The sequence below is a fragment of the Argentina anserina genome, chromosome 3, assembly GCF_933775445.1.
Source record: "Argentina anserina chromosome 3, drPotAnse1.1, whole genome shotgun sequence".
Taxonomy (NCBI): Eukaryota; Viridiplantae; Streptophyta; class Magnoliopsida; order Rosales; family Rosaceae; genus Argentina; species Argentina anserina.
The window spans coordinates 31,201,946-31,322,181 of NC_065874.1; the positions used below are offsets into that span (position 1 = coordinate 31,201,946).

The window sequence follows — 120,236 nt, forward strand, 5'->3', positions numbered from 1 at the left end:
GAAAACGGTTCTACTTTTGTGACAGTTGTTCTGGAGCTTTTCATTCGTGTATGTTTTGTGGAGGGGAGGGCGAGGTTGGTTCTCATAATATCATTGTCGAGGCTTTCATTGTTTTCCTGCTTTAGTTTATCGAGCTCTCTACTCTGTTTCTTATGTGGGTTTTTGGTTTGTTGATTGATGAATTTGTTTGATTGATTTGGCTTATATTGTTTTGGTTGTGTTTTTTGTTGTTTTCATTGGTATTTCTTGCTGTTTGGTTTTTTGTTTGTTATTTTATTTATCTTATTTTGTGTTCATTGGTAGCGTTGATTGTGTTTCGTTGTGCTATTTTTTCTGGGTTGAGATTGTTGTGAAATGGTGTTTAACTGGGTTCGTATTGGTTGAAACGAGTGACTGGTGGTATAATTTGGTTTGATTTGGGACAAAGTTGTTATTACCTTGGTAATTAATATGGGTTTTAATCAGTTTGTTTCTAGGCTGCGATTATTTATTAGTGATGTTAAATTGAGGTACTGATGTTATAAAATTTAGAACTGTTTTGATTTATTGTTTGATTTGGGACTGATTTGTTATGATAACTGGGCTAATCAATATGATTATGAATTTGGAATAATTTAGTTTGATTTGGGAGTGATTTGTTCTTATTACTTTGTTAATCAGTATTGGTTTTAATCACTTTGTTACTTGGTACGATTGTTTTTTTTTTGTGGTGTTTAACTGGGGTCGTATTGGTTAAATTGAGTTACTGGTGGTATAAAATTTGGAACTGTTTGGACTTATTGTTTGATTTGGGACGAATTAGTTGTGAGTATTGGGCTAATCAATATGATTTTTAATTTGGAACTAATGATTACGGTTTTGTGTTTGGCTATCATTTTTAGAGGTGGTGTATAATAGTTGGAGGGCATGATTTTCAATTTGGAACTAATGATTACGGTTTTGTGTTTGGCTATCATTTTTAGAGGTGGTGTATAATAGTTGGAGGGCATGTGTGTTGTTGAGGTCGGAAGAGGTTAGAGATTTTGAATTTTGTTGCACTCTTATTGATATCATTTTGTGTGATGATTCTTCTTATTGATATCATTTTTGTATTATATTTTGATTCAATTGTTATTATTATTTGTCTTTTCAAGATTTGGTTTTGATTTTGTTACGTTTATATTTTTTAGGCATTTTTAGGCACATGTATCAGGGTCCAGTTGGAAATGAGTTTTTGTTTGTGCCTGAAATGCTTTAAAAAATATGCGATGTAGTAGAGAGACACATATTGTTTTTGTGAGAGCAGCAGTCCTAGATTGGATTACTACATTGGATTGAGTTTCAGGTTCGTTTTTAAGCCTTTAATAAAAAAAAGTTATTGTGGTTAATTGTAGTGGATTTTCATGTACTGGTGTGTTTGTGATGGGTGTATGTTTTTTTTTTTTTTTGCATTGTGGTGGTGTGGTTGGTGCGTTGCATTGGAATCATAGTTGCAGTTTTACTACTTAGTTTAATGTGTTTTTTTTTTACTTTGTTTTCGTTGATAATTGGGTTTATGCATTGGGTATATCCATGTTTTGAAAACCGTCTATGTAAAGGAGTTCAAATTTGTTAATGGTGTGTTTGGCATTTTCAACAACAAATTCGAGCTCCTTTACATAGAAGGCATCAATTGTGGAATTACTTGCTTGAGCAGGGTAAAAACTTGGGGGTAATTTTGATTAGTCTGATTAGTTGTTTTATAAATGGTTGGTCTTTTTTCTTTTCGGTAGTGTAGTTAGTTTTTATGATCTTTTTTTTTTTTCACTTTCTGCTTATTCAGTCAACAGTCATCCTCCAAATCAATGACATTAATTTCTGCTGAATGAGTTGGTTGAACTGCTAATTCAGGATCCAATGGACTTTGCTCTTTTCCTCTTTAAAGTGTTTCTTTGATGGTGGTGGTTTTTTTGCAGCTGGGTTTCCTTTGGAGATTGAGTTTGGGCATAGTTGTCAGTTGTAAGGTTTCTAGGGTCTGCATGTTAGAATTGTTAAGATTTTATATTATGGTTTTAGCCATTTAAATTTAGATTACTTTTTGTTGTGGACAGGTTATCTGCAGTCTCTATTCTTTTTCGCTTCCCCAATCTCCAAGAGATCAGGTAAAAGCAAGTATTTTGCTGATTTCAAATATCTGGTCCTTATTTTTATTTCACGCATTTGGACAATTCTACTTATTCTTAATTGCAGGTTGAGAAGTAATAGTGAACTTCTTCTAACCCTAAGCACCTTCATCAATTTTAGTTCAGTTTTGGCTTGATGGGGTATCAAGTCACAAACAATTTCTGCTTACCTAGGTTCCTGGATTTGATGTTATAATTCTTTGACTACTTAGATTGGTTTCATGTGGTGTTACTTTGTTTGGTTTGTTTAATTATGTTTTGGTTAATTTTTCTTCAGGTTAGTTAGTGGAACATAGTTCAATCAATTATGCAGTTGGATGTTGGCATGAGGTGTTGTTTCTTTCATTTCAGTGTTGTTTTTTTAAAACCTTTTAAATTAATTTTAACCAAAACATTGGTCTTCTATTGTATTAATTTGTTTTATTTTGATTTTTCTTATTTGTGATGTTTAGTGAATCACAATTGAGACGAGAATGCTTGGTTGGATATTATGCATAGTTGGGTGTTGGCATGAGGTGGTGATTCTTTCATTACACTGTTGTTTATTTTTTTAATTTTTTTTTACTTAATTTTAAGGAAAACATTGGTTTTCTATTGTATTAATTTGGTTTGTTTTGTCTTGATTTTTCTTATTTGTGATGGTGAGTGAATCACCGTTCAAACGAAATGTTTGGTTGGATAGTTACTTAAGGTAGTGTTTATTTCATTATATATTTCTTTTTAGTTTTGTTAAGTTCTAAATTTTATTTTTTTATTTTTTATTTTTCTATTTGTTACAGGAATGCTTCAATTATGATATTAGAACTTTTAGTCTATGCAATTTGTTATGTTGTGAATCTGGTGTATGAGTATACTGTTGTTGAGACTTAGACGGGCAGTTTTTTTGTTAATTTATTCAAAATTTTGGAGTTATGTTCATGTAACAAATATTTGTAATGTATTGGTTATGGTGTTTCAGTTGTGGTTTGATTTTTTTAACGGGTGCAACTATTTGTTAATTGGTCACAGTGTTTATAATTTTTTATGGAATGCTCATTGAGTTTTCAGTGTTTATTGTTACTTGAGTGGAGAACTGATTAAAGTATGTTTCAATTTGTTTGAGTTTTTTCATTGGAGCTTATTTTTTAATTGTTTCAATCATTTTTTCTATTCCCAGATCAGTGTCTTTTTTGATTAATATGAATAGAAAGAGCAAATGTGATCATGTACTAAGTTTCAAAATGTGTAAAGCAAATAGGCTAACACGGAAGAAGATGTTATTACATTGAATACATTTGTACTGTAAAATAAATAAACACCAGATTTATTAAATATGGTTCATTGTAGAAACAAAATTGTGTAATGGAGGAAAATTGTAAATTTTGTTTTAAAATTTAATATCGTGTACAAGATTTTGGTATTACTTTTTTATGCGTGTATATATATATATATATATATATATATATATATATGTTTGTTTGTTTGTTTTGTATTTTCCAGGTTTTTACATTTTCTCTTTTCTACTTCAATTCTTCATGTATATATAACTATTTTTGATTTATATATATATATATGTGTTCCTTATCTTTATATATATTCTTTGTTTGCATTATTTATGGTTGGGAAAAAGAGGATACCAGATGCTGATTTAAAACTCAATTTAAACTAACCACATATGAGTTCACTTGACATCGACTGTGTATGTGTAATTTATACTATGGTAGATGTCGTTAGAGCTATTACTCACGTTGGTCTGATCTAGGAAATCACTGTTAGAAGAAACATTGGAACAAAGCGATCTGTGATTATATATGATTCAAGGTGAAAATTGGATATATAATAAAATTTTGACATAAATGTTGTTTAAAGACTAAAAAAATGATTTGCATGCAGGAACAAACCACTGATAATTACATTGCTAAATTCAACAATTGATGAGCTTGATGTGGCTATTGTGAGGATACCTCCTCCAGTTATAGTTGCATTCACTAGCATGACAGTTAGAATCAGTGGCAGTGAGTCATTGTGTTCAAATTGTTTCTTTATATAAATTATTTATTTTATTTTATGAAAGTAGTAATGTAATTCATTTTGATTACAGATAATATTGTGTTGCGGTTAACTCTAAGCACTTGTGTGTTCATAAACCCACTGATACACGATGCTTATGAAATAAAGGAGAAGTATGTGTACGTTCTCAAATTAGGCAATTTAAAAATATTTATGTTAGCTACTCTAGATTACCAGTATCACAAACTTTTGTTAGTGCATATTTATGGAGCAATACAGTACACATGTGCTTAGACCTACTCCGGCTGCTATGTCAACGGTGGAGGTAAAACTAGACTGTGTATCGTAGTTTTTTATGTTAGTATAAGATTAACTTCACTGCTAACATTTATTTGTCTTAATAGGATTCGATTTTTGTTGTAAGTGCTGTGATTACCGAGATTCAGTTTGATCATGGATGGTACTACCTTACATGTAGTGATTGCAAGAGAGAGCTTGAGCTAGAAGAAACCTATCTCCTAAAATGTCCTACACATGGACCTCAGATTGGGATCCCACTGTAAGTGTTAATTAGGATATTAGTATTCAATTATTTTTTATAGGTGAAACAAGTTATGTGATTGTATAAATTATGATGCTTTCATTAACAGCTTTAGATATGAAATAAGTCTTCATGATGGAAGTGAAAGTGTACAAGCTCAACTTAAAGGACTTCCTGCATAATCTCTGTTTGGAATTACATGTTAGCAGTTGGTGGATGATAATGGTTTTGTTGATCAAAAAATCATTCCACAAGTAATGTCAAGACAAGATGTTGTTGCAGTGTTTGTGGCGGATTGGATATGATGGAATAAAATTTGAAGTCATATCTGTGTATCCTCAATCTGGTAGGAATTATATAACAAATGAAACACTGGAGGTAAATGTGTTTCAATAGACGAAATGGTTCGAAAATTGAACTTGGACAATATAACATAAGGGCTAGTGATATTTATCAACATCTAAATAATATTGAAAATTCTTTTCTTATTGTAGTGTTTTTGCTATGTTTATCATCATTGTTTTGTTTTTTAAATTTATTTAGGGCACCAGTAAGTGGAACTTCTACATATATGAATGAAAACATTGCTCAACGTTATCCTTGGTACTAAGGGTAGATGTGAGAAGCTGATATTTATTTTATATGTATTTATTTCATATTAGTAGCAAACTATGGTTGATGTAATCAGAATACTTTGTTTGTTTTTTTTATCTTGGTGTAATGTTGTTAGACTTCTGTTGTGTTTTTGATATCTTTGTGATGTATTCATTTTGAATGCTTTCCTTTATAATGATAAGTGTCGCTATTTGGTTTTGTTTGGTTATTCATACATGATATTCCTAATTGCATGAGGAAATCTTAGTATTATATATGAAATCAGTCCTGATAAAATTTGGATGCATATTATATTGAATCCACCCTGAAACTAATGAAGACAATTTATCATTGTTCAAGTTATTATACAGACCTATGATATGTATGTTTGCAACTCAACATGTGTGAATATTATTATCAATGCCTCCCCTGTAAACTATTTACATTCATATCAGTCTCTTTTTTGTAGTGCCTGCAATTCAATCTTATTATAGTTTTGAAGGAGTCTAATTGATTAGCTTGAATTGGTGATGTGGACGACAAAAAAACATACAAACGACCACAATATTTTACATTGCAAATGCACAAAAAACCATAAACGATATCAATTTTGCATAAGTTGTATATAGTTGCCTGCAAGTCTGCCTCCCTTGCAGCCCTGCATTGCTGCGTAACTTCACTCAAAATGAAGACATTTTCGCTTCGGTCCATATGTATTGAGTGCCTACTACATGCCTATTGGATTCATTGGTTATTAATTGTATATCAATTTGCAAGCATATTGGCCAAACTAATGTATAACACCTTTATTGTATATCACTATTTTATTTTTACTATTCATAATCATTTTTTTGGTCATTAGAAATAACCCTAATTGCTTTCTATACATCTCATCTAAAATAAATGAATTTAAGTTTTGTGAAATAGTTTCTAACTCTGATTTGTTAAAATTTACCATGTAACATTAATCTGAAAGGTCCGTATAATCATATTATATATTGTTAACGGTACATTCATTAGATGATCTATACATCTGGTGTTTACATTGTTTATTACACACACTATTTAATTTTATCAATTTTGGAAAACTTATACCTATAGTGGAAACATACAGCAATAATGTAACAGAACTCTGCTTTTCAGATCCATCCATTGGTTTATTTAAAAATCTGAACAAATTGATGCATTCTTTGTCTACAACAATTTTCTGGTAACATGTTTATTTCTGCTGCATCTCACTTATTTACATCTTTCAATGGTGACATATTTGATTTTCATTGGTTACAGTTTTGGTTCATCAATTCTATCACAGGTCATAGACATGCATTGGGTGTAAAAACTGTACACTTTGCTTATATAATGGTTTAAACTGTACACTTTGCTTATATAATGGTTTACATCTCTTTGTAACTCAGTGCCCAGCTATCATTCTCATACTGATTGTTTTTTTTTCCAGGTTTTTATCTTTTCACTTTTCATGATTTACAACATGTTTATTTTAAGAATAGAATTAGAATCATAAGGAAGAGTAAGTCGCTTTCCTATATCATCATCCACCCTTGACATCAGTCTTCTAGATCATTGACTCTAGCCATCACAAATCCTTTCTCTGCATTCCTTCTCTTCCCCGCTATCAAAATCCACAAGCATCATCACTATCTTTCATTTTGATATGAAGTATAACATGTTTATTTTATTATTGTGAGTACAGTAATGTACATCTTCATGCCTATTTATTTTAGTTAATAGTGTGGAACAATTTACAGCAACAATATTATTTCGTTTCAAGTTAAATTGCATGTGTAGCAATTAGTTTGGTAATTAATTGTTTTGCGGTTATTTAGATAAAAATGGATATGACAAGAATTACTTATATTCATTTGAGAACAAGAAATGCAACGATACAAGTCAGGGCGTGTAGAATTTGGAGCTTGAGAGATAAAAAATTCAGCCAATTTGAGGATGTGTTGCAGTGTGTCCTGGTAGACAGTGAGGTAAATTTTCTGTACCAGGTGAAAAAAAGTATACATATTTGTTGTTTCATGATTTTAATATCAACTCATGTTATAATATATCAGAACCATGTCATCCATGCATTGATACAAGATTTCAATCATAGAAGTGAGGTTTTACAATTGGTTTAAGGAAACGTTTATCAGATCAGTGATTTTCTTTGTGTATCCAACATTGATAGATTCATAGTTGTTCCTCATGAAGTGCAACTGATGTTTACAAGCCAAATAGTGTGTAGAATCATGGCTCATATTGATTCTTTAATTCCGCTTCATTGGTTTCAATTTATTGATTATCAAAATTTGATAAAACGTCTGGACAATGATATCTATCTCACGGGTAAATAATAACTAATTACATAGAATGTATGCAGTTCCTAAAAAATTAAGGTACTTTTATCTGTTACATTTGTAACTTTGTAAGGTTTTGTAGATGTAATTGGACTATTATCTAAAATACATCGAGTAAAACGTATGCATATATCTGGATCATTGACAGTTAGATAAAAGATTAAAATCACCAATAAGTGGTAAGAAGAAGACATATTGATATTTTTTTTTACCTTTCTGCGGATAAAGAAAGAAATGGTTAGTGTTAAAACTGTTTATTTGTTAGGGGTGAAGTGTTGAAGGTCAATCTTTGGAACTCAGTTGTTAGCAGATTTAATCTATCTACAATCTCTACTACACATGCATCAGTTGTTGTTGCAATAACCAGCACAAAAGTTAGAGAAAAAATGGTAATATTGCGTTCACCTGTTTCATATGTTATAGATTGATAGTAATATGAATCACAGTTATTTTGGTATGTAGGTTTCATAGAAGTGCACTCATGTTTGAGTACTTCTATAACTGTAAATCCAGATATCCGTGAGACATATGATTTGAGAGTTAGGTATATATCTTTAAAACATGTTCAGTGTATTGAAATATATGTCTACTGCATTCTAACCTGGGAAAAACTTGCGTACAAACTAGTATGTACGCGTGCGTCCGAACTTTCATTTATTTGCACACTTTGAGAATATAAATACATGATTTCAACCGTTCAAAAGTTTAGTTTATTACTAAAGATCATTTCTATAAAATATCAACATAAACAAAAATCGTTTGCTTTGTCGATTGCATCAAACAAATGAACGGTTATGGTGAAAGTTAGTAGTCTCATGATCAACCGTCAATTTGTTTGATGCAATCGACTATGAAGACGATTTTTGTTTACATCAATTTTTTGCAAACATGATCTTTAGTAATAAACTAAACTTTTGAACGGTTGAAATCATGTATTTATATTCCCAAAGTGTGCAAATAAATGAAAGTTCGGACGCACGCGTACATACTAGTTTGTACGCAAGTTTTTCCCTTCTAACCTTATATATTAATGTATTTCATAATTTTTATTCATTTATTATTATTTTTAAAACAATGAATCAATTAGAGACAGTGGAACATCTGTGAAAGCATTGGATTCGAGTGATAACATTTGCAGTTCAAAACAGATGGTGTGTGATGTAAATCCAAATAACTGTACATATATTTCATTTTTTATATAATTAATCACTGATTCACTGTTTATAAACAGAGTCATGAGTTTTTGATAAAGGCTGACATCATAAAAATTGATTTTCACAAAGGCTGGTATTACACAACCTGTGAAGAGTGCAGTCAGGAACTGAAACAAATAGAGCCTCATTGTTTCAGATGTCTGGTGGATAGGTCTCAATCTAGCATGCCAATGTTAGTCAAATAATGTTGTTTTTGATACAAATGTTTCGTATATGTTGTCACAAATATGCTTAATTATTACTAACTTTAATTTTTATAAAAGTTACATGATGGAGATCACTCTTCAGGATGAGAGTGGAGACTTCCAAACCATGCTTACAGGAGATCCAGCAAATGTATTATTTGGAATGTCATGTGAACAATTGGTCAATTATCAGAGAATAATAGGTCAAGAAAGACCCCCCCCCATCTGATAGAGGAGAAAATGTTTGAGCAATTTACATGGATCATCGAATATAATGATTCGGGGTTTAATGTGGGAGCAGTGTATTCACAGTCAAGGAAGAAAAAAGAAAAAAAGCATGGATCAAGGTTTAACATCCAGACAGTAATTGACATGCTGAAAATAATTAATAATATTGATACTGGGAGGTTACAAGTCTACTGTATTTCTTTCATTACTATATTAATATGCATATATCAGTTTAATATCTCATTGTATGTTTTGTCTCAGTACATCTACCAGTAGTTATGTGCCAAATACAACAAGAGGATCGACAGTTCAGCAGTATTACTGAAGATGAAACTTTCATATCATTTTGTAATAAAATGTAAGAACATATGTGTTGTCAGTATATTAGAGTTCGTTGTTTTCAAATCTGTATTACATTGGTCATGTTCATTCTTAAAATTGTTAATAAATGAAGCAGTATATTGAAAATAATTCATGCTCATTCTAAAACTACATATGTTGGGATACTTATGCAAATCAGATCATGTGTTAAACGTTTATATCATTTTCTTCAATCTATCCTTCAATACATTTTTTTAATACAATTCTTACAACACCCGCGCGCTTACGCGCGCGGGTTAATACCTAGTAAGAACTATAACTAGTGCTAAATCAGCTAGGAAAATAACTCCTAATACCATGAAATAACCTAATAAGCAAAGGAAACAGCAAATTCTAGAACAACAGACATAAGAAGCATTCCTAAAGAAACTAGAAATAAGTCATAACAGCTAATTGCCATCATTCTCCCCCAGCGAAAAAGACTCGACACCGTCGAGGAAAACAACAACTTGAGGATGACGACGACGTGTGTAGGTATGAATAATAGGAGGGTGGCTGGCTGGCAAGGAAAGAGAACTGGAACTGGACTCAGCGCGAAGATGATCTTGAAACTGCTGCAAAAGAGAAGGATCCAGGCGACGAAACTCATCGTCTGTGATCCAAGTAGCATCAGTAGCAGGGCGGGTGGCCCAACAGACAAGGAAACGCTGAAACCCGCCGGAGGAGGAAGTGACATACTCATGATCAAGGACGTCAGCAATCTGATCCGAGTGAAGAGAACCAGAAGAGGGAAGGCTAGGAGCCTTAGCAGGGGTGTTAGAAAAAGTACCTGGAGATGCAAGGGGAGGTGTAAAGGTACCACGATAAGGAACAAGATCAGCCACATTGAAAATGGGACTAATGCTCAAGGTGGAAGGTAGGTCCAGAAGATAGGCATTGGAGCCGAGCCGCTTCAGCACCTGATAAGGTCCCATAGAATGAGCATGTAATTTTTTAAATGACCCTTTAGGAAAGCGTTCCTTGCATATGCGAGCCATTACATAATCACCTACTTGAAACTCCTGAATACGGCGATGAACATCAGCAGCAGCTTTATAGGTGTCGACACTTAAAGAGATTTGGCGACGGACCTCAGCATGCACATCACGAATATGCTCAGCAAATGCAGCTGCTGAATCAGAAGTACGGGAATCAGCGGGAAGAGGAATAAGATCAACAGGTTGACGAGGAGAAATTCCATGGACCACCTCAAAAGGACTCTTCCGAGTAGATCGGTTAACATAATTGTTGTAAGCAAACTCAGCAATAGGAAGCACAAGGTCCCATGTTCCTTGTTTGTCACCAACCAAGCAACGAAGCAGATTACCCAGGCTACGGTTAACAACCTCAGTTTGTCCATCAGTTTGGGGGTGGAAAGCAGAGGAGAATTTCAAGGCGGTCCCAAAGAGCTTCCACAAAGTCTTCCAGAAGTAACTGACAAATTTGACATCACGATCGGAAACAATGGAAAGAGGTAAGCCATGTAGACGAACAACTTCCTTGAAAAACAACTTAGCAACATGGGAAGCATCAGATGTCTTGGAGCAAGGAATAAAATGGGCCATTTTCGAGAAACGATCAACCACAACAAAAACTGAGTCATGTCCCCGAGCAGTTTTAGGCAATCCCAAAACAAAATCCATACTCAGATCATGCCACAGAGTGTGAGGAATAGGCAACGCAGTGTATAAACCTGTGTTGTTCTTACGTGCCTTAGCTAATTGACAAGTACGACATTGGGAAACTATACGAACAACATCCTTTCGTAGCGATGGCCAATAGAAACGGTCCTCCAAGAGGGAAGTAGTCTTGTCCCTGCCAAAATGACCAACTAGGCCACCAACATGCATCTCCCACACAATATAGTCTCGAATAGAGGTACGAGGAAGACATAAACGTGTTCCACGAAAAAGGTAGCCATCGCGGAGATCGAAGTCAATGTGATTGTGACGGTGACCAGTAGAAACATCCATGTATATAGACCCAAAATCAGGACATGACGCATACTCGGATTTCATGCGATCAAAACCCACTACCTGGACATGTAAGGTTTGTAAGACACCAACAACACGACTAAGTGCATCTGCCGCCTTATTATCAATCCCAGGTCTATGACGAAGGACAAAAGAAAATATTTGCAAGTATTCTGTCCAAGCAACATGTTTTCCAATCAGTTTGCGTTGTGAATTGAGGTACTTAAGGGCTTGGTGGTCAGAATAAAGGACAAACTCGTTAGGTAGTAGATAGTACTGCCAATGGCGAAGAGCACGGACAATAGCATAGAACTCCTTGTCATAAGTAGAATATCGTTGTCTGACTTCATTAAGTTTTTCGCTAAAGTAGGCGATAGGATGACCTTCTTGACTTAAGACACCTCCAATACCAACGCCAGAAGCATCACAAGCAACCTCAAAGACTTTGGAAAGATCTGGATGTCGTAAAACAGGGGCTTCGGCCATTTTCTGTTTAATTACTTCAAATGCTCGAGTAGCAGCAGGGGTCCATTGAAATTCACCGTGCTTCATGCAATCAGTAATGGGAGCCATAAGAGTGCTAAACCCACGAATAAATCGCCGGTAAAATGAAGCGAGACCATGAAAACTACGAGCTTCAGTAAGAGTGCGAGGTGAGGGCCAACGCTGAATAGCAGCAACCTTCTCTGGATCAGCGCTAACGTCAGCGGCAGAGATAACGAATCCCAAAAAAAGGACCGACGGTTGTAGGAATGAACACTTCTTAAGGTTAGCATACAATTTAGCTTGACGAATAGTAGAAAAGACCGTCCGTAGGTGCTCAAGATGCTCTTCACGAGATTTACTGTAAATAAGGATATCATCGAAGTAGACTACCAAAAACTTGCCAATATGCTCACGTAACACGTGATACATGACGCGCATGAATGTACTTGGGGCATTAGACATGCCAAAAGGCATAACTAACCACTCATAAAGGCCATCAGGTGTCTTGAACGCAGTTTTCCACTCACCCCCTAAACGAATTCGAATCTGATGGTAACCACTACGAAGATCAATTTTAGAAAACCATTGAGACCCAGCAACATCATCAAGCATATCATCAAGGTGCGGAATAGGGAAGCGATATTTGACAGTGATCTTGTTTATTGCACGACTGTCAACACACATTCGCCATGAACCATCTTTTTTTTGTGTAAGAAGAACAGGGACAGCGCAAGGACTGAGGCTATGCCGAATAAAGCCTTTGTCAAGAAGACCTTGAATTTGTTTATTTAATTCAGCACGCTCTGTGGGATTCATGCGATAATGAGGGAGGTTGGGAAGTTGGGCACCAGGAACAAGATCTATAGCATGTTGGATGTCTCGCATAGGCGGAAATGCATTTAGCAAGTCGTCGGGAATGACATCAGGGAACTCATCCAAAAGGTGTTGAACAGTAGACTCGGGTGAGGAGGTGTTGTCAGACCTTTCCTTTAATACTACTGCATAGAAAAGACCGGATTCTTCACTTGCCCGTGCAAATTCTCCTGCGGTTAAAATATTAAATTTATGAGGTTCAATTAAGGGTTTTGGTGGAGGAGGACGAACTGTTGGTTTGGCAGGTTTCAAGGTAATGGTGGTGCCCCCATGATTGAACATATATGTATTCTCTCTTCCAAAGTGACGAATATCACGATCATAAATCCATGGGCGTCCCAACAAGAGATGAGCAACCTCCATGGGAAGAACATCACAATAAAGGTCCTCAGAGTAAGATCCTAACTTCAGAGGAACACGGCACCGCTCGGACACAGGTAATTGTGTCTTATCAACCCAAGCAACGCGAAAAGGGTGGGGATGAGGTTCTGGAGTTAAATTTAACTTGCTGATAGTGGCCTTAGAGATGACATTCATGGTACTACCTCCGTCAATGATGAGTTTGCAGGGCTGTCCGTTGCAAGGGACAAATGTATGGAAGATACTAGTACGTTTCCAAGCATCGGATTCAACAGGAACAGAGTAGATGCAACGCATGACTTGTATTTGTTGATTTGGAACACTGTCGCTGTAGCAATCTTCAAGGTCAAGATCTCCAACATCATCCAGGGGTTCAATGACTTCCTCAGTAATATGCACACTGCAATACTCAGGTTCAGCATGAGCAAGGGCTAGAGTACGTTGGGGACAACGAGAAGCAATATGTCCCTTGGCATGACAATAATGGCACTCAATTTCGGAAGGAAAAGTTGAAGTAGTTGAGGCTCTATTCGGAGAGGCAAAGGGACGTGTAGGGCGAGAAGAGGAAAAAACTTGTGGATTGACAGGTGTTGGAGATGATGATGAAGTAAAGCTACTGGTAGGGGCAGGGGCTGGTGCAGTACCAACAAAACGACGAGCAGGGAGTGGCCGAAGGTACTTTTCCACTTCCAAAGCTTTATGGAAGGCTTCGTCAATAGTGCTTGGAGAGTGAAGAGACACTTCACGCTTGATGTCAGCTCGTAAGCCATTGAGAAACCGAGTCACAGTGACATAGGGTTCTTCAATGATTTCGCAACGGAGCATGAGCTCGTCAAAATGAACCATGTAGGCACTCACGGTTAGGGAGCCTTGTCGGAAGTTTAGAAGCTGATCAAGAAGTTGACTGCAATAATAGTAAGGAAGGTATTTCTCTTTTAACCGAAGTTTCATCTCCGTCCAATGGACGATTGGGGGTTCACCCATATTGTGCAACTGAAGTAATACCTTTCGCCAATGTTTCTTTGCAGAACCTACCAGTTTCAGCTTTGCAAATCGCACACGCTGTTCGTCATCCATACGATACCAGTCGAAGTAGTCATCCATAGCTGTAAGCCAGTCAAGAAAGAAACTGGGATCCATGCGACCATCGAATTCTGGAGCATCAACTTTGGTTCTTCTAGTAATATCGTCATCATAGCGATATGACTGGTGGTCATTGTGACTTGTCGAACCTTTTTCAAACTGTCGGAAACGACGACCAAGTCGCGGTGAGAAGGGTTGGTCAAACAAAGAGAACTCATCATGTTGGTGATCCTCTGGTTTTGAGGAAGAATCTTGCAAGCCTTTAGGAGTAGGGAGGAGGCCAGAACCAGCTGGCTTGTCCTGAGGTGGTTCTATCTTCTTTATTGCATCCGCCAAAGTTGAGTGAATGTCTTTCTGAATCTTCTCACAGAAAGCATGGAGGTAATCAATGTTCAGCTCCTGAGCTTTGGTCACAACCTTGGTAAGGATAGCCATGTTCTTAGTAAGTTCACTAAATTGGAGTTTGAGCGCAGCATGGGATTCTTCTAGGTCTTTCACTGTCATGGTGTCTCTTGTGAAAAAAAAAAACAGCTGGGAATGGAGGGAAGCGAGACCGGTTAGGCTACTGATACCAAATTGATGTAGGAGCAGAGGGTGACTAAGGGGCAGAGGTTAGAAGAGGGTTCAGAATAGAAGAGAATAGAGAATAGGAGGTTTAGAAGGCAGTAATCTTTAATAATCCAGTCTGCCCTTTAACTCAACACATAGCTCCTACTTATAAGAACTATAACTAGTGCATAACTAGTGCTAAATCAGCTAGGAAAATAACTCCTAATACCATGAAATAACCTAATAAGCAAAGGAAACAGCAAATTCTAGAACAACAGACATAATAAGCATTCCTAAAGAAACTAGAAATAAGTCATAACAGCTAATTGCCATCAGGATTTGTTTTCTTTGGCATTTTAAGAATTCTTGTTTTCTACTGTGTTTTTATGTATTCCAAAGCCAGCGGATCCAAGTTCAACATTTGCCAACAGGACTGCAACTACAGAAGACTCCATAAATCACCATCCCACTTACGCAGAAGCCTCTAAGTGCTGCCATTCAAAAAATCAAAATTTATTGATCTTTAGAAGTTACACTTTTGTGTATAAAACAGGAAAAAGGCTCACTTTCCCAATGCAATCGTTATTTACAATTCAACTCTTCTAACTTAGATTAGAACACCACACAATCAGAGCTATCCTACATGCACCCCACTGCTATAATGAATAACAGAAATCGGGTTAAAGAATAAAATACACAAATTATAAAGAAATGAACAAGAAAAATAAATAGATCATGATCAGTTTCCTTCAGAAAGGATTTCAAGTTCTGCCCACCAAAGAGGGGATAACTTTGGTGTCGCTCTATCCGGCCCAATAGCTGTGATGTCTTTTAACCTGGCTGTGATCTCTGCCATCTTTGGTCTTTGTTTCGGGTCAGGATGGACACAATCTGTTATAACCTGAAACAGTTTTCCCAGCTCTTCTTCTTGGTAAGTTTCTAAGGTAGGATCCACCATTTCTCCCAAGTATTTGTCCCCTCTTAGATAATGTGATGCCCAGTCTGCAAGAGAACCCTCTTCCACAGAGTATGGAATTCTACCAGTAAACATTTCAAACAATATAACACCGAAGCTGTACACATTGCTTTCTGAAGTTGCAGTTGGGATTTCCGTAAGTCCTTTGTCAGTTGATCTTCTCTGTGTTGTAGTGCCTTCGTTCCAGAAGCTGAAATCTGATACTTTGGCTGCATAGTCTTCAGTCAGGTATATAGAAGCTGATTGCAAGTTCTTTTGGTATATTGGCGGACTCATTTGGTGCATGTACTCTAGACAGTATGCCATGCCCATGGCTACTCTTACTCTCATTCCCCAGTCCAAGTGTTCGGCTTCTTTTACTGCAAGACACAGCCAAAATTATAAAACTGTGTAGATAAATTATTGTGTAGATACTACAAATTTCATAGGGTACTCACTATGTAGATGCTCAAAAAGTGTTCCATTTGGAGCGTATTCAAAAACCATCATTCTTGTGAATGGCTTCTCTTCTTCACAGTACCCGATCAGATTTACAAAGTTCTTGTGGTTCACCTTGGATAATGTTTCTATCTGCAAAAGAAATATATATTAATGGGAGTGAGCAATGAGGGACAGTTAGGTACTCTTGCAGTAAAAGATGCATCAAAAATCATGTCAATCTTTACACTATACCTTCTTTCTGAACTGAGCCTCCAGATGTTTAGACCAGTCTCCAGCAGATGTTGATGTAATGCATGTTACAGCTATTTCAACCCCACTTGAAAGAGTCCCCTTATAAATGTTACCATCTGAAAAGCATCCAATTATATTGCTGAAATCTTCACAAGCAGCCACAAGTTCTGATCGGTTGAGCTTTGGTACACCTGGATCACATTTCATCAAGTTGAGTACAGAATCATGTATAAAATCGAAGTACAAATTGGACTGAACAGTTTTTACCATGTCTTCATCAGAATTTATCAAGAGATTAACAGATAAACACTCATTTAGAATAGATTGTATCTGTTTGTGCAGAGGGCTGTGCACTCTCACGATTACTGACCTGTTACAAATGCTTTCTGCAACTGCCCACTTAACCCTGTTGTCCAGGGTCTAACTGTAACCACTTTACTGCTTCGGACAAGCATGATGCCAATGACTGAAAGTAAAATGAATAAAGAGCCTCCAACAACAGTTGCACAAATCAGAACTACGCGGCGCTTTGACTTTGAACTATTTTTAACCCCTTGCACTGGAACTGAAGCAGGGGATGGAGTTTGTGACGGACTAGACTCTGTTGGTGTTAAAAAAGTAGTTGGTGGAATTGCTGGGACTGGAGAGGCTGGAGTTGGTGCTATCAAAGGCGAGGGTGAAGGGCTCATAAAGCTACTTGAGGGAGATGGTGAAGGAGAATTTGATGAGGGTGATGGTAAAATTGGTGAAGCAGATGGTGGTATTGAAGCTGAAAATGGTGATGGAGATGGTGAAGCCGATATGGATGATGTAACCCTGCCATTTGATTTTCCAATTCTGGATGGCTCTGGCTCATCTACCACCTGCTGCAACCTCCGGTGAGCTGTATCTCCAGGTAGGGCAGTGTTCCTAGAAAGTAAGAAAAGGTTATCCTAGAATATGTAGGAGATAAGAGGTTACTACCAATAGAAAAAATGTGCAAGGCCATAAAAGTATAAAATTTGTAGGAACTTATTAGATACCATGTCAAAAAAAAAGGTGAAGATTAAACTTGTCTTGTGAACTAGGCCTGAGCTGAACCCGGCCTTTTAAATCAAGCCAAGACATAAATATTAGATTATTTTCACTTGCTTACCAGTTGACAGATCTGCTCATGGATGATGTTCCAAAAGCAGGATCTGTTAGTTGGCTCTCATCTGTTTGGCATTCAGAAATCATCTTGAGCTCATGGACGTCAGGAGATAAAAAACCAAGAAACTGGTTATTGTCAAGTAAGCTGCAATAACAATGAGAATATCAGCTCAGTAAAAGTCACTAAAACAAACTCTTGAGTTCAAAGAGTTCCAAAAGAAGAACATACAGGGTAGTGAGGGACAGATTGTTGCTGAAATCAGATGGAAACGATCCACTAAAGTTATTATATCCCAAGTCCAAAACCTCCAGCTCCATCAAATCTCCAATCTCTTCAGGAATTTTGCCAGAAAAAGAATTATTCCGCAAAATACTGTAGTAAAGAAGCACCAATTCAGATCGAGAGTAATGAATTACAGCAAAAGCTTTCCAAAAAAGATTGAAAGGAAGCAATGGAATGCACTGTAGAACTTAGAACAATTATAGTCTTACATAGATTTTATGTGAGCCAGCTTTCCAATATCAGGAGCCAATGTTCCTCCAAGACAAAGATCTTTCAAATTCCTGCAAGTTGATCAAATTTGACTTCAGCCTCATAATTTAAGAACACTGAAACTCCACAGAGCTCTAAATCGATATGATCAAGAATCCCAGCATAAAGCCCTCTAAGGACAACCCCATGAATGCAGGTAGGACATTATAAATTGCCATTCTTTCACAAATCATTACAAGTTCCTGATTCCAGATTACTTTTAAGCTTCAAGCTGAAAAGGGTGAGTAGTTAATTTTATTCATATCAAACCCCACCACAAATCAATCTAGAAATACTTAATATACAAACCCATCACTTCAACAAAACCCATTTTCTTAATTTCCATAGAAAACATAAACAGATTGAACAGTTATTTGCTTCAATCTCAGAAAACAAGAAGCAGAAACACACACACAAAAAAGGAAAAGCAAAGACTCACAAGCTGATGACTCTCCCATCTGATGAGCACTCAACCCCAAACCAAGAACAAGGACCACCATCATCTTCTCCAGCATTCCAATTCCTCAAAACTCCATAAGGGTCTCTGATCACTCTCTCCCTAAACCTCAACAAAGCCAAACCTGCACCAAAAACCCATTTCAGCCAAACCCCAAACATGATCAGCTAAACAATGCAGAACAACTGTTACAAACCTTCACTGTTGAGACACCAACAGAAGCTCAGATTATAATGAAACAGTAGCAACACAGACACAACAGCCACCACAACCCGATGAAATCCCCACCGTCGATTCATTATGCCTGAAACGCCCCAAAGAAATCAAAAAGCTCCAAACTTTGAAGTGTTGATGTGTACAGATATAAATATACAACTGAGAAAATGAGAGTTGTGGGAGTCTACTCTTTTCTCTTCTTCACATTATTGAGAATTGGCCAAACGTAGAAGAAAGCGCGTGACTTTGTTTTAAAAAAATAAAGAAATGAACTTGGTAGTTTAAAAAAACTTAGTTTGCTTTTTCAAATGTAAGACCTAGGAGTCCCCGGAACAAGGTACCGGATTATACGACAGCTCGGTCAAACACTTCGGAACTCAGCGTCGGTTTTGGGTTTCGCGGCAATTCAGTAATGTTGGATTTTTGTGTTCTGTTTTGTTTTGTAGCAGAGCAGAACAGCCAGGCGACTCGGTTTCATTCATTTGATTATATTTATAGGGCCGTCCCTTCTATTGGCCCCCACGTGCCGCTCATGTGCCTTTTCGGTGAATTTTCCTTTTCTTGCTAATTTTCATTTCCCTATTTTTGTGTGTGGGGACAGTGGGGTATTTTAGAAGACTTCATCTGGAATAATTCTGGACTTCCTTTTGATCTGATCAAATTGTGAGTGATTCTTCTCTTTGGTTTCACAGATGAGAATATATTTTGAATTTTTTCTGTGCGGATTTGTTCGTGTCTGAAAAACTTGGTGGGAGGTTGAGGATGCTGACTTTGATTTGTTTGACAATTTTTTGGTGAACAGACAAAAAAATGGGTCACTTTGATAATCATCAAAACATGTGTAATTTAAGAAACATGTGTCTATTTGTAAGATGTTTGATTTTCTTGAGCTATAGGAATGTATTCAGTGCGTATTACGTACAAGTACATGTATGGACATGATCAGATACGTATACGTGTGACATGATTTTTGCGTTATAATTTTCTAATTTTGTGTCATGTTACTAATTTGTGTACATGTAGCATCACAATTACAACAGAAGAATTGAATAATCGAATACGCATGTCTCTTGTTCAAAGTTAAAACTATAGAAAAACAAAAAATAAAAGCATCCTAGTGGTTGATTGTTGGAAGAAAGCTCAGTTTATTCACAAATTGCATGATTTGTACAGTTTTGTGATCTACTTCATTCCAAACCATCGTATTATAAAGTGGATAGTAAGAGTAGAATATAAATTGATGAATGATACATTGAGCCACCTCTAGCTTAAGAGTATTTCAAGAACGCTAAGCCACTTTCATTGACTGTATACACAAAACTAATACACTATTTAAATTCAATCCATGATCTCAGTGAAATATAATACAAATGGATCATGGCATTATGCCATTGGTCATGATCGAGGAGCTGAAGACTTGTGCTTCTCTTCTTCATCTTCGGGTTCGCATGTGGAGGTGAATCTGGAAATGAGGAACTAGTCCACATACAATCCAACACAGACACACCTAGCTTGAACCAGTACTCTATAGTTTCCGGCCTGCACAAGGCAACGACGATTATATATTATAATGTTAGCATCATCAAATTAACAATTAGTAGATCATTATGACTCTATTATTTTTGTCAGCACGCTACAATGATTCAGACCAGTTTGTCAAGCTTTGGGAATGTGGGATCTCAATGATCATCCTCATCATAACAAAACAATATCCTCCAATTACTTGGATTATGCTTCATGTGGACTAAAATATAAATAACTGGATTTTCAGGGTTTAAGAAACCGGGCTCGCATTATCAAATTCCCTTATGAAATAGTATAATGGGGTGTTTAATCAGTTTCGAGCAGGATTAGTGCTCTTGTAGTGGTTTTCAAGTCTCTGCATTTTCAGGTAAAGTGAATTTAGAGTCTTCCTTATCCAGCAACATCTTCTGCAAGTTACAATGACCTTACTGGGCTCCTCCATTAGGTTTATCTCTACGAGAATGAAGTTTATGGTCTGAGGTCTGCAGGCTATGGTACATGCATTACATTCAAAATGAGCAATGTATTGAAGTTATATTTGGCATTTAAGGGATAACTTACATGAGAAAATGTCAATTTAACTTGTTATTGGGTCTGTAGTGCTATTTGGAGTGTGTTTAACTGTTCACATTGAAACTGCAGAATGCAAAAGTGAGAAACTTTTGTTTGTAGTCTTTGGATTCTTGGATAGTATTGTGGTACTGGGTATTGGGAGCTTAATATAATAATATGTTAAGGTTAGGAAGAACGTCATTTTCAATCAATTTTATATGTCCAGTTCAATTTATCAGCATGTACACATTAAATTCGATTTAATATTGAATGGTAATCTAGTATGACAAAAATCTATGTTTGCAAGAGACTTTTTACACGGAATATCAAAACTAGTGCCAAATTATACGCCGTAACTTTAAACTTCATTTTAATTTTAGTACAAGCTTAAAATTTTGGACTCATCATCAATATTCGCTATCTTTTAACATCTTAAACTTGAAGAACTGTCTTAGTTCTTCAACAAAATTAACTCAAGCATTTGTAAGGAAAGTGATAACAATTAGCATTACAACTTTATGTAATGATACACTACACTTCAAGCTTTAAAGTTTAAACGTTGCACAACTAATACGAAACAAGAATGGGCCACATTAACTTGCTCCTCCATTACTACTTAGACCTAGTACCTGAATTGGGACTCTTATGGTCTCCTTGCTTCACAAATAGACAATGAAACCTCCTCATCTTAATAGAAAATGACGTGAGACCTTAATTTCCAATTACATTAGAGCGGTAGGATTGATACTATTATGGTCTCCAAGTACTGGAAGAGCTTTTCAGAAGCCACCAATAATTGGTTTGTTAAGTCGAATCACTTAAACTATTTGTTTTCGATTTTGAAAAGAGCAAGTTAACTGAGATACATAGAACCATTAGGTACTAAGAAACAGGTCTTACCTTTCTTAAGAACTTAATAAGGATTATTTTATTTTTTTTGGTTCGAATCGGTGTAAGAAATTATTGAGAAATAGCAACCCATCCTTGTCAAAAACTAATCCCCATGGCCATGATTGAATTCTTGTAGTGCAGTTAATCCATCATATAGATTAACACGCATGTGGAATGGACCTGAATTCATGCCAGTTCCAAAAAGCTTTAACTTTGGTATGTGAAATGGCAACCATACCACATGCTAAGTTTGTGCTCATTTCAAGCAAAGGGCGTGCGATTGTAAACCAACATTGGCTCGACCAAATTCAAAATATTTTAAAGCTTGATGTTACATGAACTCCCTGTCAACCTGTAACAGTGTGCATTGCATAATGGTTTTTGCCAAAAACTTGTACATCAAAAATATGTGTATGGGCGCCCCATCAAACTTCAGGCCCTTTGGAACCCTTTAAAGAACCAAGAGAGTGACAATACATATGACGATCGAGAAAGGCAAAGCATATAGGAAAATAGAAAATTAGTGAACTGTAAAGGAAATTCAGTGACTCATTTCAATATCGTCTCAAACTACAAGACCAAATGAAGATTGTAATGATATTTCCATAGTAATCGACAAATTTGAAGTTCAAAATCAACTAATTACGTGACCAATTACTTCCAAACTTTCATGAAATTCGAAGTTCACAAATCATGCAGACGAGAAGCGCTCAGCACATCGGATTAGAGTTCCAAAGCCATTGTAGATCACCCAGCAAATAGAGGATATTACTGCTCTATAGATCTGCAACCAAACACAACTATTTTACACGATGCAGAGCATTTGAGTCAGTATGTTATGGCACTCAAGTCCATAGATGAAAACAAAACAAAGCAAATGTACTTTCGGGAGAAAGTGTAGATAGAATGTGTGATTAAACAATTCCTCACCACCTGAAAATTATGCTATCAGTAGTTCACTAAAAAATCTTCACTAGGGTATATCCAACAGTTCCACAGTCCACGGTTTAAAGTCATACCAAGTAGTTATTACAAGCACTAATAGGCACCAGTTTAACAACGTCTATTACTACACTCAGTTTTACACTTTTTTTCTGAACAGCTACTAATTCGCGAGTACTATTGTTCTGTTTTTATTTGAAGTAAGCTTTCACCGCTGAGTTAGATCTAGTGAAAAACTTGCGTTATGAAGAAAACACACTGAGCAAAACAAGAAACCAAAAAAGAAAAGGGAAAATCATCAGCAGTTGGAATGAACACCCAAAACGTAGGCACAGAAGCCTAAAATGTAAGCTCTGAACTAACCCAACAACAAAGGCAATATAGAGATCAAACTTTGCAAAGCACACATCCTAAACAAATATCAGATAACCATGAGCAGAGAATCATCATATAGATCAAAGTTTGTAAAGCATACATCCTGAACAAATATCACATAGCTATGAGTTGTAAATCATCATATAGATCAAACTTTATTGAAGTTGCAAACTGATGATCCCATGTAAATTAAGATGAAAGAAAAACGATTAAGACAAGGCTTACCTATTCTTTGCCTCAGTAGGAAACTGCATTGTCCATGTCCAGTAAGACAAGGCTCTCTTCATAAGAATTGACAGTGTAGTAACTATATCCACAAATCCCAAGGCTTTTACATTGTTGGCTCTTGAGGTCTAACGAGAATAGTTCATACCCAGGACAAGGAGAATGTCTGGAACAGGAGGATATATGACTACGTTTGTACACTATTACTTCATTGCAATTCCTGAAACATAATGGTACGGGGAGCAAACTACTCAAGCTGAGACCCTCCTGTTCTGGCCCATGTGGAAGGAGTCGGATCAATTTGGTCTAGGACTCATGGATGCAATAGTCACTCATTACCCAGATATCACAAAAAGGATCGGCACAAAAATGACTAGAATAAAGGCTGAACAGCGCAATGGACTTCCCATCTCCAGAAGCAGACAATTCCAATGTTAATCGCCTATCACATCTCAAACTTTCTGGCATCATGGTCTCACGAAATAAACCCCTGCCCACATCCAATATCAAGATGAAATGGTGAGGATCATCTCCTTTCCACCGATTTGTGTGCCAATGAAGAGCCCCATTAACAAAAGCCTGGGGAGTGCTTGCATCCATTTCAAACCGAGTAGCAACATCAGGAAGCGTGCTCCAAGAGCCTGTGGCTAGTGAGAAAACCTCAACTACAGTTCGACAAGTGGCATCCAGTGAGTGTTCATCTTCATCCAAAAGAGTGACAAGCCTCACAACCTTAGTCTTTGGTAATAGCATCAAAAGCGAACCCAACAGAAGAGTTATACCCACCATGGGTGCAGTATGTAACATTAGGCCAAGGAAGTTTCACAAACTTTCTTATAGATGGATTCGACAATATGTAGGTGAGGCCAGATGTACTCATATCATCAGCAAGGCACACCAGCCCATTACAAGTGCCAACAACACGGAAACATTGATTTGCCAAATGAACAGATGGAACTTCAACCTCACAATGTTCACCAAAATCACGGTTATTATAATGCAAAGAGTAAAGCTCCAGTATATTTCCCTCACTATCACTGCCATCATCACTATCTCTAGCTCTCAAATAATACATTAAGGGATCTTTCTTAGCAAAACCATGGAACAACAATAGATGAGTGTCGTTCTGGTCATTAGATTCGAGTGTCCGGCGGAGATGGGTACTTATAAAACTTGGGTTTCTTATGACTGATCTCCATGCCTTACGCACAGCGGTGCATCTGATCAAAGACTTAATGGGTAATCTATGAAAGATATCCAGACGAATTTCCAGAGGAAAAGCCTCAAACTTTGCAGCAGACTCCAATTTCTTTCTGCAATTTCAACACGCATATATACAGAATGAAACAGATAATCTTTGTATTCTTGTTTAAGTTTTAATTGCATTCAGAATCATATAAACTAGTAAATTCCTTCTTCTTGGGTATATGCAATTTATTTCAAACGAAAATCTGAAATAAGTGATGGCGAAATAGGACTGAGCGAATGAGCAAAAGACTCACCTCGACATTTCTGCCGTGACCCAGTAGTCGTCGTCGTCTTCTTCTTCTCCTTCAGTGATGGGTAAAGGTGACGCAAACCCTAAACGGAGCTGTGGAGACTATTATGTGACGGAGTGGTGAACAGAGAAATGGGAGAGAGGGTTTTAGGGGTTAGGATTTAAACAGACAAACGGACCTGACCCATTGGGCTTCAAAGTAGTCCACTGTACAGTACTATAATGTGAAGGTGAACTTGCTTTCTGTCAATGTACTTTGTGGTTTGTAATGTGAAGGTACTTTTAAATTACTACAAGTTCCTTCTAGTAATCTAATTTGTAATGTGCCATTAGGGGCATAGAGTTTTTGTGGGTGGAAAAAAAAAAGAAGATTTTTTGTGCCCCTGACCACCCGGAGTTTACAGCATCAAACATAAGAGCGAATGAGCGATAGAAACTACATCCGAGAGGCCATGCCTCTATAGAGCCAGTCGTATCACTGAAAAGGTTGTGATCTACTCTAGCAGTAGCATCGGCAACACTTTTTTGAAAGATAAAACATATAGCAGCCTAGCCCACATTTAGAAGGATTTTTGTGAAAACTTAAAGCATATCCAATATCCAACAATCATCAAACATCAACGATTCGGCTCGAAATGAGATGAGATTGTTATCGTAGTGATTACCAGATGGGTGGCTAATCACACGGTTAGCTATTAGTGAGTGTTAGTTTGACACAAGAAGTATAGCGGTTCACCTCCCTCTCTTGGGGTAGGCTACGTCCACTTGAATTCACTAGTATAAGCAAATAGCTTTGAGTTATACAAGTAGTTATCCCCTCTTCTAAGTAGGATGAGGGGTCCCTTTTATAGGTGAGGGAACCCCTCTCATTTACATATTCTTCAATGTGGGACAAGTGCCCCTCTAGGCTTACTATGGAGTCATCTTGATGAGGTCGGAAAGGTGACTTTCCGGTGGTGTCTTGGTGAGTTCCGACTATCATTGGAAAGCTTGTATGACGAGGTACACTATAAATATCATGGTTGAGCCACATAGTGACTTGTAGATCCGCCTAGAGAGTGATGCTTATGCTCGGTGGCATGCCATACTAGCTCTGTGCTAGTATAGGTGCCAACATGTCCCCCCGCAGTCCCTAAGTAAGAGGAACTTCTTGCTTGGGGAGTTTATCAATCAACATGTCACCGAGCATAAGTGTCCGGGTGGTGGCATACCCCTACCAGTCCCCGAACTCCTTAAGCAAGAAGGGATTCTCAAACCTGCAAAACAAAGATAAAAGCATATATGTGCACGAAGTATGTCTGTTGTCATGGATAGCATAACAATGTACGGGCGCGATGTGTGTTTGACACATGATGATGCGTGTGTATGTATGGTCCCGAATATGACATAGTACGCGAGTGTGTGTAAGTCCCCGAAACCCCTAGTCATCGAGGCGGTTTCGAGTGATATGGTCTATGTGTGCGGTGTGCTTAGGCGAAGTAGTCTTGCGTGATGGCGCGACTTGAGCCCTTTTGGGCGTAATACATCCATCGTAGCGTAGGTAAGCGTTACGCGTAGGACGTCTTGAGCCCTCTTGGGCGTAATGCGCGTATTTACGCGGCTTTAGCCCTTTTGGGTGTAGTGCATCCATCATAGCGTAGATAAGCGTTACGCGTAGGACGTCTTGAGCCCTATTGGGCGTAATGCGTGTATTTACGTGGCTTGAGCCCTTTTGGGCGTAGTGCATCCATCATAGTGTAGATAAGCGTTACGCGTAGGACGTCTTGAGCCCTCTTGGGCGTAGTGCGCGTATTTACGCGGCTTGAGCCCTTTTGGGCATAGTGCATCTATCGTACCGTAGGTAAGCGTTACGCGTAGGACGTCTTGAGCCCTCTTGGGCGTAGTGCGCGTATTTACGCGGCTTGAGGCCTCTTGGGCGTAGTGCATCCATCATAGCGTAGATAAGCGTTACGCGTAGGACGTCTTGAGCCCTCTTGGGCGTAGTGCGCGTATTTACGCGGCTTGAGCCCTCTTGGGCGTAGTGCATCCATCATAGCGTAGATAAGCGTTACGCGTAGGACGTCTTGAGCCCTCTTGGGCGTAGTGCATCCATCATAGTGTAGATAAGCGTTACGCGTAGGACGTCTTGAGCCCTCTTGGGCGTAGTGCGCGTATTTACGCGGCTTGAGCCCTTTTGGGCATAGTGCATCTATCGTACCGTAGGTAAGCGTTACGCGTAGGACGTCTTGAGCCCTCTTGGGCGTAGTGCGCGTATTTACGCGGCTTGAGGCCTCTTGGGCGTAGTGCATCCATCATAGCGTAGATAAGCGTTACGCGTAGGACGTCTTGAGCCCTCTTGGGCGTAGTGCGCGTATTTACGCGGCTTGAGCCCTCTTGGGCGTAGTGCATCCATCATAGCGTAGATAAGCGTTACGCGTAGGACGTTTTGAGCCCTCTTGGGCGTAGTGCGCGTATTTACGCGGCTTGAGCCCTCTTGGGCGTAGTGCATCCATAAATACGCGCACTACGCCCTCTTGGGCGTAGTGCATCCATCATAGCGTAGATAAGCGTTACGCGTAGGACGTCTTGAGCCCTCTTGGGCGTAGTCTCTCACTTTTTGGTGAGGAAAGAATTTCTGATTTTGTGATGTCTGAGTGTTGTGTGATGAAACAGTCTGCATGAGGAATTTAATTGTTCTCCTAAACAATGGTTAGAAAAATTCCTAGTTTCATTAGCACAATCAAGTTGGACATTCAAGTGTGTGCGTCACACATTCTCTAAGCATATAAGATATGGCTAAGTGTCATTGCTAGCTAACTCTACAAAGTGTTGTAGGCAATGCGTGAAAACCATGCGGCCATGCATATCAAGTGCGGTATGTTGTAGGCATGTTTTATAGCGTAATAAAATCATGCTAAGACATGGTAATAATCAACTCTAAAGTAGGAGTAGGGAGGCATAGCATTTTACTTATCTTATGTCGATGTGGAGTGGAGTTGCGCTTTATGCAAGTATCATTGGAAAGCTTGTATGACGAGATACACTATGAATATCATGGTTGAGCCACATAGTGACTTGTAAATCCGCCTAGAGAGATGCTTATGCTCGGTGACATGCCATACTAGCTCTGTGCTGGTAGGGGTGCCAACAGAGATTGTGCTAATATTGCGGCCGATCCCACCATGAAACGAGACAATACATGAGACTTGAGCTATCAAACTCGTCTCATTTACCGTAATCAAACATGTTGGGACTGGGTTGGGCATAATGTTTTAAGATTTCACTTTCGTCTCGACCTTGTAAATTTCGGGTCGGGATTGAAATGGTTATGAAATTATAAATTTTTATGCCCAGCCCTCGTTATTCATCGACTCTTGAAGTTTGCACGATAAAAAGCTAGTTCCTACGAATCAAAACTTTAAGCCTCACGTTTAGAAGGATAAGATTAGCTCCCTATTCTATTCTCCTCGTGAAGCCATGCTTAATTGCTTATGTTTCACTCTTTGCAGAGCCATGTTACATTGTCTCCCTTATCAACACCTGATCCTTGACAACTGTTTTCTTTGCCTAATCTAAATCACCCACCACATTTCTTTGTTAATCCATCAAATCCTTCAACAGATCATTTAACACTTCAATCTGGGCTGTCTTTAAAAGATTTAAAAGAATATAATCCAACAACTTCAGAAAAAAAAAATCCAAACTTGCTCCTAATATATAGACCTTTCTGTCTATTAATGTTGGACTAGCTGTTGAATTATGATTAGTTAACACTCATGCACCAATAATCAACAGAGAGTTGACATTAAATATCCACATAATGTATTGCATCAAATGTTCTAAATATCCCGATATATCCTCGATATATCCCCGATATATCCCCGATATATCTCTGATATTAAGAAAACGATACGATAAGTTGCTTATCGGTCTATTATATCGGTCAACCCGAAAAATCAAGTCAAATGGCGATATATCGGGTCAAACCGGGTTTGACCCGATATATCGGTGCCATTTTTTAAAATATTTTTTTAAAACCACGTCATTTTGAAAAAATAATTTAAAGAAAATGAAAATTTCGTTGATAATATTCAATTACGAGAGAGTTTATGGTGAATGATCACCTTTATTTTTATTAATTAATATTATTTATGTATTTTAATTGTCAAAATAAGCAAATATTTTTTTATGAAGTTTATTTAGTAGATTTACTTCTATAAGTTTTAATTTCTCAAGTTTATTTGATATATTTTGATGTATATGTTTATAAATATATTAAATTTAATTAAAAATTAGTAAAAACGATAAATCCGATATAATCCGATATATCTCGATATATCCCCGTTATATCATTATTTTACAAAACCGATACGATGCCAATAACCGTTATTTAGACCATTGATTGCATCAATCAAACTCATCCATCCTCTAAAACAATGATAAGGCAACAGATTATAATTTTCACCGGATCCTCTCTTCCCTCTATACCCAGCTGGCCAGCTGACCTTCCTGACCTCTGCTAAATTGCGACACGTGTCAAAACATCTAATGACCTAAATTTTTCCCTCTTTTTTTTCTCTCTTCCTTCACTTTCCTTCACCTCTCTGAGACTCTGACTCCAAATCTCTTCTGTCAATTAAAGACTGTAGCCGCCGAACCTTATCATATAGATGGGATGAGTATTCAGAATCCAAATATCATTTACAACAAGTCAGAGAAGAATATGAGATGAAATGTGTTAGGATTCAATTTATGGGTTCCATTTTTATGGGAAATTTCCACTGAATAACTGATGGGTTCCTTCTTATTCTATTGAAGAACGAGATCTGGGTATGTGGTAAACCATCAAAGTGACATACAGTAATTGTTAACATAAATGAATTTGTTCTTATATTTGCAAAATCCAATCAGAAAGTTGTGATATTCATATATTCTGCAAAACCAACAGAGAGAGGAGAGAGAGAGAGAGAGAGAGAGAGAGTAACAAGATAATGCAAAATTATAGCAACCAAAAATTTTGATTTACCCAGCCTAATGGAATTAGACCATTAGGGAGGTGAAGGAATGTGAAGGAAGAGAAGAGATTTCGAATTTGCAGAGGAGAGAAGAAATTGAAGGGAGAAATTTAGGCCATTATATGAGCTTTGATACCTGTCGCAATTTAGTATAGCTTTTCACAAACCCTTAAACACAAAATGGTCTCCAGAGTTGGATTTTGGTGCTAAAAGTTTATAATCATGCACATTAAACAAAGAAAATGTACCTAAATCAAGTTGATAATCAGCTCAAGGTTAGCTTGTAAAAACCAAACGGGTGACAAAACGTCACACCCCATTTCTGGTTGGGAACACTACACTTTCTTACATTACATACATTACCCAACAACATCTTCCATAACAAAAAAAACTACAGATTAATCTACTCCAACCCAGAAATTAAAAGAGAAAAAAAAACCAACAAAATAAAAAAGAAAGATTTGCTTCTTCTTCTTCTTCATTTTTGTTCCTAATTAGCTAAGATTGGTGCGCAAGAACAAGAAGGGCACCTGATGAGACCATTCTCATTGCAAGAGGCACAACTCCTGAAGCCACCTTTCTCGGAATACAACTTATGACTCCCGTTACACTCGTCGCACAGTAAAAACCTGTACCCACCACACGCGCCGCACGCGCCCGGTTCCTGTACGGGCAGGCCTTCCACAAACTTCTTGAGCTCGCCAGCCTCGTGCAGCTGTTTCACCTCCTCGGCCCCACCAATGTACCTCCCGCCAATGAAAACCCTCGGCAGGGTCAACTTCCTTTGACCCAGGATCTGCTGCAGCTCGGTAATGAAGCGCTGGTCCATCGCCAGATCCCGCTCGTCCAGCGTCACGCGGAAACCCCGGAGTATTGATCGGACGGCGTTGCAGTCCTCGAACGTCCGCCGCACGACACGTAGGCTGGTGAAGTACACGACAATGCGCTTCTCGGCGCCCGGGAGGGAAATGGACTTGGACGACGGGTCGTTTTGCGGCGTGGGGTCATCTTTGGGGCGAGTTGAGTTCCAGGCGCGGAGGAGCGAGTTGGCGACCCGGACGCGGTGGAAGATCACCGAGGCTTTCTTGGCGGAGGCGGCGGGCTGCGACGGCTCGTCGTCGGCGCAGAGGTTCTGGATGTCTTTGAAGGAGGAGAAAGAGAACGGCGAGGTCGGCGACGACGTGTGGTGAATCTGAACCGTTGATTTACTCCACGGCCGCCACATTTGAGGGTTGGGATTTCCCGAAAGACCCAGGTAGCAAAAACGAATTGGGTTTGGTTTCTGGGTGGTTGGAATTTTCAAAGGGAGGAGTGTAAAGATTGAAACTTTATGATATGGGATTTGGGTTTTGTTGCTTTATTTGCGATAAGGGATTTTGGGTTGCTTAAAGCGAAGGCGTTGGGATTGAGAATTTGAGAGAGGACACTCCAAAGGTTTGAGCTTTTGTTTTTGTTTTTTTAAGTTGCAGGGAGAAAATGAGAGAGAGAGGGGTAAAAATGATGGGGGTGGTAGGGTTAAGTTAGTTGAGAGAGACTTGAGAGAGGTGGTGTGTTTTGTTGGTTTGTTTTTGCTTTCTTGGATGATAGGGTTTAAGGGTGGGAGGGGAGAGATGGGAGGGTCTGATTAGCAGGTGGGCTAATTGGGATTTGAGGCCTAATTATAGATGAGAGCCTTAAGAGCTCCAGTTTAAGTAGATTCAAATATGTTGACCTGGTCAAAATCCATCTGTTTTCATTCTTTCTTTATCTTACTCTGCAATCTCTGATCTGGAAAATATTTTTTCATCTGAATGTGGCATTTGATAATGTTTAGATATAGAGGAAATCAGGTGTTGATAAACTTCAGGATTTTTCTTTGTTTAAATGTGACAGAATATAGCTTTAAGCTGCATAGTGCAGAACCTAAAAAATTGAGAAGAACATGTTGAACAGACTTGATTCAATAAGTTAAAAGATGCAAGAATGAGGCAAATGCAATCATACATCTCTGGATAATATAGTAAACTGACATGAAAAGTACTTCATTTTAACCTCAACAAATGGAATCTATATCTACTTCAATGACATCTATCAATGACATCTATGTCATTCTATCTGTGTGAAATTGTTAGGCCATTAGTTTTACTCCAATGCATAAATACGAATTACTTCAACATTTCTAATCGATTCTGATGATGATTTTCCCCTTTGATCTATCATTTTCAGTCTTGGTATTCATTTAAGCTTTTATATCAATCATGTGCAACTTCAATGTCTAAAAGCTCTTGCAATGTAACAGCTTTGGATTCTTGATTATTTTTTAAGTGTGGATATGTTGGAGGATCAAATCACCATAAATATTCAATCACTCAATGCAGGACCATGGGGTGTTTATGATACAATGACAGCCCATCATTAGCAAGCACGTTGACATTAGTGTGCCAAATTCTTCAGATTTTTCCACCTCTTCAGGCTTGCACCACAAAAAACCAATTAGGATTATACCAATGCCAACATTAATAGAACTTTAAGTTTGGTAACAAAATTGAAGGGTTAACTACATTTTACCACATTCAATACTCCATGTATGCTATGACTTAATGATAGGTTCTGCATTGGATTCCTTAAACCAAAAGCAATCTGACTGATCGTGTTCGTACTAACCCAAAAACTTATCTAGAAGAAAGTAGAAAGATAAGCGTAATTTTGTTATCAAACTAAATGATCGTGAGTGAGCTCGCAGCTACTCAATTCTACTACAATCAAGACCTCCAAGTATATGATGATGGATTGATGGATTTTGCGTTGGATGACTAGGATCTTTATGCCGAAGGTGATCTCAAGAACAAAAACAAACTTATGCTACTAGACTAAATGATGGATGGAATTGAACCATATGATATGTAATTACCTGAAATTAAAACTTGATTATAATGAGAGGGTGGTGATGATGATATGAACATGTGAGTTGGGGACCATGGACAATAATAACTGGACTACTGAAGATGAAGAGTGGTAGTGGAGACAATGCATGTTTGGTAGCTCTGAAAAAACAGAAGCAGTGGTTTCCAAAAGCTAAAGTTAAAGGTAGAAAAACCAAGCCAACCTGCTAGTGCTGGTGGGTGGCTTCTGAAAAAGATCACATGCTTGGTGGAAGAAGAGTAAGTTATCACGGTAAGATATCAAAGTGAGGGAAATGGCATGGTGGTAGACCCATCACATCACATGCTTTCATTCATTGAGGCATTGAGCAACTCTGGAGCATATATAGAATAACAACATGCACAATCATAGAGCCTAGAGATCCTGAGATGCTCAATCTCCTCTCCCCTGTTTCATGTGAAACCAAATTTGTGATTCTTTTGGGTTTATGACAAACCAGTTAAGGTATTTATTCTTTCATTTCATTCTGGTGAAGCTCAGAGCTGCCAAAAACCCGTGTCTTTTTTGGCCTTTGTTTTGTTACAGGATCTCTGTGGAGGACTAGATCTAGTTGACCCAGCACTGCCAGATACTTTCAATATTATTGTTAAAATTGCAAGTGTGTGCTATGATAGCTGAGGTTTTTTTTTTCTTGATACACATTTTAGTAGAATTTTTGTGATTCTAATTTTATCATTTTTTAGAGTCTACCAAGCACGGAAATGAGACGGGAAAAAGTACTGTTTGATTGAGGATATATGTCGGCCTCACTATCATCATCTTCATTGTCATGAACTCATGATTAATTCATAAACATCAGATATAGGATCATGTATGTATAAGTATTAGAAAAGATCGAGGAGTTCCTATGATGCACAAGCGCGGGTTCTTGCATCACAAGTAAACGTTAACAAAATGCTGAATTGTGGGAGGAATTGTGTTTTATGAAGTATTGAGTAAATATGGGAATGGGATCATATGCACACCCCAAGTTACTATCCATCTTACGGTCACCATAATCTACTGTTCCTCATAGGCTCATGTTGCCTTATATGATATAATCTGCGCGCAGCTAATTTTCTCTGTATTTGAAAGATAAATTTTTAGCTGTATATATAAGACTCATTTGATTTCATTAGGCCATATGAAGTCCTCTAGAGAGGATCCAAGTCAAAGTAATGTGATCCAATACAAATGTATAATTAGGACTACTATGGTCCCTGGTACAAGGACGGGAGCCGCTCTCTTTTACATTTCAGTGTTAGACAATTTAAAGAACTCATATGGGTCCTAATTTGATTAGTGTTCATCTAATCTCAACAATTTATCTTAGTCAGGATTGTTACTGCTCATTGTAATATAAAGTATAAAGTATTTTTATCAATTCATATATCTGATTACAAAATCTTGTTAAGCAATAGGATTGAGAATTACCTAATTAATCGTACTTATGTTCTAACATTCTAGTTAAATACCAGCTAATAAATTGTTGGCTAGATTCCAACTTAAAGGGTGTTATTTTCCTTAATTAATCATAGTATGTTCTATATGTAATTCTGTAAAGAGCTTAAGAGTAGCTTAGAGCATATTTAGTAATGCTATCTATATATTAATTAAATCTCAACTAAAATAGCTCGAAAGTTATTTTAGCTAGCAAATTTAGAACTACATCTACATCAATTCACTTTATTTTAGCTTTATTTGAATTCAAAGTATTTATTACATACCTAAAATATTTTAAATTTATCAATAAATTATATATAATTCTTATAAGAAATGTTTTAAATTCAAATATTTTAATTTTGATCTATCTCGCTAGACAAATTTATCGAGTATAGTCACTAATTTTTTATATAAAAAAAAACTAAACATGTTCTTTAAAATAGCTTAAAAATTATAATAGAAAATCTGTTGAAAATGTTTAAAGGCCGACTTCGGACTCTTGGCTATTTAATTAAGTAGTACTGATCATATATATTATAAAGGAAATATTATAAATTCATACCAATTATTCATATAGCTTCAAAGATTGACAAAGCCAACGCGGTTTTGTTTACTTGCACTTGCGTGCTTATTGGTTCTGTCACTTCTGTGTTCTTGAATTGTCTTCTTGACTGGCTCCTTCCAATTTCCAAATTAACAAATGCACATCGTTTAATTTGTTTCTTACACGGTAACACGGACCTAGCTATAAGCCTATATATATTACCGTGAATGCATATATATTGTAAGTTGTAGAGGTTAATTAAGTGCCAATTAGCATCCACATATCCAGTAACATATATAAGATCAATCGAGATGGGCTTCTCTGGCTCTGCGATCCGTTTTCTGGTAATCATGCTTATGATATTCAGTGCTTCGTTCTTGTCCCCGCTATCAGTACACGCAGGTAATTAAACGTTTTTTTCTCTCGTCTAATTAACTTGAACGAAGTTGCATGTATTTTTGCAGGGTATATATATGCTGGTGTACGTAGTGGTGTTTATAATTAGTCGATCAGTAGCCATTTTTGATTCACTGCTAACTTTAATTTCTAACTTATATAATATATATACCTAGCTGGCCGGATGCTACACGCCACCATTAATTTTGAATGATGATTGATCAACCAGTGAGTCTCTTGATCGAAGATGAAGCATAGCATGCATATGCTTGCAACTTTCCAAGTTAATTCATTCGAGAATCAAACGATATATATGCATGTGTAGATCAGAGAGCAGGCATAGCACTCATGCTACCTTATAAATTATGATATATTATACTAGCTAGTCTGGGCGAGATAATTAACAGATGCAGAATGTACAGAATATATTTGATTAAGCAGTAAGTATATAACTCGCGGTCCTCACGGTCAAGTCTGTTAATTGCAGAACCAAAACAAAGAAAGCTAAAAGCGACTCCAAACCCTCCACCTCCACCGGTTGCAGGCTCACGCGGCGGACATGGCTAATTAACCAGAGGCATGCATGGATCACATACAGTATATATAGTCCTGCCAATCTATTGATTGATTGCAAGGTATAAATAAACGATATCTACTTTTCCAATTTTTGATGTTGTGATCGATTAAGCCGATGAAGCCACGATATATTGGCATATGTATTGCTTACATTGATTATTGTTGATAATATATAAATTTCACATGTGAAAATCAAACATGTGTAGGTAGTAGCGGATTGAGGATAAATGTGTATTATTAGATTGCAAGGAGGGCTTCATTTTTTTTATTAATGCAAGTGTATTATTATGCAAACGGTAGATGTCGATGAGTTTCCGAAAATAAATGTGTGTGTCAATGAAAATAAAAGAATATTTCAAAAATCAAAGAAAAATAAATTACCCAACAAATTTTTTCTCAAATTGATTAAATTGAAACTCAAAACTCATACTTGCAATTTCACATTCAATATATAAAAGGAAAAGAATATTAGAATAGTTATGTTTACGCACTTTTGATGATTTAAGAAGAAGCAACTATCTTAGAGGATAAATGTATACCAAATACCTATGCATATATATATATATCTCTCTTTTACATTAGCCCTAATGTAGAAAAATTTATTGGCGAAAAAAACTTGCATGGGCTCTTGCCCAGGACTGGATCCGGCAGTGTGTGTAGGGTAATGTAGCTAGGTTTTGGGTTTCTAAGTGTTCAAGCAACTCCGTATATACGGACATATATATGTGGTGGGTTCTATGAGCTGCAGCCCATACGAAATTTGAAAATATATAATTAATCAACTGAAGTTTTACACTTAAATGAGTCATTCTTTAGTTGTCAAACCCTCCAACTCACTTTTAATTCATCTGAGGGCAGAGGTTCGAACTCTCTTGGTCTCCAAACATAGTTTTTCATCATTCTCTATTTCTTTGGCTAAATTACATCTAGTTTTCTTTTTACTCCTATTTTCTCCGCTCATTTTCTTTTAATTAATTATTTTTTCTTAAATAATGAATTTTCCACTTATTTGGTACACTTCTAGCATGAGTAGATTCATATTTCTATACTTCCGTAGTATCTTTTAACAAAATATTCTTATACTGAGGTTGTATTTTGGTTCTAAATCTCTACATAGAAAAATGAAAAAAATATATTTCAAATTAGCCTAGATAAGTTTCTAATGTTAGATCCGCCACTGTCCATATATTGTCAATTGAAACCTCAAATCACTTTATTAGTTTTGTTTTGGTAATGAAATCACTTTATTAGTTATGATGTACTTTTACGGTTGTTAGACATAAATCACCTCTCTCGGGTCGAGTACAATGTGCATTAGAAATATTGAAAACAAATTAGTGGTTTATCTCAAAGTGAAAAGTGAAAAGTGAAAATCACGAAATGAGAGTGGGTTTGAGAGGTCGCATTAGGATAGGGTATTTTAGTAAGCCAAGGGTGGTCAGATTCATATAATATCTGATTGCAACAACTCAAAACTAAAACAACTAGAAACCGCCCACACCTTATGAGTGTGCAAAAAGTTGATAGTTATTTACGTAAAAATATAGGTGGTTAAAATCTGAGAAGAAATAATATATTAATTTAATTTTTAACCATAATATCTCTATTTGTTTTCTTGTCCGTGTGAGACATAAAAATGGTATTTTTGGAAGTTCGTATTTTGGTGGTACTTAAGTGCTTGTTTTGAAAAAAAGTGGATAGTTATTTGAAAAAATTGTGGTTAAAAATGAGAAGAAATAATATTTTAATTTAAATTTTGACCATAATACCCCTATTTGTTTTCTTGTTAGTGTGAGATATGAAAATTGTATTTTCGGAAGTTCATATTTTGGTGGTATTTAGGTGCTTGCTTTGCAAAAAAAGGGTAGTTATTTACATGAAAAAATAGGTGGTTAAAATTTGAGAAGAAATAATATTTTTTATTTAATTTTTGACCGTAATACTCCTATTTGTGTCTGTCAGTGTGAAATATGAAAATGATATTTTCGGAAGTTCGTATTTTGGTAGTACTTAAGTGCTTATTTTGTAAAAAGTGGGTAGTTATTTATGTAACAAAATAGGTGGTTAAAATCTGAGAATAAATAATATTTTTATTTAATTTTTGACCGTAATACTCATATTTAACTATTTGTTTGTTTGTTAATGTGAGATATAAAAATAGTATTTTCGAAAGTTCGTATTTTAGTGGTACTTAAGTGCTTACTTTATAGCGGTAAGGATGGCCAGTTTTGGACCCCCGATTCGGTTTAAGCCTAGGCCTACAAATTACAGAACTCCCAAATCGATATTTTCCGGGCCATGAGGAAACCAGTATTACAATATCGACATTGCAGGCCTAACTTGATCCACAGCCAGGTCCATAAATTTCCTAGGCTCACTACTTGAGAGCCCAATTTGTTAGCGTGGAGTAAGGGAAATGTGATATAAAATAGTAACTCACACAGAGAGAGAAGCCTAGAACAAATTTCACACAGAGAGAGAGACCCAACTGTAACAAAGCAACACACACAAAAATGGAGACCGGCGCTGACGTCAGCGGTTCCACCACTCCCGCCACCGCCCCAACCATAAACGTCACCGTCAAGTTCGCTGGCCAAAACATACCCGTCCCGAATCTCTCACCGGACTCGACCGTCAAGGACCTCAAGGCTCTTCTTCAGCCTCTCACCAATGTCCTCCCTCGCGGTCAAAAGCTCATCTCCAAAGGTCTCCCTCTCTCTCTCTCTCTCTCTCTCTAGAATTTGATTTGAGGTTCAAAGAAATGTGTAGTGATTAGAATCTTGGGGTTCTTGTTTTGCTTTTGATATAGGGAAGCTTCTGGTGGATGCGATGACGCTGAGGGAGTCTGAGATCAGTAATGGCTCCAAGATCATGCTCATGGCTTCTCAGGGTTTGCACCAAGGGGTAAAACTTCTTTCCCTTTTTACCCCTGTTTTTATATTTAGTAATCTGAGTTTTAAGTTAGGGTTGTTAGTTTAGAATTTGAATTTAATATATGTGATGTGTTTGAAGTGTTAAAAGAAACCACTGGTTTGGCTGTTGAGAATGTGTTTTATGTTAAAGAAAGGCTCAATTTGACTTGCTTGAGTGAAAACGTAGATGGGATTGTTGATGAGAGTTTAGGGTTTTAGTAATTGAAGTGTGTTTATGGTGCTGAAGTGTGATTTTGTATGAATAGGATGGACCTATTATCAAACAAGTTAAAGGTCGGTTTACTGTTAGTACTGGACCTATTAGTAGTGAAGACTATGATAATACATGGGGTAAAGGAAAGGCTAATGCATCTGAAAAAGAAACATCTGATCAAAGAAAGGCGAAAGAAGCTGCTCGTGCTAAGAAGGTGGACCAATGGAAGGCTACTGGAGTTATAGCACTCAGTGACTGTATGTTGAAGGTATGAGTAAACAGTCCATGTTTATTGTTAACCTACATTATGCTTTTAGCATTTTTCTGTTTACATTTTGCATTATGATGATTGGTGAGCATGCACGTTTCTTATTTATCTTGGCTTGGTTGACAAGTATTTGAGTACATATAAGCACTATGCCTTGCGGTTGTTTTTGCTTTAGACTTAGACAAACGGATTATATCTATCTACTTGATAGCAACTAATAGTTTAGAGCGCTAAATTTTCCCATAATGAGGATTTTCGTCTTTTGTTTTTTGAAAAGGTTATACCTGATGAAGTATGGGGGGATATTAGCACTTCTGCAAGAGTTCTTGACCTCAGAAATAACCATATTCAAGAAGTACCTGCCTATATTGGTTCTATGAAGTCCTTGCAGGTAATTATGTTTGCTGCCTTTCCAATTCAGTTATCTTAATTTCTTTTCTGAACTTCTATGTTACTTCACTTCATTTTCAAAATTTTGTAGAAATTGTTACTCGACTCGAATGATCTGTCGGATGACTCTGTTATCTGGGCAGCACTAAAATGTTTGAAGTCCTTAACTGTTCTTTCTCTGAATCACAACCGGTTAGCATCTTTTGTCCTTTAGAATAGAAGCTCTAAACCACACGAAAGAACAATTTTTGATAATTATGCGGTTTATGCAGTTTAACTAGATTGTCGTATGATCTGGGCTGGTTGCCAGCACTAAGGGAACTTCATGTTGCAAACAACAACTTGTCCAGCCTTCCAAATGACATACGATATCTCCCTAAGCTTGAAGTTCTGAAACTCAACAACAATAGGTACTCCTTGATAGTATAAAAACCACGGATATTATTGTCATTGTTGAGAATATCTGGATTAAAATTTGTTTTCCCTTTTTTTTATTATTGTTTTCATTTTTTTTTCTGTCATCCTTTGTGTGTCTTGCATCATTATCTGGCATAATAGTTCAAATTTCTTTCTTGTATCAATGTTATAGCATTTTGAATTATGGATTTGCACATCTTGCCTCTGAATGCGTTTTTGGGTGTCCTCTGTTTGGAAATTCTAACTGTTCAGCATTTTTTATAGTTTTTGTGTCCATAAAAGAGAACATCATATCATTCATATGTAGTTTACAAAAATTGAGTTTCTTTTATTTATAGATGATATGTTGATGAAACACCCTCTTGAAATGTATGTATATCATCATCGATTACTAGTGCATGTATACTGATCAAATTTTTGTCTGTATGTCCCAGGATCAACACCATTCCTACATGGATAGGGGACCTTATTACTCTCATTGAGGTAAATTTTTGGTGTTTTCCACTCTGCATTTTGGATGGTGTATCTAACTTTCTTTCGACATGTCTCAGGTTGATCTTTCATCGAATCTTCTGTCAGATTTACCCGAGACAATTAGCAATTTGCATAATCTGAAGGTAATTAATCCTATTGTCTGAACTCTTGTTATTCCTCGTACTTTGTGTATTCTACTTTTGCTTTTCTTTCTTTTGCATAGAGTTGTATTGTCGTACTTTGTGCAGCTCTAGCATCTGCCTGGGCTTAAGACTAATTGTTACTGATTTAGTTTTTACACATTTTACTGCCATTAAACATGAACAAAAGGGAATATGTGTGCTTTGTTTCATCAATAGGTTGGTCTTATTCTGAGGCTTTTATTATATTGCAGACTCTGTCTCTTAGTAATAATGGGCTGAAATCTCTTCCTTCTTCACTATTCAAAAAGTGCCTAATGCTCACCAGACTTGATTTGCACAACACAGAAATAACCATGGATATCCTTCGTCAGGTTTGTTTTTCATTGCCGTTTAAAGTTTGAAGGATGGGAAGCTTGGGTAGTTTCATTAGGATTTTTTTATAACAAACCTTAACAGGATTTTTTCAACTGTTCAGTGGTTTGTCTACTTTGCTGTTTTTTCTAATGTATTGATAACAATGTTTACACAGATTGAGGGATGGGAAAACTTTGATGAACGCCGTCGCCTGAAGCAACAGAAGAAACTGGATTTTCGCGTTGTGGGTTCTACTGCATTTGATGAAGGTGCTGATAAAAGCTGATGCTAGTGAATTCTGGAATCTGGATCACATGCTCTGAGTTTGTTTTGTGTAAATTTCAGCCAATGCTGACTTTTGTATCTAGAGGAACAAAAAAGAGATATAATGTCTGATAGTCGGGGAAATTGGTACAGTGGATCTTTTGAGAAATACATTGAAAGTTGAATGCAATGGATATGGAGTTTAGACATTTTACTCTCTGTTTCTTGGTCTACCTGTGGTTTGGCTTTTCATAATGTGAAGCTGATGAGTTTCAACATTCCTTGTTAATTTATTTGAGATTACATGTGTATTGAAGTAGTCAGGACATACAAATTTCACATGGTATGTGAGAGCTGGGAAGCACCAGTAGTGGTGCCCAGGAAGACAAATAACCAGTGGCCTTAGAGTTTTGAACCTTGCTTTAAGCATCTCACTAAATTATTAACCAACACATACATTCCAGACTCCAGAGGGGCTCAATACTGAAAGAAATGAAAGTAGGACTTTTTGGTTGATGAACATAACAAAAACTGCAGAGGGCAAACGAAAGCAGGAGGTTCTCCTTCTGGATCGTCAAGAGAGTAATAGATTTGAAAAATAAATACTATGAAGTGTGTGAGAGAAGTGGGGAATAATCATCCACGGAGTTGAAGCAAACGTAGATGGATCAATCGGTATGCCAGTGAGTGATGATAGTCAGTACTTTGTCGATATTTTGTAGTGAAAGGGAAACAAGTCCCACACCGAAGAAATGGAAAAGAATAGATGGTTTAAAGGAATAAGCACGTGTTGTTAGTTCACGACCTTACTTGAACAGGATCTGTTCTATAGATTGTACCTCTGTATCCTTGATTTCTAAGGAGACAGGAATCTAAACCTGGTGGATGAATCATAGCCATGCGATCAGAGCGTGATTAACGGCCGGTGATCCTCGGATCACTGTGGCTGTAGATGATCGTTCTCAGTTGGGCCTAGGCCCTCCTGGGGTGGTTGCTTGGCTGTCTGACAGGTTCTCTCTTTTTTTTTTTCCTTCCAAATTCGAAGCTTCTTTTTTGGGATTTCTTGCATGGTCTTCATCGACTCAAATCCTTCAAGTATTTCTCACTGACCACAGCAATAACCACGAACACTTTGCATGGTTTTTCTGAAGCCATGGCTAGCTCAACTCATTAGAGAACTTCCTATTATTCGAACTCATCTATCAGCTGATGGAGATAGAAATATGGCATGGGAGTGGAATTGACCGCACTTGTCGATATTTATATAATTGCATGTAATATAGTTCTTTAGTGATCAACTGCATCAATGTTTATATGCTTTGATTTCTAGGCAAAAACGTCGCCTGATCGATTTGATCACACATTACACGTTAGTCATTTCCAACGATATCCCGCCGTGAAGGATCTTCAGAGCTATAAAGAACGTGAGAAAGAGATCTTTTGTAATCTAGGGTCTAGGCAAAGCGTAATGTAAGGAGAATTTAGTTTACAAAAACTCGGGTTTATATATTCTCGGCTGTGAATTTGGAATCTAACATTGTACTATGGCGTGCGTCCTCAAAGCTAGTATACAAAAGCTAGCTAGGGTGGTAGCAACTTTGTATCCTCAAGTAGTTCTGTGAATGTAGCCGGGTTTCTTTCGAATTGTCTCCTTTGCGAAATTCCAGTCTATGATTGTATTTAGACTAGTTGATGTGGATTAGTTAGAGATAATCAAGATTTTCCATTAACAGAGTAGAAATGCTCTTAGAAGAAATTGTAGAGATAATACCTAAGTAATGACAGGATGTTTACTTAGATACTGGCCAATGCCTAAATTCATATCCTAATTGCCTCCATCAAACTTGCAAATTAATTTAAATGAAAAATTGCACTCCACATCCGACACTACTAATTAAAGCAGACAACTATAAAATTTTGATAAGGTGGATTACAATCTCATCCACCATAGATGTAAGGATAAAAAAAGGCAAAAATGCCGATTTGCACTCTAAATTTGGTAATAATTATCAATTTGCATTCCGAATTTATATTTGAGTCAATTTATCTCATAAACTTGGTAAAAATTGCCGATTTGCATCATATCCGTTAAATTTAATGTTTTCCATCCAATTTTAAGTCACATGTCATGCATTTGAGAAGCAGTATTATCATTATATATTTATTCATATTTAATAATGAAATAAATTAATAAAATTACTTAAGTGGAACACTTGCTACAATGTTTTTTTTCGGAAATATGTTATTGATTTATATATTTATTATTTTACGTGATATGGTATGTTAAAAAATATTAGAAAAATATAAATAAATACATTGAAAATTAAAAATAAATGTTTGTTATGGGAGAATTACTATTCTACTATTGTGTGTGTCTTAACTTTATTAGGTTTCCTGTTAGAGATAGATTCACATCTCTGTAATAGATTAGGATTCCAAACCTTATGTGATTGTGGTTATGTAATGTCTATATATATGTCACATTATCAATCAATAAACGGTTACATTATGTTCTATTATGTCGTTATTATTCTCGTTTCGTTCCTCTTCCAACAATATGTACATATAAATATATATATATATATATATACACACAACATAATATATTTGAATGGGTGGGTATGTTGAATATATAATTCAAAGTAGGGTTAAGTATGTAGAAAAAAGATGTAAATGATGCATGATGAAATAACTGTATCTTTATTGAATGATATGAGGTTCTATATATAGGCATTATAAAACCACAATCATGTAGGATTCAGAGTCCTAATCTATTACAGAGATGCTAATCTATCTCCTAACAGGAAACCTATTAGGTTAAGACACACACAATGGTAGAATAGTAATTCTCCCGGAACAATAAATAACTAATTTGATTAAAAAATAATCATCATTTTAAAGAATATTTTTATTTATTTTTAAGAAAAATATAAATAGAAAATAACAACATTACCTCTTATGTGCATGATATGTGACGCAAAATTGGATAGAAACAATTAAATTTAACGAATGAGGTGCAAATCGGTAATTTTTACCAAGTTTAGAAATAAATTGACTCAAATACAAATTCGAGGTACAAATTGACAATTTCAATAAAATTTAGAGTATATTTTAGTAATTTTTCCTAACAAAACAACCGAAGACAACCGCATTCCTATTTTTTGAGGAGCTTAACTATAAGGAAAACAGCTTCAATGAAAATCCAAACTCGATCACCTGATGACAATATTTTGAGTAACCCCAGTAAGGCTTAACTGAATTTCTAAACTCCATCATCCGATGACTATGTCTAGTAGGCTAGTTGCCCCAGTAAGACCGTAAGGCTTCACCTAGGACATTTTTTGCATCCATCGGATCAGAAAACGCCACTGCGTTGGTTTCGACAAACTTCAGCATCAACTTCAGTATGGAATCCAACAGTGGCCACAAATCAATGAAATTATCCTTCATAGTAATCGGGTTCGAAACAATGGAGATGTTGTCAACCACCTCACGCAGCTTCGCTATCTTTTCATCAAAAAAAGAGCTTGGATTGCACAAGCTTTGCCTTGCAGCAATCGGAAAAGTGCATAGCCCGATTAAAGGAATTGGTTGCCATGTTGGACAAGGCTTTGAGAGAATCTTGGACCTTGGCTTTGACCCATTGAAATGCTTCGCTCATTTTTCCCATTACCATGTCCATTTTTTCCTTGCAGAAATCGGAAAAGCGCATAGCCTGATTAAAAGGAATTGGTTGCCATTTTGGACAAGGCTTTGAGGAAATCTTGGACCTTGGCTTCGGGCCATAGATATGCTTCGCTCAGTTTTTCCATTACCATGTTCACTATGCCAGGAGTGTTCCCCACGGAAATTTGTTATAACGGTGAGTTGCAAACACGAGGAGCAACTCTATGAATTAATGCAGCGGAACTAATCCATTAGAATCTACTAACGACAACTTTGAATTCATAAGAGTATGGTTTCTCGAATCCGCGAGAAGTTCTAGAATCCACTAGAAATATTGAGAGAACTCAAAAGTTTTATAATATAAAATGTGTCTCATATGGCCACAAGAGGTAGCTTAAATACTAAAACGAAACCCTGGGACACTAATAAAAGTCTAATCAAGCCCATGGGTTAAAATAAAATAAAATCCAAAATAAATAACTTCCAAAATAAAATCGGAAAACACTAAAAACTGTTTTTGAGGGTTTAAACGACGTCGGATGCCCGAAAAAAACACCCACGTCGTGACAAAGCAACGAGTTTGGTTTCTGGCGCCGTTCCCGAAAATGTATCATTTGTCCTATTCTGAGCTCATAGCCTAAACATAAACAGTATCGACCTTCCCTTTCTTGCGTCGGTCCATTTGCTCTTCGATTCTTCGTGCCCTCTGTTCTACCTCATGAATGATGGATGGTATATAGAACTATCAACTATAATTCAAGTAAAATCTTTGTATTTAGATTTGTTTCATGCAATACTGGTCTGATAGTTTAATGGCTATTAAATTCAAAGTGAACTAACAGTATTCAACCATTTAGCTTCTCCATGTCTAGAGAAACTGAAACATAAGGTATACCATGTATGTTCTTCTCGGGTCTCACCTCGCTACCTAAGAAACAATGCATGCCAATACAACTTATGGCAACTGATCCTTTGTCTCCAATTTCCTATTCCCTTCTCTATACCCTAATCAATTTTTGACATGTGTTCTGCCACGTAAACAGTCTAACAGCCTCCCTACCTCCGTTTGCATTTTTGAATTATTTAGGCAAAAACTCAATGGTTAAAAAAATATCAAAAGAAAGAGATGAATTGCATCTCCATTCTGAGACTAGATTAGATTCACATGGAATGTTGACTCAAAGTTTTCAATTTTTAAAGCCTTTAAGAGTTTTCAATTTTGTTCATGGTATGAGAACTGTGAAAATTGTAGCTGTGGATGACTTACGTGATTTCTGTTTCCACATTGTTTTTCTTATGATCATTTGGGTTCTTTGGATTTTGCTTGAAATCAAGTCTGTTGTATAGTTCTACCGTCCTCCTCCAGGGAAATCCAGATCTTTCTTAAAGAAAGAAAGAAAAAAAAAGGAAGAAGACCCAGACCAATGGAGTTAGCAAGAACCAAATAGTGAATTGATAAGTTCATTGATCTAGAAGTTAGATATCATTACAATTCTTGTTACGGATATCACAACTCAAAATTCAGAATTTCAACCATGTCTCATGAAGGGCCAACGAGAATGAGTTTAACCACAATCATATGGTTTTTCAAAATCTAACGAGGGAAATAAAGCTATAAAATAGTAAGATTTTACATATCTTTTTAGCAAGGACAACACCGGAAGAATCTGGGTGGATCATAGAGCAAAATGACTTTGATGGAGAAGATTGTGTATCGGCTTTTTTTATTTTTCAAAGAAAAAGGGGTTAAGAAGTTTCATTTCAAAAGAAAAGAAAAAAAGACCACGTTAATAGGGTTAATTGACTGTTAACTCATCACATGTGGCATGACACATGTCAAAAATTAATTAGGGTATAGGGAAGGGAATAGGAAATTGGGGATAGAGGATCAGCTGCCACGACTTATTAAGCCTCATAAATTAAAATGATCAAGTCCCAACCTTCCACATAAATGAGAGCCTGACCCTTCCACTTCACAGATTAGATCCAGGCACAGAATTAAAACAATTTAAACATTAACACCATTCAAGGAAAAATCAAATCAAAGAGCTCCTAGCTTCTGATAATTTCCATTGCATCGACGAGCAACAGAAAAATTGCAAGCTGCTAATTAGTTCTACCTTTCCTAATTCATGTCAGAAACAGTGAAACCCTAGCCTTGAAGCAGAAACAACACAAAACATGGGTCCATTTCACAACCAATTGTGACCGGCATGTCATCATTCCAGAGAAAAAAAAAATCACTCAAAATCAAAATCAAACACAGAAGGTAGATTAAGAATGAATGGAGATTGATTATGTCACTAGAATACATATGTCCTACAGTATGGATAGAATTAAGAGATTTAAGTTTCATTTTAACTATATTTGCTGGGTGTATTCACCCAACTCTGCAAAGAGTGACATAATACCAACGTGTTGAATTAATTAGTTCATCAAAGTTGGGCTGCAGCAAGGCAAATGTTTTCATAGATTACATTAAAAGTTCCATCTTTCTTTCTTTCCTTTCTAAACTACAGTGTGATAGTAATCCTTTCATATGGGTAGATGATCTATTGAGAGACAAATACATGACCTCCTACTTGTATCATGGATAACTCTAAGCTCACCTTTTAGTCACTTGGATTTGATTTTGAAAGGGTTGGTTTACACTTTACACGATATTGTTCAAATGCTAGAACAATATATATGTCACAAGCTTAGCTAGGCACCTTCCTCTGAAAAGTTAGACATGTAGTGCTTGCAATGATAGTTATGTTACTGTGGTAGTTTGTCACCATGTGCATGATACATATTTTGAGATGACATAGATGTCCAGGGTTTTTGTTTAGCCCACGTTGGATAAGCAGGGCCTCTTCTTCTTTCTTATGTTTTACTCTTGATTCTTCAATAATTAATGGATAGCTAATTTGATATCTATTAAGTCACAGTGTTGATGTATTTTACTTCTCCAGGTCATGACAAGCTTAAAATGTTCATGCTTAACACAACTTACTAAGCCTCATTAATGAAAATTAATTGATGTGTTACAAACTCACAATCCTATTCGTTCTTCAAAATTAGAACTTATTGATGTGGTTACTGGTTAGGCCGATTACTGATGGGTCGTAACCAAGATGCTCCAATAATAATTGACAAGAACAATCCAAGAAAGAACAAGGATAGATAACGCCCCAGAAAACGACCCACCCACTTCACATACTCCCACGCTTGATTCGTTTATTTGGGCGATACCTGCGACAGAGAAGGTTGATGCTTATGCATCACCGCAAATCCACAAAATCAAAACAATTTGAACCATCTGCAACAAATGTTTTTGCGAAAGCTATAGATTCACAGTTGGAGACTATGACCATTTACAAAATAAACCTGTCATTACTCTTTATTTTAGCTTAAGGAAGCAACACATTCCATGATCTCAGCTATGCGGACTGCCTGCAGTAATGGATCCGCAGACACATGATCATATTACAAAATGGGAAATGAAATATAAAATTGTCTTACTTCCGCAGATGTATCATGTATGAACATGAAAGTGCTAAATATCTCAAACTGCGTCAATGAAAGACTATAAGAGTTAACATCCTAAAATGTAGAGTTCTCATCCTAGAATCACAGACCAACGAGATCGGCGGATTTGAGAACACAATCTAACGGAAATAAATTGATACTAGGGGTATGTCAATGTCGTTGTCCTCATCATCCTCGCAAGCAACAACGACATCCAAGTGGCAACGATATGGAGGGATTTCCGCCTTCGCCACATCCTTGGCCAGATCAACCACCTTCTTGTCCATTCGGTCTTTGTGTCGAGCAAACATGCTGTTAAAAAGCAGAGAACTTCCACACGAAATGCTATAAGCATTCAGCCCCTTATCCTTAAGCCACTGAAGAAGATCCCTCAGAGTAGGGTTGCCCCTCAGGATCCACCTATCCCACACAGTCCATTTCATGTCCTGGTGCTTGATGACCTTGGGCGGAACCGGCTCAGCCATGGAGAACAGAGGTAGTGCTAGGTTTGCAAATGTATTCCTGTAGTCTTCCAGTTTGTGACCGCCATCTAGTACCTTGTAAAGTTCCAAGCACACAAGTCCTGTGGCCATTGCAGTGGAGGTTGCAATTGCAGGGATTATCCTACCAGCAATAAACTTGGCTTTCAGCTTGTCCACCTCAGGAATGCTGTAATTTCTAGCCCTCATATTGGCAAGCCCAGCTATCATATCCATATGGTAATTGGTATCATCATCCTGCAAATGTATCAAGCACAGTATGAAAAAAACGAAGGTATGTCCCAGCTTGAAGTGCCTGAATATAAGTTGCTAATAAAAAATCTACATCCATTTGTCTTGCTTTGAAGGGCATGTTCCCCTCTTTTTGTTCGGTAAGGTGTAAACTGTACATACTCATTACCTTAACCTATTGTCTATGTTTAATTTTCAAAACAATACCCCCTATAATCAGAATCACCGGATTAATCAGCTTATTAGATTACACTATAAAACAGGATAGAGCAATACCTTCTCGAATTGAATTGGTTTCATCCTGAACCCTGGTGGGAGTTTCTCTCGACAATGCTCTAACTTGATAATCAATTCGTTAATAACCTGCGCATCATCTATGGATTGAGGTGTTAGATTGGTGGCCTTATCATCTGTTACTATTTTGGCATCTTTCTTCGGCTCAAAGTCTGGGACTTCAACTTTCTCAACAGCTTCAGACAACTTCTTAGAATTCCTAACCCAGTCAGGGATTGGGATCCCAAATGTCTCTGCCCTGAGTATGGACGCTGCCATAACAAAATGGAGATGACCAGGATCAGTAGCTGAGAACTGCAGTGCACGGGGGAAACGCTTAGGGGCAGACCAGAATGGAGCCCCAGTACTAGTTGCAGCATCTTCAGGGAAAGTATATGTCAGCTGTTTCACCCGGTTGGAAAAATAATCTTCAAACCTGCATAAGACATGCAGAGCACGTATAAAAAATTAATCAAACAAAACAGATAATAATTCACTACTCTAAAGAAATATGAGGTGCAAGATAAAAGATAAAAAGGTGCATTGTCTAAGAATTTACTTGAGGCGCGCCCAGGCAATACAAGCTTGGAATGTTTCACATCTTTCTCTGGCAAGGCACTCAAGAACACGCTCCAAGGTATCCCTGGCCTGTGCATCCCCAGCACTACTCATTGCGGTGGTATATTCACCTGGCTTGGATAAAAATGCATTCACTTCAGCTGGAGTTTTCTCAAGCAAACCCTCAAACTCAGATCGAGCCCATGTCAAGCAGTGGTCAATGTTGTGTGGAAATGAGTGCACAGTACACATGGGGGCTTGTTTCTCTGGAGGATCTCTAGAGGCACCATAGTTTTCTGTTAGGTGAGGAATTACCATCTGAGTGTTGCATTTTGCACCAAGTGTACCCGACTCAAGAAGTGCCTTCTGGAAATATAAGCATCTCTGATCAACATATAACCTGGCATTGACATTATCCAGTGCATTAATAACAACACTTAAATTCTCCCAGTAGGTATCATCAAACACATTCTCAGTTTCCGGGCCAACTCTATTCTGCAGAGCTACAGTATTGAGACTGGAATTTATTGATGCAGCAGCAGAAGCAGCAACTGTCGACTTTGCCTGCCCAATGTTCCAATCACGGAAGAGGAACTGCCTACTGAGGTTACTCTTCTCAATCACATCATCATCGGTGATTGTTAGCTTCCCCTGGTTGCCACATGCAACTCCCATCAGGGCAACATTTTTCAACAACTCACATCCGAGTGCACCAGATCCAACCATAAATACTTTGGTATCCTCCAGTTTCTTCTGTAGCTTTGACCCAAAAACTGAAATCTGTGCATCATAACGGCTATTTAACGGTTTCAAATCATTGGAATCCAGTGGCTCCGTTGGAAGTGATTCTACCGAGTCAAAGTAGAAGAACTGTAGGAACAAGTTAAACACTAGATTAATATGCCAGACAAAATAACAAATGTGAATAAAAATCTAGATGGTCAAATTTCAGATGAAAGTTAGAAGCAACTCTTGAAATAATATCACATTACAAATTTTGTATACTGAAAAAACGCCAGTGTGTGTGTGTGTGTGTGTGTGTGTGTTGTGAACCCTTGTCCACACAAATATGGACCCTCAATGTATTGCACACATGGGCATAGAAATTAAAGCATATTCAACTCTCTTGTTGTGAAAGAATGTACACTGACCTGGAAGAGTGGATGAAACTTTCCAGAACAAGCTTTTACAACCTCTTGACCAACAATCCCACCAAACATGGCAGCCATGGGATTCAGTACAGCCTTTGCACCAAAGGCGAAGTGGCGCAAAAGTTTTGGATTAAGATCATCCAGCCTGCCATCTCCCAGCTTATCATTAACGTTACTAGCAACAGATATAAGCTTCTGAGCATCCTCTTCTGAGCCAGCAACAGGGAATCGTCCCAACTCAGAAACAAATTTGTCTAGTGCTTGAAATGCCAAGTGTAGGAGAGGAGGACGATCAAACTTGGAGAAATCACTAAGAAGAAAATCACCAGGATTATTGAGTGCTTCCCTCAATGGCTTGAAGTTCAACACTTTTGGCTGCTTTGCTTGAGTGACAATGCCACCTTTCTCATAGTTACCAAAACCTGAGGTATCCTCCTCCAGAGTAAATGAGTAAGCCCTAGCATTTTTTATCTTTCTTGGCTTTCCATCATTCAGTTCCGTCATTCCATGAACTTCTGAGAACACAACAAGATCCCCATCCTGAAATTCAAGTCTTTCATCATCGACACATGACACAAGAGCAGGGTTGTCGTTGCTGACTGATGCAATAATACCCGTGTGTGGTTCCTCCCCATCAACATCAAAAACAGTGAATTCAGGTCCAAAGTCGCAAAATACTGACCCAAAAAGGCCTCTGACTTCGGTTCTTATGAAGGCGATTGGCGGCTGATGATTATGGCAATAATCATTGAATTCTATAGCTTTCTCATAACTGATATCGGTGAACACAACAGCCTAAAATGACAGAAATAAGTAATTGTCTGTACAAAACTATAAGCAGAATAGCAAAGTTAAATCAAGCAAACAAACATGTGGTTTTTACAGGCCTTGGCCAGATACAGGCATTTACTTTTATCAATTAAGGCCGCTTGTCCACACTCAAAATGTGCAATACTTTATCAAAGCGTGTATAACTTAATGACAACACACCTGGAAATCAGAAAGCTGCTCCTTTGTCAATGGAGTTGTCAAGGTATGAACAACCACAGCATTGTTGAGTTCCTGCAACTTCTGAACAGAAGCAAGTGCCCTGTTCTTACCAACATCATCCTCAGTAAAAACAAAATTGCTGGACAAGTCCCAAAGCTCCACAGTCCCTTCATCATGCAAGGTCACAGACTTCACACCAGCAAGAATGAGATTTTTGGCTGCACGAAGCAAAAATTCACATATAAAAGAAAAAGGTGAGCACAAGCAAAGGAATACACACGCACATGACTCCTCCACATTTTAATTCTGTTCTACCTCATTATCAGTAATCACAAAACTACACGAAAATGATCAACAAAACCAAATTGACATGTAACATCTTATCATTGCATCAGTCTCATCAAACAAAAACAGTGATAACAAAACTACACAAATATGATAAAACTGTTGTCGTACCAATCTCAGCTCCGAGGCCCTGTATCCCCGAGATCAGGACATTCGATGCGAACAGCCTCCTCATAGTCTCCCGGCCGTAGACGGCAAGCTGCCTGCTGTGGAGATCCTCATCGATATCACCGGCGTTGGAGTCTCCCAAAGCCATGATCGGCACTTCGTTCTCAACCGCGCTCCCGCTACCGTTCCTGCTGCTACTATTCACCGCCGCCGATTCGGCACCACCTCCTCCGATCTTAAGCTTCTTAATCAAAGACGCAGAGGCCGAGCTGGTACTAGTAGCTGTGTTGCTGCTTACGTCACCTTCTTCTTCTTCTTCTTCTCCTTGACAAGCTCTCTTTCTAGGAAGCATATAGTGCAGTGAGCTGCTGAACACGCCACAAAACCCGACGATCACCGAAACAACCAAACACAAAACAACAACAACCGGTAGGAAAGGCGAATCGGCGCCGGAGTAGCTTCGGAACGCCAATCCGGCAAAGATCGGCGCCGAAATAGCTACAGCAACCCCCCACCCCCACCCCCAAGACCCTAACCCTAATCTGACCATTTCTTTTTTTTTGATTCCAGATTAAACCAAAACAAAAGCAATCGTATTAATTTAATTGTGAAAAAAGTAGAGGAGGGATTAAAGAGAGACGTACCGATTAGGATTGTGAGGAGGAGAAGATTGGAATCTTTTGTGATGCTTGGATTGGATTCTTTGTTTTTGGGGGTTGTGAGGGGGAAAGAGTGAGGCTGGGTTTATGGGGAGGGAGGTGGGAGGAGGGTAATAAGGGAATTAAGAGAAGTTTCAGATTATGGGAAGGGGGTTTTTGGGAGCTTTGGACAGGTGGTTGTTGAGGACGGTGTCTGTGTAATATACTATTATCGACCTCCGCTGACCTGCTGTAGGGAAGAGAGAAGAATCAGATGCCGTGGGCGTTGTTGGAGACTTACATGCAACGTCGTCGTTTTGTCTTGACCATGAACTTTCTATTTCAACTTTTACTAGCCCTGTCCTGTGGTCTCGGAGAGTAATCTTTTTTTATATACAAAATAGTGGCCTATTGAGTTAACACTCGGAGGCATGGTTGGGCATAAAAAACGGAAATCCCGATCCCGTCTCGAAATTCATAGGGACGGGACGGGACGGAGGTTTAAAAACGTTCGTCCCATCTCGATCCCGTCCCGCTTCATTCTAGTGGGATGGGACGTGGGACGAATAATTTATATCCCGTTTCGTCCCGTCCCGTCCCACATTTAATGAAAACTTAAAAATTCTTATATATTTGTATCAAAATGAAACTAATTTATGTTCTTAATAACTCTAAAATTATATCAACTCAAATAATGGGTCCGGTTCCTGGGACATTAGTTTTGACACTAATTTTGACACCGTTTTCTGACCATCAGATTTTAAAAGTTTCAATGGTCTAGATCAATTGCAACTATGATGTCAACTTATAAAAACTGATGTGGCAGAGTGACGTGGCATTATCAAATTTTATAACAATTCAAATTAATCAAAAAGAAGAATAATTCAGAATCTCAAATTCTATAAACCTGTTTGATAAAAAAGAAGGAAAAAAAACGCGAAAGAACCCAGATGCATATGAAGAACACAAACCCAGAAGAAGAACACAAACCCAGATAAAGAATAGAGAAGGATACAGAGCAGCATTCAAACCAATAAGTTGAAACCATCTTCACCGACTCCAGGCACAACTTTATACTTTCGACAAAGTACAGGTAAGCTTATCTTGTTTCTTTGGTCAGAGTTTGTATAGGCGTGTTAAGGTTTATGGTTTATAGTATTTGGTTTTGAAGATTAGGGAAACGAAACCAAATTCCATAGAGAGTATGATTGTTTTGTCCATGAAACGATATGGCATGAAAGAGATTTTATAATTGGGTTTTTCCATAGTCTTGGTCTATGAAAGGTTTATAATTTGAGCAAGTTGATTAGAATACACAGATGCTAAGTTGAGATTGAGCTCGTAAGAGAAATATATGGACAAAGGTAGTAAGTCTTGATGATTCGTATTATACAATAGCAGTTCCTTTAACTCCTTTCACATTTGATATATATACCCTTCTGGCAATCAGATTGTATAATTGTGTTTTTATCAAACTTGTCTACATTATGTTGTCTAATTATACTTAGATATACTCAGATTGTATACATGTGTGGTTATGCAATTTGTTTAATGAATATTTATGATCATGTAGTGTTCAGGTTGGCATGGAATCAATGGATTTGGCTTCAGAAGATGACAATCTTGGATGCTCGTTGAACCAAGAGTCCAGTGATAAAACAAGTGATCACCATTCTGAAAAGAAAGAAGACTCAAAACTAAAATCTCCTTATGTTGGAATGTTTTTCGAAACATTGAAGGAGGCCGAACAATATTATGAAGATTACGGTCGACAAGAAGGTTTTTGGACTCGTATCCGAAGTTCATCAAAGTATAGATCACAGTCAAGTGAAGTGACAGGTAGATTATTTGTTTGTGCACATGAAGGTAAACATGTCATGCAAACTGAAAAAGAAGATGATCTGGAAGAGAAAGACGAGAGAGCTGAGAGTGATGAGGCAGAAATATGTGATATACAGGTTGAAAAGAAGAGGCGTAGAAGTTGTTCAACTGTAAAGTGTGGGTGCAAGGCTAATATGCGAATTCTTCATGACAAATGGACAAGAAAATGGAAAGTTTCAGTTTTCAGTGACATCCACAACCATAAAGTAGTGTCACCAGCTCGAAGAATGATGATGAAGTCAAATAAACATATGCCTGATGCAGCAAAAGATTTAACTAAAGCTTTTCAGAGAGAGAACTTGCGAATCAGTAAAGTTCCTTCAATGTTTGGCGGTGCTCATAGTACTGGTTTTGACAATAAGGACTGCTATAATCATTTAAGGAACATGAGGCACAAAGAGTTGGAATATGGAGATGCATAATCGGTCCTCAATTACTTTAGAAAAAAGCAAGCAGAAAATCCGCATTTCTTTTATGCTATTCAGTGTGATGAAGATGGTAGAGCTACTAACTTTTTTTGGGTGGACTCTAGATCAAGGATGGCGTATCAGTATTTTGGGGATGTAGTGACATTTGATACAACATATCGGACAAACAAGTATGATATGCCTTTTGCACCTTTTACTGGAGTTAACCATCACTTCCAATCCATACAATTTGGATGTGCACTTTTGCAAGATGAGACCGAGTCAACTTTTCAATGGTTATTTGAGACGTGGCTTGAAGCTATGGGAGGTCGGCATCCATTATGTATTATCACTTACCAAGATTTGGCAATGAAAGGAGCAATTGCTAAGATTTTTCCTGCTACTCGTCACCGCCTTTGCATTTGGCATATAAAGAAGAAGTTTGGTGAAAAGTTGTCACATGTATATTATAAGAAGTCCAACTTCAAGACCGGCATGAAAAAGTGTATATGGGCAACATACAAGGTAGAGGATTTTGAAGAGCAATGGAAAAAGTTAATTGAGGAGCATGATTTGGGACCGAATGAATGGCTACAACAACTCTATGAAATCCGTGAATCCTGGGTTCCAGTATATAATCGCGGTACATTTTTTGCTGGAATGAATACTACAGGGCGTAGTGAAGGCACCAATACATTTTTTGACGACTTTGTTACATCAACAACAAATCTAAGAGAGTTTGTTGTTAAGTATGAACAAGCCTTACAGAAGATTGTTAGAAGGAAAAGTAGCGAAGATTTTACATCAGAGCATAAATATCGTATTGTGGATGATGACGATTTTCTTTTGAAACATGCAGCACAGGTGTATACCAGAAATATGTTTGAAAAATTCAAGAGCGAATGGACTAGAGTCAAACGGCTTAAAGTTGAAGAAAGGGATTCTGACGACCAGTTTCATAGATACTCAGTGATGAAGAAAATTGGTAACCCGCAAAAGTTTTTGGTGGAGTTGAATTTACAAACACATGAGGGTAAATGTGAATGTCAAAATTTTGAATTTGTGGGAATAATTTTCCGGCATATTATGAAAGTGTTTGTTCGTCAAGACATTGATACAATACCGTCCCACTTTATTCTTTCAAGATGGAAACAAGGAGCAAATAAATTTAGAGTTACGGATTCTGAAGCCTTGGTACAGAATGATGGTAAAGAACAATCGGAAGCATTGAGATTCAGTCACATGTGTCGGAGAGCCACTCAACTAGCTTGTTCTGCTGCGCCTTCTAATGAAGCCTACACAATCTACATGGGTGGTTTAGATGAATTGTCAAAAAAAATTTCAGAGCTCAATAAGGTGTCACAGGAAGATGTTATGGAGTCTCAAGATAATGTTTTGCAAGATGAAGGAGCAGATAAATGTACCAGTAAGTCTTCAGAGCTATTGCTTCTAGATCCAAATATCTCAAAGACTAAGGGTAGAAAGAAGGATGAGAGCAGCAGAAGAATAACAAATGGTTCTAAGAGAATTAAAGGTGGTATGGAGTTGGCTCAAAGCAAAAAAAGAAAGTGTACAATGTGCCAACAACCAGGACATAATAGGCTTACTTGCCCATTGAATCCAGATGCAAAAAGAAAAACAGCTGTTTCTTCAAATCAAAGTAAGTTAGTTTTTCTCTTCTTTGTATTTATCAGATCTTATAGTTTCACTATAAATTTTGATAGTTACTAACACGTACAGTTGCCTTAATTTGTATTTGTAGAAAGCAAAAATATGCAAGAATCTGCCACAGTTTCAGATGAGAATGAGGAAGATTCGGATGAGGAGGATTCAGACGAGGAGGAGGATTCAGATGAGGACAATGAAGACTAAATTTACCGCCTCAATATTGATATTTTTTCTTCTTTTTGTTGACTACCATCGTTAGTGTTGGTTAATTTTGCTACTGTGCAAGAGGATTTGTTACTGAGACTTGTATCCTGTTTTCGTTTTTATAAACCTAAAAAGATGGTCTGACTGTGTGCTGAGAGAATGATATGTGTGATTTATCTTAAAGACATGATACTTTTGAATCCCCATCTCGTGATGGAATTTGGGCATGAAAACAAAATGACATCAACCTTTGCTTTGCCTGTGTATTTGCGGGATTTCCAGATAAAAAATGAAGCCATTGCAACAATCTACAAATTCGTGATTGTTTGATTTCCAGATTATTTGATCGACCCAAGTTGATTATGATTGGTGACATGGTGAGCTTAATTGTAATGGGACTTCTGTAGACTTAGGTGACCTCACGTTCTCACAACTATTCAAACCGATTATAAGTCTACGACGGAGAAGGAAAGCTGGGTTTGTGTTCTTCTTCTGGGTTTGTGTTCTTCATATGCGTCTGAGTTCTTTCGCGTTTTTTTTTCCTTCTTTTTTATCAAACATGTTTTATAGAATTTGAGATTCTGAATTATTCTTCTTTTTGATTAATTTGAATTGTTATAAAATTTGATAATACCGCGTCACTCTGCCACATCAGTTTTTTATAAGTTGACATCATAGTTGCAATTGATCTAGACCATTGAAACTTTTAAAATTTGATGGTCAGAAAACGGTGTCAAAATTAGTGTCAAAACTAATGTCCCAGGAACCGGACCCCTCAAATAATAATGGTAATTTATAATATTTTGAACAATAATATGCATTTTTTTGTTAAAATTTCATTATTAAATGTTACTTTGTTATGAAAAAAAATAAAAATATAGGTTTTTATTTAACTTCATAAAAAGGTGGGATTTGTCCTGTCCCGTCCCAATCGGGATTAATCCCGAGTGAGATGCATTTTTAAAAACCTTCGTCCCGTCCCGATTCAAAAGAGTGGGACAGGACGTGGGATGAGCTCCGTCCCGTCCCATCCCGTCCCGTGCCCACCCCTACTCGGAGGGGCTGCTGAGCAATATAGGTATGACCCATCTCAAATGAGATTTCACAAGTTAGTTTTCGAACCATAAGACCTTCTATTATCAGAATTATTTATACATTGTTCGTCACACTTGCAGCTAAACATGTTTCTACTAGACCAATTTCATTAGATAGAGAGTAATATTTTTACCATTTACAACTCAAATCATTTTTCGGAATGAAGTTCGTATTTTCTCGTCCTAAATGCATGTCACAAAACTTTTAAGAGCCAAGCCTTATAAGTGGGTGGTCGAGTTCGACCTCACACAATAAACTCATTGTAACATTTAAGTTGTTTAAACCATAAAAAAAAAATTAATACACTGGAATTCACCACCCAAAAATTATTCAGCCGTATAGCAAAATTACCGAGATAGGTTAAAAGTTTTGATAAATTGATAAATGTTTGGCTATGGTTCGGGTTTGAACTTATTTTGTTTGTCCAAATTAATCAAAATTCGGTATCTGAATAAGTGAATATTAATCAATTTGGGTGAAACTTCTAGAAATGATCTGTTTTATAAAAATAAAATAAAAATAAAAACCAACGGCGAGGATGTCAAGCCCTTACGTGACGGCCAATTTCGATTGCCAATTATCATTTCACCCACCATTTCAACTGTAATCCTAGATTAGCCTATGATGACTCTGCTAATATCACAGTTCATCATCACAACTTGTTAATTGTTATTAAGGAGATTTCAATGAAAGGGTTCTTATACTGATATTTAAAACCTTGCTTGGTTGTCAAAGAGAAGAGAAAATAAAAGAAAAGAAGTTGTGAACAATTTTGCACTTTCAGGTCATATGCCCTACAAATTTGCAGGTGCTGGATTCACTGCTCATTTGTCTTCAGATATTTCATAATACAGAACACCCTTTTCATTTGGTACACAAGTAACAAAACACAGAAAAAGAAAGATGAGTGTGAGCTCCATGATTTCTCACACCTTGTCCCCTATCCAACTTTATATCCACCCTTAATTGGAAAACGAATTAAATATTCCCACTACCAAAATCATCACCATAATGAATCTTAGTAGGTTTAGGTGTTTAGCTTAAAACATCAAAGAACCACAACACAAAGGAGATATTGGCTTGTTCATTTTTCTCACCACCACCTTTTCTTTTTTTTGGAATAAAATTACAATGTAGAGACAGAGAGAAGTAATTTGCAATGTGAATGAAGGAAGATTTTTCCTCATTTCAGCTACACTGTCTATTTTTGCATCTACATTAAGCACTCACTCCTCCCAAAAGTTTTGGGGTAGTTTTACATCAGTATTAAACATTAATAAATTACAGGTCGTCATACATACCATTGTGAATACCATACTCTCACCTTACATTGCTGTTGGTCCGGAGCAATATTGATAGAATTTCAGAGAATTGGGGACGCTTTGAGGGGGAGTTGTTCCAGCACTTACTCATCAAGGATTTCAGCATTTGTGGACAGTCCTTTGGAATCTCAGGTCTGAGGCCACAGGCGGCTATACCAACTGCTGCCTGGACCGGTGAACATGCGGCATAGGCTGCCTCACCAGTTACCATCTCCCAAATTACCATCCCGAAACTATATACATTACTCATCCATGTCTCACTAACACATTCCGGATCACCAGCAATGATCTGTGTAAAATCAGAGGCAAAAGAAACACAACATAGTTTAGTGGGATATACCATACGAAAAGACGTGGCAAAAATTAGTGAAACAGTCCACTACAAATTCACATCGGAGATGAGCTTTAATATTTTTTAGAAGGAAGAACAGCTCTTAAGTTAAGGTGTTATTTGAACTGCACTATGATATCACGAAGCAAGTTCATCATTGGAGCAAAAGAGGGAAAGGTGGTCCTAACTCCGTACTCTCCTAACTACAGGAAATCTTACTAACCCACCATAAAAAATTTGTATTTCATCATCAATTGGCTAGCTACACATGGGCTTAGAGGTTGGAAGTTGAAACGGAATGATTAGCCAAAGGCTAATGAAAGTAGAATAAAAGTACGTGTTCACAGTGACAAGAAAAATTGATTCTAGAGGAGTATAATGCCATTGCCATATAAGTAGTATGATGCTAAACACTTGAGAGCTTCATATGGGGGTTCCACATATTGTACGACCAATATTGTTGAAAGTAGCACTAGTATAAGGCTGCGGCTGAGCTACTTTGTTCAGTAGAATGCATAGAAGAGGTTAAAGTGTGTGATGGAATTTATTGTAGACACAGGTAAACCTACATTGAAATGTGAAGTACCAAGAATTACAAATTTACAATCATGATAATGACATGTTAGGCATGCTTAAACAATTAATTGGGAAGTGACATAAAGTATCTTTAAGTGATAATGGACCGATCAAGAAAAGCTGAAATAGATACACTGTATCTATTATGCATGCTGGTAAAAACCTAACAAAGTTAATTAGAGTAAAGAAGGCAAAATGATATCTGTATTCTCTGCAATTAGATCATTTCCATCAGTCCCTGAAATTACTCTAAGTGGAATTTGGGTATCCAATGGAGAAAGATTGTTCCCAGAGGCCTGAAGATGCAGATTTGGCAAGAAGTTTATAATTGATGAAGTCATTCTAAGCTTAAACTGGCCAGGGGAACAGAAAGTGAATGGAATGACACTATTAACCATGTTCGTGCAAGATTTCAGTAAGCTAGCTTAACTTCTTGAATGAAAATAACAGGGACATTTCTGAGTCCTAATTATATAATTTACCAAGCTGTAACTGAAGAAATAGAACAAACCTCAGGAGCTAGCCACCGGTATCCATCAGTTTCGTACTCTGTTACCTCACCAACACCTTTGCAAGCAGAGACGATACCCATGTCACCTATGCAAGCATTCCCATTTCGATCTAACAAGATACGCTGTGTGTTGAGGTCTCTATATGCAACGCCATGATCATTCATGAACTTGATCCCCTCTGCAACATCAACAGCAATCCTTATTACATCCTTGGTCTGAATCTTCTTGCTTTTAAGCATCAAGTCATATACCGATCCACCTTCCATCAACTTTGTCACAACACACAACCCATGATTCTCATCAATGCACACACCATAAAACTGCAGAATGTTCTTGTTCCCAAATGTCATGAGCTCAAAGAGATCGCTTCGGAGCTCAAAGTCATAAGAGTTCCCCTTGTCACAGCCTTTCAGCTTCTCAATTCCAACCCTCTTGCCCTTGTAAACTCCCTTAAATGAATAGGGTCCAATCTGGTCAACAAAGTCAAGACTATCAGAGTTCAACAGCCACTTCCCTATCTCATCACCACCAGATTGGATCGTCTGCCATTCATCTACAGACACAAGAACCGACGTGGTCGGCAGGGGATTTGGAAGCTGAACTTTTTGACTCGAAATCTCAATCCCATTTCTATGATTTTGTTCACCAATATCTTCCTCCATCTCCCCCACCTCTCTCCCCTTAGTACTCTCTTCCTGACACCCACACAGCCCAAATGGGAGCTTCACCGTATTGGCTCTAGGCTTCTTTAGAGCCGATTTCAGCGCAATCTCAACCCTATTTCTAAACAACTTCTCCTGCCCGGGTTGAACTAAAAGCAAAACAATGCCGAGAGTACATCCTTTCTTCTCAAAGATCTGCATCTTCTTACAGCAAATGGATGCTGTCTCAAGCGCATCAGACATCACCGGCCGCGAAACCGAACAGTTACAAGCAAATGTGAGCTTGTATACACACCCTTGAGCTTCGTGTTCCGACACCTCTTGAATCAGCATTGCCGGGTGGTCATCCAGCGCTGTCTGCTCCATCAATTTTATATGAAGAAACACTTCTTTCATCTCGAACCCCGCCTGAGCATAACTGTCCAACACAGAAAACAAATATGATTCCATAAACAATTACATCAAAACAAAACAAAATCTTGAAAGTCCGAAAAATCTGCAAACCTGAGGGGAAGAGAATCATAATGCTTGCGGAGATTGGAGACGAGCTTTTCCGGCAACTGGCTACCGGGATAGAGCTGAGTAAGATTCCTCACCACGCTTCCCCACACGACCTTACGACAGCTCTCGATCTTCGACGACGTCGTTTCACTCTCAGTAGCCGAGTCGAGATTCAGCGAGTTCTTGAGCGACGCGATTGCCTCGGAGACGTTCCGGCTCAGCCTCTGCAGCTTCTTCTGCATCGCCGACGACTCTTTCACTCCGGCGAAGGAGGCGGAGCTCTCCGAATACGACGCCTTCGTCCCTTCCGATCTGTCCTCCGTCCTCATCAGCACGGCCTGCTCCACAATCTCCTCGTCCGTGCTCGCCCTGCTCGACCAGCACTCCAACGCGGCCGCCATAGCTCAATGCGGTACGAGTTGTCTGAGTCGGCTCAGTCGGTTCGACAAGACTGGGGCGAGTTTGAGTTTTGAGTTGGCTATGTATTGAGATTTAGAGGGAGCGAGTCGTTGCTTTCAGATTTCTGAGCTTCCATATTTACTGACAGAGATAGTGAGAGTGGTGGCCTCTGTGGGGGGTTGTTAGTCATTAAATTTAGTTAGGAGTTTCGGTGAGGGGTTGGATTGGGTGCGGGTGAGGAGCGTTGAGCGTGATGGGCTATGAGCCTGATCGGACGGTGGAGATTTGCGTGGGACCTTGTTGGGCCCGTTTTCTCTTCCCTTGTTTTGCGGGGACTAGAGATTTTGACTACCGTTGATTTTGACCGACTTGTCTTTCTTGCCATCGAGTCGAAGTGGGTAATATTGAGGATGCCTTGAAGGTGTTCGATGAAATGCTTCGTCCTCTTCCTGCTGTTATTTTTTTCAATCAGATATTGACTCAGCTTAACCAATTTCGATAAAAAAGGTGAGCAGATACTCAAAAGCTGAATCTGTAGACGATGATGATGCCCAGGCGCAGCACAAGAGGTATGCTTTCTTCTTGGATAGCTCTGTATCATTCGAGAGGAACCCATCGAGTGGAAGTGAGTAATGCTGAGAATGCCTTGAAGGTGTTCGACGAAATGATTCAGTCGCGCGCCCTCTCCCTCCTGTTATCCCTCTCAATCAAATACTGACCCAACTTGTCAAATTCAAACAATACCCAGCAGTCATCTCCCTCTATAAACAAATGCTCCTGTGTCGGATTGTTCCTGACGAATATACTCTGACTATTCTCATCAAATGCTATTCCCATTTGAATGAAATGGGTTTCAGCTTTTCTGTCTTTGGAAAATTCTTCATATTGGGTCTTCACCCAACTGTCCCCACTTTCAATACTCTCATCCACGGCTTTGTCCTCAACAATCAAGTTCCTGAGGCTGCCCAAATTTTCATCAAAATGCTGGAGCAAGGTCATTGCAAGCCCGACACCCGAACTTTCAACACACTTATCAAGGGCTTGTGTAAGGCGGGCAACAACAGTGCTGCTATTACTTTACTCGAGAAGATGGAAGAACATGGATGTCAGCCTAACATAGTATCTGATAGCACCATAATCGACAGCCTATGCAAGGAGACACTCATTGATGAAGCATTGAGGCTCTTTTCAGAAATGATCAGTAGGGGTATTGCTCCTGATGTTGTCACTTACACCTGCTTGATTCAGGGTCATTGCAATTTAGGCAGGTGGAATGAAGCTAAAAGGCTCTTGGGTGAAATGTTGTCTCTCCAAATATCCACACCTTCAATATAATGGTTGATGCGTACGGTAAAGAAGGTAAGGTCGTGGAAGCCGAAGGTGTGGTTCAGATGATGATTCAGAGGCATGTTGAGCCTGATACCATTACTTACAATTCCCTCATGGACGCTTACTGTTTGCGCGGGGACATGGAAGAGGCGCAACGAGTTTTTGGTCGTATACTTAACAAGGGCTCCATGATTGATGTTCGGAGTTGTAATATATTGATCAATGGATATTGCAAGGCAAAAAAGGTCGATCAGGCTTATGCAATTTTCAAGGAAATGCTTCGTATGGAACTAGTTCCGGATACCATCACTTATAACACTCTCATTGATGGACATTGCAAAGTGGGGAGAATTCAAGAAGCTGAAAAGTTGTTATTTGAGATGCCAAGTTGTGGCCAGCTTCCCAATCTTCAAACTTACAGTGTGATACTAGATGGCCTATGCAACAACCAGCAACTTTCTACAGCATTAGAATTGCTTGAAGAGATCGAAGCCAGAAAAATGGAACTTAATATTGTAGCTTACAATATTATTATTGAAGGTCTGTGCAAAGCTGGAAATATTGAATCGGCAAGAGATCTCTTCAGCAGTTTGTCATCAAAAGGAGTGCAGCCTGATGTCAGAACATATACTATAATGATTCAGGGACTCTGTCACCAGGGATTAATAGTTGAAGCAGAAAAGTTGCTGAGAGAAATGGGAGTGAAAGGCTCTTCCCCAGATGGTTGCACCTATAACAATATTATCCAAGGGTTGTTAAATAACAATCAGACATCATGGGCTGTGGAACTTGTCGAAGAAATGAGGAACTGCGATTTCTCTGCGGATGCATCAACTATGGAACTGATACTTGGTTTACTGTGTAAGGGTGAAGTGGATCCAGCTTTGTTACAGTTTTTCAGAGATTCACCATAAAGTTGATTTGAAACATATCAGCTAAGGGATATCAATTTATTTGCTTTTTTTATTTCACTATTACACTCAGAGTTATATATTCGAATTTGGATTCTATGTGATGCAATAATATGATTTGCTCCTTCCACTTGCTTAGTTTATTATTGATCTTTAGTATTTGCAACTACAGTTAATATTTATGACATTAGATTTCTGTTGGTGGTGTCAATTCTAGGCTGCCATCTTGCAGTTTAGTATATGCTTCTCTGAGAGTAAGCTTATCCATTGCACCCATTTGGGTTTTAAAGAATGATTTCAACTTCAGTCTTTTTGTGTGGCAGGGAAGCTGGCCACCGTCTTTTCTTGCTTGTTACTGTTTTTAAAGGCTTTATAGCAGCTTCTTGATTGTCAAAAGTCTTAGCTTCTATGCCGTATATAATGTAGCCATGTAGTTTTCAGTTGATGACTGCTTTGCTATTTATGCTATGTATTCGTGTAGTTCAAACTTTGAACAAATTAGCTGAAACCAGAAGTTGGAAGCTGTCCTCTCTCTGCCTAAACTAATGCTTTGTCTAGACTTTGATCCCTTGAGCATTCCGATGCTTGTGCTCTGACCCTAGGTATATGTGTGGATTTGCAAAACAGGTAGCAGAACAAGTCAAAAACATTTGGAAGAAGGATGTCATTGGCTGGTACAAAACATATTTGCAATTATCATTTCCCCAAGTGTCGGAGACTTGCAATTCGTGTTTGGGGTTGCAACACAAACTTAAAGAGGTAGAAGCACGGCCAGAGTCTGCTAGAGGTTTAAAAATATAAAGCCTTCAAGATGTCGTCTAAGTTCTGTCCTAGCAATTGTTGAAAAATCTCAGTTCCTGAATATTTGATGGGAATATTAAAACCTTTAGAAATCAATTTCTTCCAACTTTATAGTGAGGGATTGTTGATAAGTTGATAACTTATCTATGATACAATTGAAATCATTCTGCTGGCTTTTTTGGTTTTGTTTCTGTGGAGATTAATCTGCTCGGCGTGATATGTTTGAGAAGTACTTCAAATGTTATTATTTTTGTTGATCAGAGCTCAGCCATGTGTGGTGTTGGTGTAGTTTCTTTCTTCAGTTAAAGAACACATTAATATGAAAATCTAATTAGACAAAAGAGCTGTAATGAAAACCCAGAAATCCAGATTTGCCAGATACTTGATGCATGTAGGTAAGAAAATGGTGAAGGCTCTGAGAATCAATATCCCACGTCAATCTGGTAATTATTCTCCGAACACGTATCAAAAAAAAAAAAACTTTAAATACAAACCACTAAATACTTAATACACACTCACTACTTAATACACCACTCATTTTATTTCTCATTCTAATTTTGTACTAAATACACAACCCAAAGTGCCTAAAATACCCTTAACTCAAGGTGTCTTATCATTTCATATGATTTTTGAAAAGATTTCATATAATTAGTATGTACTAATATTTGTAGTGATCCATAAATATTGATTATTTAAAAATTCTTACATATACTTGTTCTTCAAATTCTCAAGCATGACAAACGATAAATGCATTGTTCATCTTGTTTGATGAACTTTACCTATTCTTCATTTCATCGTCGATTTTATTTTATTTTATATAAATTACATTGAAATGAGAAAAGATCATAATGTCTTAACACAAATTAGCTTGGTTTGATATTCTAAATTAGAAATTATTAATTTTTTAAGAAAGAAATAAAGGGATGAATTGGTAATCAAAAATTTTCACTTAATTTTCTATTAAATAAATATAATTTCTTTTTTTGTACAAACTTATTTAATTTCTTTCTTTGTACAAACTTATTTAATTTCTCACATTATTAGTTTCTGAAAAATTTAAAAGTGTAATATTTATATTTTCTTAATTAGGGGCATATTTTGGTCATTTTCCATATCTAAGAAATTTGATTTAAAACTTGAAAAGATATGGATGTGTATTAAGTAATTAGAGGTGTGTATTTAAAACTTCTCAAAAACTATTGCTCCGAACACTACCATATATCAAAATAGATGAAAGGATTGAAAGGCGCAACTTCATCGGTTTTTTCAACTGTGGATTGGCTACATAGTCAAATTCATAACCTCTCGCTTAATAAAATCGGTTAAATCAAATAGTACAACTATCGAGTGATCTACCACACTTCTATACACAGGTAATTAGGCAATTAGGTTCTTTTGGTTGGCTTCAAAATTGGCTCTTTGTCTTTGCCTCTGCCTCAAAGGAAGTTGTATCTGTGTTTCTTGCTCAGAAACTCGGAGCTTCACATGTTAACTACGTGTACAATACAGAACAGAGTAACGTTCACCCAAAGTCTGAATTATGAAATGACATTGACACCCTTTTTCTTTGGTTTGGTAGTCAAGGTTAGGTTTGAAATTCTTTTACTCAAGAGGAGTTTTTCTTTGATTTGGCTTTGAAAATGAAAGAGTCGAGAGCCAAGAACAAAAATTCAATGTATTACCCTAAATTCTAGTTCAAAATGAGAAAATATCTTCTAAACCCTTATATACATATAATGTTAAATAGCTTGTGTATACGTATTTTATATAAAATTTAGTTCGATTTTTTATTAAACGTGTAATGCAAGTTCATTTCGTATTAGCGGGTTAACCGGTCGTTGACCCGTTTATTAAATGAGTCATGTCAGTTTTGTGAAGTCGGAGGGACAAATTGAAAATCCTTATAAATTTTGGGGCGTTTTTACAATTTAACAAAAACCTTGAAAAGGTCAGTGCAATTTCGCATAAAACATAACACAGCGCCAGCGGGAAGCGAGAGAAGAGAGAGACAAGGTCTCTGCGATTCTTTCATCCACAGCAGATCTCAGTCTCACCGATCGTCTTCGATTACTTACAGAACCTATACGACGCCGTATCTACACTCCCAGATTCACATTCACTTTTTAATATGGCTTCTTCTTCCAGCAAGATGGAAACTTCCGGAGACGACGGAGCTCAAGAAGAAGAAGAGGAGGAGGTTCGAATTTTACTTATTAATGTTTCTTAATTCGAATTCTTTGTTACTAATTTCGAATCATGAGATCAGCAATAGACTTTAAGAGCTTAAACTAAACTGAAAGATTTATTTATTTTTTGCAGGTTGAGCATTTTGATGACTTCACTCTTGCCTCTTCATGGGAAAGGTTTTTTTTTTTTTTTTTTTTTTTTTGCGTCTCTGTTTGTTTTGAATTTTTTTACTGAGGTGTATCTTGTAACTGTTTTTTGATGTGTTGCAGGTTCATTTCTGATATAGAGGCTGTTTGTAGGCAGTGGATAGCCGACGGTCCGAAAAATCTTTTGGTATACTTAATGAGCTTGATTTAATATCCAAATGTGTTGTGTCCGTGAAAGAACAAAGACAACTACTAGTTAATTGAATGTCTTGGTAGTTTGCATTGTCGAGTTTGATTTTTGATCCCGTTACTGTTTTGTTGTAAAATTACATTGTGTTTGATCATGTTGAAGGAAGAAGCTTTCTTGCTGTTATGTTATTGTTTTATGTATTCTTTGGCTCTAGAAAAAGGATGCGAGGGAGGTTTCGGAGGAGTTTTATAAGGTTAAATATGAGTTGAAGTTTGCACTGAAAAGTTACTGCATGGAATACTACTTCGGATCTAAAAATGACGGTATCTATTGGTTTTTTTTTCTTTTTTGAGTTTTGATCGCAATATTAGGATGGCAGGCTGATAACTTTTTTTGAATTCTCGATGTGCAGGCAATGATATGGTTTGGGATTCCAGATTGCACGATTTGCAGTTGTGCTTTGGGGTCAAAGATTTTTTGGTCCGTTTTAACTCTATATCTTTTCTCTTTATGCTCTTTAGTGATATTTTTATCCGTAAATTTTAATGAGCATTATTTCTCAGGTAATTGCTCCACAGAGTGCCAGCGGGGTGGTTCTCGATGCACCTGAGGCTAGCAAGCTTTTAAGTGCAGTTGCAATTGCTCTATCAAATTGTTCGAGGTGGGTGGGATGCTTCATTGAAAGTTGGAACTCTACTCTTGTAACTTTGAATCCTCTTTTGTATATCCTAAATCAAGTGTAGTCTCGTATTAGATCACTATGACCATGTCGTTCCCTAACAATTAGTAGCTTAAAATTTATTAATCTATTACTGGATAGGTTATCTAGTGCATTTTTTTGAATAAATCATAGTGACTCATAAAATCATTTAAACCTCGAGTGTGCAGTTTGTGGCCGGCGTTTGTTCCGGTGCATGTTCCTGCCAGGAGAGCGTACATTGGTATTCAGAATATGGGAACAGTTTTCACTAGAAGATTTGAGGCTGATCTTATTGGTAGCCAGGTTCCAGTCAAACTTATGCATTTGGAAGGACTATATGAGTTGTTTGTTTCTAAATTTGTAAGTTTCCCACCTGTTGTATTCCATTTCTTTAGTTTTTAAAATTATCTTGCTGCTTTACATTGGTTGTTTCTTTATTTCATTCTTGCAATCACAACTTTGCTTTGGTGGATAATATGTTATTCTGTTCTAATTTCTCGACATTGTGCTTTTTGTTTAGGTATTTAAATTTTGTATATCACATGGTTTACCTATCTTGTTCTGGTTTATGCTGTGTCCTTTTATTGCATAATATTCGCACGCCCAAGTTTTTGGCTGTGGAATTTGAAGTTATCCCAAACTGTTATGTTCTTTAGGATTTTTTTTTTGTTTTCTTGCCAAGTTCTAATAATTGTCTTGTTTCATTGATTTTGAAGGCCTACTCCACATTGGACTTCTCCATGCATCTCTTCAAAGTCCATTTTTCTATGAAGCTAACCTACAGATCCCTTCCACATGATGACGATGATGTCACAGCAGCTGATGTTGACGTTACTGAATCTGGAGACGATCTTGGTGGTGACACGCACAATAAAACACAATGGGATGATGATTGTCCATGGAGTGAGTGGTATACTGCCGAAGACCCTGTAAAAGGTAATTGTAACTTGTATTGCTATTCTGTACTGAAGTTTTGCCTGTCACATTAGACGACTCAATGTGGACTAGATGGTCTCCTTATTTCCTAATCTACTTATCATTCTATGTAGTCCATATATCTGACCCTATTTTCTTGTTAATGACAAACTTCTTGATACTCATCGTGCTTTATATGCATGTCAAATGTAAAGGACATGTGGGATCAGTTGGTTGCAGTATTCAAACTTAGGGGTCTCAGATAAATGGTTGTTATAAATTGCTTATATACATATATAATGTTAAGAGTTACCTAAAAGTCTGTGTTTCTGTGGTATGAAATGGAAGAATACAAGGATGTCAATTACATAGTGTTTGGTACTTTCATGGATACTCTAATCAGTGGAAAGCTTATTGATGAAATCCAACTAAATTATTAGAAATCCCTCTTCCAATTGGACTCATATCAGTTTGTCTGATTATGTATTGTTTTCATACAGGATTTGAGTTGGTTGCCTTGTGGTCTGAAAAAGTGGTTGAAAGCTCCCTGGAGATGGCCGAACTGGAAAATTCTTCGCCCCATGAAGCTCAAAAGTGGATATTATCTCCTAATATGTCTTCAACTTTGTGAGTAGATACTGTATACAGCTGTTATTTTATAAAATTTTTAAATACAATCTATGCAGGAGTGTTTATGTCATTGTGAGAGCTTTTACTGATTTTACACACCTCTCTCCTTTACTGTATGCTCCAATAGATTTGATTTGAAAACAAGTTTCTTGCTACATTGTAATTGTACTTCAGATTCATTTACATTTGAATTTTTTCTTTGGAAGCAACATCCAGGGAAGTGCATCTGCAAAGTGCTAGTCATTTATATATCCATTGGGGATTATATGGAGCATCTAACATCAGTCTTCTTGTCTGATAATTACCTTCTTTCAGAACCGATTCTTCTGAAGGAAACAGAGTCGGATTTGCTTCCCAGCTGTGTCTTTTGGTTGATGCATTGAATACGTCATTTGAGGCTCAGTTTATGGAAGATTTTGTGTCAGGTCTGATTACTTGTCATGCCAACTTGGAATTGGGGTCTTTGTTTTGTGAGTTGGAGATGACGTTTTCTATTGTTGATATGCTCACCTCTTTTTTCTTGTAGTTGAAAACCCAGGTTCTGATCATTTAAAGTCCTCCATGGTTATACCTCCTCCTACAGTTATTGATCGTGTGCTCAAGGAACTCTTTCATGATGGTACTGTCCCTTCGTGCTGTTACATGTTCATGTAACTACCTAAACAACATTTTAATATTGAATTGCCATGGTGTGAAATTCCAGATGCACAGTTCCGCAGTTTTGCCTCTGGTGAGCTCAAAACTGCTCGAATAAAGGCCGCACCTCTTGAATCCCTTTTTGCACAGTTTTGCTTGCATTCTCTTTGGCTTGGAAACTGCAATATACGTGGTATGTTGATAATACAATTATATTTTTTGGGAATATGATCTTGTGTACACATTCAGCTTCTGGATTCATTCTCTAGGAGAGTTCCTAATTATGACAATTTGTTGGTTTTTGTTTATTATTCTTTCAGCTATTTCAGTTATATGGATTGAGTTTGTTCGGGAAGTTCGGTGGTGTTGGGAACAGTCTCAGATATTGCCCTTGACGCCAGCTTATGGTTCCATTGATCTGTCTACTTGTGTGATTTACCAGAAACTTCATATGGTAATTATCTGTCCATGTTACAGAGTATGGTACAGACCCTACTCAATCTACAAGATATACATGAACACAAACATTGTACCCTCATTTGGTTAAGTATTACGAAACAAAATTATGCTTGACATGTGAATATTAATATTAAAATGATACAAATTTGACAATTTATCATTGTGGTGATTCCTATAAGGAACACATAAAATGGAGCCAAAATCACGTGGTAATGATTTTTTATTTCTTTCAGCTTGCTATATGCATTGAGAGGAAACGTCAATTGAATGAAGAATTTCAAGATTGTGTTGGAAGCATGGATCATTCATCTCCTAGTATCGATGTAATAATGATGCTTTGTTTTATTTTATTGTTTGTTGGCTCTCTATTCATGATGCTAGGTCGTATTAACTTCAGTGTGACCCTCTTGGTTGAATGAAAATGCAGGAAGATGGCCTGGATGAGGGATCAGAGGACTCGTGTGTTATGCAAATACCTACTGAAATCCTTGATGGGAAACGTGACAGGTGAAATAAGCAAGTGAGATCTCCTTGGTTGTCTTTATACAATTTTGGATTATCTCTTCTTTTTCTAAACTAAATTCCTTTATCCATAATTTATTAGCTAGCAAGTAGATTGTGTCTTTGTGTGTGTCGCTTCTTTTTTTGAACAATGGGTTTGGGCCTAAAGTTTAACTATCTCTCATATTCACAATATTTTATTGGGTCATGCCTAATGGTTTGCTTCATTCACTGTTTCACATGCATAGAGTGAGTTAGGTGCGCAAGCATATAATAAGATTGGTCTTTTGTTATTCAAGAGTAATTTTTCTGGTCATGAAGAGTTAAGTATCTAGGAAGTTTTAGCTGATGTACGGATTCGGTAGGTTATTATTCTGGCATTAGTCGACCAAACACATGTTGATTCTTGTTTTCCCCTGTGTTTGGTGTTATAGATTGGCCCGCTTGGTTATCATATTAGGTGATGTGAACCAAATTGCTGTGATGATTCAGGAAATGCTTTGCTATGTTTGACTGACTAAATTAATGATTTATGCAATAGGCTGCCTTTCCTATTGCTGTGGATTTTAAGTTCAGTTGCTTATACTTTAGGTCTCTGTTCTCATGATTTACTTGTGAAGATATGTTCAATGTAAAGTCAACAGAGACTAGAGGAGAATTCTGAATTTACAAAGAAGACAAGTTCTCCTTTTTCTTTTCCTATGAAGAAACAAAAAATAAAATTACAGACTGGTGCCTCTAGGGCAACCTGAGCCTAATCTATCAAACTGGACAAATTGAGTAACTCTTCTTGGGAAACTATTCCGCCAAATTTTTCCATCAGTAATCTTTTGACGAACATTTGCTACTGCATCTGCTGAGAAATTAGCTTCCCTGTAAATGTGCTTGAATGATATGTTAGTAAAATGATTTGTTGCACTCTCCATGGTGGTTTGAATTTCCCATTGGCAGCATCAATTATTAACTTTGAGTCTCCTACAACCAGAGCTTTTGTTAGACCACTATCTCTAGCATGGCTTCTGCAATGAAGACAAGTTTGCATCTTATTTACACTCTACTTTGCTCATGCTGCAGCCCTGCAATTCCAGATGATTTGCAAGACTCTGAACAAAGTGTATCAAGACCTGGAGCTATACCTGAACATGATACAGTGTCTAATGATCCAAAACCTTCAGATTGTGTCAGAAGGGGTTCGGCTGGTGTTACAGGTATGATGCTTCTGAATTCATATCAGAGCATGCATGCACCATTGACCCAGGTTAGTGTGACATGTAAAACTATTTGGCAATTGTATCATATTTTATGCTCAGAAGTCTAAAAAAATTGAGCTTAACTTGTTCTACTTCATAACTATAGGAGCCACCACTGATGACAGAAGACATGCATGAAGAACGGCTCCAAGCTGTTGAAGCCTTTGGCGACTCACTTGTAAGATTAGAGTAACTTCTATTTGTCTTGGATTCTCACAAGGCTCTTTTTATCAACATGGCAGTTCTACCCAATAAGCTTTCTTACAATAGGTTGTTGTTCATGCCAATCTATCACATCATTCACCTGCATTACAATGAAAGTGATCTGAGACCAGGATAAGGGGTTTTGTGCCTTTCTGGGTTTAGGGACTATCTTTTAAGGTAGTTATTGGGCTTTCAAGTAGTTCCAAGTTTTCAAATATTTGTATTCCATTAGCTTATTGTAATTACCAAAGGATGGGGTAATTAGATTGATTCATGTGGTTTACGTAACCCGGGCATCCCTTAACCCTGATTAATAGTCCCTACTAGTACTCAGCAATGATTTTTATTTGATTCTTTAATACCATGTTAATTCCGTGTGCTTAACATATTTCTTTCGCAAGATGAATAATTTTATGTTACTGTTGAGTATTGCCTGATAATCTTATTAATTATCTATTTCAGAACTTTTCTGCTCTTTTGGAAAGAGAGATCTTAGCTTCAGGTAATATGATTTAAATGCATGTTTTTCATTACCAACTGGAGTTGCACAATGCGTAATTTATAAATACAATAGCGGGTATGATTAGCCAGATGCTGTCACTCACGAGCTATAAAATTTGATTTAGACATGTCAGCATTCAAAGCTGCAAATCCAGATGCTGTTTTTGAAGATTTTATTCGCTGGCATTCTCCTGGAGATTGGGAGAGTGACATCACAAAGGAGAGAAGATCACCCAATAATCTTGCAACCAAGGGCCCGAACGATGATTGGCCCCCTCGAGGGCGGCTGTCAAAGAGAATGTCCGAGAGTGGGAACTTGTGGCGAAAGATTTGGAATGATGCACCTGCTTTGCCAGCTTCTGAGCAGAAGCCGCTTGTGGATCCAAATAGAGAGGGAGAAAAGGTACTTCACTTTATCTTCTTCTTTTTTCTGTCAACAGAATATTTGTTTAGCTTGCCTTGCATTCCTGGGTCTTCACGGTTTTTCCCAAACCCTCCTTAATGCTTTTCTATTGTTGAATTCATAGATTCTTCATTACCTGGAGACCTTACGACCACATCAGTTGCTCGAGCAAATGGTATGTACCGCCTTTAGCGCAGCAGCAGATACTTTGAACAAAGCTAATTATGGAGGCTTGAAGCAGATGACTACTAAACTCGATCAACTTTACCTTACTATGACATCTGCATTGAGGCCTTTGCAAGGTTAACTAGTCTCAATTTTCATAGAAAATAAAAGTTATAAAACTAATATATGTGAGGGAAGTATATATGTACAGACAACTGTCAAATTGGTATTAGCACTTACACTTTCTGTTTCATTCCAGCAAATCGTTTATCTGCTCACACTGATACTATTGAAGACATAAGACGGCTGTCTGGTGTTTTTGAACATGTGGAGAAGCTGCTTACTATTGCAGCTTCTCTTCATCGCAAATTCTTGCAAGCTCCACGTCTATCTGAAGCAATATTCCGTGACTGCTGCAACTTTTATTTTCCAAGAATGGGAACAAGCTCCTTGGGTGACAGTACTCCAAAGGTACGATGCCTGTATTCATGAACCGTTCTTAATAAGCAGAAGTCCAACATATAATGACCCTCATTCCTCAGGTGTATTAGTTAAGCAGCCCAAACTTCTAGAGGGATCCATATTTCCACTTCATTGTTTTATCCAGTTTCTTTGTGGAGACATCTCAGTTTACATGTGAGCTATGTTATCTATGCAGGAGTTTGAGAAGCAGCAAGTAGTAACGATGAGCGAAAGACAGGTAGTGTCAAATATGTTCACACCTCCCACTGCTAACCAGTCCTGGCGAAAAGTTTTGAGCTTGGGCAATCTATTGAACGGCCATGAACCTGTCTTGAGAGAAATCATCTTTTCCAAGCGGGATAGAGTGAGCGGAAATCATTATGCTGCTCGTACTCCGAGTGCTTATCAAGATGAACTGGAAACCTATAGAATGTACATATGTGGAACCTCAAATGACCTCCGTATAGCACTTTCTGTTGTTTCTTGTGATTAGCATTCTCAAGATATTGTACAGTGGTTACAATTCATTCTTTAAAGCAATCTAACACCAGTCATTCAAACATACTATCTTTCATCTTTGATTCTTCTGTGATTTGTAGCGACGGGGAGCTCTCTGATAGAGGGCCTTGAATGTTTATTTTAAAGATTTTTTGACAAGCTTCTGTAACACCTAAATTCTTCCGCATCTCCCTCCCTAGCTGCCCCATTGTTGACAACAATCTGAGTAGAAGAGTAGGCCGGAGAGTTGCCGCTAAACAATCAGAGCGCTCAGGTCACCTGCCACTGAAACACAGTGGGGACGTATCAGGCCAGTTTATGTGACAGACGTGATAAATATGTTAATTTACAACACAGGAGGCCATTTCGTCTAGTGGTATGATTCTCGCTTAGGGTGCGAGAGGTCCCGAGTTCAATTCTCGGAATGCCCCATGTGAACTTTTTGTTTCTCAAATTTTTACATTTCTTGTAAGACTGGAGAAAGAACTCAAAGCTCATAAATCAAACCAGAGGCCCCAGAAATGACACAAAGTACCTTAATTATGACGGGAGGGTATCAGTGGGTTGAGATCAGACTTTGCTAGTCAAGAAAGAAGCAGACAACTGAAAATGAAAAGTTCAAAAAAGTTAGGCCCGTCATATATATGCACTCGTGAAAGAAGGTCCAATATATTTTACTTTGATTTCTAGCCACATCATGGTACAAATGCTTCTTCTTCTTTTTTTGAAAGGGATACAAAATGCTTTATACAAAGGGGTACAGTTCCAATTAATATTTGGTTGCATGTATCTGTTGATGTCTGTCTCAGAATGCTTGCAATTGATAGAGGATAGGTAGTAGATTATTGATTTTTGTAGCAATTATCGTTAAAATGGTGGAATTCCATTTCTCTAGTATGATGGTGAATTCAAATTGAAATTCAAAATTTTTTGCAACTCTTTGCAGTCTTTTCATTTCATTTGTGTATTATCAGTTAATTGTGGACTTGTGGTAGCACAGTAGATATCCTTTTTTAGATAATAATATTATTATTATCATATAGGACGATGATAATAGGAATATTGTTACATAATCTTTTGATACCCACTAAGGTGGAAATGTTTTCATGTAGTTCCATATAATTTGCTTTAACATCACTTCTAATATTATGTCATATGCCTTCACCATTTGGTGAAATGAAAGGAAATCTGAGATCCTTCTGGTGGGTGTATGGGTTATGTCTCAAGTATTTTTCTAGTTTGTTTCCATCTCTTTATCTCTTCTTCTGCTTTTGTTTTTGGATTGATGCAATTAGGTCAACATAGACCCTACATGAGAATGGAAACAACAGGGATTATGAATGGTGGGTGGGAGGTAATGAATAGAACAATGACATGTGTTCTGCATTTGGAGATTTATATATTTAGTTACAAAATGCATGAAGGGATTCAAAGCTTTCAGCAAAGATCATTATGGGTTCAAAAACAATGCAGCTCAAATTCAAGTGTCAGGTTATCCCCACAGGCCGTTCCACTCTCGTTTTAACCCCTTGCAATGATCATTATGGGCAATAAACCCTCTTTTTACCAATAACACGCTCAAGTACTACCGGCAGCCTTGAGCATCAAACATGATAGTGTTATAAGAAACTACAAGGTAACAAACCATTCTTTCATAATAAAATCTGGAATCCCCACAGCAGCAGGTACGCCTCTCCCTCACTAATGACTTTTCCTTTGCTTCAATGCTTGATTGGTTTTCGATGCCATAAGCTCATTTCTCGTTTTGTAAGAATTGGATAGCTAGTGCCACATTGAGGATCTGATAGTGTCTGTTCCAGAACTGAAATTCATAAGTCTGAGCTTCGGTTTGAACTTGAACTAAATGAAACTGTAGGAATGTATTGCTCTCTGGGTAAGTGGTTTTTATAGGATCATTTGGTGGGAAGAGTGGGCATTGAGCAGTCAATTTGGCATGGCTAGAATGAATTGAATTCATTTTTTTTTTTTACTTTTATGGACACCAAAGCCATCGGTTTCAATCATAGATTCATATTTTAGAGAATTAGAAGGATTCCAATTTAGTTGCTTAGATATTGGATTATGGGTTTTAGAAAATTGTGAACCTTTTTGTAGGCTGCTTCGTATTTTGTTTCCTGCTGCTTCTCTTTACCTTTTTGTACACCGTTTCATGTGAAATCAAATTTGCTGCAACTGAACTAACATCCTCAAGCTTAGATACTCCAAAGCCATTATGCATCAGTATACAGTTGAATATCTGTTTTTTCTGGTTTGAACATATTGCTAATATTTGCTCTTTTGTGCTCGTATTTATTACCTTTGTTTGGTACTTTCTCAGATAAAATACCGTGGGAAACCTGATGGTCCAACTTGCCACACAGGAGCAGAGACTTGCTATTACACCTCGGTGTTTGATTTGTTAGAAGATCAGCAGGTTTTCAGCCGTTAACATTTAGAACAAGATTACTATGTTTTCTATATTCTTCATTACTATACACTATGTGTTTGTAAGTGATTTAGTTTATTTGTGACAGAGTGGAGGAGATAAGTTCCTGTTGACCACTCTGAACTCTTTAGAATCTACAATTGCAAAACGAAAAGGAGAACTAGGAGTCCCACAAACTGGAAAGCCCTCTTGGACTAGACGACTACTACTTGATGAGAAATTGTTGTGCTCAAAAATCAGGTATTACGTTATGCGAGTTTTAATATTCTTCCAATTTCTAAAGATAGTACTGAAAATTTATTCAAATAATCAACAATGTTATTAAAGGGATTTGAGAAGTATATGCCTGCTGGCAGTACATGTATAAACTTGGACACTATAGAGGGTTTATATTCTTTATTTTCACCAGTTGATGATTTTCTTTTCTTACTCTAGGGAAGAGGCAGATGAGCTATGTCGAACACTAGAGGAGAACGAGGATAAATCGCGTAGTGCTTCAGAGGTTTTGCTGGGCCTCAGAGACGTAAAAATTGAAGATGTTTTAGAAATTTTACGACGTAGATTTTCTCAGTCAGGTGTCGAGGAAAAGAGTAGTCGCAAGACACAAGGCTAGACATGGACTGTATTCTGTAATGTTTTGAGTTGTGCAATACCATCCACAGTTTAGATGACCCCTTTTGGTTAAGATTACACATTATTCACCACCATTGTAGCTTTTTTTGCATGGAAGTTGATAGTTTGGTGCTGATTCTTCGAACTGATACTTGAACGCTATGATACTGTTTGGATAAGAAATCATCAAACTCTACAGTTTTGTGTAAAACCTCTTCGGATTTTTCCAGATTAAAGGATCACTGGAGATGAGAATATGCGTCACTCTTGAATTAATATTCTATCACCCACATTTTTGCAGTGTTTACACTGATTATGAATACTAGATCATAGGCTGGAAAGATTTTTTTTTTTAAAGGGGATAGGACGAATCCATTGATAATTTGACACAAGTCATCCACTATAAGCCTATAGGTACGAAAGACATGGTAATATAAGTCATAGAATTAGTGTAATATATGTGCTCATGTGATTGATAAGCTGGGAAACAATGGACAAATTTTATCATGTTCAACTTATTTAGATATTTGAGTGAACTAAAATATTTTAAGTGCTAATGCACTATGACAAGAAATTGAGGACGATATTCTGTAAGGTAAGGAGATCCGTACAAGGCAGCTGATATGCATGGATGCATGCAACCTTTTTTTTCTTCCACATTGCATCAAAGTTGAACCAGCGAGTAGGAATCGTAAATTTGCACACGAATCGCCACCATACAGTGAATACAAAAGATATATGCATTAATGCTTCTAAAATAAAACATTCACCATTGGTTGTAATTGATTACAATAAAAGCACGCCCTAATTAAAAACTGATTAAAAGCTTTTAACAAGTGCGACAAGAAATTTCAATTCTGTGCCAGAAGGCGAAAATCTATTTGAAAGAACAATAAGTGCACAACATATACTATGCAAGAACATCTTTCAAATTAATTATCAGTTTCATTTAGCCACACATGTCAAACTGATTATTAGTTTCTAATCAGGCAACAGTTCATTGCTTCCACCAGAAGCCCAGCCACACATGCCACCTTCTCCATTGAATCATTTTTCACCTTCTCTGCAATGATCACTCAGAATTTAGTATCTAACAACTTCATCACAACATTCAAATTTTCACAACATAAAACAAACACCCTAGAATGAGTGTTGGGTACACTGACCACTGAGTCCACGGAGTTGAACTGTTGAAGAGAGGTCTGGTCCGACTGGTGTGCTCCTTACCAATTGAATAAAACACCCGGTTTTGGCTTGGACGAGGAGGATGATGCCACATGGGAATGTGCCAGTGGAAGAGGGGTGGCCTGAATACATCCTGCCTTCAAATAAGCATGGAGTGTGGCCTAAGCTGTAGTACTAAGTGGCAACCTTGTGTATAAGTAATGATGCATTGGCTACCTCAGCAATAAACAAGTGTGTATCCTTTAGACAAAATTTATCTGCAAAACAAGGAGCCACTGGATCAGACTTTATTGAAACCAACTAAGAAAATCAAATAAGATGCAAATTAATAACTAGAGATCACTCCAAGGTAGCAAGCTTCTGCTCAAATGTTTTCTACAATCCTTAATTAGAAGGGTTCAACAAGGTACCAGTAGACTCAATCTGTTCTAACAGAAAAATACTATTTGATAACTGAAGAAGTTTCATTGACAGACTTTGCAGATCAAATATCAATTTTAATGTCAACTAGGCTGCATGTGATGACAGGACGGTTATGACTTATAATTTAAGAACTGCATACCAGTAATACATGTAAATAAGAAACAACAAAAGTGATACAAAAATCCTATCCAAATTGGCAATATTATTGACAGAAAAACCAAAGAAGAACAGTTAACACATAACCAGTTTCTTGAACCAGTAGCCCAGACAAACAATACTGGTAGTCTACAAGATACATAAACATCAAAGTTAGATGATCAATAACACTACCTGAATCGAGTATGAGATACAGAATCTCCATAGTCATCTTCAAGCACATGTCGGAGCTTCCTGTAGGCATGCCCACTCAGAATGTCTTTCTCTTGAAATTCTTTTAGCAACTTCATAGCCTCTCCGACCCGTCCTTGTCTACAGATTTCATCAAGTACTGTCTTATAAGTAATGAATTCAGTTGTCCTTCGCTTCTCAATCATCTCCCACAAATACTTCACTGCCTCCTCTATATCCCCATTAAGAGCCAAAGCATTCACAAGGGAGTTGTAAGACTTACTACTCGGAATAAATCCTTTAGACTTCATTTCATTGCACAACTGCTTAGCATTGTTTGTTCGGCCTTGAGCGCATAATCCATGGATGAGATAATCATAGGAAAATGTGTTTGGCAAGCAATTATAGACCACACCCATCTGATGGAATACTCTTAATGCATCATTCACATGAAGAGAAAGAACATATCCCTTAATCATAGAATTCAAAGTATAAATATCGGGTTCAATCCCATCGTCCACCATTTGCCTAAACAGACATCTAATGGTTTCCATATACATGTGATTTATGTATGTATTACATCCCCTACTCAAAAAAGCAGTAAAGAGAATATTGTATGTCCTAACTGAAGGTCTGCAGTCCATGTTTCTACTGTTCTTCATGTGTTTAAATATATTGACAGCTCTAGTCAACTTCCGAGCTTCAGTGAAAAAGTAGATAATGGAATTAAAAAGCGCCTCGGAACCCATGTGAGATATAGCAAGCACTTGGTTGACAATATCATCCATCTCCTCATACATCTTAGCTACACCAAGTTTTTTTATCGTGATGTGATAACTGCTAACATCATGTTTGAACCGCGGCTGTTGGGATGCCCAATTGAACAATTCTAAACACACAAGAGGATCATCTTGCTTAGTTATAACATCATACAGTTCTTCAGGTGTAAATCTAGGCAACAACTGTGATACCGATTTTTGAAATTGGGATTGATTAAGAGTTGGTTTTCTACTAGCTTCTAATCTCTTATTTTCTCTCCTTCTAAAAGATCGAGATGGGGATGAGTAAAACCTATGCAATGAAAATCGCTCATATATGCCAAGAAATCCAGTGGAAGCAACTTTGGGTGCTATGTCAGAGTGGGGTTGATTCAAACAGTGTATTGGCCTCAGAGTCCTAACACTGGGACTCAAACTATATGACCAAGCATCCACACTCTTCAGCTTGGACAAGTATTGATGCAAAGGGTTTTCATAAAAGAGCTTTATACTGAGGTTTCTGAGCATGCAACTACTTCTGCAGCCATGTCTATGAAGAAAAATCATATTTACCAGTAGCTGAGTAATTACCGAAATGTGAGAGACACCAAGTTCCAAAGTATTGAACTTGGTCGGCTTCTGTTTAGCATCTGGCTATTCAGAAAGAAAACTGAAATGACAAACAAAACAAAAGAAAATTAAAGCTGAGTCCGACATAACGACTCTAAATATAATGCATTAAGATCATCAAAATGAGGACTTTCATTATCCAACTGATCAACACATAGCATACACATATCAAATGATCTACAGAAAAACAAATGAAGAAACAAAATGAACAGAAACTATTTGAAGGAGAGTAACTGGAAGAAGCATTAGATGTCTAACAGGACATTACAAAAAAAAAACAAACAGGATATATGTAATTGATTTCCTGCCAAATCAACAACCACATAGCAGAAATGACCATTCAAATTAGACCTTTCTATAACCACACAAACTTAGTAACATTTGATCAACAAACACTAACATGAATCAAGAACAGAGTCTTTACTAGTATCGGTATTATGTATAAAACTTGAAAAACATAGATGGAGAAAATGAGGAACTAAAGCTGACCCAGAATCCAAAACATGATAGAAACGTAAAGCAACAAAAACCCATATCGAAAAATCACAGATACCTCTATTGCAAGCAGCATATGAACAATTCACGAAGCTTTCAGAAATGGAGATAGAGCTGAAATAAACGGGAAGGAGGTGGTGGGTGAAGCTGCTAATGGCATATTTGCGACCCAAGATGAAGATCATTTTTTAACTTTTATTTCATAATTCGTAAAGTTGTTCTTTATGTTTCTCTACACTCTTGATATTCTTGAGAACTAATTAACATGAAAAAGTTGATTTTTTCCTATTCAACCCCTCCCCCCTCTAACACCTACATGCGACGAGGACTTAAGATGTCTTGTATCGTGTAAGTTCAATGCATTCCTATTTAAGTATTTATTGGGTCGAGATTTTTGGTTTACCCTTAAAGTTGTATACTGGTGGTGTTATTGGCTAATTGGAGCATCCCTCAAGAAGGTGATGCAAATTATCCAAATCAACTGTTTTGTCCATGACTTGAGGCTCACAGATGTTATCTTGTACCTGTTTCCAGGTACATATGTTACAGTTGATTGTCAAAGAATGAATAAACGCGACAGCCGACAGTAAAAACTTATGTCTCTTTGGGCACAAAATAAATCTTATAATCATCTTTACTTCTAGTGTAACCTACATGAAAAGCAATGATTCATGTTTCTTACATGCATAAACACATTTATTCCTGGTATGCATTGCCTTGGTATTAATCTTAGTCAGCACATGTTCGCGTACAGATTAAATACAGAGTTTTTGTTTCACTATTCAGGTGGCTTCAATTCAATAAGAAATATCTTGTGGCTTTTGGAAATGATAAATGGTGATAAGAACTACTTCATTTCAACGAAGCGAATCTTTCTCTGATAGATATGTAGAAGATTAAGACCAGAATTGAGGTCAAAATATTTTGTGGCTTATAGAAAGGATTAATGGTGCTACGAAAAACTTCATTTCAACAAAAAGTTCTTTCTCTGATAAATATATAGAAGAATAAAACCACAATCGAGGTCAATGGCTGACCATTTGTGTTGTAGATAACAAATTAGGATGTAGAAATATAATCCAAGCATGTGGACAAAATGACAGAATAATTCTAAGTCATAATGTAGGATGTTAGACATACTCAGAAACACTACATCCAAAACTCGCAAGTTTCACCGCATGAAACAAAAACTTCGACAAGGATTTCTAGGTAGAATGGTCATATTAAAGCATGATCAATTAGTAGCAAAAATAGCATATTCAATTTCCATCTTTAAGTGCAGTACTACATTCAATCCACTACTAGCGAGGACAACCAATTAGATATGGTTTTCCAACTCAACATCTTTGACTTTTAAGGATCATTTGCAACAAAAATGTAGGAATGGTAAGTTCATAATAAAAAAAATCATTGTGTATGAATTTGGAGTTCTGAGAAAACCTCAATACTCGATTCCCAAATTCCAAAACCCGCGAGGCAAACTTTTTGAAAATTTTTGAATAGGACTGACACATAAAATTCAGACAAACACAGAATATCTAGGTGAGCATAGAACACAAATAAAAGAATACCAAAGCCCATCTAATAGGATTCTGTGAGCTAAACCTTAACTATGACATATCCAAGAAAGGATCCTCCATTAAAAGATTTGGTCAATACCAATATAGGGGGAGATGAATAGTGGCAGTTGTTCAAAGTAAATCTGATGCAAATTTTGCTTTATTAAAAATAGCCCACCCAAGATCAATACGCTCGAGCTTAGAAGGAATAGACTTACCAGATTAACTGACGCTCAAACCCTCCAATTACCAATAAATGGTTTCTTAGTGCCCACCTTACTCTTTAGACCAACATGCACAAGTAACACTAAGTATAGGTATCCAATGATTTCCTGAAAGAAATCAAGGAAAATATTCCACAAGACCTAAACTACCCAGAACATCTAATTGTAATCATTTCCATGTCAAATTTTAAAATTAAATAATTGCACAATAAAAGCAATCACACTAGCAATAATTTTTCCAAATTCAATTCAGTCCCATTTAAAAAGGTCATAATGAGATTTCAGGAAAACGAAAAGGAATAGCTACAGTCTTTCCTGGAAAGAAGGTGGACACTGAAATTCCAATGCTTGGAGAAAACTTGATACACTTGAAAAGGGTATTCAATTTCCATAGGTTTCAGAATGGGTTAAGATTAGGATACGTCTGGGTTCAATCCTAGCTAATGTAACCAGATAAATCAGTGTGGGTCACTGGATAGTATGCACATCCTATCATGTTTTTCTAGAATTTCTAAGAAAAGTATCTGTAGACTGTTAATCTACCTTGTCAAAAATATATCTAAATTAATGCTTCTATATGCTACTCATGGGAGTACATTACATGCTTCTTTCTTTCTGTTCTATTTCTGGGAGTATCGATCACAGTGACTAGTACTTGATAATTCTGTAAGTAGCAACTATTTTCACTGACAAATTATATAATGTGGGATCAATGATATTGCAAAAAAAAACCCATGTACGATATAAATCACGTAGGAAGATAATTAGCAAAAAACATTTATGTATGCAAGATCATATAACAACCTGACTACAGAGCCAGATGCAAGATACTAAATCCAACATTTCATGTCAGTCTCTTTGACTAAGATCAACATAAACAGTCAAATAAGGTTCCAGTAAGGGCCGAAGTCATGAGAGTTAGCAAAAATCAAGTCTTCAGTATCTCTAATAACAATATATATCATCCTGTAATATTTTCAAAAGGCTATATGTGCAACTTTTGATACTACAGCTAATGGAAAGAGCATGGTCAATGAAAACTAAGAAAATTATTAATGTATGGAGTAGGGTAAATTACAAGTCTCCTATGCAGGCTATGTAACAAAGAGGCATCTGAGTTTATAATTTAAATAGGAATTAAAGTTTCATGACATGGTTTCTTTGGGAATAAAGATAAAAGCAAAGGAGAAAAAACCTTAGCCCTTGCATGGATCTCTAAAGGCTCTAACTTCACCTTCGGTTTGTCAATGAAAGAATGATATTGAGAAAATGATTTGGGAACAGCTATCTGTAACCTTTGCTTATCTTTGAATACATAGATCTTCTTCTATACATGGAAGACCATTGCAAGATTATGGCGGCGATATAACTAAGATAGGACTTAAGCAGTAGCAGTGGCTCCATATATTTTAGAAGTGTAATTTGACATATATATGAAAATCATGACCATTTACGTTATTTACATTGCTCCATTCCAAAAAAAAAACATTATTTACATTGCTTTTGACAAGGCGGTCTTCAGGGTTGCATTGTTCCATTCGTAATTAGTACAATGCAATCTTCAAACTACCATATTACAAGTAAAGTAAATATGTCTGAAGCATGAGTCGAACAGGACAGAGTTCTAGAAATGATTACTTCTATATAAGCACAAAATAATAACAATAATAACGGACATTTATCTGCATAAGCGATTGTGTTAATTAGCCGTAACTGTAAAAAAAATCTGTCGTAAGCTAAGATTACATCCAAATCAAGTCTGACACTCCAGGGTAGAAATAAACTGTGGACTCCAAAGGCAAACCCTTTGAACTAACTTGTATGAGGACATCTTTGAACTGATATGAATTCACAGTACCACACGCAACAACAAACCACACACACACACACACACTAAACTAAACTAACCTGACCATCCTCAGAAAACTACCTTTAAAGCATGTCTGCCATGCAATTACAGGGGGCCAATAACAACATTAACGAATTCAAAGCCCATCATCATAAGCCGAAACTCCAAAACATCTCACTAAACAAACCAACAAGCTCAAAAACATACATTTAAAACAACAAGACTTACCTGATTGGCTCTTAACTCCACAACCACAAACACCAACCAAACAGCTTCTCAGCTCCAACGCCTCCACTGCTCATCTGAAAGAAAAAAACAACCAAAACCCAAAAAGAATCAAGAGTCACCCAAACGAAAGAATCCATTTTGAAGCCAACCCAGAGTAGAAATAGGCTCAAGGGAATCGAATTGGAATCGCATAATGGGATTGAAGAGTTGGGTTATACCTGGGCATTGGAAATGTTTGAAGGATGAAAGGGTGGAGGAGGTTACAGAAAATCAGGGGAGAAAGAGGGAGTGATGTGTTGGAGTTAGAGGAAAATCCACCACACCAGGCTGGGTCGCATAAGCAAACAACACACTACTGTGTATATATTTTTCAAACACTCAGCAGCAAGGGGAAATGCCACGAAAAATATATTATTGCTTGTATTTCTGCAACAATAGTCAAAAAATTCTCCTTTCCTAAAGGAGAGATTCCCATTAATCAAGCCCAAAAGGTTTTATATTTCCTAGTCCAGAATTTTTTTTTTTTTTTTTTTTGCGTTTTTGAGTCCATTTCATAAGGTGTCTATGGAACGATGCCTACCATCATCCCAAATATTGGAAAATATATATATAGTATCAATCACCTATACATGGAGTTCGACGCTTGTGTGATTGAGATCCTACATGACTGCGAAGAAAAAGGGTGTCCGACGAATGTTTCATGAATGTGTTAACGATATTTATCTACTTACTTGGTACGAATACAATTTCAAGCTGATACGACGTGTCACAAATAAGCGCATTTAGCTGTATTAATCCTCCGTAATTACATTTCTAAAACATGGTTATATCAATAATTTGGTTCACATTTAGGGCTCAAATGAAAAAAAAAATGAAAAAAAACAACAACGACCACAATTTGGGTTTTCAAAATGCATCAAATATAGAGTTTTTAACAACTCAATACGATTTTGGCACCTAAGAAGAAGATTGAGTAGGTATCCACCAATATGCATCATATCCACCACAAAAAAGTCAATGTTAACACCTTCCCTTTAACGGGGTAATTTCTAGCATGATTCCCCCTCATTTCGGCCAGAGTTATCCTGACAAGGCAAGACATTGAGCCGGCAGGGCAAGTCACGCCACCTCTATCTCAAGCGTTGCCACTAACGTTGCCCAAAAGTACCTCGTCAAAGCAATAAGAGCACGCTATACGGGCACACTTTCCCACATCGGGAAAAGGAAGCAGTACTTCTCACAATGCGCCTATAAAAGAGACCAAAATTCTCCTAAAAAGGGCAATGTATTCCTAAGTCTTTAACCTACGAACTTAAGTTCCACTCCGGAATCTAACTTAAGATTTGAAGAGTCATAGGTCGACGCACCGTTGGCCCTTGACCTTAACTCCGGTTTTTGTGCAGGTTAAATGTACTAAAGATCGAATACAAGCTGCGTGAACATGACCTCCAGATTTTATACCCACAACAGTCAACAATTTAACATTGGAAGAAGATTTTAATAGAATGACTTAATTTATTTAAAATTTAATGTATAATGAGTGATTGGTTGAAAGAAAACCTCGATAACTAAACAATCGAATATGTATTAGAAGTGACTAATATTTTTGTTCGTAATTGAATTCAATTTGCACACCTACCTAACTTGGACACCCTCTTCCACACAACGCCCACAAAAATTGACACAGCCTCGAAATTCGAATGATAAAAATTCGAATTCGAAGCCATGAAAACTCTAAAACAATCTCAAATATATTGAAATCATCTTATCATAACAGTGTATCGAACTAAGTCCACAACATGACTCAGTCGATTTAAATAATGCATAACAAGTTTACACCTTAGTATTATAACCAATGGAAATGTAAAATTCACTCAATCCTTACCACAAACAGAATAAAGAAATATTCAGAGTATACCCTCAGAATCTGCTAATCTCCACATGCAGAACTATTACATACACCATTGAATTGGTGCACCGGGATTATAAACACAAACCCGGTAAGCTTTTCAGCCCTTATGAGTAAACCGACAGTAAACATACATCGCATAAAAAGGAAATATGACAAATAATATTTAAAGACAAACGTACTCATGTGACACTGGGCAGCCCATCGGTTACCCAAAATCCTTTAAAAACATGGGTACTCATGAGACTTAAGCAACCCATCTGTTACCCCTCATGCAGTACACTGACGGGCACTGGGCAACCCCTCTGGTTACCTAAAATCATGTAAAATATGGGTACTCATGGGACCCAGGTACTCATCTGTTACCCCTCATGCAGTACACCGACATACACTGGGCAGCCTATTTGTACTCATGTACTCATCTGTTACCCATCATACAATATAAGAGAGACGCATCACGCATCTTACCACCCTCACCAATTCTTACAGTTAGAAATCAATTAACAACTACACTCTTCTATGAGCGGTATGCCACAATTTGCAGGACAAACAAAAATATATTTATCTCCCGATACTGGAACATGAAAATTAGGTGAACTTTACAACACAAATCCCAACACGACCACAACTAAGACATACCCTACCTCCTGCTTCATGCATGCTTCAAAGACATGACACATGGCCCCACACAAACGCCTCTATAACATCATCTAAAGCATTGGTTTCCCCACAATTGTAGTACTAATAAGCTCAGTAACCACTTCAACAGAAACATGATATTGAATCCATCATCTCTTCCAGACCCACCCAAAATTATCGCTGCACCACCACTCTAACAATTGTTTCCTTACTTTCATCAATAACCCCTAATGGCCACCTAATTATTTTGAGAAGCCAAATGCTCCTGCTCAATTGCCAAAGCATTTGGCCAAATAACTGGTCTACAAGCAACAATTAAAAGATCACTCCCTTATCGTAAAATTTATCCCTTGTTGAACTCTTGGGTTAACATCTCCTTATCCAATAATAAATAACCTGATGCATGGAGAGAAATGAGCCTCCAAGTCTCCAACACTAAACACCACTTGCACTTGGAAGAAGAATTCGGTCTTCAACCGCTCATTTACCAGAGTTAGAAGGTGTTTGTCACGAAAAATTCAATCCTCAGCATTGGAACACTCAAAATCCCTCAATGCAGGATCAATGCTCTATATCAAGACTTCTTGATAGGTCTCTACCCGATGGAAATCTATCTACACAAACCAGTTAGCATTCATGTAACTTGTTCACCTTGAGTCAATGGTAACCGGATCTCATATCAATCTTAGAGGATACCGTAGCCCCTCAAATCTAATCGAACAAGTCATCAATCATAGGCAAATGATACATATTCTTGATGGTCACCTTATTTAATTCCCTATAGTCCACACACAACTGCAGGGAACCATCTTTTTTTTTCACGACCAACACCAGCACACCCCAAGGTGAGACACTAGGTCTAATGAACCTTTAGTCCAATAGCTCATATATCTGCACTTTCAACTCTTTAAACTCGTTCTGCCCCATCCTATAAGGCGCCTTTGACGCATGTGTTGTACCGGGTACTACATCCATGCAAAAATCAACAACTCTCCGAGGAAGTAAACCCGGTATCTCCTGAAACACCTCACTGTACTCGGATACCACAATAATATCTGTGATAGCTACTTCCTGATCCACAAACTCCACATGTGCCAAGACCTCTGTTCTCATGGCATTATCCGAGTTGAGGCAACGATAACAAAAACTGGCTTCCCGGGACTACGGAAAAATACTACCATGTCAAAGCAATCGATCAAGCATGTTGTGGCCTCAACCAATCAATTCCTAAGATCATTTGTAGGTGTAGTCTGAAATCACTATCAAGGAAGCATAGAATTCTCTACCCCCAATCACAATAGGACAAGCCTTGCAGATTGTCTCAAGCTCGAGAGATACTCCAAGAGGTGAAGTGACACATAAAGAGCTGCCAAGATATGTAGGAATCAATCCTAACACCTCTATTACCGAACTAGCAAAAAACGAGTGTGATGCTCCCGCATCAAACAGTACTCTAGCAAGGTACTCAAAAATAGATAAAGTACCTTCCACTCTTGTGTCCCACTATCAACAAAGATATTTAGAGGGAAGATAAATCATCGAAGTATTATCACAATACTTATATTTAGAGGACCAAACCTTAAGTTGTGGCTCCTAACACTCTTACGTACCCAGTGCATATCAATACCGAAGAGCATGTGATGGGGATTCCCTACAGTCGGGTCATCGCTCCTGGATGATATTGATAAATCACCGAATACGCAACCTACGCTCTAATACCAACTGTCACATCCCCGAAATTCGAATGATAAAAATTTGAATTCGAAGCCATGAAAACTCTAAAACAATCTCAAATATATTGAAATCATCTTATCATAACAATGTATCAAAACTGAGTCTACATCATGACTCAGTCGACTTGAATAATACATAACCAGTTTACACCTCAGTATTATAATCAATGGAAATGTAAAATTCACTCAATCCTCACCACAAACAGAAGAAAGAAATCCTAAGAGTAAACCCTCCGAATCTGCTAATCCCCACTTGCAGAACTATCCCCTACACCATCGAATTGGTGTACTAGGATTGTAAACACAAACCCGGTAAGCTTTTCAGCCCGTATGAGTAAACCAACAGTGAACATACATCGCATATAAAGGAAATATGTCAAATAACATTTAATGACACTAGGCAACCCATTTGTTACCCAAAATCATTTAAAAATATGGGTACTCATGAGACTCAGGCAACCCATCTGTTACCTCTCATGCATTATACTGACGGGCACTGGGCAACCCATCTGGTTACTTAAAATCATGTAAAACATGGGTACTCATGAGACCCAAGTACTCATATGTTACCCCTCATGCAGTAACTAAATCGTAACTGTCATCCGGTCAAGGCTCGGTTTCGAAGACAGAAAGCAGGTCCGAAGACAGGAAAAATACGTCAGAAGACAGAAAATGTTTTAACAAGACTCAATGTTAAAATCACGTACAATAACAATTCACCCATGTTATTGTACTACAACAAAGCAATTCTTGCTCAAATAAAATAAATAAAGTTGTCACAGTATAATTCACTTGGAAATAAGAACGTGACTGTATATAATATAGTAACTCATATATATGTATCGTATTTACCATTTTATACACATACACAACCCAATATCATATACATGTCCTAGTTCGATCTTTTAACAAAAAAATATAACTATGAGTCACCGCAAATGGTAGACTCGTTATAATGAGATTTACTCACATTCACCATAATCCATAATCACTAAAAGCTTTTCAAAATTATTTATTAAAATAGCGTTTCACTTACCCATGAATCGTAGACGATCAAGTTCACGAATTTAAACCAAAACTTTTTTTAAATAATTTTTATAACTAGTGATGCAACGACTATGGTAAGAACTCAAACTAAATTCAATAATTATAACACTATTTCGATCAAGATGATCATTGTGAGGTTTACTCACCTTATTTCCCGCGTGCAACTTCTATGACACCGAAAGCGATTCCCTCACTCGTTTCGTTGGTCACCTAATAGCATGATAAAATGCTTAGAAAACGATATGTAAAATATCAGGTGACGATTTCAATACAGCCAAATGTTGTTCATAAAACATTGTTCATGTGTTTACTGTTTACTAAACATTGTTCAGGTTTACTGTTTTTACATAACATTGTTCACAATAACTATGTATAAACATTGTTCACAGTAACTGTTCATGCGGCGCCACTGTTTCCCGACCACCACTAATGACCACCAAATTTCACCACCACAATCTAAATGATATTTCTAACAACTTTCTAGTTCACTACAAATTTCAAATCTGAGTCTAAACACTTCAATTTAACAAAAACCCAAAAGCCCCAATTTAAAACCTATGATTTCTTTTCTTCGATTCTCCTATCACACAACGATTTTGGTTAAATTTTTTGGAGGGTTTGTAGTATGGAAGGAGACCTTCAAAATGGGACAAGAATCTTACTGATTGGTTGCCGGAGGAGGGAGATCCGAAGAGTTGAAGTTTGGCGAAATATGCATTTTCGAGGCAACTTCCAGGCTTCACCGCTCCCAAACGGAGGTGAGATGGTGGGTGGCGTTGCCACCAATTGATAGGGGACGCAGAAACTTTTCAAACGTGACCGGTGCGCCGATCTATCGTGGCCAGACGGCGGAGATCCGGTGGCCCAAAGTCGGCCACTCGGGGAGATAATTTTTGGATTTTTTTGGGTGAACAATACCCATGAACAGTATCAATCAGAATTTCTGATTTTTCTCCCCATTTTTCTCTTTAGTTCCCCTATTTATACTATTTTCTAAAAATGTCCAAATACATTTTGATTCGTAACTTCTTCATACGAACTCCGATTTAGGCGTGCCGCATGTCCACGAATTCCTATTGACGAACTCTATGACTTTCATGAATGACGTTTTTTGAGATTCCTAACAGATTAAAAGTCAACTCTTGACCCCTCACCGTAACGTTTCTGAGTATAAAACGCTCGAACACTTTCGTTTTCTCCCTCGTACTATATAATCAGATCACCACCAATTTAAATATCTTCAAACAATAATTAGAAATTAATTATAAAATTTCGGGATATTACAAAAATGGAGCACAATTCTATTTTTTTTGTGGTTAGAGAAATTTAGGTACTTAGGGTTGTGTCATTAGTAAACTTAAAGAAATAGAAATTAAAATAGCAAGGTTCGAAAAAACTCTAGGCGGTTGTTGGGCGGACAACTTCTTTGGAGCGTCATAGACGACTAGGCGGCCTTCTTGGCGGTCTGTAGGCATATTCGAATTATCAAATATTTATTTATTGTTAAACCTATATTTATATGATTGAAAGTATTCATGCATTGTAATTTCCCTATTCATACTAGACGAGGAACAATTTGGCTCACCATGGCATCCTTAGATCTGGATTGCTCGCTTTTAGCTAATCTAATTATGCTTGTGGTTTTATTCTCGATATCGTTGTAGGAAGGTGGCTGGTGGTTTGGGGGTGATGGCTTTAGATTAGTGGGGGTTTGCTTTGGTGGTTTTCACCAACACCGGCGTCGTGCTGGTGTTTTTCATGGTGTTGATCAAGGCCCTACAACCATGGAGAGTAGCAGCTTTAGTTTTTATGGCGACATATTTCATCAGAGTTAGGTCTTGATCAGAGCGATGTGGCCACGATGGCGAAGCTGCACTTGTTTGTGTGGTGATCTCGCGGTGACGATGACTAAACTGGATGGGCTGGTTGGTTTTCAAGTTGGCTAATCTATCTTGGGATGTTCTTAGATGAGAAGTTATTGTGGGTCTAGATCTTCTTAGCTCATATCTATATTTAGCTTAGGCTAAATTCTATTTTTCTAGTTTTATGGATTTGTAGGTGCGAAGTTATGTTTTTCGCAAGCCTATGGGATATATGAAATACATGTATAAAGTGTAGTGTATCCTATGTACTATTGTGGGAGGTTTCTTAGTTTCACAACTTCTTGATCCGTCTGTAAGATGACGACAAAAGAGTATATTATTCTCTTTTATTTATATTTGTTAGTGACTTATGTTTATTAGTTTGAGTCATTTAGTTTGATATTGTGTCCTTATAAGTATTTGTCATACGTTAATAAAATATTAAAGATATTGAAGTAATTTATCTATTTTCATATGGTAAATTGAGTCATTGATTTTGACATAAGTGTTTTTCCCTTTTAATAAGCAAATAAGTTCTTCACATTTTTCTTGTTCCCATAACATGTGTAACCTACAATTGATGGAATGCATTCTCATTGCATTAAGTGCGTTGTATTGAACATATTACCTTAGTCATCAATTATCTATTGATTCTCATAATCATATATTCCATGCCTATGATTCTTGCTTCAATATGCATTAATGAAATTTTTGTTCATTTCACCTCTAATGTCATGCATTTTTGATAGTTCGAAAGTCACTTTATTAATCCATACTTGGTTTTGTATCATATTAATATGAAATCATTTGATCTCTTGTCATTCAAATGAGCTTGTTCCACATCTAATGCTTAGCAAACACTTTGATCTTTTGTAGTTTCAATAAATTTGTGTACATGTGATGCTTTGGTGTTCATAATTAATAAGTGAAGAAGAGTCTACCTTATAATTTATTCATGTGTTCTTCATTGTTAAATCTTGATAAAGCATTAGATTGATTTCTAGATTGCTACTCCTAATTGGGAATTTGTAGATAATATATAAAGACTTATTGATTAATATGGTGGAATCCGATATCTTAGTTACTTCTTCATCAAGGTAATTCTTATCTCTTTATTTTGTCTTTATTTTAGCTACATCATAACCAACTTTATTCAACTAGGTTAGTGTTAAATTAATTTAGATTTAATTAGCTTTTTCTAATATCATACATTCCCTGTGGGTTCGACCTCGCTCTTGCAATTCTGTGCTACAATAGATTTGTGCGCTTGCGAGTACCATTTTAAGACACATCAAGTGAGAGAACCTAATTCAGTATTAGACTCAAACTCAGAGATAATGGAGACTGAGAGGATCGCAAAACCTAATTCCCAAATGAGAGAACCTTGTAAAATTATGGTGTATTGAGTAAAATGTCAGTATTAAGTGAATTTAGGAGTGTATATAAAAATTTTCAAATATATAAGATTAAATTCTTGGATCTACCTATGATTATTTTTCTTATTCCGATTCATCTTCCTACGTGCGCTTCCACTTGAACAAAGATTTGTGATACATTCACAACGGTTGTACGTTCTTCCCCTTTGATCAAAGAAATGGCCAAAACCTGAAAATCACAAGAAATGTTCTTGTTTAATTAGGCAACTGTACATTTTGTATATGTTACTAGCTGTTACTACGTACAGGGGTAGGTGCAGCAACAAGTACAGATTTAATTTTACTGCAGTAGGCTAGGAGAATATATAGTTAGATTTTGTTGTCGTCCAACGAGATCTAGAAGTTGGTATTTGATCCATTAAATTTTTGTATGATCGATGATTTAATGTTATATTGAAACCGTGAGCGTAAATTTTTTATTATAGGTTTTCAAAGCAATATATTACGTAATTATATAATGATTTTAACTCTCGAGAGATATCACTAAATTGTAACTTTTTTCGTGTTTTTGATCGACTAGTCTCAATCTTGACTTGATGGGATAGATAATTTCATAGTTCACTAGTTCAATGCGTTATTTCCAAATTCAATACATACTGATTAAAAATGGTTTTTGTGTGTGAAAAACAGAACTCATGAAGTATAAATGAAGACGATTGTGCCTAGTAATGAAGGTGATCACATAAAGCTTATTGTATGTCATAAGCTCTTGGAAATGTTTAATCCACGGTTAGCATCATTCACAAACTTCTGTACTTAAGTATTTTAGCATGCAAAATCTATTATGCAGTACTTATATCCCTGTTTAATTATATTGAATGAATGAGAAAGATTGACTGATTGAGAATGGATAACTATGGGTTAGGCTTAGGGAGATCCTGACGTCCTGCTATCTACATGAAGGTATCATTTTCTTTAGTCATCTTTAATTGCTTAAGATAACGAACGATTAAGAGGAATCGTTTCTAGTGGGACAAGCCCTAGCTACCATTGAATAACACATCTTGTATACGTATTTGAATACTGGAAAAAAGGAAATTGTGGGGTTTTAAAATCGACATGTCTTGTCTCAATTTTAGGGTCTAAGAACTTAAAATGTACGTAGGACAGAAGGCGTTGGATACTATTTCGTATGCAATAAACTAGATGATCATTTTCTTTGCCAATGGATTGCATAGACCAAACGATTTTGAGCTATAACTAAGCAACTCTTTCCAATCCCAACGCTACGTACTCTTAAGGAAATTAATTATAAATAATCTCCTATAGTTATGCACGCACACAGATGATTGTATGTGATTCCACTACAAAGTAGTGGTGTCCTAGTCCTAGGATGCAAGATATCTTAAGAAGAGTATCTATCTTCAAAATGTTAATGGCTTAAAATGGTGTGGGAACGCAATATGAAACACAAGGAAGATGATGAAAATACTTTGAAGCTGGAAGTCGTTCAATGGTGATCAGTAATTTCAGAGTGCTTTGGGTTAGTCTTTCTGGACCGATATCATTTTCCAGATTTACTACTTGACATGTAAAATTGTAATATCATGACTCATCTGAGTCCTCTCCGATCCTTTTTTTTTTTCTGAGGAAAATTTGAGTCATCCATATTTCAACCGGCGCAACTGAGCAACTCATAAACAGCAAAAGCCAATGCAAGCCCATGCATGGTTAAAACTTAAAAAGGGAGATAAACTAGGATACAAGCTAGTTTACCTTTTCTCCATGTAAATTTATGGACTTGTACAGCTTCATGTCTTCATCCCTCTATACTGGTATTCAGGTATTGGTAAAAAAGATTACAACACATGTTACTCAATTTGGTAAATAAAAATAACAGATATTAGAAACTAAAATAAACCAACTTGCGTTTGATATGATTCTGGAGAATTTATCACGGGGGTCATCTATAAATGATACCCACCAATCCACCACCATGCTTAAGATTAAGAAATGCATTGAGCTAATGAGAATTAGAATCACAATCCACAACTTGTAATCACACTTCGATCAAGAATCTCCACTCAAATTGGTCTCCTAAAAGACTAAATATTTCGATCACTCTCTCTTTTTTCTGGTTGATGGGGTCATGAGTCATGGACTCATGGGTTCGTTAATAGGGGTATAAATAGATTAATTGAATGATGCCCTGAACGTTGAAGAAGCCCCTCTCTTCCAATTCACGGATTAAACCAAAAATGCACAGGTATCATATTTGGATCAGATTTTCCAAATCTTGTTCTGCCTTTTCTCTTCTCTTTTTCTTGTTAATTACTCGTGGAGAATCTGCCTTTTGAAATGTAAGTCACACGAAATTGGTTTACATATTTCATTCTAATAGCAAGCACACTATAGCAGAACCTAGTACGACTTCGGTTCGATAAATTTATTTGGTTTGATTTTTATACTTAATTACCTGGATGATGAGCATTTTCGAAACCTAATTTCTGATCAGGATCAGTATGTTAATTTGTAATGACTGTTATAAAATTATCACATCTGAGTTATGCATCGTTTAGTTGATCGATCACATGAGCTTTGTTTAGTGTATAGGCTATTAAGGCTATCGACTTTGATTCATTCAATATTACCAAAGTAATCATCACTCCCTTTTAGAGAAAAAAAAATCTTAGACTTTACATTCCTTTTAATTAATTTCACGTTGATATTTAATCATGTTGATGTCGATATTAATTATGTTTTTTTTTAAATGAGCGACGATTTGTTGTTAAAAAGAAATGCAGAAATACAACATATACATGATCCACTCATATATGGCTTCGTCAAATTAATGGAACCATGTGAAATAAACCAAAAACAAAGTCTAGCAATTTCAATGTTGTAAACCCTAAACTTAGAATCCAAGAAAGAACCAGAGAACTGTGAGACGAAACTCACTTATTTCGCCCTACGTCGAGAGTACCATCGAAGCATCTTGAGGAGCCACCCTCAAGAGGAGCCTCTCCGATAGGCAAAGTAACCATATGTAGAGATCGTCCTCTAGGACCCTAGATCCAGACCCAACAATAACTAGGCCTCAAAACTCATGCTTCAACCAGGTCCAAAAAGACCAAACTCCACCACCCCACACAATTGGGCCCCCAAGAGTAAATGGCCTAAAGAGAATTACTTAGGCCACCTACTTGAATGGGCACCCAAGAGTAAATGGCCTAAAGAGAATTACTTAGGTCATCTACTTGAATGGGCACCCAAGAGAAAGGTGCAGCAGTCTCATCGTTCGCCGCCGAAACAAGGCAATGCGCCACTGGTCGCCCACGCTTCAATTCTAATCTCTGGCCCCCACAGAACGACATAACCCACCTAACAAGAGCAACCCCGTCAACCTCCAACGAAGCAACCCATCGTCGTCACCGATCTGTTAGTCGAGGAACATAAAACAATAACCCAGCCGGATCTGCAACCCTCCAACGAACAGCCCGAGACCACAAGCACCTCCCATGACACACCATTGATGGCGACCTGGATCCAAACCCGAATACGGGACTCCTAATCAAATATGCTAATTGTCCGAGACTTTGATGCCTCCCAAAGCCGCACCGCACCGCCATGCCACCACATTGATTTCTCAACCCCCGACCAAGTAAATCAACGATTCTTTGCCAAAGACTCGACCCACCTCTCTTCAACGCGAGAGAACACAGATGAATGGGGGATACGACAACCAAACGGTTGAACAAAGGAGGTGTTCGAGCCTGGAAGACTCGCTGGGCAGAGGCTACAGACGACGACTGCGTAGACTGCAAAAGATAGACGGGAAAACCCTAGGGTTAACCGCCACACATCGTTGGGAACGAGGGCTCCCATGTGCTGCATATTTCATATGAGAGAGCCTAATTCATAAAAGGGTGTTTAGTTATTTTAGTGATATTCAATTACTTTGGTATAGCAAGTCACCTCGTCAATGACATTAGCAAGTAAGTAATATGTTCACCTAATTAATTAGTACTTAGACCGAACTCAAGAATATCTCATCAAAACAACATTGATCCCCTCTGCATGCAAATCCGCGAACCTGAATGCCCATCCATCAAAATTTATCATCACAAGTTTAATTTGTGGCAGTTGATCATGAGACTCAAACACTAGACATCAGGTTCCACGCTAAGCCATTCGACCAACCTTAATTTCTACATCATGTTGTAATGCATGAGCACTCATAATTTAATGTGTTAGTGTCAAATTGCACTTTAAGCGTGAAGACACACAAGCTCGCATATAGAGGTGAATCACAATCGTATGTAAGTATGTTATGGAAACAAAACGCACACAAAGGTATAGGTGTGCAGTCGGATAAGAGTGTGAGCCCTAAAATGTTATGGGAGCCGGCAAATCAACGGTCCATAAGTCGTGCTCAAATAAATAACTACATGATTGATTAAATTCCAATACACAGAGGTACTCTCGACCAAGTTTGAAAATATCAATATCAACAGATATATTATTATTATTTTAATAGATATATCAGAAATATATCAGGATATTAGAGAAAAAATATCGTTTATGTTCCGAACTTATCTATTTATTGGGTGCGGCTATTGCCACCCCCACAGTATATTTTGTTTACCCCACAATCTATTGATTTATTAAAAGACTGTAATACCCTGATGTAAAATTACCATAATAGACAAAGTTATTAAATTTGTAATTCACTTTTGTTTATTTTATAAAACACACATCTATAAAATAATTAAAACTGAAACTAATGAAAATATTGAAATCCTTATACTTATGCAATATTGTTAAATTGAAGAACATGTTCTTGTTTTTTTATTGTTGGAATTTGGACTTTAATGTGATTGAATTTGTCTTCTTAGCCGATATTTTTATATTTGTAAAACCTAGTTACATGTAGTAATTGCTTCTTAATAGAGATTGTCAAAATAAATCTGACATAAAATATGAACAAAGTAAGTTTAGAATTAAAAAAATTGTATAATGTAAGAACAAAATGTAGGGTGAACAAAACAAACTTAAAATTGGAGAAATTATGTTAAGTTATTGAAAAATGGGAAATTTAGGTATTATAATTAGGTGAACATAGTAATTGGAGAATATAAAAAGATATATGTGTGGTCAAGAGAGAATGTGGGGTGAACACAATAGACTATGAGGTGGCAATAACCGCACCATTTTTATTTATTTATTATTGAATTATATACAAAAAAAATTTAAAGTGAAAATTTTCATATATTTCTCAAAAATATTGAAAATATATCAGATATATTGTCAATGAGAAGTTTTAAATATACAACCTTAAACACTTAATACACACCCCTATCAATCTATATTTCAAATAACATTTTGCACGAATGTCAAATGGCCAAAATAGGCATACATAATACTCACAAAATATAAAAATAAATTAAATCATCAAAGACGGAATATTTTCTTTTGGAAACAAAGAAAATAAGAAAATTTAATGTAGCCTCTATTTTGATTGAAAATCAATCCAAACAATCAATTCCTTCATTAATTTTCACAAAAAAATAGAAAATTCTATTTTAGAATTTTGAACAAGGTAATTCGTGTACGAAAATTCTGATTTTTTATTTAATTAGATTTCATCTTCTTACAATCCAAAAACAAAAATAAGTTCATCTTCTTCATTTTTTTCTTCATCAATGTCATCGACATTGTGTGTGTATATATATATATATTCTATTTTGTTTATCATTTTCATGTTTGAAGAATATGAAAAGAACAACCTATAATTATTCATAAGAACTAACAATAATCGATATGAATGACATATGATTTGTTAAGCCGAACCGACATGAACATTTAGAAGATGTCAATATAAATCAATCAATATATTAATCACACTGAATAGTTGTAACGACCCTAAAATTTTAAGCCTGAAAACTCAAAATTTCGAAGTCGTTATACACCAAACAATTTCAATGAATCGAAATCATTTAAAATGCCACAGCGGATCATCTCTGAGTTCAAAATACAACTCAGTTAAACCGATTATTACAACCCAAATTATAATTCAATATTATCACAAATGGAATTGCGTAATCCTCACAACAAACTCACAAGATAGTCACACAAAAAATCTTCACACAAGCTGGAGATAAATAACTTCAAGTCCTCTGAGCGGTCCGTCAATTCCCGCTAATCCACACCTGCGGAGTTATCCACTACACCATCGAATTGGTGCACCGGGATTGTAAACACAAACCCGGTAAGCTTTACAACTCGTATGAGTAAAATGAAAATATAACTCGCATATTAATATATATACGAAAATCCACAAATCAAACAAATATAAATGCACTCATGAGTTAATGGACGGCCCATCTGGTTGTCCCAAAAAAATATGAAAAGAAGCGCTCATGAGAAATTAAGTAACCCTTCTGGTTACCCAAATGCATTTATAATACGGGTACCAAGAACGCTGGTACACATCTGTCACCCCTTTCGTAATACACCGCCGATATTGGATAGCCACCTACTACCCAACATCCAAAACAATCTGAGTACCCATGAGCAGATAACCACCTGTTACCTCACATGCAGTACTACGGCAGACAGACTAGAGCTCTAACTGTATCGTAACTTTCGCCCGGCCAAAGGCTAGGTTCCGACTTGCCAAACACGTACAATAATCTCACATCATATTGTACCAAATCACGTCCGAAGACAAACCAACATTTTAACAATCTCAATGTTAAAATCACGTACAATAATCTCACATCTTATATTGTACAAAAATCAAATCACATGCTCAATATTTAATTCTCGTCATTCGAAATGACCAATTCCAATGAATTCATAACAGTATATAATATAGCAAACTATGTATATATGTACTTATTACCATTTATACGATATATACGTAATCCACTATATTGTATACGTGTCGTAATTCAATATTAAAAACTCTTGCAAAATCTTGAATCATCGCAAGGGTAAATTCGTAAATAAGTGAGATTTTTACTCACCTTATCGACTCGAGCGTAATTCCACAATTTCTAAAGATAATTCATTTTCTTGATTTGTCGATCACCTTGAAAAGATAAGAAAAGAATTTAGAAACGTTTCGTAAACCTTTAAATGCCGAAACAGTAATAATCGGTTACTGTTCAGCAATTTTCGGCTTTACGAATTTACTGTTCACAGTTACTATTCACTGTCACTATTCATAGTACTGTTCATGCATTACTATACAAATACACAAAATAATACGTATTTCTGTACGTATACATACTATTTAAATGTAAATACAATCTCAGTAAATAAAATTTACTAAATTACTTTTTACAAGTACTGAAAGTAATTTATATTTACATTTACCGTATGTAAAATTTAATTTACATTTACCGTACGTAAAATTTAATTTACATTTACCATACGTAAATAAAATTTACATTTACCGTACGTAAATAAAAATTACATTTACCGTACGTAAGTAAATTACCAAAATACCCTTCTGGAATACTGTTCACACCGCCGCACATGGCAGCGCGTGGGGTACACGCGCCACTCACCGGCGACCGCACTGTGGCAGCGCGTGGGGCACACGCGCCGACGCTAACCACGGCGCGTATGACACCACCGCCGCCCAATTTCTCCTCCTCTCCCTCTCCTCTATCTTCCTGCGGCGTCACGCCGCTCCTCACCTCCTCCATGCTACCTCACGCGCCGCCTAAGGCGGCGGTATCCCCCTTCATCAAATCATCCTCCGATCTCCACAATTCCAACCCAATATCATTACACAATTACATACCAACATCAATCACCCCAAATCTTACCTAGATCGTACGGTGGAACCTTGTTGGGGCGGGATGGATCGTCGGCGGTGCTCGATCCTTCGAGGGGGCTTGCACAGCTCGAGTAGCATCGCAATCGCTCACCTGCGATGTCGGAGGGTGGGGAGGGGTGAGAGCCGAGTGCTTGTGTCGACGGAGGCGCTGCTCGAACGGTGGAGGCGATCACGCGAGGCTCGGGTGTCTTCATGGCGGCGAGGCACGGCGCAGCGAGCTCTAGGGTAGTTGAGGTGGGCCGCGCGATGGACTTGAGCCTGGCGGTGTGGGACACGTCCGGTCGAAGGTGCAGATCGCCGGTGTGGATCTTTCGGAGAGAGGGAGGGCGATCGGGGGAGAGAACGAGAGAGAAGAGAGAGAAAGTGAGAAATGAAAAAAAATGGAGGCGGGGTGAAGGGTTTCCGAAAATGGAAACCCTAATCCCTCAATTTCTCATTTTATACTATTTTCCAAATCGGAAACTAACTTCCATCGTCAATAACTTTCACCTCCGACGTCCGATTCAAATACGTCACATGTCCACACACTCGTATCGACGAGCTCTACAACTTTCGTGAAGGAAGTTTTCGCAATCGAGCGACGGAATAAAAGTCGATATATACGTTGCGGAAACGTAGCGTTTTTCTAATTAAACGTTCCGAGAACATTTCCGTTTCTCGTTTCACAACGTCGCAACCGATCACATTCATTCTAATTAAATTTCACAACTTTATAGAATTCAAATCAAACTAATATTGTTTGTAATTTTAGGGTTATTACAATAGTAGCCATATATAGCAATATAAATGAGAGTATTTGATGATTTTTTATTTAAAGGTATTTTAGGTACTTTATGTGGTGCATTTAGTAAAAATATTGGAATACAAATTTAAATTGGTTAGGTATTGAGTATGAGTGTGTATTTAAAAATTTGAGGTGTGTATTTAAAATTTCTCATTTATATATATATATATATATATATATATATATTCTATTTTGTTTATCATTTTCATGTTTGAAAAATATGAAAAGAATAACCTATAATTATTCATAAGAACTAACAATAATCGATATGAATGACCTATGATTTTTTAGGCCGAACCGACATGAACATTTAGAAGATGTCAATGTAAATCAATCAATATATTAATCACACTGAATAGTAGCCCTATATAGCAATATAATGAGAGTATTTGATGATTTTTTATTTAAAGATATTTTAGGTACTTTATGTGGTGCATTTAGTAAAAATATTGGAATACAAATTTAAATTAGTTGTGTATTGAGTATGAATGTGTACTTACAGATTTGAAGTGTGTATTTAAAATTTCTCATTTTTAATATCAAAGATATTTTATGTTGTCAGATAAATATTACAGATATGTGATAAAATATTTACTCTTAAAATATATTGGTAATTAAAAAAATAGATATAAGTAAATATACCAAAAATATCAGAAATATTTTAAACTTTGCTCTCAATATCAGTGGGCGCCGAGCAATGAATACATGTTTGGAACCTGCAAGTAATTGTAATGAGCTACACGACTTACACCAGGGCTCATACCATGCACCTCTCGATTCGAAATTGATTCTAATTTCTCAGTAACCTGCACAGAGATGCGTACAGTGTTCAACGTAGCACAGCAGACGTACTCCATAATTTCTCCTGGAAAATCAACAAGCAGCTTTAATGGAGGAGTAGTCACAGTGATATATTAGTTGCTATATTTGAAGGGAACAGAAAGGTCAAGGATTAGGTTGGAGATTAAGGGTCATTTCAGCATGTCAAATCTATCACTTAATTAGCAGGTGAATTGTGTCAGGCAGGTTAAAACTTACTGAAGCAAGACCTCCCCATTTTGGCATGGATACCTTTCTCAGGGTTCCTTATATATCCATTCATGTGCTGTAATACAACGACCTCACCAGACTACCAGAGTCATTACCATGAAGAACATGGAAGCTAATTGATGGGTGTTTTATTGTAGTTAACCCTCCACCCTCGCCTCCTATAATATTGAAAATGTGAATATATCATAAAAGCTAGACTACTATATCCAAAATAATGAAATTAAAGTATGCACCTAGTCGTACTCTAATTTACACTAATTCCACTAAATAGATAGCTTAGGGTTATTTACATTAATTGTATCATGAACTTAAGCACATGTGTGCTAGTTTTCTTTGTTTTCGAAACTTTGTCTGATTACTACGGTTGTCAAAATTTTGCCTCACTATTATGCTTAGTTTCTTCAGTCTTTAGGCTTGCGAGCTTTTTTCTTACAATAAGTGATCATTGAGTCATTACAAATGAGTGGTACGGTGCATATTAGCATACCACATTTTAGCACAAATTAATAAAATTTGCATTTTCGGCTTGATTAGAAACAAATCAATGAAATCATATATACGTACAATAAATTCGGCTTTTTGATCAATTTCAATCAAAGTTTTGGTGATTTTTTTTTTTAAAATTCAATCTCGTTGTGAGTTCTTTTCAATATACTCACCAACATATTTTTAGATCTCTACATTAACATTAATTTTTTCACCGTTACACAATTATATGCATGTGTGGAAGCAGATATGTGAAGCAAAGATTAAGCACTAATTATGAGGCAACTATAAAACTAATCATAATCTTATTTTGATTAGTGGGTTTTAATTTCTGTCCTCAAATGGCCTGAATGATTGACCTTACTGAGACTCCAATTTATTGCCATCCACTTCAAGCCAGCGCAGTAATCACACGCACCAAACTTAGATGTTGCACACACGCAATCGTATATATTTGGCCATATAGATTTTCTATTATTTTGGTGACATTGTCACACTATTTTATGCCAGTATGTTGAGCTTTGCTACATTACATTGGCGTTTCTCCCACTGAGCATTACAGAGATGTTATATTCATGATGGTAACTATATACGTACTTTTCATTTTATAAAACCATGTATGACGTTCCCAACAATGCATTCTTATATAGTTCATTGTCTATATATGTGCAATACTTGTATTAGTTTATATGTAGGAACGATTCGACAGGTTCTTCGAACTTATAAAACAGATGATTGTATCGTTTTAATGAATAAATAAGCCAGTACACAAACCTCATGCAATGCCAAATACATAAATTGGAGTCATGGATAATTTTATACAAACTTAACAATGTAATTAATAAGTATGGTAGTTATCAATTTGGCACAGCTAGTACTGTTGATTAACTCCTTCCTCTATAACGGTCCCCTTCGCCGTCACCAACGCTTAACGGATTTGTCAAACTTATTAAAGGTGACACAATAGTGTCATCAGCACATAGCAAAATGAAATAACGAATCAAACCTAGCTTCAATTCATGCTGTTATTGAGGCTTCATGAAATAGGGCAAAATAAAACATGTAGATATTAGCTTATGTTAACATTACACCTTTTTATGGGGCCGAGCATCGAGATTGCTCACCTTACACATAGTCACCGGAGTTTATTTTACCATATTGGGCCCCCACTAGGCCCGTTACTCATATAATTTGCCCTACAATGTCTATTAAGGATAATTTAGTAATTTACGTATCAATCACTCTCTTAGCCTATAAATAGGAATAACAGTTTATTTGCACGTACTCTTTTGAAAATCTAATAAGAACGTACTGTGAGTGAATGAGTGTCGAAACCCACAAGTATCATTGTTCGGAAAATTTACCGTAACATGTTAAACCATAACTCTTAGCTCCAGAGTTAAGCGGCATGAATGTTTTTCTTTTTAAAAAAATTCTCTCCCTATGCTGTAAAAACGTTAGTAGTTAAAAGTAGAAGTAAGGGTGTAGTTTTCAATATATGCAATAGTTTACATATCATTTATCGGGATTCTATCAGTTAAGGAGTAAAAAGATATATTAGGGATATATCGATATACATCGGATTTGTTTATATTCAATAAAATATATTATATTTATATACTTATATTTTAATTGTATTAAATAAGCTAAAGAAACGATATCAAACAAAATAAAGGAAAAATTAGTTAAATTTTTTGATAATTAAACTACATAAACGGCACCAAATCATTAAAAAAAGGTGTACAAACATGATTAATTAAGCTTGTAATTCATCATGTGTATGAAAATAAAAAAAAATATAATTATATATGAAAATTAAAAAATAAAATAAAATATATATATATATATTTTTTAAAAAGATTTTTTTTAACCTGATATATCGATATTTAACTGTTAATCAATAAAATCAATCAATATGAGAATATTTTATTTATTTTTAAATATTGACGATATATTGTTCAGATATATCCGATATTTTAATACTGTATATAGGGAACAAAGAAAAACCCTACGGTACGTACAGATGGAAAGTGGTAAAAAACAAAAAACGGTAATGGATTGCTACAGAAGATAGGAATTAGGGAGTTCAATAGTAAATATGTCACTTCCAAGGGGGCCACCATGTGAAAATACTTGTGAATACCACCTTCCGTCTTCTTCTCCTTCTATCTATACCCCTCGATCTCACTACACAAACCCTCCTCTCCTCCTCCTCTCTCTTTCATTTTCTTAGATGAGAGTGAGAGAGTCTATACTTTTTACGTCCCATCACCAAACGCTCCCCCCTTCTCTCTCTCTCTAAAATTATCTATTTCTTGAAGTCTTGAACACAAAACAAAAACAAAAGCCCAAGAACCTTTCCCGTGAAAATTCCACAGTAACACACCCCCTGCAGCTTCCAATTCTCATTCACATGTAGGAAGGGAGAGAGAGGTAGCTAGCTACAGATATATAGCTTATTTTCTTAACAGGGCTAGCTATATATATCCTGTGGCTAGATATATTCTTAACAAAGTTGCTAAACAGAACAAGATCGGTCATCGTGTAAACCTTCTCGATGGACTCAGCTTCCGGTGGACCATCCGACCCGAACAGCGTCGGAGGCGAGGTTCCACCCGCAGCAACCGGGTCCACCACCACCACAGCGACGATGACAGCTTCGGCCTCGTCGTCTCCAGCAGCGCCGCCGAGCCGTTACGAGTCGCAGAAGCGGCGAGACTGGAACACGTTTCTGCAGTACCTGAAGAACCACAAGCCGCCGCTGACGCTGGCCCGGTGCAGCGGGGCCCACGTGATCGAGTTCCTCAAGTACCTCGACCAGTTCGGGAAGACTAAGGTACACAACCAGGGGTGTCCTTACTTCGGTCATCCGAATCCTCCGGCGCCGTGCGCCTGCCCACTCAAGCAGGCCTGGGGTAGCCTCGACGCGCTCATCGGACGGCTGAGGGCCGCGTACGAGGAGAACGGTGGACGGCCAGAGTCGAATCCGTTCGGGGCACGCGCAGTCAGAATCTACTTGAGGGAGGTCAGGGAGGGTCAGGCCAAGGCCAGGGGGATTCCCTACGAGAAAAAGAAGAGGAAACGGCTAACCACCGTTACAGTCGCCGGAAATGTGTCGATGGGGCCCAGTAGTGCTGCTCAACAAGGCGGCGATGCTTCCGGTGGCGGAGGTGATGGTGGTTCAACTGGTCAAACTACTACTGCTGTTCCCGCAGCTGCTGTTACAACTACTACTGCTGCAGTATAGGTTCCACTAATTTTCTCTCTTTTCTTCTTATAAAAATTATTCTTCCCTTAAAAATTGTGATTATGAGTATGTATATCAAGGCGAATCTCTCTGATGATATTGGATCGACCCGAATGAAGGAAACTTTTAGAAATTAATTTGGATCTTTTGAAGATCGGATCACCCTAACATCCATACAGGGCCGGATATGAGATTTAAAGACCTGGGTCGAGTGTGAAAAATGAAGTCTTCTAATTTGATCATTAGAGGAAAATAAAAAAACTTTATTCATACAACTCGTTAAAGCAAATTTTGAGCTACTAAAATTACTGAAATTTCTACTACTAATGAAATATTTAGTTACACAACATTAATTCATTGTTCATCATCTTCAATCAAGCAAAATAACTTCTAAAAATTCTAAATTTTAATACTAAACTCTCATCTGCCTCATATGTATTTGTTTTTTTTTGATGAATCATATGTATTTGTTTTGCTACATCTAAATACAACTGCAACTATTACATGTATTTGTATATGCATGTATGTACGAGTTTTGGTGCCCACATAAGCCTTGGTGCTTGAGGCTGTTGCGTTTTCGGCTCACCTCAGGTCCAGGCCTACATTTATATTGGAAATTCCCCTAGAAAGCTAAGTGTAGGTTCTTTCTCTTCATCTGATGAGCTTTAAGGCTGTTTGATGCTCATTGCGAAACTTATTTATCTCGATTGTTGCTACGGTTACAAATTTCTTACTGTGTTGTTATTATAATTAATCATTAATTTCATGATTCTTCAGTCAAGATCGTACTTTCACAAATTTTTGAGTGAAAATCGTTATTATTATAGCCGTTATCTATATTTTTTCACATGAGACAGACCCTGAAACGGATGATAAAATTTTATATCTATTTTTTTCCAACGAGAATATTATGATGCTCCGAAGTATGAGACGCACTTAAAACTTAAGAGTTATTTACCCAAACTTTTGGTGTAATATACATCATACAAAACCCCCTTCTTCTAGCCTTCTTCAAAGGCAAAGCTCATGACCAAACCAACACATCGTAGCTGATCGATGCAAATGATAGTGATCCTTTATTTAAACAACCCCATTGAATATATATGTAGTTCAATACATATCGATCATTATGGTTCATTTACGTATATTCGTTCTCCTCTATTATTTATACCTCCTTCAGCAAACCACTGCTTTACTCGTTTGGTTTATATAGCAAGTATAACACGGTGGATTGTGGAGGGTCTCGCAACCCTATTTACTGAACATTATAAAGTTGGTTCATCTGGTCCCGGATTTCCTTTCATCACTCTGAAAACCTCACGTGTGCTTCTGATTCACTTCATTTCTTACACACAGTTTCAGGTGTTCTCCATCTTTGCATCTCAGATTTTTCGAGTTTTGGGGTCTCTTGGTATTTGTATTCTGCATCGATTTAACTCTTTGCAGTTTGAATAGCCTGCTCTCTGTTTCCTTGTTCCTCCTGAAAACAACGTTTCTTTCTCGCCCTCTGAGAACAAACAAACAAACAAACAAGGATGATAGAGAATGAGGAAGAGAGAGAGAGAGAGAGAGAGAGAGAAACCATATATGATTGCTTGCTTGCTCTTATTTTATTTCCTCCTCAGTGCGAAAACGACCACCGGCCAACCCTTTTGTGCTTCCATTTTCATTTTCAAACAAAGATATATTTATACATATATATATATATATATCTTTGCAAACTAATATATTCCAGTTTGATATAATAGCAGAGACGACCCACCGAGGCACCAGTCACTCAGAAACAAAAACTCATTTCTGGATTTCAAAAATTAAATAGTAGTACCCCATATCCAATTGAAATGTCATGATGTTATATTTATTGTCCTATTCATGATTCTGCTGAATTAAATTCTTGTATTTCTTATTTATCAATCGCTGGTTCTTTTGTTTGCTTCTTTTGCCATTCCTTGACCTCTTCTTTTCTTATTTATGAACATTATTGATATCCTAGTGCACTTTGCAGGGTGCTTTCACTTTCTTGCTTTGTCAAGAATCACTACTGTGGCAATATTTTGTCCCTCTTTTCCCCAACTATTTTCCCTTTTACTTCTGTCATCAGATTAGTTTTGTGGTGTATTTGCTCCCTTTCACTCTTTAATTAACTAATGAATTTATAACAAACTAGTCAAAAGTACTCGTGTATAATTTAGTTTACAAATAACTTATTACTTAATTTGATAAAATAAATAAAGACTAAAATTTACAAATAAGAACCAAATGATGGCAAGTTGTCATATGTCATAAAATAATTTAATTTTTTACCATCTTTGACCCATATTGTTTGATACTATCAATGAAGATGTTATCTGTTATTGTCGATTATATAAACTAACTGTTATTGTCGACTATAAAAATTAATTGATATTATTGACTATAAAAACTAACTGCTACTGTCGAGTTAAAAACTAGCTGCTACTGTCGACTTGGAAGACACCTGCTACTGTCGACTAAGAAAGTACATACTATTGTCGAGTATTAATATAACTGCTAATGTTGACTTGGAATGTATCTGCTATTGTCGACTATAAATCTAACTGCTACTGTCGACTGAGAAACTAACTGCTCCTGTGGTTTTTGGTAAGCAAAATTCAAAATTTCAAAATTTCTCAAAACATATGCAATATGATACTTAAATGAAAGTCCATGACATAAAGAACAACTTTATATATTGACTCACCTCCAAATTGCCGGTGGTTTGGCCGGAAAACTTAAATTTGCAGGAAAAAAAACTAAAAAATGAGGAGAGATAAATTTGTTAGATCTATGAGTGACATTTGATAATTTTCACGAAAATAAAGGTATTTTGGATATTTTTGCATTAATTAATTAATCAGTTTTGTTTTACTTATTATTTGGGCTTGGACTTATGTCATAATTTGTATAAAAAATATGAAAAGTAAGTTTTTAGTTAATTCAAATTTAGTCTAGTACTACTAACTAATTTTCTAATGAATTTAACCGGATAATAGTAAGTGATATTTTTACTAATTAGATAGTTAATAAAAATGTTATTATAATATAATCATCATCGATGTTGATCGAGTTGGTAAGAACCTTGGTTTAGTACCCCATAGTCTGATTTTAATCAAAGCCAACGATAATTAGAGTTTAAACCCCAAATTGTTCGTAATTAGTGGCTAGGAAAAGAAAACGGTTTAATATGACCTCTTGGCACGAATTAGTCTTTGGACATTGAAAACTTCTTAGATCAATAACCGTCGCTTATTACAAGTTTATATTACTAGTCACTTGTTTTTACATCAGAAAGTTCTTATAATTTCTTTCTATCTAATAGAATTTTAGTTGCGTACACTTGCACCTAATTTTTTTTCCTTCTTTAAACGTCCGCAATACCCCCATATCTCAACAACGTACTCATACCACCCATCGATCTCGTTCAACACGGATCAATCATCCGGCCCACAAAGCTAGCCGGTGTTGACATTTCCTGCTTAGTAGATTTTGTGCTGTGTGTTTTATATAGTTCCCATTAGGGTTTCGGTTCCACAACGAGAAGGAACCTAGCCGTTGTTGACGTACATCTCATCTTCATGAAGGTGACTCCGTGACGGTGGGTGTTGTCCCTTGCGTGGTATTAAAATTATCACTCATGAATCATGATACAAAACTAGCAAACTGTACGTACGTGTTTCCAATTTTCTTCTTCTTTATTTCGATTGTGATCAACAACTTCTATCAGGAAAATGATCAAGATCGATCGATGATAATAAAGACACAGTAAATGTGAAGCCATGACTAGCTAATTACCTCCATCTATCAGCAAACCCTTGCTATTAAGGCCGTAATGGTAAAAGAGGAGATAGATACAGGGGTTTTAAACAAGGAAACCAAACCTTACACTGCCATTTAGGCCAAGTATATTGCAACAGTACGTTGGCGCGGGGGGAGATTTTTTTTTTTTGGACTGAGGGGGGAGAGATTCTGATCGGAATGTAATTGCAGAAAGAGCAATATATAGTCACAAGAATCTGACTGCAGAAAGAGGAAGCTTTTCAAAGCATGCAAGGTAACTCGGATTGTTTCTGATCAAATTTCGTTTTCGTCATCTTGTCGTCATATGAGAATCCATATGATATCAGTCATGGACCATATGGTTAATATATAACATTTAAGATCATCCGCGATCCATCGACTTCATTTATATTCATCTTCCATCATTTCATATTTTCATGAGAGAGAGAGAGAGAGGTGGGTTTGGCATGGCATGGGGGTTGTGAGGTTTCTTTAACCACCTGCACCGATTGGACTTGTCCTCAACAATGAGGCAGTCGGCAGTGTTATAAACTTATAATTGGTGCATGGGTCTGGATCCTTATAAAAACTATGCAGACAAAACCTATAGTCGTATTTACTTAGCGTTTAGCACTTTAGCCTCTTGTCGACGACGACCATTTATATGACTACTTATATAAACATACTCAACATAGACCTAATTTTTTCAATTGATGAATAATGTAGAGAGGGTTCGAGACCCAAAAATGAAAAGAGAAAACGAATCCAAATAGGTTAAGAGGGACGCCCACATGCCCTTGTTTTATAGGGTATGCACAGAGATATACGGCCAATACGACTATACGAGTAGACGTACGTGGACCGGGGATCGGTACCGGCATGCACCAATTTGCATCACATGCGGCTTATATATATAGTACAGCCTTCTTTAATATTGAGGCACATGTTTTGTCCTTGGATGATGCCCTAGTTAGAGGGAGCTAGAAAGAGATCGATCGGAGTTGGGGGACATACAGTGCATACAAGAAGTTAGAAGGGGCAAGATGTAAAAGTCAAAAGAAACAAATTATCTTACACTATATAGACATCAAGGAAAATTACCGTCAGAAGACCTCATAGTGATTTGAATCCTCATAGGTTTAGATTTGATCTAGTATTCCGCAACGACTTTACTTATTTTAAAAAAAAAATGTTTTAGCGTCATAATATGACGCCAGATATGGCGCCGCAATCTCACGTGGTATGCCTCGTTACCTTGTCGTGTCAACAATTACAATAATCACATAATGTCATTTTTAAATGAAAAAACAATAACAAAGATATGAATCAAATGGATTTAGATTATTATAAACAAAATTGTAGTTCTTTTTTATATCATTTATTTTTCAAAATGTAATAAAAAAACACGATATATATAAAGTATGCTTGAATATATATATATATATATATATATATATATATATATATATATATATATATGTATGTGCGCGCGGGGGTACCTATATGGTAATTGTATTAATTAATTATAGTCATTAATTAATTATAAAATGTAAATTAATTAAATAAGAAAGTCATGAATCTTGACATATTTGTCATTAGGAAGATTATCATCGACATAATTGTATTATATATGGTATTAATTAAGATATGTATACTCTAGGAAAAATAATATTTGTTACCTTACATATCCCCTTAAATCGATTATACCCTAACAACAAAATATTCCATTTCAGAAAAAAAAAAACCAAAAAAATCTTAACAAAATAACTTACATCGTCTGAAATTTAAAAATAAATATATTTTGTGCATATATATATATATATATATTTTGCGCATGCACACACATATTTCAAGCATAGTTTCGTAAATTTCAATTTTTTAAATTACTTTTTAGAAGTATTATTGTGATGAAAAAGACAAAATGATAAAAAGAATAAAAAACTATTTTTATAATAATTTATAACTGTTAGATCAACAAGAATATGATTGTCTTTTTATTTAAAATGATATTTTTATATAATTTTAATTGTTGATGTGACAATATAATGTGACATGCCACTTAGGATAGCGGCGTCATATTAGCGCCCTAGCAACCCTCTTTGAACCATTAATCATTACTCATTCGATAAAAGCGTATTTACTGGTGGACTATAAATAATTTCACGAACAAAGTGTATAGGTAGATCCGTAGATAATAGAATGAAGTAAATTAAGACAATGTTCAATCACTTTCCAAACTACGTACAAAGCTGTACGTATTGGAAAATCACATATGACATTTCATGACATATGCTTATCCTTCATCAATGACATGGCCAGTTGGGTAGTGCCTCTAGTGACAGGCTCCTTGGAAACTTTTCCGGACAGTGTAGCACTCTCCATTTAAGTCGGTGAAATTGATTTTTGGCTTCTTAATAATATTGCAATGAAGTGTAGCAAACAATTGGTGACTTCCTTTTGGTCTAGTACACTAGGCGGGTGCCATTAATATACCATCTACTATCACAATAATAGCACTACTGTACAACGTATAATATTAATACCGTGCAGCTCCAAAGTATACAAAAATATGCAGGTATTGTTTTCAAGTAATGGACAACAATACATGAGGTCGTACATACATACATAAAATTCACAGAGTAATCAGGAATGATGGCTCGGTGTAACCGTAACAAAATAACTAGTTTGCGGAATTTTGGAGTTCACAAAGTAACCAGCCCTAAATTCTCATCAATGTGCCAAAGCACGTACTTTACCTTAAGAGCATCTTCATTCGCTTCTGTATAATTAAATTCTATAAAATCTCTATAAAAAAAAACTAAACACCAACGGCTCTTATATATATGCTGTTAGTAGAAACTGTAATTAAACTGATTGGTTTTGCATATATTAAAGGAATTTCATATCCAGTCATCCAGAGATGCATGACGACAAAATCTAGCTCCTATCAGGATTAAGAACCAGCCAAAGAGATATATAGTTTATGCTCACATTATATTGTTTAATGTAGTAGGTTGAGGATCGATAAACCAAAATGAGTGTAGGGGTCATCTATATTTTTTCAGTAGCTATCATTAAAGTAATGAAAGCTAAATTTAATTATTTGAGGTTACAAAATCGAATGACCTCATCGTCTTCTAGAAGAGAATCTGGCATATGGATTTACGCATAACGCATTAATTGGATTTTATGGAAATGCACTTCAACTATAGATGTTCTAATGGCCTGAGTTAATTTTCAGTCTCAAGTTGAAGGGGAGTTGAGGAGAAGGCTACTTTCTGAGGTAAATCACTCCTTCGATCCCTAAATTTTCATATACCACAAGATTTGAAGTTAAAAAAATGTGCTTTTCTTTCTCTTCTAAGTTCGGATACACCCTTAGCCCCAATTTGAAGGATCTTGCTCTAACATGCATGCTCAAAGAAATACTCTTCGACCAGTCGACCACCACCATGGTCAAATACTAATTCTGATCAAGTTAGATCGATGAAGTTGTCCGTGAGGTCAAAGCGGGAAGATGATGTCTAAGTGGGCGCTTTCCAGCATATTCCATCCTATTTGATATACTCTAGTAGGCTAGTAGTACATATATTATATAACACATTCGTACAATTATTAGTTTATATCAGAAAGTTAATATGCACCTTATACAATATCGTAACGCACACGACGGAATTAGGTGGATGATCTTGCACATAATGCCAAGCAGCAGTGGCAATCCGTCTGATTATTCTTTCACTCACATGCAACTTTAGTCCAATTAAATTACTATTTATTTCTGATCTTATGCCTTAATCTTGTCTATTGTCGAGTTTATAACAGATCATTGTTTCTTAACCAGTCCCATAACCCTTATAAAATAAATGATCCGATGAATCTTCCAATATTAACTTCAATTATCACATGCGCGCATGTCTGCTAAAAATCTTGTATAAATTAATCTGGTGATTGATCTCTTAGCATCAGAGTTTACTGTGCTAGCTCATATTTCATACGCACGTACATCAATTTTTTTTGAATAATACGAGAGTTAGCTTAAGTTATAAAAGACAGTAGTACCCAGTAATTTGTGTCGATAACGCCGTAGAAAAATCCATGCAGTGAAATAATATGTAAGTAGAATTTCTCATAAAAGGGTTTTTACAGCGTAAAGAAGCTAGACCGAAACCTAGTTCAATATTGACCGATGAGCAAAGAGGTTTTTGTCTTGGTAGGTGATGGCTTTCCACACGAGGTTTATCGAGGAATCGAGAAAACAGTCGGTGGCCTTTGGTCAGGTTCATGCTAGCTCCAAAGCCTTAAAAGCCGAGGCACACTAGGTCAGTCGAAGAATAATACGACCACAGCCTCCCCCTCCTTCCTCCTCCCACTCCTGCTCCACCAATTTCTGGGTCCCAACACCGTCGTTTTGACAAACTGTAGTTTGAGTCTCCGACATAATATAAGAGCCAAGATATATTTGAATCCTAGCTCTCTCTCTCTCTCTCTCTCTCTCTCTCTCTCTCTCTGTGATAGTATGTGTGCCTTGGAATGGCTTGGATACCCCCTTGAAGTAGAAGGCTTGCTTAGCTAAAATTACACGAAACTTAATATGCTGTTGATGTAACTTAGAAAACAAAGGAAAGAAAGACTGAAAGAGAACTGGACTACTGGCCGGGCTGGGACAATAATGGAGCCTCAGTATTGATGACCAGGAGTACCAAGTGCAGGACAGAACAAAACTTAAGAGAGAGCGAACTCGAGGGGCAAAACTGAGTGGCTCCACATATAATGGTATGATGTATCATCATTGACCATTCATTCGTTAAATAACATGATGAGTCATTATGTGATTGAGACTGTGGATCTTGAAAAATACATGCATGTTCCCAGTCCCCACTCAAACGCCGAGAGTCATTTTGGTGAGAGGAAATCATCATTGAAATTATTGATATTCTTCGGTGCACTGATTTTGGAAAATGTTAATTAGACAAGTCCGATTCAGTTTGTATATCAGTATCAAAATTCCGAAGTGATCTAACGCAATGGTGTTGCGATATTTATAGTCGTCGTAATTCGTAACCTTAGCTAGATTCAAGTAATGAAGCTTATATGCAGTGGCGAATCTTGAAACAAAATTCTACAGGGGCCGAAAATTTCAGAGGGGCCAATTTAGTATGAAATTTTGAATTAAATACTAATTTTTACACAATCATACCATATTTAGAAGCAAGTTATACCATAATTACATACAATTATATCATACCTTAATTAAGTGTAATTATACTATATTTATTAACAAATATACCATAATTAGGTGTAATTATACTACAATTAAAGTTGAGATTTTGACTTGCAGCAGGGGCCATGGCCCCCTCCGCCCCTTAAAGGATCCGCCATTGCTTATATGAGAACTACTACGTACAAAGCTGTTGACTGTGGACTTAAAAAAAATTGGAATAAATCCGGTTTTCTATGTTGAAAAGTAGACATGTTTTACTTTATTACAAAAAACATTTTATTTAAAACATGCCACATGATCCTTTTTTTACAATAATTTTAGAGAGTTTTTATTCATACATTTCAAAACAACACTTAGACCTCTATTTTTTCCCAACTTCGTTTTGACTTTTTCAACGCGTGTAAAATTACCAAAGAGACATATAAATGTGAAAAAAATAAGAAAAGATTTCTCAATTTGCCTAATTTAAATAGCTAATATAAATGATTTTTTCCCTTTTTTGTTAATCCTTTATTCATTTATTTATTTTAAGAAATCCTAATCCAGAATAATAAATTGAATAAGATAATTTAATTAATTTTATTTTTATTTTTAAAAATATAATAAATAACATTATTAATTTCCATGTATCAATTGAGAAGCTACATATAATTTTTGATAAACTTCGGTTAGGATTTAAGAGAAAAAATTGTTCAATAGATATTAGAATTTTTTGTGTTGCTTTTACTATTTGGTGAGTTTCAAATCAATGAATGAAAAAAGAGAACAATATTATTAATTATGAATTTAGGAGTGACAAAGAAAATTAATTTGAGAAGATGGATTATGTAATTATTAAGAATTTTTGAGTTGTTTTTAATAATTGAATAAAAGTAGAATTGAAAAAAAATTAGGATTAATGGATAATAGATTGATTTGGTATCTAATAATGGAGAAACTTTTCAGACTCGCGGAGGACCATGTGACAATATACAGTGGTACTCATTTCCTATTATATTTTGACACGTGGATTTATTACACCACAATTATAATTTTACATATTTTTATTATTTGTAAAATGACCTTCATGGGTATTGATGATTTTGAACTGTTATTTCGAGTTTAGAATTCATGGTTTAGGGTTTAGAGTTTAAAGTATTAAAGTGTATGGTATAGGGTATAGGGGTGGACTTTTAGACACCGAAAACCGAGCAAAATCGCTCTATCGGTTTCAGAAATAACATCAAACCGATCGTTCGGTTTCGGTTTGCGGTTTCGTTCGTGTAGAAAACCGATTAAACTGAACCGAATTGAATCGACATATGTGTATTTAATTATTAATATTAAATATACTAATAGGTGTACGTCATGTTTTTATTGGTTGAGAGTTGCATACGATATACATGATCATGGCCTTGAAATGTATAATTTAATTACTCCCGGTTTTTAACTCATTAAATCTTACATTTTGGTTAACACTCAATCATAACTTAATTGATATATTTGTTATTTCTAACTTATCGTTATCTAATTTTACTTATTTTACTAATTTGATGTACGAAACTTGTAGTTTACTACTTTATTTTGATTTTAGTTTTTATTTTAGGTCAAGTGTGAAAAATTATTACGGATAGTAAATTATATAATCGAAACCGAACCAAACCGAACCGAGTTGTAGGTTAACCGAAAACGTGATTTTTAGATATTTTTTCCGGTTTTGGTTTCAAGAAATATAAAACCAAGGCCTTGGTTTCAGTTTTTGGTTAGTGCTGTTAAACCGAACCGATGGAACCGAGTCCACCCCTAATATGGTATATGGTTTTAGGGTTTAGAGTATTAGAGTGTATGGTGTAGGATTTTAGAAAAAAAAACTCAAAATATTCTTTGACAAAATAGCTTAAATATGAATAATCTAATTAAAACTTACGTATCAAATTATGATTGGAAATTATGACCACTAGATATTGCCACATGGTTCTCCGGGATGACTTAAAAATTTCTCCTAATAATGATATATTGATTTGTAAATTCGGAAAATTATGGATATTTAAATAGCATTTTAAGTATTTGTAAAAATAAAATGGAGGTCTATTAAGTCAGGAGTTCCAAATACTGTTTTTAGAGATATAAATAAAAGCTCTCATAATTTTGTGATTTTGTATCTTGCGTTCTAATAGCGGACCACTGCATAATCATTTAGCTAATTCATAAAACGAAATTGATGCATGTGCTCAGTACACGAAAACGTTTTGTTGTTTTCATGTTGAAAATGAAAAAGGAATGTTATTTGCTCTAACAAAAGGAATGTTATTTTTTTTCTAGAGAACAAGAGAGTTGGATTTAATGGTCGAGTGTAGCCCATAACAGCTGACAGATTCATGGGCCTGGAGTGTAAGCACCAAGTTGAGAATCCCATATGTATACGAATTATATTCTGACATCTCACACAAGGGCACACATCAAGATGATTTCCTTTTGTGATGACATAAACATGATTCGTGTGCTTAGAATTTTGTGATTGTATGAAAACCCCCGAATCATGCTCTAGGTTGATAAATGAACGAGAACACCAGCCATTGATGTGGCGCAACCCCTGTCAATCGTTTAAATTTAGATCGTCGTTTAACCGGAAAACCAAATAACGGAATCCACCAAATGTAACAAAAATTGCTCCGCTAGACTTACGACGCCATCTCCATTGTTGTTCCTCGAGAACGGGACCATATTTTGCAGGATTAAAGTGGCGTGTTTATCCATCAAATATACCAATCAATGGGAATATCGATCAAAGTTGGGTTTCAAGATCGTATATTCATGTTTTCCCTAAGGTGTCACTAATGAAGAAAGCCATGGGAGAGAGCCAGCAGACCTTATTGATTATCAGATG

The 120,236-nt window shown here is 36.8% G+C and overlaps 11 protein-coding genes, 1 non-coding gene and 2 pseudogenes across 22 annotated transcripts; 8 read left to right on the forward strand and 6 right to left on the reverse strand.

The window, feature by feature from the left end:
• Window positions 1-15,436: 15,436 nt before the first annotated feature.
• Window positions 15,437-19,356, reverse strand: LOC126788896 (inactive receptor-like serine/threonine-protein kinase At2g40270). Of its 2 annotated transcripts, XM_050514914.1 has the most exons (10): window positions 19,265-19,341; window positions 18,904-19,011; window positions 18,690-18,831; window positions 18,211-18,282; window positions 17,948-18,091; window positions 17,723-17,863; window positions 16,958-17,496; window positions 16,588-16,778; window positions 16,353-16,485; window positions 15,437-16,274 (listed from the first exon to the last, which is right to left on the reverse strand). In XM_050514914.1, the coding sequence occupies exons 2-10, from the start codon at window positions 19,004-19,006 to the stop codon at window positions 15,679-15,681; spliced, it is 2,061 nt and encodes a 686-aa protein (XP_050370871.1). In that variant the 5' UTR covers window positions 19,007-19,011; window positions 19,265-19,341; the 3' UTR covers window positions 15,437-15,678. The 2 variants fall into 2 exon arrangements, with proteins under 2 accessions (XP_050370871.1, XP_050370870.1); XM_050514913.1 differs by having other exon boundaries at window positions 18,904-19,356.
• Window positions 19,357-22,416: 3,060 nt separating this feature from the next.
• LOC126788898 (F-box protein CPR1-like) lies at window positions 22,417-25,050 on the reverse strand (annotated as a pseudogene).
• Window positions 25,051-30,189: 5,139 nt separating this feature from the next.
• Window positions 30,190-31,403, reverse strand: LOC126788901 (uncharacterized protein At5g39865). Its single transcript, XM_050514917.1, has one exon. The coding sequence runs from the start codon at window positions 31,147-31,149 to the stop codon at window positions 30,415-30,417; it is 735 nt and encodes a 244-aa protein (XP_050370874.1). The 5' UTR covers window positions 31,150-31,403; the 3' UTR covers window positions 30,190-30,414.
• A 6,841-nt stretch (window positions 31,404-38,244) lies between these two features.
• On the forward strand, window positions 38,245-41,439 carry LOC126788899 (LRR repeats and ubiquitin-like domain-containing protein At2g30105). The gene is made up of 10 exons (XM_050514916.1): window positions 38,245-38,490; window positions 38,594-38,688; window positions 38,963-39,178; window positions 39,456-39,569; window positions 39,660-39,760; window positions 39,841-39,978; window positions 40,420-40,468; window positions 40,537-40,602; window positions 40,854-40,973; window positions 41,132-41,439. The coding sequence occupies exons 1-10, from the start codon at window positions 38,298-38,300 to the stop codon at window positions 41,240-41,242; spliced, it is 1,203 nt and encodes a 400-aa protein (XP_050370873.1). The 5' UTR covers window positions 38,245-38,297; the 3' UTR covers window positions 41,243-41,439.
• Window positions 41,440-42,020: 581 nt separating this feature from the next.
• LOC126789662 (small nucleolar RNA U3) lies at window positions 42,021-42,233 on the forward strand. Its single transcript, XR_007671578.1, has one exon. It is a non-coding gene; the product is annotated as a small nucleolar RNA U3 (small nucleolar RNA).
• A 6,008-nt stretch (window positions 42,234-48,241) lies between these two features.
• LOC126786341 (ubiquitin-activating enzyme E1 1) lies at window positions 48,242-53,104 on the reverse strand. The gene is made up of 6 exons (XM_050512135.1): window positions 52,556-53,104; window positions 52,100-52,317; window positions 51,110-51,904; window positions 49,960-50,828; window positions 49,404-49,836; window positions 48,242-49,133 (listed from the first exon to the last, which is right to left on the reverse strand). The coding sequence occupies exons 1-6, from the start codon at window positions 53,100-53,102 to the stop codon at window positions 48,537-48,539; spliced, it is 3,459 nt and encodes a 1,152-aa protein (XP_050368092.1). The 5' UTR covers window positions 53,103-53,104; the 3' UTR covers window positions 48,242-48,536.
• A 1,681-nt stretch (window positions 53,105-54,785) lies between these two features.
• On the forward strand, window positions 54,786-55,493 carry LOC126787483 (protein FAR1-RELATED SEQUENCE 5-like). The gene has a single exon (XM_050513360.1). It carries the CDS (start codon window positions 54,786-54,788, stop codon window positions 55,491-55,493), a length of 708 nt encoding a protein of 235 aa, XP_050369317.1.
• A 117-nt stretch (window positions 55,494-55,610) lies between these two features.
• LOC126787484 (protein FAR1-RELATED SEQUENCE 5-like) lies at window positions 55,611-57,350 on the forward strand. The gene is made up of 2 exons (XM_050513361.1): window positions 55,611-57,138; window positions 57,241-57,350. The coding sequence occupies exons 1-2, from the start codon at window positions 55,611-55,613 to the stop codon at window positions 57,348-57,350; spliced, it is 1,638 nt and encodes a 545-aa protein (XP_050369318.1).
• A 2,148-nt stretch (window positions 57,351-59,498) lies between these two features.
• LOC126785843 (uncharacterized) lies at window positions 59,499-62,883 on the reverse strand. Its single transcript, XM_050511493.1, has 3 exons — window positions 62,353-62,883; window positions 61,186-62,266; window positions 59,499-60,056 (listed from the first exon to the last, which is right to left on the reverse strand). Exons 1-3 carry the CDS (start codon window positions 62,748-62,750, stop codon window positions 59,766-59,768), a joined length of 1,770 nt encoding a protein of 589 aa, XP_050367450.1. The 5' UTR covers window positions 62,751-62,883; the 3' UTR covers window positions 59,499-59,765.
• Window positions 62,884-63,246: 363 nt separating this feature from the next.
• On the forward strand, window positions 63,247-65,012 carry LOC126785845 (pentatricopeptide repeat-containing protein At1g12300, mitochondrial-like; annotated as a pseudogene).
• Window positions 65,013-67,783: 2,771 nt separating this feature from the next.
• On the forward strand, window positions 67,784-75,702 carry LOC126785839 (uncharacterized). Its single transcript, XM_050511489.1, has 22 exons — window positions 67,784-67,986; window positions 68,109-68,152; window positions 68,246-68,309; window positions 68,527-68,635; window positions 68,725-68,792; window positions 68,876-68,973; window positions 69,201-69,372; window positions 69,729-69,948; window positions 70,428-70,554; window positions 70,873-70,982; window positions 71,084-71,176; window positions 71,261-71,386; window positions 71,514-71,647; window positions 71,886-71,975; window positions 72,080-72,159; window positions 73,228-73,411; window positions 73,510-73,581; window positions 74,070-74,109; window positions 74,234-74,511; window positions 74,636-74,813; window positions 74,936-75,147; window positions 75,335-75,702. Exons 1-22 carry the CDS (start codon window positions 67,918-67,920, stop codon window positions 75,629-75,631), a joined length of 2,865 nt encoding a protein of 954 aa, XP_050367446.1. The 5' UTR covers window positions 67,784-67,917; the 3' UTR covers window positions 75,632-75,702.
• Window positions 75,703-76,948: 1,246 nt separating this feature from the next.
• On the forward strand, window positions 76,949-78,986 carry LOC126787485 (histidine biosynthesis bifunctional protein hisIE, chloroplastic-like). Its single transcript, XM_050513362.1, has 4 exons — window positions 76,949-76,990; window positions 77,975-78,070; window positions 78,171-78,322; window positions 78,518-78,986. Exons 1-4 carry the CDS (start codon window positions 76,949-76,951, stop codon window positions 78,693-78,695), a joined length of 468 nt encoding a protein of 155 aa, XP_050369319.1. The 3' UTR covers window positions 78,696-78,986.
• Window positions 78,987-79,416: 430 nt separating this feature from the next.
• LOC126785850 (pentatricopeptide repeat-containing protein At2g27800, mitochondrial-like) lies at window positions 79,417-82,989 on the reverse strand. Of its 10 annotated transcripts, none has more exons than XM_050511510.1 (5): window positions 82,916-82,944; window positions 81,979-82,057; window positions 80,633-81,518; window positions 79,861-80,136; window positions 79,417-79,757 (listed from the first exon to the last, which is right to left on the reverse strand). In XM_050511510.1, exons 3-4 carry the CDS (start codon window positions 81,427-81,429, stop codon window positions 80,133-80,135), a joined length of 801 nt encoding a protein of 266 aa, XP_050367467.1. In that variant the 5' UTR covers window positions 81,430-81,518; window positions 81,979-82,057; window positions 82,916-82,944; the 3' UTR covers window positions 79,417-79,757; window positions 79,861-80,132. The 10 variants fall into 10 exon arrangements, with proteins under 10 accessions (XP_050367467.1, XP_050367471.1, XP_050367468.1 ...); XM_050511514.1 differs by lacking the exon at window positions 82,916-82,944 and adding an exon at window positions 82,571-82,802 and having other exon boundaries at window positions 80,633-80,770; XM_050511511.1 differs by lacking the exon at window positions 82,916-82,944 and adding an exon at window positions 82,571-82,711.
• Window positions 82,990-107,369: 24,380 nt separating this feature from the next.
• Window positions 107,370-108,497, forward strand: LOC126785861 (protein LIGHT-DEPENDENT SHORT HYPOCOTYLS 6). Its single transcript, XM_050511526.1, has 2 exons — window positions 107,370-107,540; window positions 107,634-108,497. Exon 2 carries the CDS (start codon window positions 107,665-107,667, stop codon window positions 108,352-108,354), a length of 690 nt encoding a protein of 229 aa, XP_050367483.1. The 5' UTR covers window positions 107,370-107,540; window positions 107,634-107,664; the 3' UTR covers window positions 108,355-108,497.
• The last annotated feature ends 11,739 nt before the right edge of the window (window positions 108,498-120,236 follow it).

Bases quoted from the DNA above. Each gene is read 5' to 3' on its own strand.
- LOC126785843 (XM_050511493.1), bottom strand. From the start codon at position 62,750: ATGGCGGCCGCGTTGGAGTGCTGGTCGAGCAGGGCGAGCACGGACGAG. The intron at 62,267-62,352 runs GTTTGCAGATTT...TGTGTTGGACAG, and splicing joins TATGATTCTCTTCCCCTCAG to TTATGCTCAGGCGGGGTTCG. The intron at 60,057-61,185 runs GTTTGTTCTATT...GATTTTACACAG, and splicing joins ACCGGTGGCTAGCTCCTGAG to ATCATTGCTGGTGATCCGGA.
- LOC126787485 (XM_050513362.1), top strand. From the start codon at position 76,949: ATGAGAATGGAAACAACAGGGATTATGAATGGTGGGTGGGAG. The intron at 76,991-77,974 runs GTAATGAATAGA...GTACTTTCTCAG, and splicing joins TTATGAATGGTGGGTGGGAG to ATAAAATACCGTGGGAAACC. The intron at 78,323-78,517 runs GTATTACGTTAT...TTCTTACTCTAG, and splicing joins TTGTTGTGCTCAAAAATCAG to GGAAGAGGCAGATGAGCTAT.
- LOC126785839 (XM_050511489.1), top strand. From the start codon at position 67,918: ATGGCTTCTTCTTCCAGCAAGATGGAAACTTCCGGAGACGACGGAGCT. The intron at 68,636-68,724 runs GTATCTATTGGT...CTCGATGTGCAG, and splicing joins CTTCGGATCTAAAAATGACG to GCAATGATATGGTTTGGGAT. The intron at 69,949-70,427 runs GTAATTGTAACT...GTTTTCATACAG, and splicing joins TGCCGAAGACCCTGTAAAAG to GATTTGAGTTGGTTGCCTTG.
- LOC126787484 (XM_050513361.1), top strand. From the start codon at position 55,611: ATGGCGTATCAGTATTTTGGGGATGTAGTGACATTTGATACAACATAT. The intron at 57,139-57,240 runs GTAAGTTAGTTT...TTGTATTTGTAG, and splicing joins AGCTGTTTCTTCAAATCAAA to AAAGCAAAAATATGCAAGAA.
- LOC126788896 (XM_050514913.1), bottom strand. From the start codon at position 19,006: ATGAATCGACGGTGGGGATTTCATCGGGTTGTGGTGGCTGTTGTGTCT. The intron at 17,497-17,722 runs GTAAGCAAGTGA...CTTACTTTCTAG, and splicing joins ATGAGCAGATCTGTCAACTG to GAACACTGCCCTACCTGGAG. The intron at 16,486-16,587 runs GTATAGTGTAAA...TTTCTTTTGCAG, and splicing joins AGGCTCAGTTCAGAAAGAAG to ATAGAAACATTATCCAAGGT.
- LOC126785861 (XM_050511526.1), top strand. From the start codon at position 107,665: ATGGACTCAGCTTCCGGTGGACCATCCGACCCGAACAGCGTCGGAGGC.
- LOC126785850 (XM_050511506.1), bottom strand. From the start codon at position 81,954: ATGATTTTTCTTCATAGACATGGCTGCAGAAGTAGTTGCATGCTCAGA.
- LOC126788899 (XM_050514916.1), top strand. From the start codon at position 38,298: ATGGAGACCGGCGCTGACGTCAGCGGTTCCACCACTCCCGCCACCGCC. The intron at 39,761-39,840 runs GTTAGCATCTTT...CGGTTTATGCAG, and splicing joins CTTTCTCTGAATCACAACCG to TTTAACTAGATTGTCGTATG. The intron at 39,979-40,419 runs GTACTCCTTGAT...TGTATGTCCCAG, and splicing joins CTGAAACTCAACAACAATAG to GATCAACACCATTCCTACAT.
- LOC126788901 (XM_050514917.1), bottom strand. From the start codon at position 31,149: ATGTGGCGGCCGTGGAGTAAATCAACGGTTCAGATTCACCACACGTCG.
- LOC126786341 (XM_050512135.1), bottom strand. From the start codon at position 53,102: ATGGTCAGATTAGGGTTAGGGTCTTGGGGGTGGGGGTGGGGGGTTGCT. The intron at 52,318-52,555 runs GTACGACAACAG...TGCTTCGTGCAG, and splicing joins GGGCCTCGGAGCTGAGATTG to CCAAAAATCTCATTCTTGCT. The intron at 50,829-51,109 runs GTCAGTGTACAT...TTGTTCCTACAG, and splicing joins AGTTTCATCCACTCTTCCAG to TTCTTCTACTTTGACTCGGT.
- LOC126787483 (XM_050513360.1), top strand. From the start codon at position 54,786: ATGGATTTGGCTTCAGAAGATGACAATCTTGGATGCTCGTTGAACCAA.